General features: G+C 36.6%; 1 long non-coding RNA gene across 6 annotated transcripts; it reads left to right on the top strand.

Annotated features, from left to right (window-relative positions):
• The first annotated feature begins 37801 nt into the window (after positions 1 to 37801).
• Positions 37802 to 131947, top strand: LOC131381637 (uncharacterized). 6 transcript variants are annotated; one of them, XR_009210516.1, is made up of 5 exons: positions 37802 to 37837; positions 38040 to 38249; positions 130773 to 130934; positions 131102 to 131210; positions 131815 to 131947. It is a non-coding gene; the product is annotated as an uncharacterized LOC131381637 (long non-coding RNA). The 6 variants fall into 6 exon arrangements; XR_009210517.1 differs by lacking the exons at positions 37802 to 37837; positions 38040 to 38249 and adding exons at positions 64711 to 64759; positions 70969 to 71043; XR_009210519.1 differs by lacking the exons at positions 37802 to 37837; positions 38040 to 38249 and adding exons at positions 64724 to 64759; positions 65623 to 65906.
• Positions 131948 to 144179: the final 12232 nt, after the last annotated feature.

Raw genomic sequence — 144179 nt, 5'->3', positions numbered from 1 at the left:
GCAACCTCTGCCTCCCAGGTTCAAGCAATTCTCATGCTTCAGCCTCCTGAGTAGCTGGGATTACAGGCACCCGCCACTACACACCACTAATTTTTGTACTTTTAGTAGAGACGGGGGTTTCACCATGTTGGCCAGGCTGGTCTCGAACTCCTGACCTCAGGTGATCCACCTGCCACGGCCTCCCAAAGTCCTGGGATTACAGATGTGAGCCACTGTGCCCAGCTCTTTTTTTTTTTAATAACTTAAATAACATACCCTATTTTTCATTAAAGTTTCAGAAGCTAGAGTTGGGAAAAAGTTAGAAACGTGACCAAGAATTGAGGAAACATGACAAGGAAAGGAGAGAAAAAGAAAGAGGACAAAGAGATTGAGGAGGGGTTCAGGATCCAAGCTAATAGTGCCCCTTCACTTTCCTGTCTCCAATCCAAGCCAAAGGGCTAAGCCTCAAAAAGGGGAAAAGGGTTACTTTACAAATGTACAGAGAAGCTGAAAAAAGCACTGAAGGCAGACTAGAATTGAACTAAAATGAGGTGGCCATTTAAGGGGACAGAGCTGATGAGTAGGCAGAGAGAAGAAGAGGGAGTCAAATGTGCATATAAGACTCATGTGGTTACATGGTGCTGTGCTGGCTTCAGTGCCTGGTTGCCAACTGGGGTAGGCCATTGAAAGGATGTGCAGTACTCATAGCAGAGGCTACAGGTGGGGCAGGTTGGTTGGAAAATACGGCAAAGCTTCGAAAATGATTTTAGACAGTGAGAGTTATGTGGAAGTCATGTCAACCAGAAGGGCCACTGAGAATAGACTGAAGGTGTGTAAGGTCATGAATTGTGTCATCTGTTGACACCCACTTTAAACACTGACAGGGAGAGCCAGGCAGACAAGGAATGTCGCTGTGAAGCACAGAGTAGTCAAAGGTTACTTGGCTGGTTCAATGACTGACTTCTGTTCAGCAAAGTTACATGACTTCTTTTGCCTACATTCGTCTGGACATCATCTTCGAAAGAAGCAGGGGTTTAGTGAGAAATAAAAATAAGAGAAGCTGAACAATTATTTCCAAAGACAAATGTTTAGCTTGACTAAAGATCAAGTAAGAGCTAAAGTAAATACAGTTTTCTCTGCTACCGAGGGGGTAGAAATTTGAAAGTGTTAAAGAAAAATTATGGGAGGCCATTGCTTTGGACTGAACTCCTGCACTAGGCTCCAGTAGACAAGACTAAACCAAAAAAGCATCACTCATGCCAAATGCCACATAATCAAACTTTAAGGAAACAGAGGGGTCCCCAAACAGACCAGTTTTTCCTAGAAACAGGAGATTCCAATCTACCTGCATCAGAGTAATAAGGAGGTCTCTCTGCTTCAACCCTTACAAAAAAGTAACCTGAAGTAACCTGATGTTCACCAGTTCTTTCTTCTATTGTTTTGTTTCCATTTTCCCATCTTATATAACTGTATATGTAAATACACACATAGACATATATGTACACACACGCATGCAAAAAGGAAATAAAATTGGTATGCTATCGTATTTAATATTATAGCATAGCTATTTTCTCCCTTCAATAATTAAGTTTGAAATTATGCATTTAAAAGTATGTGTTGTGAAATATAACACACATTTATGAACTAAATTCACACGAAGAAGCCTACTCTGGATTACTTCTTAGTTCCTCAATTTAATAAGTGTTTACTAACATTAATATTTGCTAATTTTTAAATTTATAAAAATTATTATCTCATTGTTACATAATCTTTATCAACTCCATATGTTCCATAAACAATATGGTATCATTTTTCTTTTAAAAATATTTACATAATGAACTTATGCTGTATATTTTATTTTGTATCCTACTTTTAAAACAACTCAACATTGTGTTAGGTATTTAATAAATTTTAGGCCGGGCGCGGTGGCTCACGCTGGTAATCCCAGCACTTTGGGAGGCCGAGGTGGGCAGATCACGAGGTCAGGAGATAGAGACCATGGTGAAACCCCGTCTCTACTAAAAAAAAAAATACAAAAAATTAGCCGGGCGTGGTGGCAGGCGCCTGTATTCCCAGCTACTTGGAGAGGCTGAGGCAGGAGAATGGCGTGAACCCGGGAGGCGGAGCTTGCAGTGAGCCGAGATTGCGCCACTGCACTCCAGCCTGGGCGACAGAGCAAGACTCTGTCTCAAAAATAAATAAATAAATAAATAAATAAATAAATAAATAAATAAATAAATTTTAAACATTGTATCACATGACATTATATGGATAGGCCTTTTTATGTATATAGTACAATATTATATGACTATATCACAAAAATTTAATTTATTCTATTAGCAACAACATCTGAGGTGCCTTCATTACTTTGCTATCAGAAGCCACACGGCTCTGATCGTTTTTGTACGTAGATATTTTATGATGAAGAGTATGAATTTCTCTAAGGCATATACAGATGGAATGAATGTGTTACAGATTACCTATGTTTTCCACTCTATTGGCAATGCCAAACTATTTTCGGAATAGATTAAAACAACAAAATTATACTTAGTAGCTTTGGAAAATATTTTTTAAAGTAGATACTTTATGATTTGGGTATCTATTTCTTTAGCTGGGAATTGAGTTTTTTTTAATTTACGATTTATTTAACACTAGTAAAATTAATATCTTTGTGTGCTCTATACACTGTGTCAAAGTTTCTATGTATTTCCTTTTAATCAATTTTTAGATTTGAAATTATGCTGATCAAGAGTTTGATCGTTTTTGTGTTCTTGATAAAATTTTCATGCTTAAATACACTCTTATATGAGATCATCCACATATATCTATTTTCCTTGCCACCTGTGAAACATAGTGCTGTTATTAAGAGTCATTGTACAATAACATCAAAGAACAAACAGACTTGAAAGAATCAAGTATAGTATTTATAATTTTTCTTACCCATATCAGCTATTGACTATAAACAGGGGTGTTTGCCAGTTTTCCAGAATAGTAGGAATGCTTTTTTTACTCAAATTCTTTTCATTAGAATATTGAAATTACCATATATTAGTCTGAGAACTTTTTTTTAAAGTGTCTGTCATTTCTGGTTATGCCTTTTTTGCTTTACAAGAAGAAAGGCCTATGATAAAACTTCTGCAAATCCTGCTCTGATACACAAAAGAGCAAATGCTTCTCTTTTTATGACTAGTGCTAAGCAAAGCAATATATGTAAAATATTTTTAGCTAAATCATCATAGCATTTCTGAGAAAAATTTTAGTACATCTGGAAAAAAAGGAAAGCTCAAATAATTCTAAAAAGATTATCTGATATGTATCAAATCTGTAATTCTTTTGCATTGATTTTAAACATCATTGGCTATTCTTAAATATATTTCAAATTTTTTTAAATGGCCACAATTATTCTATGGAATTCCTTGAGATTTTATTTCAAATTGTGTTTCTTTTTGGATGCACAGTTATTTTTAAAGGGTTAATCATGCAGAAATGTAAGCTGTGAATCAATAATAACCATGCTGGAAATTAACCTCCAAGGGAAAGGTAAATCTACTGAGATTGTACAAGACAGAACTGCACTAATGCCAGTCAATTTTATTTAGATTGAATCGCCTACAACTAGAGCTGAGTTAACCAGAGCCCTCAATTTCTTTTTCTCTTTCTTTCTTTTAGTAGTGGCCTAGGTGATTTGATTTCAATTCACCTGAGGTTTTGAGAAACAAAATCCTCCCCCATAAATACTGCATGGTGTTTATGACCATCCCAGGGATGGTTTAAAAAACAATGAAAAAAGTGGGCTTATGAAAAATAAATCTGGCTAATTACAGCAAATGGGCTTAATTTAAAAACCACAGGTGCCTCTTTTATAAGGTTTGGTTGTGCTCTTGCCCATAGCATGTTTATATATTATGGGATAAAACTGAAATCTTTGCTGTGGCCAGCTTTAAATGGGGAACATTTGGTTCAACTCTATTTACAGTTTGGATCGTATATGATGTCATAGAAAATATAAAACCTGCAAAGACATGTTTCTGCCTTGAGGAATATAGTATCTAGTTCATTATTTATGAAATTCAAGTAAAATAATATCAATTAATGCCCTGTCAAAGAGCTCATTTGCTATATATTTTGTCTTAAGAAGAAGTACAAAAGGGTTTATTCAATAGTTTATATTATTTTACTTTTAGAAATCTGTGATATGAGAAGCATTAAAATACAGTCAGTGAAAATAATTTTTGCTAAAATAATTTTGGTTATGGTGGATTTCTGTAAGCTTATAATGCCTGACTTTTGACACATGTATTTTTCTGACATATGTCTCCTGGATGTGATAGGCTTTCAAATCTCCTTACTCTAGGCACTGAAAGTTTAGATTAGTTCCTTGGGGTTCTTGTGTTTCTAAATCAAGCAAGTATCTAATCTTTTTCTTGTGCTTGAGTAGTTAGAAGTTGCACCATAATCAGAGATTTAGAACAGAAATACTTAATGAGAATCAAGGAGGAAGCCAAGGAACCCCAAAGATTACCATCTTGAAATTAACCCAAGACAGTAAAGAGAACAACAAATCATACAAACTCAGTTTCTAATTGCTTTGCAAAACAAACATATTATAAATACTTCACCTAAAATTCACTAAATAGTATCATGTTAGATACTTTATTGAATTTATGCATAGATTCATAGATTTCAAATAAGCTAAGAAATCTCACATGGTTACAGGTATGTATATTCACTTTTTATTTTTATAAGAGAAAAATCTATTCAAGCTATTTTGGTTTAATTATCTTTTATATTAATTCTATGGTTATATTTGGAAAGCATATGTTATGTCACAGAATGAAACCCTCATTTTCTTAATCTGTAAAATTAGGATACTACATTCTCCTTGGAGGTTTGAATACTGATGTTCCCTCCAAAATTCATGTTGAAACTTCATCTTCATTGTACTAGTTTTAAGAGGTGAGGCCTTTTGGGGAATTGATTAAGTCATGAGGGCTCCAAAATCATGAATAGATTAGTGCCTTATAAAAAGGTTAGAGAAAACTAGCCTGGGTTCTTTTTGCCCTTCTGCCACGTGAGGACGCAATGTTCACCCTCTCTGCCATGTTGAGGACATAGCAGAAAGCCCCTTACCAGACACCAAATGCTGACAGCTTGAACTTGGACTTTCTAGACTTCAGATCTGTGAGAGCTAAGTTCCTGTTCTTTAAAAATTACCTAGTTTCGAGTATTTTTAAATAGCAGCTATACATAGAACTAGACATAGAGCTCCTAGTGAAATTGCAGGAACTCAATAAATGGTACAATTATGTTGTTGTGTTTACACTAATATATTCATTTCTGACATTTCTTATCTGAAAAATCTCCGTTTTAAAATAATATTTTCATTATCAACTTTTACTAATTACATTTGATCTGGGACTCATTCTCATACACAGGTCAAATATGCATACATATCACTGGCAACTAGTATTGATCATGTTTTACTGATATTTTAAGAAAATTTCTGCATAACTTTCTTTACATCTAAATACATTTCCATTTTCACCATTATATTATGTTTTGAAAAGAACAATCCTATTAAAGATTAATAAAAAAATTCCTACCATCATATGACTCAATATTTTAATAACAGCCTATAGAGTTTATTTTGCACCTAATACATTACAAATGATATGTTATGTTATGCATATTAAACATATTTCTAGCCCTCACAACACACATATTATGATCACTTGGATACAATGTGAGGAGAGTTGAAAAGATTATGTGATTTGCCTAAAGTGGACAAAACATGAACTGATACAGGTTTGTCTGACTCTTACTTTCCTAATTTTTCTAGAAACAGTCATCTTTTATTGAGGTTGACTCAACCAACCAACTGATGCTAAGCCTAGAGCTAGGTTGCCTGGATTTGGAAAGTTTATTTAAGTAGGAATAATATAATATTCCTTAATCTGTTCTGTACTACTATAAGAACGTTCAGTTGTCTCAAAGTTTTCCTTTTCTTTGGATATTGCTGACAACAGTAATTAAATATTTAATTAATAATCAAATAAATAAATTAATTAAAGTAATAATTAAATGCTTTGCTCTGTAACAACACATTTTTAGCCATATCTATATAAGATACACTGATATTACTTTATTCTCCTTTAAAGAGTAAGTCCGTGGAATATTGAACTTCCTAAACACTAACTATAGCAAATACTTCAATATACATAATCGAAATGACATTTGATATTTAATTGACTGTTGCATTACAAAACTTTAGAAATTAAAGGGTCACCATAAATTGGTCCACTTAATATTGAGGTCCATAGGATTTGCAAAGACATACAACTGGAACACAGGTCATTGTCAACTAAATGATATTCATGTAGAAAATTATTTGAGGTAAAATGTCTTAATGCACTAAAATTTAGGCTGAATGTAAGGTTCATTTGTTCATTCAGTAATTATTAAGTGTCTTCCATACATCAGATGTTGTTTTAGGTACTGGGAACTTGATGGTGAATGAAATAGATAAGGTGAATCATATAGACAAGGTTCCTGCATACATGGGGCTTATTGCCCAGTGGAAGGTAAAACAACTCACAGGCCAGGGAACAAATAAATTAAAACATTTCAGATTTTGATAAATGCAATGAGGAGCCTAGCACGGAGACTGAGAAATGTGTGTGTGTGCACGTGTGTGCCCATCTGCTTGTATATATGAAGGTGTATGTGGAATACTTTAGGGAAGAAACTGAGGCCAAGATATGTATGCTGAGATATTTGCCATTCATACTACAATAACAAGCCCACTATAGAAAATCTAGCAGTGTATTTCAGAAAATAAAAAGGCCCCAAGATCAAAATAAAAACAAACAAACAAAAAAACCTTGGAATGGTGAGGAAATAGAATTAAGGCCAATATGATTAAAAGTAGTTAATAGGGCATTTAAACATTTGTACATGTAAGTGGTCTAAGTGTAGTGGTGAGTAATGTGATATGCTTTATGTGTTTCAAGGATCAGTTGGACGGCTACATAAAGAAAGAGGAAAAAGGTCTTTTTATTAAGGAATTAATGTTTATAACCCATTCAATCATTTGTTCAACACTGAGTTCCTACTTTGTGCCAATCACTCTTCTAGGCACTGAGGTAATAGCAGTGAATACAACAAAGTCCTGAATCTCACAGCCCTTACAGCAAAGTGAGGGTAGGCACACAAAAATAAACAAACACAAAAATTAGATGGTGGTAAGTACTTCAGTCCAAGCATACACCATGGTAATTAAATAGGAAGTGAAGTTGTATTGGTGTGTCTTGTTAATTTATACAAGTGATTGAGGAAGATTTCTCTGATTAATTTACATCTGAACTCAGACTACAAGACAGTAAGGGGATTTGTAACGTGGATATTTATGAGAAGAACATTTCAGGCAGAGAGCCACATCAAGTGCAAATTCAGTGAGGTAGGGGGAGTTTTTATGTATTTTGTCCTTCATTTTGTCAAGAAATGCAAAAGAAAGGTCAGAATTTTGGCCTTTTATTACTGGCATGTCTCTTGATTTTTGAAAAATATATTGCAAAATCTTTAGTCACTATATATTACAAAGTTAGCAGACTTTGAGAAAAACACTACCATTTAGAAAGCAAAAGAATGAGAAGCCTGTAGTAGTGGTTCTCAGGTCCTGCTGAATGAATATTATGCTACACCTCAGTCTTGGAGATAGAAAATGCTTCTTTCTTAGGGCCACAATTTTGGATCAGGTGCAGCTCTCTATAGTTTTCCATGGCCCTTGATTCCACCTTCCAAGAATTCATACCTCTGCTGTTATTCTCTTTGGCTTCATCAGAAGAGGATACTAAAGAGCATACTCTCTTTAAAGTCCAAATGACACCCTGCTCGTAAATATTTGGGGCCTCAAAATTCTCCTTCAAAGATGGATTATTTGTCCATAATTCAGTTTTACCATATTGGGTGATAAGTAACACTGTGGTTTTATTATTAATTTGTCAATTTGTGATGAATTTGATATGTCTATTTGTTTTTATTATAAACAAAAATACTGTTTCTTCCATGAACATTTGAGATTAGCCAAGGTTACTAGGCATAGTAGATGCAAAGAATAGGACACATTTCATGTCCCAAAGAAATTTCTCAGAGGAGATTCATAAGAATATCAATATTTATAGCAGTGAATAATAAATACTGTAAAAGTGGTCATGTTCAGTGTGCTCTGGGAGCAGGGAGGAGGACCAATCTAGCACTATAGATCAGAGATAGATTCCCACATTTGGTAGCTGTTTTTCTAAGCCCAAAGCATAAAAAGTAATTAGCCAGAGAAAGAGAGATGTTTTAGCAGAGAATGTGTAAAAACAGAGAGTCCTGAGGAAGTGACATTCAATCATAAAATACAGAGGATGTTTTTTGGCTGGAAAATAAACTTTCTATTGGGAAGTGTATAGGCAGGGTTCTCTAGTGGGACAGAACTAATAGGATATATATATATATATATATATATATATATATATATATATATATATGTGAAGGGAAGTTTATTAAGGAGTATTGACTCACACAATCACAAGGTGAAGTCCCACAATAGACCATCTACAAGCTGAGGAGCAAGGAAGCCAATCCGAGTCCCAAAACCTCAAAAGTAGGGAAGCTGAAAGTGCAGCCTTCAGTCTATGGCTGAAGGCCTGAGAGCCCCTGGCTAAATCACTGGTGTAAGTCCAAGAGTCCAAAAGCTGAAGAAGTTGGAATGCAGGAAGCATCCAGCATGGGAGAAAGATGAAGGCCGGAAGACTCAGCCAGTCTGTTCTTCCCAACTTCTTCTACCTGCTTTATTCTAGCCTCACTGGCAGTTGATTAGATGGTGCCCACTCAGATTGAGGGTGGGTCTGCCTCTCTCAGTCCACTAACTCAAATGTTAATCTCCCTTGGCAACACCCTCATAGATACACCCGGGATCAGTACTTTGCATCCTTCAATCTGATCAAGGTGACACTCAATATGAACCATCACAAGTCCACACCTTTTCAGACTGAACCCATACACATCTCCTGAATCATACATAATCTTCAAATAAAGACAATAATAAGGTGATAATTACTCCAAACATAGTACAGGTATCCTTTATGTAACAGGACGTGCACTAATACTTAACCTAAATGCTATTACATAAAGTTAACAACACTTAAATGCAGTTATAAAGTCAATAAAACTTATGTCACATGATAAAGGAAAAGGAAAGGAAGTAAAATGAAAATATTTTCTTAATACAAGTGTATACATGCACAAACACGTTCTTAACAAAATAAGGAGAAAATACTCATAACGATTACAGTCCTCATTTCTGCAACTAGTCACGTGGTCACGGCTGGTATTGATGACTACCTTCCTCTGCTACCCATTCTGTATTCTCTTTGCCTTCAACAAGCACCTCTGGTAGTGGTTTCTTACCTGGTAGAGTGACTCTGAAGGGTCTCCGTCATTTATAGTCCTGACTGGATTGGGTCGTTGTAGCTTCCCATTGACCTTAATCAAAGAGCATGGTAATACTAAGAGATGCCCTAAGGGATCTCCTGTATTCCATGCATACTCTTCCTTACCACCACTGTGGAGTAGTAGACTGATTTACTTGTGATAGTCCTGGTCAATACCCCAGCCAACACTGTAACTCCCTTCTTAACCTGTTGAGTTAGAGGTAGGAGCCCAAAGTAGCCAGGTGTCAATGTTAACTTCCAGTTTAATGGAAACATGGTTGTGTCTCCTCGTGGCAGCATTCCCCCTTTGGCTAAGACCTCTAGGCCAGCAGAGTGTAGTGTCATGGAAACAAAAAGCAAAAATGTTGCTAGTGAGTCAATAGGGATGATGGTGAGTCCAGGCTCACCATCAAGCTCACCAAACAGGTCCGGCTGCAGCTTGCACAGTAGCCTGGACGTGTTTGCATCCTTGCCATTTCCACTTCCACTCCTTGATTCCTGGACCCACGAATCCTGGCTATGGGAGAAAGAGTACTATGTATTGGATGCTAATGCAGAGCATACACAGTCTTCTGGGGAACTTTGCCCCAGTCCTGCAAAATATTGTCACCTAGTTGGTGTTGTAATTGTGACTGCAGAAGGCCTTCCAATCAGTTCTATCAATCCAGCTGCTTCAGGATGATGGGGAACATGGTAAGACCAGTTAATTCCATAAGCATGAGCCCATTGTTGCACTTCTTAAGTAGTAAAGTAAGTGCCTTGGTCAGAGGCAATGCTGTGTGGAATACCATGATGGTGGATAAGGCATTCCATGAGTCCATGGATGGTAGTATTTGCAGAAGTATTGCATGCAGGATAGGCAAACCCATAACTGCAGTAAATGTTTATTCCAGTGAGGGCAAACCTCTGCCATTTCCATGATGGAAGAGGTCCAATGTAATCAACCTGCCACCAAGTAGCTGGCCGATCACCCTGGGGAATCGTGTCATATTGACAGCTCAGTGTTGGTATCTACTACTGGCAAATTGAGCACTCAGCATGGCTGTAGCAAGGTCTGCCTTGCTGAGTGGAAATCCATGTTGCTGAGCCCATAAATAACCTCCATCCAAGCTATTTACTATAGCTTTAATTATTTGAATCCAAAAACAAAGAAAAAGGGAGCTAATCAACAAAAAGTATTCACTTCAAGTTCATTCAGTGAAAGAAAAAATCCTCTGCTTTAAAATCAGGTTTGTTGGTTATTTTCTTAAGTTTCTGAAGGAAATTGGTCCAGGATAGAATAGTCCTTTCAGATAAGTTTCACAGTTTTAGTGTTGAAAAGTTATTATTCCAAAACTCAATGTTGTATGTTTATAAACTAACATAACTAGATTAATTGTAATTAGCTAGATTAATACAATTAATCTAGTTAGCTAAATTAATTTACTAATCTAGTTAGCTAAACTAACTAGATTAATTGTAAAAGGAGGCCAGCTGAACTTATTAACAAGTTTTTGATTAGGTAGTTGTTTTTAATTCTCACAAACAGATCCACATGAGGGCAGTAGACCATGATAAAGCCTGGAATATAAACGGTAATACAAAGATAAACCAAGAGAAAAACATATTTAGTTCCGGAATTATTTCCCTTGGCAAAAGGCATAAATCTCATATGTTAAAAAACACAACCAACCTTAGTTACCAGCACCTATCTCATAACCAATAAGTAGAAAGCAGCCTTAAATGTTTTCTTTTTATATTCCAATATACCAGGAGGGAAAACTTGTTCTTCTTCCCTCATATAAAAATCTATAAAGGATCTAATCTCAAAAAACTCTCAGAGTAACACAACTCTTTGTTCCGTTGTGTTCCTGTAAGTATTGACCAAGAATAAAAATATCCCAGTTAAGTGAAAACTCCTACTGCAGAGAGAAGAAAAATTGACTATCTAATGCACCATTTTTTAAATACTTTAAGAAATGATGACATTTCTAGTTAAAAATCTTGACAGATAAAAATAGAAATGTACAATTTTTAATACCAGACTCCTGAGTAACGTAAGAAAAAGGTTTTGGAGTATTTATTTATATTTCCATTATTATCAGAACATGGAGTGGGGAGTAAGGAAAAATGATAGAAATTTCACCACAGTCTGCACCTGCCTCCTCATAATCCAGATATAATCTTCTACACACCATTTTTTAAATTATTATTACTGCTGTAACAAATTACCACAAATTTGGTGGCTTAAAACAACATATATTTATTATCTCACAGTTTCTGTAGTTTGGAAACCTGAAATGGATCTCACTGGACTAAAACCGAGGAAGTGTCAGCAGGACTAGCTCTTTCCTGGAGGCTATAGAGATGAATCCACTTCAAGTTCACTCAGGATGTTAACAGATTTCAGTTTCTTAATGTTGTAGAACTAGTTCCTTTATTTGCTTCCTGTCAGCCAACAGCCACACTTAGCTCCCAGAAGCCTCTCTCTTGTTGTTCCATGTGACTCTTACATCTCAGCACCAGCAACAGCACATTGAGTTTCAGGCTTGGACTCTCCCTGAATGTCCCTTCTCCCACATCTCTTCTCCCTTCTCCTGCTATTGTATCTTCCTGAGTCCAGCCAAAGTTTCCTGCTCCTAAGGACCCACATGATTAGATTGTGCTTGCATTAGTCCATTTTCACACTGCTGAAAAAGACATACCCGGGCTGGGCGTGGTGGCTCACGCTTGTAATCCCAGCACTTTGGGAGGCCGAGGCGGGCCGATCACGAGGTCAGGAGATCGAGACCATAGTGAAACCCCGTCTCTACTAAAAATACAAAAAAATTAGCCGGGTGTGGTGGCGGGCGCCTGTAGTCCCAGCTACTCGGAGAGGCTGAGGCAGGAGAATGGCGTGAACCCGGGAGGCGGAGCTTGCAGTGAGCCGAGATCGGGCCACTGCACTCCAGCCTGGGTGACAGAGCAACACTCCGTCAAAAAAAAAAAAAAAAAAAAAGACATACCCAAGACTGGGTGATTTATACAGGAAAAAGCATTTAGTGAACTTACAGTTCCATGTGGCTGTGGAGGCCTCACAATCATGGCAGAAGGCAAGAAGGAGCAGCAAGTCACATCTTACGTGGATAGCAATAGGAAAAGAGACAGCTTGTGCAGAGAAACTCCCATTTTTAAAACCATCAGATCTCATGAGATCCACTCACTATCAAGAACAGGATGGGAAAGACCCACCCCCATGACTCAACTACCTTCCACCAGGATCCTCCCACAACACATGAGAACCATGGAAATTACAAACCAAGATGAGATTTGGATGGGGACACAGAACTAAACCATCTCATTCTACCCTTGGACCCTCCCAAATCTCATATCCTCACATTTCAAAGCCAATCATGCCTTCTCAACAGTCCCCCAAAGTCTCAACTCATTTCAGCATTAATTCAAAAGTCCAAAGTCTCATCCGAGACAAGGCAAGCCCTTTCTGCCTATGAGCCTGTAAAATCAGAGCAAGTTAGTTACATCCTAGATGCAATGAGGGTACAGGCATTGGGTAAATACAACCATTCCAAATGGGAGAAATTGACCAAAACAAAGAAACTACAGGCCCTGTGCGAGTCTGAAATACAGTGGGACAGCCAGACGAGGTGGCTCATGCCTGTAATCCCGGCACTTTGGGAGGCCAAGGTGGGCAGATCATGAGGTCAGGAGATTGAGACCATCCTGGCTAACATGGTGAAACCCCATCTCACTAAAAATACAAAAAATTAGCTGGGTGTGGTAGTGGGCACCTGTAGTCCCAGCTACTCAGGAGGCTGAGGCAGGAGAATGGTGTGAACCTGGGAGGTGGAGCTTGCAGTAAGCCAAGCTCACACCACTGCACTCCAGCCTGGGAGACAGAGCAAGACTCTGTCAAAAAAAAAAAAGGAAAAAAGAAATAAAAAAGAAAGAAATCCAGTGGGACAGTCAAATCTTAAAGCTCCAAAATGATCTCCCTTGACTCTATGTCTCACATTCAGCTCATGCCAGTACAAGAGGTGGGTTCCCGTGGTCTTGTGCAGCTCCACCCCTGTGGCTTTGCAGGGTACAACCTCTCCTGGCTGCCTTCACTAGCTGGCATTCTCTGTGGCTTTTCCAGGTGCACAGTGCAAGCTGTCAGTGGATCTACCATTCTGGGGTCTGGAGGATGGTAGCCTTCTTCTCAAAGCACCACTAGGCAGTGCCGCAGCAGGGACTGTAGTGCAGACTCCCACTCCACATTTCCCTTCTGCACTGCCTCAGCAGAGGTTCTCCATGACAGCCGCTCCTCTACAGCAAACTTCTGCCTGGGCATCCAGGCATTTCCATACATCTTCTGAAATCTCAATTCTTGACTTCTGTGAACTCGCAGGCTCAACACCACGTGGAAGCTGGCAAGACTTGGGGCTTGTACATTCTGAAGCCACAGCTTGAGCTGTACCTTGGGCCCTTTTAGCTGTGGCTGGAGTGACTGGGATGCAGGGTACCAAGTGCATGGGGGCCCTGGGCCCAGCCCACAAAACCGTCTTTTCCGTCTATGCCTCTGGGCCTGTGATGGGAGGGGCTGCCGTGAAGACCTCTGACATGCCCTGCAGACATTTTCCCCATTGTCTTGGGGATGAACATCCAGCTCCTTGTTACTTATGTGAATTTCTGCAGCCAGCTTGAATCTCTCCTCTGATAATGGGATTTTCTTTTTTTTTTAATGATTTTTTTTTATTATTATGCTTTAGGTTTTAGGGTACATGTGCACAATGTGCAGGTTAGTTACATATGTATCCATGTGCCGTGTTGGTTTGCTGCACCCATTAACTGGTCATTTAGCATTAGGTATATCTCCTAATGCTCTCCTTCCCCCATCCCCCCAACCCACAACAGTCCCCAGAGTGTGATGTTCCCCTTCCTGTGTCCATGTGTTCTCATTGTTCAATTCCCACCTATGAGTGAGAACATACGGTGTTTGGTTTTTTGTCCTTGCGATAGTTTACAGAGAATGATGATTTCCAGTTTCATCCATGTCCCTACAAAGGACATGAACTCATCATTTTTTATGGCTGCATAGTATTCCACGGTGTATACGTGCCACATTTTCTTAATCCAGTCTATCGTTGTTGGACATTTGGATTTTCTTTTCTGTTGCATTGTCAGGCCGCAAATTTTCCAAACTTTTATACTCTGCTTTCCTTATAAAACTGAATGCCCTTAACAGCACCCAAGTCACGTCTTGAATGCTTTGCTGCTTAGAAATTTATTCTGCCAGGTACCCTAAATCGTCTCTCTCAAGTTCAAAGTTCCACAGATCTCTAGGGTGGGGGCAAAATGCCACCAGTCTCTTTGTTAATACATAACAAGAGTCACCTTTGCTCCAGTTCCCAGTAAGTTTCTCATTTCTATCTGAGACCACCTCATCCTGGATTTTATTGTCCATCTCATTATCAGCGTTTTGGTCAAAGCCATTCAACTAGTCTCTAGGGAGTTTCAAACTTTCCCACATTTTTTCAGTCTTCTTCTGAGCCCTCCATATTGTTCCAACTCTGCCTCTTACCCAGTTCCAAAGTTGCTTTCACATTTTTGTGTGTCTTTTCAGCAGTGCTGCACTCTCCTGGTACCAATTTACTGTAACAGTCTGCATTCACCCTGCTGATAAAGACATACCCAAGACTGGGTACTTTATATGGAACAAAGGGTTTGGATAGGGAGGACTCACAATTATGGCAGAAGGCAAGGAAGAGCAAGTCACATCTTATGTGAATGGCAGCAGGCAAAGAGACAGCTTGTGCAAAGAAACTCCTGTTTTTAAAATCATTAGATCTCAGTAGACCCATTTGCAATCATGAGAACTGCATGGGAAAGACCCACCCCCATGATTCAGTCATCTCCTACTGGGTCCCTCCCACAACACATGGGAATTATGGGATCTAAAAGAAGAATTTTGGGTGGGGACACAGAGCCAAGCCATATCAGCACGCACCCAGATAATCCAGAATAATCTGCCTATTTTGAAATTCATAATCTGAAATACATCTGCAAAGTGTATTTTGCCATGTAATAAAACACACTTAAAGTTTCCAGGTATTAGGGTGTGGCTATCTTTGGGGAGTCATTATGAAGCCTACCACATCACTGAATGAAGAATGAGCTCTGAAGGGAATAGAGGAGCATGGAAACTACAAAGAAAAGGAATCGACAACAAACAAATAAAAATTTGTTTCCTTAAAATGTTTTCATCCATATCATTAAAATCTCATATATGTTATAAATGTACTACTGCACTAGTATTTTTACTCTTGCTCTTTTCCCTGCCTGCATGCACACATTCCGTGATGCACTGCCTATTCAAGTCACAACTCGTCAGGTTTCTAGGAAAAGTCCTCTTTCTCAAGCAAGCATCCGTACTTACTCAAAACCCTATCGAATTTTTATTTATCAGAAACCCCAAGCACTTAAGATCTAAACCATGAGCACTTACTAATGCTGTCCTAATGTAAATCTCACCTCTTCCAAATAAGGTAGGTTATAGTTAAAAGCACGGGATTGACAGCACAGTGCCTCAGTCATATCCCAGATCATATTCCAGATCTGCCACTTACCAACTGTGTACCTTTAAACAAGTTAATAAACCACTCCGTACCTAAGTTTTTTTCTTTGTAAAATAAGAATAATATTAGTAACATCATGAGTTTAAATGAATTAATACACAGAGTGCTTAGAACAGTGTCTAGCACATATATGTCGAGCATAAAATGTCTAGCTCAATAACAGTTAGCTATGATTGCTACTGTTAATAAGTGTGTAGGTGATTTGACAATTGCTACTTTATTTTTAGGTTGTATTCAATAAGGGTAAGGCTCCAATTCTTTTGCCAAATATAAATTTTACCTTGTATGATTTTTGGCTATATGCCAGGAAAATAAGGTGAAAGTTAACAGTGGTCACACAAATACATCCAGTCCTCTCTCAGTCTCCATGGAGGATTGGTTCCAGGACCCCCACAGATATAAAACTTCATGGATGCTCAAATCCGTTATATAAAATAACAGTATTTGAACATAATATACTGTATATCCGCCTATATAAAGTTGACCATTTAACACTCCAGCCTAGGTGACAGAGTGATAGATCCTGTCTCAAAAAAATTAAAAAATAAAAACAGAAAAATAAATATAAATATAATTTGCACATATGGAGGGCTAACTTTATTGATGTTTTAATAGTCATTATTATATATTTAATTATTTGTCACTAAAATTACATGTCTGTATTAATTATACTTTGTATGAGTATGTACACTTACCTGGCTCTTTTAACATGAGGAGGTTTTGATTATTCTAGACTGGTATTTTCAAATAAAAAAAGTGAATATATATAAATTTTATTTTGGCCTAAATTTTTTAAGCAAAAATATATAACTAGTGCTGCAAAATAATGCAGAGAAGAAAATCCCCAAGAAAATAAGTGGTTCATAGATGGTATCCTCTCAATAGCCTTAGGTTCATAAACATTTCTACATCTTTATTTAAATTTCTAGTGACTGATTTTTCAGCGACATTTTCTAAAATAAATTTGTTTCATTTTTTTTCTAGAGAACTAAAGTTTAGGCAAAATAAGTCATTGTTAGTACCAATGAGAAAATATATAATTTGCTCATTCATCCAACTACTATTTATTTAGGTTAGGGATAGTGACTAAATAATAAATGACAACACTAATCACCAATTTTTGAAGGAGTACTAGAGGTAGAGATCACTATATACTCACTTTACAGAGACTCTGAGAAACTAAGTAAATTGAAGGCCATAATGTTTGCTATTGCAATGCCCAGATTAAAATTTTGTTCTGTCATGCTTCCTCCCCTATGGGATTTTATTATAAGGTGCTGTTGCTCATTCATCATCCTGTCCAATTTGTTTAGTGTTCCCCACAATACCTAACACATACTTACTTCACTTTTACAGTTGAATAAACATGTATCCAATCAATGAATAAATGAAATACATCAATTACTAAATTTAAGTGTTTTTAGATATTACCCCTTTCCTTCTCATTTGGGACTACCCAAAGAAAAAATTTAATAGGATTATGCATTTTAACAATAGCAGCAGACTACAATGTTTTTGGCTTCAAACAATAGCATCCCTAGGATCAGTGGCTTAAACATAGGGTTATAGTAATAAATCTTGAATGACAAGTTCAGAGGTTAATTCAGCAGTTCAACTACATCAGGCCCTTCAGTCATTTATGAGTCTCTTGCCTCTTCCCTCATGATTGCCTGTGGCTGCTGCTGCCACAAACCTCATAATCCAGTGTAACTGTGCACACAGGGAAAGGTGGGGAGAGACTGAAGGGCCCAATTATGCACTTTCCTCTTTTAATTAGAGAGGAAACTATTTCTCCAAGGGTCCTCAGCAGGATTACTCTTATGTCTTTTTCACCAAAACAGGGTCACATCCTCAACCCTAAACCAGGTAAAGATACAGGATTACTGTAACTGACAAGATTAATCACTAGTCACACTTTGTGTAGACACATTGCTTCCTACAAATCTGAATAAAATTAGAATTCTTATTGCAAAACAGAAAGTAGAAATGACTAATAAACTGGTAAGCAACTAACAGTGGCAGGTGCTATTTCCTTCCTACTCTCTATAAGTCATACACTAGGCAAGTGCTGTAGGTTCTTCAAGCATCTTAGAGACAGATACATTTTCAATAATTTAGTTGCTTGTTTGAACATGAAACAAATGCATAACAATAATTTACACAAGCCAATGTAATGAGTGTTCTTGTTTTACCCATTTATCAATGAGGAAAATAAGATTTAGAAAACATAATTATGTTGCCCATTATCAGCAAATATCCACAAAGAAGCTGAGAGCAGCTGAGACTCAAGCTCATGTTTCTCTGACTCCAAAGCTGGAGTTCTTAAAGACTAAGATACACTACCTAAATGTCACATGAGGACTGCCATTTAGAATAATTGAGATGATTTCTTATTCCATGTATTTCTCTTCTTTACTTTGTAACAGTTTTAATATCAACTGTTGCTCCTTTGGAATCAAAACTAATATCTATAAAAACATAACACTCTGCAAAGTATCACATATAACATAAACAGCAAAATCTTGTTTCTGCCTTCTTGGAGATAACAGGCTAAGGCTAACATGAAAAATCATCAGAGTGGTCTGGAGTGGAGGTTTTTATTTCCAAAGTGTCTTAGCAATAAAATCTTAGCAACAAAATTCGCTCTTCTCTCTCTCTCTCTGTCTCTGTCTCTCTCTCTCTCTCTCTCTCTCTCACACACACACACACACACACACACACACACACACACACACACACAGAGTTGACCTTTACCAACCTTTATAAAAACTATAGTGTCTGAACTATTGTCTTGGAAACAAACACTTGTCTCTCCAGGCCACAAATATGAATTTAAAAGTGTTATTAATGACTGAAATGCCTAGAAAATGTCTAATAAAACCAAGGTATCTTTCAACAATGATAGATTAATTGAATTTAATATGGTGGAATTGGAAAAGTCACTGTAACTAATTGTCCTTACAGGCTGTGAATGCCTCTAAGTGTGATGTATAGTACTGCACTTCAGTATTTTAGTTAAGGGTCTTGTTATTAAATTACCTTGAAACATCAATGTTAGAGGTTATACAGCTCATTTACTATTTACCTGCGTTCTGAAATAGAAGGTCACCTTTTCTTTAAACATTTAGTTTTTATATTTTGCATGTTCCTGGGACTAATGATATCAACCTTAAAATAATGCAATGGTGTTACCTAATGGAACAATAGCAATCAATCCCTACGAATATCTGGAGAAATTAAAAATATGCTGCAAAATTGATTGATTGCCTACACTACATCTTATCCTCCGGTAGCTAGTAAGCATAATTTAACTACATGATGAGTGCTACCTATCATTTTCTTCTGATTTCAAATTTAATAGCCTCAGAAGCATCATTGTTCATTTGTTTGCAAAATGTCATTGACACATACATGAGCCCTTATAGTGGAATAAAAAGTCCACTTGTCTTCTAAAAGCAGTATAACTTTAGAGATATTATCTGTCATCTTTCTCCCAAGAGCACTTCTAATACTGAAGAACCATGTGTCTATTGCACATACATATATATATATGGACATGTGTAATTATTTCTATAACAGTGCATTTTGGATCAATATCAAGCATTTATAATAGGGTTTCAGAAAGATCTTATTGTTCCCAGGAGTGAACACAAAAAGGACAAAAAGCAGAGAGGAAGGAAGCATATTTAAGGTTTCCAACATATTCTATCTTACAGGTGAGACCTCTCATAGAAAAAGTAGTATTAATGCACTCATAGGTGGGAACTGAACAATGAGAACACTTGGACACAGGAAGGGGAACATCCCACACCGGGGCCTGTCGTGGGGTGGAGGGAGGGGAGAGGGATAGCATTAGGAGATATACCTAATGTAAATGAAGAGTTAATGGGTGCAGCACACCAACATGGCACATGTATACATATGTAACAAACCTGCACGTTGTGCACATGTATCCTAGAACTTAAAGTATATATATAAAAAGGTAGTATTAATGATAGTAATGGTTTTCTTGCTTTTGGAGGTAAATAAAAATAACTACAATTAAAAATAATATTATTGTTATTATCATTATTGAATGCCTACTATATGCCAGGCATAGGTACTCCACAGGTTTCCTATCATCTCAATGCCTTACAAAAACTATACAAGGAGAGTTGAAATCGAAATTTGTCTAGATTGAACGCTCTTCTATGTACTGAATGTTAGTTGCATTGCCTATATTTAAAAGCAAATTCTGCTTTGGCTTTGTGATATTCTCAATTGTCTTAACAATTAGCAGGAAATTAAATTCAAACAAAAAAGAGATTAACCTGCTCTTCAATTTCTAGTGCATTATTACAACAAGTAGACATTTTTAATTGTAACCAGAAACACTGAGAGATCATGATTGAAGTTTTATCCTGATATTATTGGTCCAAATAATCTGAATTTTATTTGGTGAATATTAATAAGTGATTATAGAAAAAGTAAACTTTTTGAAATTAAAGAATAACATTTAACAAAAAATTCCTTTTAAAATTGATTTTTAAAGTTTTACATTTTTTGTAATGCAAATGCCCCGATACAGATAAATTTGTAATTTGTTAGCAAATCTAGTTTCTTCTTTCCAAAAATCTATCTTGAATTTTTTTTTTTATTTCTCAAAAACTCTTATTCTTTGAGGAATTCTGGCAAAATTAAAGATAACCTGTATGGGAAGTGGAATCTGTCATGCTTATCTGGCACAAGTGGTCAGATAAATAATAGAATTACACATCCTCAAAAAATCTACCTGTTCCTTTGAGAGATGGCTGTTAAAAAGAGCCCAACACTCCTCCTGCTCTCTTTCACTTTCTCTCTCTCTTGCTTCCTCTCTCACCATGTGACCTCTGTACTTGCTGGCTTCCCCTCACCTTCTACCATGATTGGAAGTAGCCAGGGGTCCTCACCAGAAGCAGAGGATGGCAGCATCATGCCTTTTGTGCAGCCTGCAGAACCTTGAGCCAAATAAACCTTTCCTTTATAAATTATCCAGCCTTGTGTGTTTCTTCACAGCAACACAAACTAACACAGAAAATTGGCACTAAGGAGTGAGGCATTGCTTTAAAAATTCCTGAAAATGTGGAATTGGCTTTGGAACTGGGTTATGGGCAGAGGTTGGAAGAGTCTGGAAGTCAAGAAGACAGAAAGGATAAGGGAAAGTTTGAAACTTTGTAGAGGCTCGTTAAGTAGTTGTGTCAAAAAACCTGATAGACATATGGGGAGTAAAGGCCGTGCTCATGGGGCCTCTGATGGAGATGAGAAACATATGCAGAATGGGAGAAAAGGTGGCCATGTTTACATGGTAGAATAGAACCTAGCTGCACTGTGTCCATGCCCTAGGGTGTTTTGGAAGATTGAACTTAAGAATGAGGATCTAGAGTATCCAGCAAAAGACATTTCTAAGCAGCAGAGTGTTCAAGAAGTGGTGTTGCTATTTTCAACAGCTTACAATCATACTTAGTAACAAAAGAATGACCTAAAGGTGGTGTTTATAATTAAAAAGGAAACAGCATAAAAATGGGAAAAATGTGACAAGAACATAAGTTTTGGTCCAGAGACAAAATGCAATAGTAAGGATATTGCACTCCTCCAAATCTCGTGTTAAGCTTTGATCCCCAGTGTTAGAGGTGGAACTTAATGGGAGGTGTTTGTGTCACGTGGGTGGATCCCGCATGAATGGCTTGGTGCAGTCCTTGCTGTAATGAGTGAGAGCTGGTTGTTAAAAAGAGCCTGGCACCTCCTCTTGCTCTTTCTCACTTTATCTGTCTCTTGCTTTCTCTCTTGCCTGTGATTCGTGTACATGCTGGCTCTCGTCTTCCCCTTCTACCATAAGTGAAAGCAGCCAGGTATCCTCATCATGAGTGGATGCTGGTGCCTTGCTTCTTGTGCAGCCTGTAGAACTGTGAACCCGATAAACGTCCTTTATAAATTACCGAGCCTCAAGAATTCCTTTATGCAACACAAATAGAGTAAAACAGCTTGGAAACTAGATAATCAATATTGCTAAAAATCTCCATCCCTCTAAAAAGAGGTAAAACGTTTCGAATGATAGCTTAACGCTAGAGTCAGCAAATTACATTGGTGAAAGGCCAGATTGTAAATACTTTATAGACTTTGTGGCCATTCCATATGGTCTTTGTCTCGATTACTCAACTCTAGCATTGCAGCAAGAAAGCAGTCAGTCAATACATGAGCCCAAGGATGTGGCTTTTTTCCAAAAAATAGGCAGTAGGCCTGATATTCATATATTACATTTTCACTTTCATTAGGGTTGAAGTATTTTATAAATCTTTTCTAATTCGTTCCTTGACCTATAAATTAATTAGAATTGTGTTATTTAATTTCTAAATGTTTTGAGGTTTTCCTAGGCGTATTATTGTTATTGATTCTAATTTAATTCCTCTGTGATCTGAAGACATACTCTATATGATTTTAAATCTTTCAAATTTATTGAGACTAGTTTTACGGCCTAACATATGTGTATTATATCGTACTGAAAATGCTATGCACTTTAAAAATGTATATTTTTCTGTTATTGTGTGTAATGTCCTATAAATATTCACCAGGTCAAGGTGATTGAAAGTGTTATTCAGATCATACTACTTATTACTTGCATTTTTTTTTTTTTTTAGCAATTTCTGATTGTTAGGTATAATGGGTACATTCTCTTTCTCCATTTTATTCTGTTATTTTTTGCTTCATGTATTTTGAAGCTCTGTTATTAGACGCACCCACAATTTTTATAGCAATAGGTTCCTAATTAATTGACCCTTTTATCATTATGAAATGTTCTTTCATAACTCTGATAATGCTCTTTATCTTGAAACATATTTTATCTCATATTAACATAACCATTTCAGCATTTTTATGTTTGCTGTTGCAAGTCTGTAGCTTGACTTCACTTATAAAAAATATTTTTATTGGATCTAAAAGTTTCAGTTGACAGGTTTGCTTATTTTCTTTTTAAAGATGTTATTTCATGCCATATGCTAACATTGTTTCTGAAGAAAAGTTTGTAGTCATTTGAAATTTGAATTGCTGTTCCTCTCTTTTTAATGTCTTTTTTTGCTGGCTGCTCTCAAGATTATCTTTTATCTTTTGTTTTTAGCTGTTTGACTATGATGTACTCATTGTTATTTTCTTCATATTTTCATTCTCATTTTCTTCATATCCTGTTTGGGCTTTACTGAGCTGCTTCTTCTTGAATCTGTAATATTATATCTTTCAATAAAATGGGAACATGTACATCCATTATATCTCCAAATTACACGTTACACCTTTTGACATCCTGCAGCTCGCTGAGGCTCTAATCATGTTTTAAAATATCTTTTCTCTCTTTAAGATAGGTAGTTGGTGTTTATCTATATTTAAGTTCGTGGACTCTGTTCTTTGTCATTTCCATTCTGCTTTTATGCCCATGTGGTGAATTTTTAAATCTACGTATCGTATTTTTGTTTTTTTTTAAATTTTTCTATTTATTTATTTTTGTTGAGATGGAGTTTCACTCTTGTTGCCCAGTCTGGAGCACAGTGGTGTGATCTCGGCTCACTACAACCTCTGCCTTCCGGGTTCAAGCGATTCTTCTGCATCAGCCTCCTGAGTAGTGGGGACCATAGGCATGCACCACCAGTGTTTTCACTTCTAGAAATTTCCTTTTATTGATTCCTATATTTCTGTTAAAATTTATGTTTTTTATTCAGTATCACTGTTTTTTAAATCTTATTCATTAATTTAATTGCTTTCTTAAAATCCTTGTCTGCTCATTCTAATATTCGACTCACCTCGGGGTTGGTCCTGCTGTCTTTTTTTTTAAGACTAGATCATATTTTTATGTTGCTTGAAATAATAATTTTTTCTTACAAACTGGTCACTGAAATTGTGTTGTGGAGAGACTTTGAATTTTGTTTTATTTCTCTGAAAGATACTGATTTTTTAAATCTGACAATTAGTTGGATTCCAGTTAAAAACTGTTGATTGAGAAAGTTCGGACTTGTTTTATTTCTTTTACCTTCATCTGGGCTGCTTTGAATCTGCCCAGCTCATGCACATTCGTGGCTCATGCAGAAATTTAGATAGAGTCTGAACACAGAATTGGTGCTTCTCGGCTAGCTTTTGCTTTTGTGGGGTTCCTTGTTTTCTGGTCCCAAGGCTGTATTTGCCACAAATTTCTGTTATTTGTTATTTTCGGCTCAGACAGACTGCATGTTCTCTATCAGGGATTTAGCTACCCCACATGATATTGACTGATGCTTTCTATTACGCTAAGTAACTGAAAAGGAGAAATTCACCCAGTGCTAACTTTTCTTCAGTGTTGATCCCCAAACAGAATTTCCGTGTAATTTACTCTCTAGTGTCTTCAGGTTATTGTTGTTTATTTATTTGTTTGTGTTGTTTTATGTTGTATTTTGTCCTGAACTTATCATTGTTATCTCCAGGAATTCCTGTTCAATAGGTTTTGGTCATTTAAAAAAAGTATATAGCTGCCTAATTTATTTTTTTAAGTGTGAATACCAAACTGTACATTTACCTCACTAAATTTTATTTTATTGGGTCTGCTACATCCTCAATTATTCTAACTGTTTTTCAACACATAATGTTGAGGATTTATCAACAAAATGCATGAATTATATCGAATGAATCAGATAATTTCAGAAATTCCTTTTAACATCCATTGTACTGTCTTTCTCTCCCAGTTGTATTTTCAAACAGGCAGTAGCCTTTAATTTTAATAATTGCTGGACTTATTTACAAAAAAATTAAGTTATTTAGACCTATGGCATATGATTTCAGATCCCCTTTTAGGTTGTCGCTAATTCTTGCCACCTTATTTAAGTGTTGCTACGAAATACACAGGCATCCATCTGTCTCTCTCCCTTTAGGTTTAAAGCAGACATACACATTCTTATTAAATTCATATTTACTCATATTTCGGGCTCATACTCGCATCCTTTTCTATAGTATCATCTTTGATAGGAACTCCCCTTTCTGGGTCTTAATCTAGCTGATGACTCACTAAAATGGGACCACAGGAGCTCTGTTCTCATAATGGAGTGTTGATGAAATCACAAACAAGAACACCTCACCAGATCAGGCTAAAGCTGATCTGAAACACCTCTGCTCTTTCCTGCTTTCATTACAATCTTCAGATTTTACCTATGAGAATTTTCAGAATTCATCCCTTCTACAGTAACCTTCTTTTCAGGGGTTGCTTCTGAAGAGCCCACACTAAGTTAGTCCTCTTTAGCTCCTCTCAGTTTTTTGTTTTTTTTTTTTTTTTTTTTTTAATTTAAGGAGGGATTTGCTTTTACTTCCTCTTTTCAATGAGGAATGTTAAGAACAGCTGTGGAAAATACTGCAGATTGACCCAACAAAAACTCTCAGCCTCCTACTCTGTCTTGCTGTACACTAAAGATTTGAAAGTTAAAGATTATATTTCCTAGTATGCCAGTCACAAAAAGACAAACATAATATGATTCCACTTATATAAAGTATCTAAGGTAGTCAAATTTATAGAAACAGAAAGTAGACTGAGGGTTACCAGGTACTAGGGAAAGAAGGAAGAGGAGAGTATTTAATGGGTATAGAGTCTCAGTTTTATAAGATGCAAAAGTACTGGAGATCTGTTTCACAACAATGTTAATATATTTAAAATCACAGAAGTATACACTTAAAATGGTTAAGATTATTTTTAAAAATAATAATAATTATATATTCACAAACTTGAATAAATTTCCGTGTAAATAAACTCCATGGACAATGGGTTTTAAAAAATGTTTTGCTCAGTGATGTAGCATCAAAATCCTAAAAATGGCCAAGACATAATAGGTGCTCAGTAAACAAATTTTGAATAATACATATATTTCTTAGCAAAAAAACAAAATAGACTACAAAGAAATGCTTACACTCTAACCAATTTGTATGTTTGTCTATGCATATAATGTGTGCATATGTGTGTTGATAAGTGCATATGCACATATTCTATTCTATTATTCAGAATACAATTAATTGGTTATGTTGCTGTAACAAACAACCCCTAAATAAAACGATAAGTGTTATTTCTTTTTAAAAAAAGATAAAGTAAAAGAAAAAAAACTGATTATATTTTCTAGAAATTTTTGCAGTGCAGGGTCCACAAATGACTTAGGTTATGCTAAGCAAATACATGTGAATTAGAAGAAAAAAAGTGTAACCTAAGCTAATGGTAAGTGGCACTTTTGACAAGCATTGTGGAGAGGTATTGAATTATTTTGCAAAAATTATAACAGGGGTTTTGTTGTACTTCCTGACTTTTCCATTTTCTCTCTTTTTTATGAGTCCCACAAGGCAGATACTAATAGCAAAAGGATTTTGTCTAAAATAATCACATGATGGTTGGATGTTTTCTTATGTCCATACTGTTCTTGGTTGTGTATCACGAAAACTTAATTCCCTGATCTTCCCCGAATTTCTGTCATGCTTTCTGGTAGATCCCTACCTACAAAAGTGGTGTCAGTGGTTAGAATTGTATGCAAATAAAAACACTGACCAAAAGGCAACTTGGAATAAAAGAAATTAGCAATTGATTATCAAGCAACAAGGAAACTTGGATTATTGTTCTTGCCCAACTGAGTTTGAATACAATTAGGATCCATTTAACATTCGAAGATGGCACTATTAACCAATGGCATGCTAGACATACTGAATTTTATTAAACCTGTGAGCACTTAGAATTAAGTGACTTAAATAAAAGCTTTGGGAAAATGAGTGGCTGTTGTAACAGATGACTAAGAGAAACACAAGGAATTCAAAAGCCTGAGAGAGGCTGGCTACTTCTAGACTACATTCAGTATACAACCTCAAGAAGTAGGATTCTATCTTTTGTTTGGATGGTTGGCTGATACTTTTGGGGAGGTTTATTGTAAATGAAACTGAAGTACCTCAATTTTTTTTAAAGTCCAAAGTTTTAGTGACAAAGTTTTCAGAGTAAATTTATAATGAACAACACACACAAACAACCCTTAATTTTGTCTCCACAGAAGCTACGTAAGACTTCACATAGTCATTAATAATTACATTGGTGAGAGTATTGCATTCCTGAAAAGCGCCATGGTGGATGTCCAGTGTGTAGGCCATAGTTAAAGGTGGAAGACATTGTTGTTGAAATGACTGCCATGAGATTTCTGGGGTCCAGGGATGATGCCAAATAGTAGCACTTAACTGTCAATGCAAGGTAAGTGCTGGTACTAAAATAGATGGCAAGGCTGGAGTGGTAATCAGAATTGTTTGCCATGTGGACACATTTGCTGGTTCCTGAGATCAACCTAAATAAGCTCACAAAAGTCTCATTTTTCAGTATATATGAAAAAAATATATAGTTCTAATGAACAAAGCCTAACTTAAACCATCAAAATATAGAACTGGAGACTGTAAGTCAGTTTATAGACCCAGGGCCACTTGAATGAAGAGGACAGTGGATGCTTTTGAGAAACAAGCCATAACGTCAAAAGGCCTTCTAAGCTTTCTTTCACAGAAGAACTTTCTGCAATTAACCAGTGTAGCTGTGTACTAAAGAAAGAGGAATATCTAGACTTTTCAGGATTAATTGCCATAGGCTAAATGTATTAGTAATTCTACACATAGAACTACATATATTAGTTCTCTATTGCTACTATAACAAATTACAAAATTTACAGTTCTATAAGCCAGGAGGTAAAATGAACCTTACCAGGCTAAAATCAAGATATTGGTTAGACTACATTCTTTTCTGTGACTTTAGGGGATAATCTATTTCCTTGCTTTGTTCAGCTTCTAGAAGATGCTTGCATTTCTTGGTTCCTGGCCTGTTTCCATCTTCAAAGCCAGCAACGACTGGTTGAGTGTCCCTTATATCACATCACTCTGACACAATCATCTACCTTCCCTTTCCACTTATAAACACTTTGTGATTACATTAAGCCCACCCGGATAATGCAGAATAAATTTCCCATTTCAAGTCAGTTATTAGCAACTTTCATTCCATCTGAAACATTAATTCCTTAACGTATTCACAAGTTTTGGAGAGTAGAACATGGGCACTTTGAAAAGCAGGCATTATTCTGTCTACCACAGTCTCTAACCATGTGTGACCACATAGGATTTCATGGTGATTTAGCAGTGAAAGTGGAAATGTATGAGAGTCATAAATGGAGTCTGGTCTGAGATGTTCTCAGAGAGATCTTAGCAGCTGGCAATATTATCACATTGGTTCTCTAACCCAACAAGTAAAGTTTACTTAGAAAGAAAAAACACTTGAAAGCTTCTGAAACTATACTTCTATACCAGTGTAATGAAGCAAAAGCAATGCCTCATTTCTAGAAAAACTGCAAAGATTTAGGTCACTATCGAAAACTTGAAAAATGCATAGGTGAAAATGCCTATTATGTCCCTCATTAAACTTGCTTCCCTGACCTATTAAAGGAAAGAAGGGCCTTGTAGGCACTGTTCCAAATTCAGTCTCTTTACTGAAGCAAATTAATACGTTTTTAGCTCAATTAAACACACACATCTACACATATACACATATATCTTAATTACATTTATATACATTACAATCAGCACAAATTACAGTAGTATATAAAAGGTACACGTATTTTTTCTCTCCCTTTCTTCTTTTTTGTCAGTGGCAGCAAATGTTATCATTTTGTCCAGATAGATATTAAAGCAGGATAATGAGGATGGAACTTCATATATTTTTGTTTTCCTATAGTTGCCATTCATTTAAATTATAATTCTTAAATCTAAAGCAGAAAACTTCCTGACAATTCTCAGTTTGCCAAATATACTAGGTAGATTTAGCTCTCTATGCCAACTAAAAGATCTTCACCTTACTCATTTGCTTTTCTTTCACCACTGGTTCTAGGAGACTCTTAGGGGTGGAGAGAATTTTCACTTTTAGTTACACGTTTTAACTCTCCTCCATATAAATTTTGAATCTTAATGATTTCATAGGTAGCAGAAACTAATCAACTGACTTTGCAGTTTGGGCTGCTTAAGCGTTTTTAACTTTGTATTCATAAAAATTGAAATAATCATAAAATTATAGGGAAATCTATAGCTTGATACACACTGTTTAATCACAGTGTTAGCCATTATCAATACAACTTTTATGGTTTCATTTAAGCAAAGACTAGATGGCAAAGAGAAGGCAGATTGTTATGATAATATGTAATATATTTCTGGTGCTAAAATAAAGTAATGGGAATGATTTTCTTGTTTCATGAACATCAGCTGCTAGAGAACGTTTACCAAAAATGTTTTCCTTTGAATCCTGAAGTTTTAGAACAAATAGACCCCCAGGATGGCAGAATAAGATTGTTACAGGGAAGTAGTCTTCAGAGATTAATTCGTAAAACTTTTGAATGTCTAAGATTAATATTCTAGTATTTCTCACTTTACATGTTTTTCTTTTCCCATAAGCTTCCTTACAGATGCTACTATAATTGAAATGTAACCTTTAAAAAAAGTTTAATTTCATAGAGCCCTAATCATGAGAATCATGATGTAACTCACAGTAATTACAAACAGCTGGAAGTGGACTGCAGTCTATTATTACAGCACCCTCCCACCTTGAAGCAACAACTTCTATTGCATCAAGAAGTCTAAGTTTGCAAAGGCAAGCTTAAACTTTGCGAACTGATTCTGATGGCATTAAGAATTACAATCACATTTCTTTAAATAAAGTATATGAAACTAGTAACATAGTAACTTTGGTATTGTTCACTATACTTTCTTCAAGCATGAAATCAACTTTTGGTAATATAAGTTGTATATAGCCTAGAAGCACATCTTATGCTGTCAAAGAGGATTAAGATAGATGAGAATTCATCCCGCGTCCTAAGATCCACCTTCATCACTTGTAGTTGCCAGAGGGATAAAATATAAAGTTATTACCCAAGACTATTCCAATTTTTATATTGTTTGTTGAAACTTTCCCCTCACCCCCATTGCCACTATTGTGCCCGAAGCACTAGACTGGGTAACTGCAGTTTTCAACCTGCCATGAACAAACTGTAAAAGACTTGTAGTCTTCAACTGAATGTGGGACGCAGAAAACTTCAAGGAGCAATTTGTGTTTTAACACAAGTTAAAACAAGAATTGAAGGCAAGGCAAGTTTGAAAGAGTGATAATATTCAAATATATACATATAGCCACAGATGTGGTTGGAAACTTTGCTTGGCAATATATGGAGAATATACTTGCGCACTAGTCCTAAGTATATATGCACTTTGCATCTTTTCTTTTATTGACACCAATAGTCTGAGACTCTCCTTTCCCCTCCATTTCCTGTCACTACCAGATAGCAGTCTAATAGAACCTTCCTCACTGTACAAAAACAAAACTTTAACCTGAGATAATAGCCCAGTTTCCCCCAAGGAATTCTTTGGCCAGGTTAAGAACTGAGAAATACACTTCTCAGTTGGGATTTGGATAAGTCATTTAACCTCCTAAGCCTCACGTTCCTCATTTGAGTAGATAATAGTTACCTAAGAATTAAAACAATGTGTACCATCTGCCTAGCACAGTGGCTGATATATAATGAGCATTCCATCCATGGTAACTATTCTTATCACCTACACACATAGTTTTATGGAAACGATGGTATTGAGGCATGTCTTTAGTGATGCCGTCCCTAATTATCACTCCCCGCCCGCATGTGCTGCTCTTCAGTCTTCCATCCTAAATGAATAAACTAAACTTTGAAATTATATCACGAAAGAAAAAACTTACACAAAGATTAATCCTGTAACTAAATAGTATCACACATACTCCATCTATTCCAGAAATTTTTATTCAGGGGTTAAGATAATCCACAGATTTGCTGTTTTTCTTCTGACGGCATTATACTCCACAGGGGTGTGGTTATTTTGGCCTGTGAGAACATATTTCTGGAGAGTATGAATTGTTTGTTCTGGTAATATGCATTAGGAAAGGGCCAAAGTCTAGACCCAGTATTAGCACTGAGTTTAGAAAGAGAGAAGGAATGAGTTCAGAGCAGGGACAGGAAAATATTATTGACCATTCTCTTTGGTTGGCACTCATGTGGGAACTACTATATTCAAAAATTCCCCATTCAGTGCTTCAGAAAAAGCAGCTTTGAGAAGAGGGAGTGCCTGTAAGTTAAAATGCACCAATAATAGGAAATTTGGAGGAAGAAGTATGGAAGAGTAAATGCCCTAGGAAAACAATTCTTTTTGGTTCAGTTTTCATCAACAACATAGAACTCCAGGACTTTTGAGGATTCCTGATGTTACACGTGGTCACTTGAACAAGGTAGAACCTGTTGCAGTGAAAGCACAGGCAATACCATCTCAAAGAAGTGATAGGAAAACAGTAGAGAAGGCGACAGAATTCTCACTGCTGCAGCAGGTGCCCCTCCACTCATTTCCCCTAAATGGGGCAATAACAGCTACTTTCTCTAAACGTCATGTCAGCGTGGTGCTGTGGCTCACGCCTGTAATCCCAGCACTTTGGGAGGCCCAGGCGGGCAGATCACCAGGTCAGGAGATCGAGACCATCCTGGCTAACACGGTGAAACTCCGTCTCTACTAAAAATACAAAAAAATAGCCGGGCATGGTGGGGGGGCGCCTGTAGTCCCAGCTACTCGGGAGGCTGAGGCAGGAGAATGGCGTGAACCTGGGAGGCAGAGCCTGCAGTGAGCCGAGATCGAGCCACTGCACTATAGCCTGGGCAAGAGAGCTAGACTCTGTATCAAAAAAAAAAAAAAAAAAAAATCATGTCAACCTTTGGGGTCTCTGGAGGTTTATTGTAGTTTCTGTTGCAGGTTTTAACTCCCAGAATCCACATATTTCTTTCACTTTTATAGTTTCCCTAGTGATGATTTTGACGGAAGGAGCCAACAACTCATGCTAGTTTTCTCTCTTGATAGCACACTGCTAAATATACATCTGACAAATGTGTACAATTCATAGAGATATTTGTAGTTGATTATCTGCAGCTTGAAAAGCCTAACTACAAATAATTTTGTATATGTATATTTATATATAAATGTAAAACATTGACTTTTTTCTTAAAGCACTGGATTTTATTTTTGACTTTTTAATTGACACTTCTGAATTTGTCAACATGGCACATTAAGCTATCATAGTTTCTGTCTCCTCCGAACCAAACTCGGACATTCTGGAAAACAACATCAGAAACAGAAGTTGAGGTGAATAACAAGGAAAATGAAAGGACAAAGGAAGGAAGGCAGGAAGGTTGGTTCTCCCATGAGTAAACAGAGAAAGAATCTAGAGCAAGAGAGATAGATTTACTAAGTAACATCATTACAGTTTTAGAAACATCAGACTGTGATCTTGACTCAATGGTCTGCCTGAGAAGGCATTCAAATATTCCTTGGAGTTTAAAGTTAAGGACTTGGGTCTTATAAAGTTAAGAACTATAGCTGAGATCCCTACATCTTACAGGGTCCCTGAAATATGTGATTGTTCTGCAAAAAGGGAAAAATTAAAATATTCCAGAATAAGTAGATAATTTTAATCAACTCTCTCACTGAAGGCAGCTTCACAAGCTGGACACATTAAGAACAAAAATTTTTAAGTTTATTAGAGAAGAATAAGATAATAAATTAGAAGCCTGAATGAGACTGGATTGTCTGGAATCCAGAGAAGTAAAGTGAGCCCTACTCTCAGAGCTGCTTTTGCAATAAGGTTATTTTCCTTTCCAGAAGATGAGGTGAGGCTAAGCTGCAGATTTTGAAGTCTTAGAGGATTAAAGGAACAAAAATCTTGGTCTTGCTCCCTAGGGTCCAACAAGGAGGGATCTGCTAAGTCACCCCACCATTTTGGATGGATACTGAAAAGGTTATACCCCTAGGAGTAAGGTTAATTGAAACTAAACTCTTCCTATGTAACCAGTCTTGAAGTCATCTGGAGGGACCAGAAAATTTTGAAATTGAAAATTAGGGCTGGTTGCGGTGGCTCACCCCTGTAATCCCAGCATTTTGGGAGGCCAAGGCAGGTGTATCACCTGAGGTCAGCAGTTCAGGACCAGCCTGGCCAACATGGTAAAACCCCGTCTCTACTAAAAATACAAAAGTTAGGTGGGCATGTTGGCAGGTGCATGTAATCCCAGCTACTCGGGAGGCTGATGCAGGAGAATTACTTAAACCTGGGAGGCGGAGGTGGCAGTGAGCCGAGATCATGCCATTGCACTCCAGCTGGGCGACAAAAGCAAAACTTCGTCTCAAAAAATACATAAATAAATAAATAAATAAAATTGAATTAGATTAATGAGTAACTGAATTGCTGGTGCCCCCATGTGTCAAGCATAACCTCTGAAGGAAGAGAATAATATCCTATCATTAAATAATTACAGTGAGTAATTTTTCAAATAAGCAGAAGGACAGAGGTGAAAAGACATAGAGACACAGGAATATAGACACTGGAGTTACTCACAATTAGAACATGAAACATCTATGCTTTTTAAATTTTGAAATAAAAATGAATGCCAGGCTTGAAAATTTAAGCAGGGGATTTACAATTATACAAAGTGATTGGATAGCTTAGAAAAAAAGAATCAAATACAATTTCTAGAATTAATAAATATTGCTATCAATAGATTGAAACAATCAAGAAAACACAGCAAATTTAGGGGGAAAATGAAGAAATTAACTACAAAGACGAACAGAGACAAAAAAATCAGAAAATACAAGAGAGAAACATACAGGATAAAGACAGAAGTTATGGTAAGGATAATCTTGGAATCCTGGAAGAATAATAAAATGTGGTAATGAAATATTTTATGAGATTATGGGTGGAAAGTATTGTTTCTCAAGTAAGTAAATGAAATCCACATCTATCATATCACAGTAAAAGTACAGAAAAAGAAAAGGCAAAGACAAAAATGTTAAAAGCAATTAAAATATTTTAGTCTTTTCAGGCTGCTGTAACAAATTCAATAAACTAGACAGATTATGAACAACAAAAAAGTATTTCTCATGGTCTTGAGTTTGAGAAGTCCCAGATTAAAGCACGGGCAATTTCGGCATCTGATGAGGGCCATTTCCGGAGTGGTAGACAGTGACTGCTCACTATAACCTAACATTATGGAAGAGGCAAACAAGCTCTCTTGGGCCTCTTTTATACGTACACTAATTCCATTTATGAGGGTTATTCATGACCCAATAACCTCCCAAAGGCCGTACCTCTTAATACTATCACCTTAGAGATTAGACTTCAGCATAATAATTTTAAATGGGTGGAAACATTCAGGCTATAGCATTAAGAAAAAAGATTAGTTTCAAAAAAGAGCAGTTATGTTTCTAGCTGAAGTATCAAGATCAAGGATGGAAGCTAAAGGTACTAAAATGATATCTTCAAAGAGCTGAAAGAAAATAATTGCAACCTGAACTATATCTGGAGAAGATATTTTTCAAGGATGAGGGTAAAATGAAGACATTTTGAAATTTTTTTTAAATTGGCAAATTTACCATTACAGCCCCAAACGTCACAAAGTATCAAAGGCAGTTATTCAGGCAGAAAAACACAGAGAGAGAGAATAGAATACAATCATGTTTGGAATGGTTTAATGGAAGTTAATGTGTTCTAAAGTCCTTATGTTATCTGGGAGGAGGGTAAAATAATTGACTAGCTTAAGTCAGAAAAGTGTGTGGTAATATCTTAACAACTAAAGAGAATTAGATTGTTTAACTTTAAAATAACATAGCCAGAGAAAAAATACAATAATTTCAAAACAGAGAAAGACTAGAAATAAGAAACAGAACAGGCAGCACAAAGAGAAACATATCGTAAAGCCAAACTATAAAGTCTAGTATAACAAGTTATATTTAATATAAGAAATTGATGTTCTAGTATTTTTATTGTCAGATTGCAATAAATTTTATAACACGTTTACAGAGGAAATATTTAAATATTAATAATGTAAACATAAATGATATAGCTATCTAAATTAAATGCTTGGAAAACTTTTTTTGTACAAAAAGTAACAAACAGAAAGTTGAAATAGATATATTAATATTGGTAAAAGTCAACATTAAGGCAAAAACATTAGAAATGAAGAGGGTCACTTCATAATAATAGTTTAATTCACCAAGACTACATATTTCAATTTTTTAATATCTAATAATTGGTCTTGAATATTAAAAAAGAAAATATTAACAGAGATAAAATGATAACTGGAAAAATTGATAATTAGAGTGGAAGCTCTTAATATTCCTCTCTAGTAAAGAACTGGGGAAAAACAATATTTGAACACGATAATGGAAAAATTGCAGAATATAGCTGCCTTGCAAGCACACATAAAACCATTTTATAAAATTGACTATATACTGGGCTATGAAGTCAATTCTAAAAGAATTTCAAAGTGTTAAAATACACTGTTTATTTTCTGACCATAATGAATTTATGCTAGCAATTAGTAACAAAAAAATAATTAGACAATTCCTAAATGCTTGAAGATTATGGAAAATGAAAACACTACATATCAAAAGTAGCACATAAAACTCATAACTTTACCTGTATATTTAGAAAGACTGAGAAATAGTGAAAGCATCCATCTCATAAAATTAGAAAAAAGATAGAAAACCAACAGAAAATTAATAATATTAATAGCTATTAATATTATTGAGAAAATAGTAAAATTAAAAACAAATATATCTTAAGTCCTCAAAGCCAAAGTAACTCATTGGAAAAACAAAGAAAAAAGCCAAATGTAAAATTGACAAACTCCTGCTGAGGCTGACAGACAAGAAAATGAGTGAACATTCAAGCATCCAGTACCGGGCTTGGAAAAGCCATCAGTATAGATCCTTTAGTCATTAAAAAGCTAATAAGGAAATTATAATCAACATTATAACTAAATTTATTTTGAAGTGCATATATATTAAGCACATTCTTAGAAAATTATAACTTACCAGAACTAACAAAACAGATATAGAAAACCTGAAATGTTATTTACTGAAGACAATGGATCTGTAATTTAAAACCTTCTATGGAGAATATGTATCTGATATATTTAACTAAACTTTTGAGAAAAATAAATAGAAAGCAAATCATTTCATGCATTTTATGAATCTTGAATAAAAATAAAATAGGGATGAGAAAAGTTAAAGAAAAAAAAGTAAAGGCCAAACTTAATCCCAATGCAAAAATTCTAAACAAAATGTTTGCAAATTTAAAATTTATAATATATATAATAATAATATAAAAAATTATAATACGTGACAGCCAAGTTCAGGTCTATTTCAGGAATATGAGGTTGCTTCAATACTGCATTTTCCTTCATTAACAAATTTTAAAAAATGGATGGGCTTACCTCAATACATGCAGAAATATTCTATGAAATCCAAATCTTAGCAAACTAGAATAGAAGAAAGTTTTCTTAATCTGGTATATGTCCATAAAAATAAAACTCTATAGAAAATATACTATGATTTTAAAAATTACTGTTTCTTTTGAGAGAAATATTCTATGAAATCCAAATCTTAGCATACTAGAAGAAAGTTTTCTTAATCTGGTATATGTCCATAAAAATAAAACTCTATAGAAAATATACTATGATTTTAGAAATTACTGTTTCTTTTGAGATCAGGAAAACTGTAATCTTTATTGCCACTTCTATTTAACTTAGTTTTTAAGTTCCTAAGCAGTAAAAAATAAATAGAGAGAAAAACATAAATAAAGTTACTGAGCTAGAAAAAAGAGAAAAAGTGAATTTCACTATTCACAAATAAAATGATTGTGTTTATTGAAAATATAAAAACAAATTCAGATAAACTATTAGTTTTATTAAGAAGATTTAGGGAATTTACAGGTTATATTGAAATAGAATATAAAAATCAATTTTATTTCTATATAGCAGCAAGAAGTAGTCATGAAAATATTTTTAAAGATTCAAATTATCGAACATGTCAAGTATCTTTAAACATATGTAGCATAAGATGTATAAGACCTCTACTGAAAAACTGTTAAACTTTATTGATAGAAATTTTTTAAAAACACCCTAAATGAGTGGCATATACTATGTCCATGTATTGGCAGATTTAATTTTTTAAAGATGTCCATTTCAATCTACGTTCTGAAGATTCATTTATTCCCAATAATCCCAACAGAATTTCTGTGTGTGTGTGTGTGTGTGTATATGTGTGTGTGTGAGAGAGAGAGAGAGAGAGAGAGAAAGAAACTTCTAAACAAGTTACAGAAAACACTTATCTACAAGCATGGGGGAAGGGTAAATTTCTCTACATTATAATTTAGAATGTCGGTTCTTCAAATAAATAATTGAGGTAATGTAATATCAAACCATAGGGTACACAAGTATATGTGCACATTTTTAATTTTAAAAGCTACTTTTCACTGACAAAAATATATCATTTCTACGGTATGATGTGATGTTTTGATATATGTACACAATGTGGAACAATTAAATAAAAGTAATTAACATATTCAACACCTTACGTACTTATCTTTTTGTGGTGACTGAAAGAGTAAAGGCAGACCCAGAGCACGCCAAACGCAGTCAAGAGATCTTTATTAGCAGAGTCGGGTCAGGTGGCGCAGAGAGAGAGTGCTGTTGGGATGAGATATTTATATCCCTTAGGGCTACGTGGTTATCGATGATTGGGTCTGCGGGGCGGGCCTGGGGATGAGCGGGGGGGGGGGGGGGGGGGGGGGCGGGAGGTGTTATTTTCTTATTGGGTCTTTCTTGGCGGGTTTAACATTGCGTCAGGTGTGGAGAGGGAGGAAGAACCGGAAACTGTCGCCATCTTGTGGTACGTTACGTGTCTGCGCCACCCAACAGTCCTCCCTTTTGTTTTCTTTAAGAGGGGGTTGAGGGGCGTCGTGATTCGTCTGGCTACTTCCTGCTGAGTGGGGGCGTTGTAAGAGGGAAAGAGAGTTTTAGGGAGGGCTGTTAGGGAGGTTTGACACGGGGTATGATGGGTATAATAGGAGAACACCTCTTGGGCGGTGTAGTCTGTGAAGGTCCCTTGAAGATATGGATCTTCTAATGCCGTAAGCCATCCGAGCGGTAACGATGGATCAGCGAAGAGCCAGCTGTCAGTGCAGAGATCGTTGAGGAACTGCTGGAATCGGTGCGTTGTTGTCATTTCGAAGACTGAAGTTTGACTGAAGGGCCGTTAGTAGGCTGTGAGACCGTCTATGGAGCCTGCTTCATCTTCACAGGTAGGTAAAAGTTGATAATTTCTAAGGAGAAGCTGGTTAAATGTCTAGGGATTGGGCTGTAAGTCTGAAAGTTGGGACACACTGTATCCTAGTGAAGTGGCTGCTAACCCTGTGCCTAGGAGAGAAGTTTTTAGAGAGATTCTGAGCATGATGGGTAAAAAGATTGCTCGTTTTTGTCGAGGGCCTGTGAGAGAATTGGACTCAGGGTGATCAAACTGGTAGGCCTGGAGGCCTTCGGAGAAGGAGAGTAATGTGAGTTGAGAGACTAGAGTGGTAGGTCCAATGTCGAGACATTGTAAAGGGGAGTCGGCCGGCAGGGATACAGAGCCTCCCATTATGAGAGGCGGGGAATATGCGGCGTCGGGCTAGGTAGGGCGTCCCCTACTAGCCGATCGACCGTGTGGTGAGTTAGAGCTTCCGAGTCGATCATCACCGAAACGGAAGGACTGATGGGCCTTTGGAAGGCCGAGGGCCGTGGGCCACCTGCTACCAGGATTTTAGTGAGCAAGGAGGAGGGGCCCAGGCCGGGCGAGTGAGAGGAAGGGAGAAAACTCAGTTCCCTGGAGGCCGAGACTGGGTTTGGTAACTTGGGGTATACAGGGGCCGGGGAGGGAGGAATTGATGGATTCGAAGCAGTCGGAAGTGGGAACTTGAGAGATATTAAATACAAGTAGTCCTTGATTGAGGAATAGTTGCCAAGAGGAGTGTATGGGGATGGTGTTGACTGGTGAGTGTAATTGTGTGACTGTAATTCGGTCTCACCTAGCGAGATGTGCTCGTTGACTTGGGACAAGACTTGCTGAGAATTAGTTTTGAGTGTGCGGGTGATGCTTAGGGTTTGTGCTGGGTAGGACCAGGCATTGCACCGAGTGTAGCTGATGACATTTGTGTGTGACCTTCTGTGAGCGTTGTAGGTTTCTTTTACAGTGAATAGGTAATAAGGTTGTGATGAGAGACTGCTAGGGGAGGAAAGTCCATGGAGGAAGATATAAGAGGCGGAGAGCCAGAAGAGAGGGCCTGGAGTATGAAGTTTATATTTCTGGAATAAGGCTGTAACTTTATCCAGTCTAGATGGAGTTCTAATGACAGTTTAGTGAGGGTTTCCTTGAGTGGACGGTTGGTACATTCAACCTTTCCAGAGGTGATAGGGGATGTGGAAATGCCACGGGGTGTTAAGAGCGGCAGTTATATTTAGTGAGACATGGGATGTAAATTCGGGACCATTGTCAGTTTGGAGGGATGTGGGGATTCCGAACCTCGGGATGATTTAAATCAAGTTGCCAATCACTGCCTGGAATGTGTCCTCTGGCCTGATGGGTCTGGAAGGGTCCTGGCCTTAAGGGAGTTTGTGGGTTTGTTCGTTGACAGATGGGGCAGGCAGATGTGAGCTGTTTAAGGAATTGTAGGTCAGAGGAATCTAGGGTGAAGAAGGAGTTGAGCAAGGTTTTCAGTGTTTGAGGATTTGTGTGGAAAATAGAGTGAAGGTACGAGAAGAGGGCGTGTTTTGAGAGGTTAGGCGACTGTGTTGGCGGTGGCTGTGTGAGTTGTAAAGGGTTTGATGGCTCGTCTATTGTTAACATGAGAGTGGGGGGTAGAGTTGATAAAGCTGCCTGTCTGGCCTCCTGATCTGCTTTGTTGTTACCTTGTGTCACTGGGGACAAGTCAATTTGGTGGGACTTGCAGTGAGTGATGCCTATTTTAGTAGGGAGTAAGGAAGCTTGGAGGAGGCGAGTGATGAGGGTGGCATTAGTAATAGATGTTCCTTTGGTTGTCAGGAGTCCTCTTTCCTTCCAAATGGCTGAATGAGAGAGAAGGATGTGAAAAATGTATTTGGAGTCAGTATATAGTGTAAGTGAGGTGTCTGCTGCTAATTCAAATGCTCGAGTGGCTGCGATGAGTTCAGCTTGCTGATTTGTGGTATTAGGGGGCAGGGATTTTGCCTCAATGGTTTTTGTTAGGGACACTACGGCATACCCTGCGAGGCGCTGTCCATTATGTATCCTATTGGAGTAACTGAAAGGGCTGTTTGACTGTGGCCTCTACAGGCTGGGACGGGGGTCCCCGGGAGAGGTCGTAAAGTGGTTTTGCTAGTAAAGAGTAGTTAGGAATCCAGGTTCTAAAGTAACCAGCTAATCCTAGGAAAGAGAGTATTTCTTGTTTTGTCTTAGGGATGGGGAGGCCTCTGATGAAGCACTTGCGGTCTAGGGTGATGGCCTTTGAGTCGTGAAGAAGAAGGACTCCCAAATAAGTTACTTATGTTAGTGAGAGTTGGACCTTTTGGGGGGACACCCGGTAGCCTTTGTCTGCGAGGAAGTTGAGTAGGGAAGTGGTGTCGGTTTGGGAGGTGACTAGAGATGGACTGCGTAAGAGGCATCTACATATTGGAGGAGGTTTGACTGGGGAAGATTTAGTTGTTTTAAGTCTGAGGCAAGAGTTTGACCAAAGATATGGGGGCTATCTCTGAACCCTTGAGGGAGGACTGTCCATGTGAGTTGTTGTGATTGTTGGGTGTCTGGGTCGGTCCAGGTGAAGGCGAAAAGGTCTTGCGATTGAGGAGAGAGGGGGATTGTGAAGAAGTCGTCTTTAAGATCTACTACTGAAAAATGTGTGGCATTGGGGAGAGTGGAGGATAAGAGGGTATAGGGGTTGGGAACTAGTGGGTGAATGGGTTTAACGGCCTCGTTGATAAGTCTGAGGTCTTGGATGAGGTGGAACATATCATTGGATTTTTTGACTGCTAGGATAGGAGTGTTATATAGTGAATGAGTTGGTCTAAGGAACCCTTTTCTCAAGAGGTCTGAGATAACTGGTTGTAATCCCCTCAGGCTGGAGGTGGGGAGAGGGTATTGGGGTTGACTGGGAAAGTGATGTGGATCTTTGAGGAATATTTGTACGGGGGTGCATGAGGCCAGTGAGGGAGTGGTGGTGTCCCAAACCATGGGATTGACGCCTGTTGGGAGCGAAGGCAGAGTGGGGGTGGGAGCCTGGTGTATGGAGTCAGCTACTAAAGTAACGAGTGGGGTGGATCTGGGGAGGGTGGTTGGGTTAAACATGATGGAGGTTTTGAATTTAGAGAGGATATCCCTTCCTAGTAGGGAAAGGGAGCATTGGGGCATGACTAGGAGGAACCGGTGAGAAAATATGTGGCCGGAGAAGGTACAGAAGAGAGGAGGGGTGGCTCTCGGACATATGGTTTGGCCTCCAACCCCGACTATAGGAGATCCAAAAAGGGAAGTGACACCCCAGAATTCCCTCAAAACCAAGAAGGTAGCTCCGGCGTCAAGGAGGAATGTGATGAGGCGTTCATCCACCATTAGAGAGACCCTGGGCTCCTGTGTGGTGATAAGTTGTGTCGGGAAAGGAGTCCCAAGGCCCCGTCAGTCTTTGATGACCAGTCCTAAGAGGTCGGGAGTGGGGCTGGGGGCTGGCCCAGCTTCCCTTTGGGAGCCGGGGCAGTCTATGGCCCAGTGGCCAGGCTGGTGGCATTTAGGACACGGCCGACGGGGGGCCTGGGATTTGGGCACTCTCGGACCCAATGACCTTCCTTTCCACATTTAAAACGGGGCCCAGGGGGCTGACGGTGAGGCGGATGACTGGAACATTTATGGCCGTGCAACCATGACATGGGCTGAGGAAAGGCCTGGCTAATAATTGGTATTTTTGCCTCTTTGCTTTCTCGTCCAGGTTATGATAAACCTTGAACGCCATTGCCAATATCTCGGATTGAGGGGTGAAGGGGCCTCTGTCTAACTTCTTTAGTTTTTGTCTGATGTCGGGAAAACTTTGTGCAAAGAAATGGGACATGAGGAGTTGCCTACCATCGGGGGTTTCTGGGTCTATGTTGGTGTATTGTTGGAGTGCCTTTGTAAGGCGGTCTGGAAAGGCAGATGGGTTTTCATGTTTGTCTTGTATTATTTCATGGAGTTTTTCAAAATTAACTGCCTTTTGGGCTGCTTTTTGTAGTCCAGCCATTAGGCAGGTAGCAAAATGGTCTCTGGCTGCTACTCCATTTTGGGTGTTATAGTCCCAGTTAGGCTCTCGCTCGGGCACAGACTGCGCCCCCAGTGGCAAGGCTGGGGTCGTTTGGTGAACCTCGTCTGCGTAAGTGCGAGCCTGTTCCCAGACTTGTCTATGCTCCTCAGGGAGAAGGGTGTTGGAGAGGACTGTGTGGATGTCATGGAAGGTGAGGCTGTAAGCTTGGAGAAGGTACTGAAATTCCTTAATGTAGGAAGCGGAATTGGAGGTGTAGGAACCTAAGCGTTTTTCGATTTGGGATAAGTCAGCTATGGAGAAGGGAATGTGGACTCGGACGATACCTTCTACTCCAGCTACTTCTCTAAGGGGGGCAAGAATGGGATGGTGAGATCTCAAGCGGGTGTTGGGAGGGCTAAATGACGGTGGGGAAGAGGCCGGCAAAAGTGACGCGGAGGAAGTGGAAGAAGGAGGGGCGAGTTGAGGAGGGTGGCGGCCGGAAGGGTGGTGGCCAGAAGGCAAGGTGGACGGTGGTGGTATGGGGGGGGCTCGTTGGCTGGGTCGAAGTCAGGGGCAGAGGGAGGGGTTGGCAGTTTAAGAGCAGCAAGTAGCTGCTGGGGTTCACAAGCGAGGCAGAGGTTAGGTCTGTCCTGTAGGAGGAAGAAGCTGTGAATATATGGGATCTCTACCCATTTTAGAGCGGCTAGGGTGGGTATGGAAGGGCTATGTTAACGGTCTGCCTGAAAGGTAGGCCCCAGAGGGGAAGACTTACCGAAATGAAGCCAGTGTTGTGCGGAGAGGTTGGCGAACAGGAAAATGGGTGAAGACTGGTTTGGGGTCTGGGTTGGGCCTGGAAAAGGATCGGGATCCCACTGAGGGGTGGGGAGTCCCGATACGAGTCACGGCACCAATGAAAGAGTAAAGGCAGACCCAGAGCATGCCAAATTTAGTCAAGAGATCTTTATTAGCAGAGTCGGGTCAGGTCGCGCAGAGAGAGTGCTGTTGGGATGGGATATTTATATCCCTTAGGGCTACGTGGTTATCGATGATTGGGTCTGGGGGCAGGCCTGGGGATGAGCGGGGGGAGTGGGAGGTGTTATTTTCTTACTGGGTCTTTCTTGGCGGGTTTAACATCACGTCAGGTGTGGAGAGGGAGGAAGAACCCGGAACTGTCACCATCTTGTGGTACCTTACGTGTCTGCGCCACCCAACAGTGACAACATTTAAAATCTATTTTGTTGGATGTTTTCAAGTACACAATATATTAGTCTTAACTGCGTGGCTTGTGATATGATTTGGCTCTGTGTCCGCATCCAAATATTATCTTGTAGCTCTCATAATTCCCACGTGTTGTGGCAGGGACCCGGTGGGAGATGACTGAATCATGTGGGCGGGGGCGGGGGGGGGGGTGTCTTTCCCATGCTGTTCTCGTGATAGTGAATGGTTCTCATGAGCTCTGATGGTTTTAAAAATGGGAATTTTTTTTTTGCACAAACCCTCTCTTTGCCTGCTGCCATCCACATAAGATGTGACTTGCTCCTCCTTGCCTTCTGCCATGATTGTGAGGTTTCCCCAGCCACGTGGAACTGTTAAATCCAATTAAGCCTCTTTCCTTTGTAAATTGTCCAGTCTTGTCCTTATCAGCAGCAGGAAAACAGACTAATACAGTTTCCAATATACAATATATTATTATGAACTGCATGTTATTAACTGTATTATTATAAACATTCCTTCTAACTGAAAATTTGTTCCCTTGAACCAACAGCTCTCCATTCCACATCCTCAGTCCCTGGTAACTACCATTCTACTCTCTACTTTGATGAGTACAACATTTTTAGATTCTACATATAAGTGAGACCATACAGTATTTGTCTTTCTATGTCTGGCTTATTTCACTTACATCGTGTCCTCAGGTTCATTCATGTTGTCACAAATGACAGGGCTTTTTCTTTTTTTATGCCAAATAAGATTCCATGGAATATACACATCAAATTTTCTTTATTCATCTATCCTTAGGTTGCATCTACATCTTGGTTATTACATAATGCTGTAATGGATATGGGAGTGCAGATATCTCTTTGATACACTGACTTCATTTCCTTTGGATATATACCCAGAAGTGAGATTGCTGGATCATACAGTAGTTCTATTTTTAATTCTTTGAGGAACCTCTGTACCATTTTTCATGATGATCGTAGTAATTTATATTCCCGCCAAAGTGCACAAGAGTTCCCTTTTTTCTACATCCTCACCAACACTGATTATCTCTTGTCCTTTTGCCCATCCTAACAAGTGTAAGGTGATATCTCATGATTTTTATTTGTATTTCCCTGATGACTAGTGATGTTGAGCATTTTTTTCATATATCTATTGGCCATTTGTATGCCTTCTTTTGAAAAATGTCTATTCAGACTCTTTGCTCATTTATTTATTAGGTTATTTGTTTTCTTGCTATTAAGTTGTTTGAGTTTCTTAAATATTTTGAATAATAGCCCCTTGCACACAATAGAGAAAGGACAGGGTCTTCAATACATGGTGTTGGGAATACTGGATATCCATATGAAAAATATAAAATTGGATCTTTATCTCACCCCAAATACAAAAATCAACTCGAAATGTGTAATAAACTTAAATCTAAGACCTGAAACTGTAGAACTTCTAGAAGAAAACATAGGAAGAAAGCTTGTTAACATAAGCCTTCCAAAGTATTTATGAATATTTTCCCCAAAACAAGAAAATAAAAGCATATATACACAAATGGGATTGCATTAGGCTGAAAAGTTGCACAGCAAAGGAAACAATCAACAGAGTGAAGAGACAACTGTTGGATGGAAGAAAATATTTGCAAAGCAAAACATAATTTTTGAAGGGCTTACATCCAGAATATATAAAGAGCTTCTACAAATTAATTAGAAAAACACAACCTGAAAACTGCAACAAACCACATAAGCAAATTATCCAAACAAGGAAGAGTAGAAGATGAAAACAGAAAGTCTCCAAGACTTAGTTCTTTCCTTAAGATCCTTCTTTCTCCAGATCTTCCTGGTTGTAGGCTTTCTCAAATCTGGGTTTTTTCACTAACCTTCCTCAGCCTTTTCCATAGTTAGGTTCCAGCTATTCAACCTGTTCTGGCCAACACAGTTCATCATCAGTGTTCGTCTTCTTATTGCAGCATTCCTAAGTACCATGTTCTACATGTTGTAGCCTAAGATCAAAAAAGGCTGCCTGATTTGTATCAAGCTTTACATAAGAAGAAAATAAGCCACTGAAAATTTGCAGTTTTATTTTTCCTTTGCTTAGCTAGGGTGGGTGTCTACTCTAATTTATATATTAGGAAAAAAAGTACAATAATTTTGTTGGCTCTAAATATGAATATATAATCTTTTATGTAATCCATTCATGCTTCCTGCAAGGAGCAGTAGAGAGTTTTAAAATTTTAACATATTGAAAGAACTAAAAATACAGTCTATTTTAAAGAGCAAAACAAAATGTTAATTTTAAGTGAAAATATTTGTCAGAATGTCATTACTTTCACAGGCCACTTCTACTACTTGCTGCTGTGCCAACTAATCTGAAAATGCAAGTGTTATCTCCCTATTATGCACTTACAAGAAACGAAAACTCCATACCTAATTCCTAGATTATAGAAATAATAAGTCCTTTGATTTTAGGCTGTGATGCAGCAGTCTTTGTCAGTTGCATTGAACATTTCAAAAGATAAAGTGGAACTGTATGATCAAAGTGTGAACTCTGATTTTAAAAGTATTTGAGAACGTTGCTTTTTTATATGTTGAAGCAGATCTCATCTTCAAGCATAATATATTTTAAGAACTAGGGCTTTCATTGGGAAACTTAAGACCCAGTATATTTTCTAGCAGTGTTATTCCTCCTCAGATTCTCAAAAACAGCAAAACAACAACAACAACAAAAGATTTTTGGGTGACAATTATTATTAGATTGTAAAAAATACATGACACTCAAGAATGATGATTTTAAAATTCACATATTTTACAAAATTTTAGCAAAAATGCTTAAAGAGCAAAAATCCCAATTCTTGCTTTGCATCACTACAGACAAGAAGAAAAATATAAAAATCTTAGTGGTAATACTTCTCATAAAAACATCCAACCCATTATATTTATACATTGATAGGACTGACCAAATCTCTGAAATCTGATACTTGATGGCTTTGCTATCGTGTTCTGTCATTTTAAAAAGGCAAAAACTCTTTAGACTGACTATTAAAACATTGAAACCACATCAACAGAGACATGAAATTGATGGTGTTATATCAGAATTCCAGATCTAGTGTTTATCAAAATTTTATATAGTTTCTCAAAATATAGTATCTGTGGGAGATCAGAACAGCAAACTTACCTGCCAGATAACAACTGGAATTACTCCTTTTGTAATCTGAAGTCAGGTAATCTCAACCTGCTTCCTGTTCTGTCTTAGTGTCTTAGATATAAAATGATTTAGTGAAGCAACTCTGTTTTTCCCCCATGTATAACTAACCCCACCCTCTTATCTGTTGCATTCTATGAAAGACCCATCTCATATCAAGCAAACTTCCATACTTGTCCTAATTCTCCCTGAATTTTTCATTTTCTTTTCATTCCACATCCCTGGCTTTTTCTTTTTTGAAGTATGCTTTTCTGTTCAATGTTTTTCCTCCAGAAAATCCTATGCTGTGCCCTCATCTCTTTTCTTTCTATACAATAAGACAACTCATTCACCCCTATGATTCCAATTAATATCTAAACATTCATGACTCTCAAAAACATAACCTCAGCCCAAGGAACTCCCAAGAACATGAGATGGTTACATACAGCTACCTACCTAAATCCTATTGTTAACATGTTCCTTATACTCAACCTTTATCTTCTTCCATATCTGTGTCCCAGTAATTCCCACCTCATTCAAGGGCACTACAATACGCTAGTCCCACTTACCAACAGCAAGATTCACCTTGGATGTTACTCTTATTTCTTCGTATTCCCTTATCATCAACTCCAATTAATCACGAAGTTCTGTCAGTACCACCCCCAAAATCTGTCAAATCCGCCTATTTCTCTTATTGGCCTCTACCCTTTTCTAGAGTCACGTGGACTACAGAAAGCCCTTCCTGCCTCTGTTTGAGCCTTCCTCTAATCTATTCTCCACAATGAACTAAAGCAACCTCTCTAAAACCCAAGGATGATCACATCTAGCCTTCAATAACTATCCACAGTTCCTATAATCAAATTCAAGTATCATTGGATCATTTTTCAGCTATGTGTCTCATCACTCTCATTCCCTGTTCCTCTTAGGATTCTATCAAAGCTAACTTCTTTTAGTGATTTAAGCATATTATCCTTATTACAGGTTTTTGCACACACCATTAATTTTATCATAAACTTTAACCCCCAACTCCTATCCTTTTAGCTTAACCCCTACCTTTCTTTCTGTTCTTGATTTAGTTCTCCCTCACTGGAAGGCATTTCCTAACCATTAAGCCTGGGTTAAGTAACTTTCATACATGTTCTCATAGCACCTTGTAATCTCCCTACATTGCATTTACCATGGAGTACCATAATTTGCAGTAACTGCATCTGCCTTTTCATTTCTAGATGTCCAATATTTCCAACAGATTCAGACACTTGTGATATTTAATTAGCAGATTAATGGGGTCAAAACTTGTGTAAGAATTATCTGTGTAATAAAGAGCAATGTGAAGCCACCTTACTTTTTTCTAAACCACTTTTAAAAAATGTGATTCTCAATTAAAATTTCCCTTACCTTAGATAAAGAAGCATTGATTCAATTTTTTCCCACTTTTTTATTCGAGGTGTTGAATAAAGGATAGGCATACAGATGTTAACAAAATTCTAAGAATGGCTAGCAGCAGTACTGTGAAATTCTATATGCTTCTATTAACATTAATTGGAAACATCGCTGTGCTGGATAAGCTATTATCTACCCTAGGCTTCATTGTCTCATTTTGAATGCTTATCTTTACCCAATGGCCAGAGCCAAAATCTTCTCTATTGTTGTCTCCTTTAGAGGGTGATTTATTTGATAGCTCAGTTGCAAACCACAATTTCTTCCAAAATTATCCTATCCTTTTCATTATTCCCTTTCGTTTATCTTGAGACTCCAAAAGACAAGTAAAATGATGAGGTGCCAAAGTCACTCTAACTTTTAGAAACATAGAGTGACATCATTAAATCTTTTGAAGATATTTTGAGAATGTGTCCCTGTCTTTCCAATTCACTCCAAATGATGCTTGATTGATGAAGTTTGGTGGTGAGAATCTGTCAATGAAGTCTCATGTAAATATACAGGTAAATATTTAGGATATGTCACTTGAAACTTTCCAGAAGTCTCAAAGTTTATTTTCTAAGTTGTTTTCTATCATTAGTACCATTGTATGAAATGAATCACAGTTTGCTTTAGGACTCAAGGACAATTGCGTAAACACTCATATAATCAGAGCATACCAGGTCAGTTGGTTTTGGTTAAAAAGAGACAAAACATGCAATGATTAAGGAAGTCAAATATATAATACTCTAAGAATTTCAATAAGTTTAGTAAAGTGCTTGAAATTAGATACTTTTCAGTGCATACAAGGAATTGGCAATTTACTTAGGCCTATACCTTTATTCTTCTTTAATAGTTTCTATTCTGAAAGTTCATTTTTGCCTTCTATATTATTCTTTCTTAATTCAATACATTAAGAGCATATTCTCAGCATCCATTCTCTGAACCCATTAATGTTTTCTAAAATGTTTTTGGCCTTTCCTGAAACTCAATAATGCATTAGCATTATCTTTTATTCACATAAGTATTTCCTAAATGTAATTTTTAGTATATTGCCGTATGCCCATGACCACACAGTTTAATTGTCTTGCTTCACAGCTTAATTGGCCTACTTCAATTTGGGAATTGAAATAATAGGTGGAAATTCCATAGTTCTCACCCTTGAAAACCCATGTGAAACTAATATACTAATATTATAAGAGGAAAACATAACAGGCTGTATTTTAAAGATCACTGAAAAGTTGATCTGTTTAGCTTATCAGATTTCATCCTGGGATGTTTATTGCCTATATTCAATATTGAATCTCTAGCCCATCAAACTAGATATTATAAATCTAATTAAACATTGTAAATTAGTTTGGGATCTGACAATAATCAAATTTCCCAAAGCTATCTACATATCAAAATCATCTGGGACACAATATATATTCCTAGTTCCAAATCCAAAACATTCCAAGTTAATGCATAGGAGAGATGTTCAGTAATTCATATTTTTTAAATGTTTTCATAAAAATATATATCGCTGTTTTTGTTTTAGTAACTTTTATATAAACAGTATTAAACTGTGCAAATTACTACATCTAAATCTTTAATACACACACAATCAAAATATAAATGAATGCATAGGCAGGATAATTTACTGACATCGTAATAATTAACTCTGGGGAGAAAGGGAAGATGACAAGATTGGAATAGTAGATTTATGAATACTAATTGTAATATTGTCTTGCTTTTACAAGAAAAGAGTTAAAGAAAAATGGCAGAATGTTAACATTTATCCAATTTTGTTTGTGGGCATATAGGTTTCTATTATTTTCTTTCTTTTTACACATTGGAAATACTTTATATTTAAAAAAATCTGTCTCCTGGTAATTCAGATGATATCCAGGTTTGAGAAATATTTAAATAACTACTGGGCAATGTAGTTTATCATACAAACTGGGACATTGTTGAGAATTAAAGACAGTGCTATTAATAATTTGCCAGCATAAGTGGCAAATAGAATGTACGGTCACCCTAGGATCAAACTATTTTAAGTTCTACTTAATGCATGAACTCCCTAACAAGAAAATTCATCTTCTATCGCTTCCCCTAATCTTCTTATTTGTAAGTTATCACAGATAGAGGTTATTGATCTAATTTGCTCAATTTAGTATCCATTTTTTTTCACAAAAGCACTTAGGATATATATAATTTTCAAGAGTCATACAATAAATAATGGAGATACAAAAGAATTTTGATACTAAGATCTCTCCCTAAGATGCAATAAAATGTAGTTAATCAATTAACAACATTTATCAAACACACAATATTTCAAAGGATGGGATGATGTGAGGTTAAAAACAAAACAAAAATGCAGTCTTTGAACTCATGAAATATTTATTTTAACTAATCCTTCAGGTAAAATACATAAAACCAAGAAATGCAGATTGTAAAACTGCATAACAATAGAATAAAAAGTAATTACTATTTAAAGACCAAATACTAATAGATAGTAAAGTTAAACATAGTGAATAATGTAACCATCACTAGTTGCCAAGTCTGAGAGCTCAGTTTCTCTTTTCTTGGTGAATCTCTGCTATCTCCACAGGTTCTGCCTGCACTCTGGCTTCTCCAGTTCATGGATTATCTCACTAGCCCATAGGAATGATCTCTGTTTTGCACTATTTTATACAAGATATAAAGTTCAATCTGCTGCAATTGGAAGGTTTTATATAACTAATGTGGGAAAGACCCCCAAACATATTTAATGAAGAAAAGTAATGTGTTCACTCAAGGAAGTGAATAATCCACATATAGCTTAATCGATATGACCAGGGCCCACTATCTTGTGTGCTTAGTTCTTTTTTTGTCCTGGCTTCACCGTCAAGCCATATTCCCTCCTAGCCACTATGTTAGTACCAGGAATCCACAGGCTATTATTCTGGTGATTCATGTCCAAAGGAAAAGTAATAGACTGTTTCTCAGGCCTTTCAAACAAAAATCTTGGGACTGCAATTAAAATTGTATCTATAGTTCCTCAGCCTTTCGGTTAAGATCAAGTGTAAAATTTTATCTGTGACTAGCCTGACTTGAGTCAATTGCATTTCTCAGAATCAGCTATGGCTGAGAATAGAATGTGTAGATGTTTAGATTGGTTTACTCTAAATTCTTTATATTCCACTGAATCATGTCATAAAAAGTAGACAGGCTGTTAGTACAAGTAGGTGTTTCTCAAAAGCCACAGCCTTATGAAAGGAAAATGAATATCAGATGGGTAAAGTGGAAAAAAGAAACAATGGAGGGACAGAGGAAGAAAGTGAGGGAAGAAGAAAGACAAAAGGAAAAGGAAGGGTGGGGAGGGAGGAAAGACAAAAAAGTAGTCCACTGAGACAGTGAGTAAGAACCAGCTTTCAAAATAAAACAAGAAAAATACCAAGTCTTTCTTTCTCTACAATGCTTGATAATTTTCATGTTGCAAATTCTCCCATCGTGACAATTTCAAGATACCAATGAGAGGTCTCTGTATGAAGACTTGAGAAGAGATGTGCAGTAGTATACCACTGCATACATATCTTTGCTTTTCAGGTTATTAATATCTATTGTGTCTTAGTATACTTATACTCAGATTACTCAGATATAAATGTATATACATATGTATATACGTTCTCAGATACAATAGTCATCAATTGCCTCAAAAGCAAAGATAATGGTACATTGTAGTAAAATAATTAGGTAGTGATATGTTTTCAATATATATTAACTATTATTAATACAATATATTTGCTTGTAAGTTTACACGTTAATTTTCATATGTAAGTTTATATGTTAATTTTTTATGATGGTTATATTTAGCAACAATCTCACAAAATCCCTGTAATTTTAGAAACTGTATCTTCCATGCTGTACAGCTTGGCTCCAGCATATGACTGATAAAACGTCTTTCTTAATGTCTTCAAAAAAAATAAGTTAACATACAGCTAACCATGTTTATGCAGTCAACTTTACTAAAGCTTTTGTGAAGCAAAAGAGATTTTTTATTAAAACAAAAACAAGTCAACCATTATAAATTGCTATACTTAGACATTCTGCATCCCTTACACTACTGACTGCAGCTTTCACAATTTTTTACTACCCATTTCACCTCAGGAAGCACCTCACTTCTAATATTCTCAGAGATTCTCTTTTCTGGTTATATCTTCATAAATGTGCTTCAGCCACCTCTACCCAGTGTACTCTCAACAATTCTTCTTTTTTATTTAAAAAAAAAAATCAACCCCTATACCCAAACACAACTGCAAGCCTATCATTATATTTGCAAGCCAAATGTGGTGGAGTTTATAAATCTATAGACTCTGGATCACCTGCTTAAACAATCAGGATTTAACACTGATTACTCAGTCCTGCTACAGATCTAATTAGTTTCATTAGTTTCTTTGGGGAAAGGGTCTAGATACCAACTTGTTTATTTAACAATTCAGGTGTTTCTAATGGACATGAAAGTGTAATACCATTAATAATAGGCTCAACAGAAATAATCAGGTATCTGTTTCAGAGATAATCCCTCCCCATGTGTGCAGAGAGTTTTTAAATATGTATTATGTGCTGTAATACATTCTACCCTGGGTCTAAATGACCACCAGCGTAGCCTATGTGTCCTTAAAGATTCAGTCTAGAAGATTGCTCTTAGAAGCCTCTTGACCTTCACCTAACCTCAAAACTTCCCTTGCCGAATTTTTTGGCCCCTCCATTTCAATTCAACTGTATCTTCCTTTCCTAGGTGTTAACCACTCAGCCCATCACCTAAATACTTTATTGTGTTTCTACTTCCTACTACACTGAAATCTCCTTGAAATTCAAGACTGCCTCTTATGCATCTGTGTATCCTCTGTTTAGCATAATACCTGACAAATAGTATCTATTTCATAATCCTCATTTAATGATAAACCAAATGAAGAGAGAGTGAGGAGAGGAGTGAAACAGAAAAGGAAGGGGGAGAAGTATTTTAAAAAAGGAGAAAAGTAGGAAAAACTGGGGAAAGAAAAGAGTAAAGTAAAAATGTTTGTTTTTAATTTTTATCTGGGTTTGAATTATGGTTTCATTCAGTAATATATTACTTTGCTGTCAAAAAATGTGAATCTCTACAAATACAAGACCCATTACTTTAGGTTAGGTGTGGTAGCTTATGCCTGAAATCCCAACACTTTGGGAGGCCAAGCCGGGCAGATCACCTGAGGTCGGGAGTTCGAGACCATCCTGACCAACATGGAGAAACCTCATCTCTACTAAAAATACAGAATTAGCCGAACGCAGTGGCGTATGCCTGTAATCCCAGCTACTTGGGAGGCTGAGGCAAGAGAATCGCTTGAACCTAGGAGGCGGAGTTGCTGTGAGCCGAGATGGCACCATTGTACTCCAGCCTGGGCAACGAGAGCAAAATTCCATCTCAAAAAAAAAAAAAGACTCATGACTTCTACTAAACTTAAGATTTCCATGATTCCAGGTGTCCATCTAAATTTCAGGCTTTAGTATTCCTTGTAATTTACAAATTTAACAACGCCTACTCAACAAAGCCATTTTTCACTTTTACATAATATTACAAAAAATATTTTACGTGGAAAATGCACAAAGATTACAAATCAGTTGCAATAAAGTGCCAGGGCATGGAAATGAAGAATTGAATCCAGGCTGGCTGAGATTACACATAGCCTACATGGGTCAAATAATAGAACCCTGCTCCTACTCTTCTATAGAGATACCCATTATTTCTTTAAAACAAAAAATGAAGCTATTTCCCTGGTTTTAAAAAGCCTACCCCTTGTTAGTTTGTGTTTCAGGTCTTAAGCATTGTCTCCTAGTAGTTTTAGAAACCCATGGGTTCCATACCAAAAAGATATCCATTACATGTGTGAGTTCTTTTAGACAACTTTAATCCCCATTTATACTCTAATCCCCATTTACACAGTTTGCATTTATACTTACAATTGAATTGCCTCCAGGTATTTCCACTTTAGAAGGCACAGGCAAATTAATGTAAGACAGAGTCCAACTTAACATGTAAATACTATATCTTGCACCAATACAGGTGAAGGCCAAATAATATGAGAAAGTGCTACATAAACAAATGTTTCCTGCTTATTCAAATAGAAAACTATGGTAGGAAAGTTGAAGACATCAAGGGCAACCAGCAGATAAGTCATGCCAAAATCAAAGGAATTGCAATATAGCAATCAAAATCAGAGTCACAATGGGAATTGCAATTTAGTTTCAACAAAATAATTTTATCTGTCATATTAAATTCATGCTGATTAGAATTTTACTGGTTTTGCATACATGCTTATATTGTATGTGTAAATTCTATTTTAGTTTTAACATAAGAGTGAAAAGCACACAGAGTTTATCCCTTTTTTAGGTTAAATACATAACAGTATAATAAAACTACACAATAAGACTGAACCATAGAATACATTTTTCTTGACAAAGAAATACTGTATAAGAACAGAGTACAGTGTTGACATATCACCTTGTTTATTCAGAAGGACAAATACCAAACTTTATTATGTTACATGTGATTTTGATGAGGACTTACTGACTACAAAGTGCTCTCCTTTAGCTCTCCAATGTTCGTTTTTCTGCTTGGCTTCATTTGCCACATTGCATTATAAATATTTCTTTATAAGAAGCACTTAACGGTTAAGAGAGTGACCGACCACTGTATGACTGTCTAGGTTCAAATCTTATCTGTGCCACTCATTAACTGTGACGCAAATTTGTCAGTTCACCAGTTCATGTTGTCTTAAAAGCACATAGAAGAACCACATTTCCTAGATTGCTTTATATTAGGTTGGAACCACATGACTGATTTAGCAAATGGATATGAAGGAAGTAGCATTCGTCATTTCCAGGACTGTTCATAATCCCCATGATCAATCCCCTTACCCTCCCTAACCCTCCATGATGACCTTGAAAACTAGGTATTTCCAATGTTTTAGTTATAGTTTTGTAGCTACAACGTGGAAGAAACCTTGATCTCTGAGTGACCTCTTGAAGGAGGAATTCCCAAGCCATACAAGACTACGACTTGAGCAAGAAAAGACACAGCAGACCTTTATTCTATGTTCTTATGATTTCTTTGGTATAGATACATGACTTCACCTCTCCTGGTTAGTAGAATAACTACATGAACTTAGATAAGTTAACATCAGTGTTCAGTGCCAAAGTTTCCTCATCTGTGAAACTGTAGTGAAGTATCTTTCCCACAGAGATATATATGTTTTGTAAGAGTGAGAATCAAATGAGTTAATTCAGACAGACCTCTAAGAACAATACCTGATACTCAGCAAGCATTATTATGGGTCTCCTCCCTGCCCTCTCTTCTCCTGTGGTTCACTGAAGCTGGTGTCTTTGTCTCATTCACTTTTTTTTTTTCTTTTTTTGAGATAGAGTCTGGCTTTGCTGCCCAGGCTGGAGTGCAGTGGCGCAGTCTTGGCTCACTGCAACCTCTGCCTCCTGAGTTCAAGCGATTCTCCTGCCTCAGTCTCCTGAGTAGCTGGGATTACAGGCATCCGCCACCATGCCCGGTAATTTCTGTATTTTCAGTAGAGACAGGGCTTCACCATGTTGGCCAGGCTTGTCCTAAACTCCTGACTTCAAGTAATCTGCCCAGCTCGGCCTCTGAAAGTGCTGGGATTACAGGCAGGAGCCACCGCACCTGGCTACATTCACTTTTATTTCCAACATTTTTTATAGGTTTGGAACACAGTGGGTGCTGAATATATGTTTACTTTATAAGTGAATCTAATACCTTCACACAATTGAAAGTTATACCAAGTTCATCTCTGGGCTGTGTTCAATTTACATTGATAATACGGCTTCATAACAATTATTAAGAATTCATTGTAGCAGATATACAGGTAGCATCTTTTGTAGTCTCTCTTCCTTTCTCCTCCTTTTTCTCCATTGTCCTTTTTCTCCATTGCTCTCTTCTCTTGAGCATTTGAAAAACTGATCTGCGTTTAGTAAAAGTCAATAAGTAGAGATGACTAAATTTAAATTTAATGCACATCTGTGTAGAATAGGTCTCCCTGTGTCACCTATAGTTTCATTCTCAAATTATAACATAAAAGAAATATAAAATTTAAATTTCATATATTCATAAGCTAAATAATTCTAATGAATTCCATTATTAATTAGTGTAGAGAAAGATGAGCCTCTGAGAATTAACCTTTTCTTTGCCTCATCCTCACAGGCTATTGCATGCTTAGCTGTACTAAAGCAAGAATGAGATTCATCCAGCACATCATTATGCATAGATGAATCCTCCTGTCAGCTATTGTGGGAACTACTGTTTGGCTTATTTACATATTAGCACTTATACCAGGTGCTTAGGGACAAAATTCACAGTTACTCTAGTAGCATCTCTACCAAATAACTTGATAAAGGAAAACACTAAATTGTTGGATAAATACATTAATTCATGTATCTGTGGATTTCAAATATGCATACCACCATTCCAGTTTCCAAGGCACTTTGAATTGAGAATATCAGATGAATGATTTGAGCTGTAAGGTGAGGGAGTATTCAAATTAACAGGATTGCAACATTTTTCTCCGGTGCTAAGCAAAGAATCACAAATACTGCAGCATGTTGTATAGGAAGGAATTGCCCAAGCAAGGAAGGGATAGAAAATCAAAACTGCAAGCTCTTAAACTGCTGAATATACCAATAAATGGACAAGCTTACTCAATTACATTCAAACATCCAGGAAGAGTACTTCTTGGAAGCATCTTTTAATAATCAATAACTCTATGTGCCTTGATAATACAGGCAAGTGGACTGATGAATAAAAAGACTGAATAATTTCAACTTGTGATTGTAACAGATCATCTTAAAAGTATACAGCAAATATAACTCCCTGTTCTACCATAAATCTTATAAAGGTAAACTAATATCAAAAAATTAAACAAATTAGAAATGAAGAGTTGCTAAATTGTCAGATTATATTCAATTTTAATTGATCTCTTTAAGTTATCTCTTCTTAAAATACACTTTCAAACCAATTCTATTTTATTATATTTATTTTTAGAGCAATTTTAGGTTCACAGAAAAACTGATTGAAGGTACAGATATTTCCTATATACCACCTGCTCCCCACAGATGTATAGCCTTCCCCATTAGTAGCATCTCCCACAAAAGTTATATATGTTACAATTCATGAATCTATATTGATAATTATTATCATCCAAAGCCCCTAGTTTACATTCTCTGTTGGTTTGTACATTCTGTGTGTTTGAATAAATATATAATGGCATGTATTCATCAGAGTAGTATCACACAGTATTTACACTGCCCTAAAAATCCTCTGGACTCTGCCTATTTATCTCCTATCACTAGCCCCAACCCCTGGCAACAACGGATCTTGTTACTGGCTCCACGGTTTGGCGTTTTCTAGAATGTCACATGTAATTCGAATCATATAGTATAAAGCCTTTTCAGATTTGCTTCTTTTGCTTAATAATATACATTGAAGTTTCCTCCATGCTTCTCATTGCTTCATAGCTCATTTCCTTTTAGTTCTGAACAATATTCTGCTGACTACATGTACCACCATTTATTTTTCTATTCACTTACTAAAGGACATATTGGTTGCTTACAAGTTTTGACAATTATGAGTACAGCTGCTGTAAACGTTCCTATGCAGGTTTTTGTGTGGCTATAAAATATCAGCTTCTTTGGATAGATACCAAGGGTCACAATTACTGGAAAGTATGGTAAGAGTGTGTTGAGTTTTGTAAGAAACTACTAAACTGTTCCAAAGTGGCTGTACCATTTTTTCATTCCCACAAGCAATGAATGAGAGTTCCTGTGGGTCTACATGTTCTCCAACATTTAGTGTGGCAGTGTTCTGGATTATGACCATTCTAACAGATGTACAGTGGTACCTTATTTTTGTTTTAATTTGCATTTACCTGACGACAAATGTTATGAACACCTTTTCATATGCTTATTTGTCATCTGTATATCTTCTGTGGTGAGGTGTCTGCCAAGATCTTTGACCTAGGTTTTGAACTGGTTGTTTGTTCTCTTGTTGTTAAGTTTTAAGAATTATTTGCATATTTTGGATAACATTATTTTGTCAGATATGCCTGCAAATATTTTCTCCCAATCTGCGGCATATCTTTACATTCTCTTGGCAATATCTTTTGCAAAACAGAAATTTGCAATTTGGATGAACTCCAGCTTATCAATTCTTTATTTCATAAATTGTGCCTTTGCTGTTGTATCTAAAAAGCCATTACCATACACAAGATTATACAGATTTTCTACTGTGTTATCTTCAAAGAGTTTTATAGTTTTACATATTACATTTAGATCTGTGCTGCATTCTGAGTTAACTTTATGAAGGATGTAAGGTCTCCATCTTGCTTATTGTATGCATGTGGATGTCTACTTGTTTCAGCACCATTTATTGAAAACGCTGTTTTGTTCCATTGTATTGCCTTTGCTCCTTCATCAAAGATCAGTTGACTATGTTTATGTGGGTCTATTTCTGAGTTCTCTATTCTGTTCACTAATGTACTTATCTATTCTTTTGTCAATATCAAATGATCTTGAAGACTGTAGCTTTGTACTAAGTCTTGAAACTGAGTAGTGTTAGTCCTCCAATTTTGTTATTTCATTTGATTTTGTGTTGGCTATTCTGGGCCTTTTGCTTCTCCATATAATGACCCATTAGAATCAGTTTGTTGATATCCACAATATATGTTTCTGGGATTTTGATTGGGATTGCATTGAATCTACAGATCATATTGGGAGAATTGACTTCTTAATACTATCTTTCTACCTATAAAAATGGAATTTATCTCTATTTCTTTAGTTCTCCTTTGATTTTTTAAAATCACAGTGTTATAGTTTTTATTTCTGTATTTTTCTGGCTGTCTCTTCAACTTTGGGGAAGTGGTTTGCCCTGTGATCTCATTTCTCTTCTGGATCTAAGAAGAGTTGTTGATTTTTCAGTTTATTCAGCTTTTTACTTGTTAAAACAGAGTAGAGACTTCTAAGCTCCTTACATTCCAGACCAGAAACTGGATTTTAATTCTAAGTATCCTTATACAGTAACTTTAAAGTTAATTTGAAGAAATCTTCAAAAATACAAATAAAGTTATTTCTTTTGTTGTTGTTGTTTGGGAACACTCCACTAATATGAATCTATTTACTATAATACCTTTGTCAAAGAAGCATTTGGATTATCAAAGACAATCTTTGTTCATTTTCTTTTCTTGCTGATAACAAGTGTATTAGTCAGGATTCTCTAGAGACACAGAACTAATAGGTTGGATGTATATGTGAAGGGGAATTTATTAAGGAGTATTGACTCACACAATCACAAGGTGAAGTTCCACAATAGGTGCTGCAAACTGGAGAGCAAGGAAGCCAGTCCGAGTCCCAAAACCTCAAAAGTAGGGAAGCTGACAGTGCAGCCTTCAGTCTGTGACCAAAGGCCCGAAAGCCCCTGGCAAACCACTGGTATAAGTCCAAGAACCCAAAAGCTGAAGAACTTGGAGTCCGATGTTCGAACGCAGGAAGCGTCCAGTACAAAAGAAAGATGAAGGCCAGAAGACTCAGCCAGTCTCCTCATTCCACGTTCTTCTGCCTGCTTTATTCTAGCCATCCTGGCAGCTGATTAGATGGTACCTGCCCAGATTGAGGGTGGGTTTGCCTCTCCCAGTCCACTGACTCAAATGTTAATCTCCTTTGGCAACACCCTCACAGACACACCCAGGAACAATACTTCACATCCTTCAATCCAATCAAGTTGATAATATTAACCATCACATCAAGGCACTGGGTAGGAGTAGTATAAAAAATAATTAGATGAATAGATAGATTTCAATCTTATAAACTTAGTCTGATCTAATAATAGTATCAAGTTACTTTGGATAACTCAGTTACATTTTCTTCTTTACCAAAGGTGTGATCTTAGAGATTTTGTTTCCTTCTTTTACCATATGGTATATGCAGTAGATATTAAAAGTAGATGCTTAAGTAGCTTCGTATGTTGGAAGCATATATGCCAAGTCTACATGAATGAGATTTTTTACCACCCTCTGGCTCTTCTGATTTCTATGATAATACCTCTTGTCACCTGGGTGTGACACTGGCATCAAATATTGAAGTCTGAGGTTGGCTAACAAGTGGGATGAATCTTAGCTGGATCAGGACAAGTGGTTCCCTAACCTCCCAACACTCCCATGTGTATCCTCAACTCTAGCCAAACACTCAGTTCTTACTCATATAGACAACTGAAGTTCTGGCTCTGATTTTCTTTCTTTTTTTCCCCCCAAACAAAATTGGTTTTCCATATAGACCTCGACAGCAGATTAATCTCCACCTCTCTATGGCTCCCTTTGGCTACCTACCATCTCAGACTCTGCAAGTGCCTCATCCTTTCTTGGAGGAGAGAGGAATTTCTGAGTCGGTTCACACTACATGGAATCCAAAAGATGTTTAGGGGCATTATATCTGTGCTCCATCTGACTGATGCATAAGTGCCCCAGAATCTGCCAAGGGCCTATAAGAGCAAGTCTCTTGACAGATCTTCAAATGCAAAGTGAAATTTTGCCCAGAGCAAGAAGTGTTATGACAAAAATGTCTCAATGGATGTTTCCTTCTTTCTGCCCAATTCTTCTTCCCACAATTTTAGGAGGGGGCAAAAAGCACAGGTTCTCTCCACCATCTTCCTTCTGGCCAAGGTTTCTTCTAAGTCTTGCCCTTTCTTCTGATGGTGACATATATCTACATTACTGTACAGTATTATAGCTCATTGTAGGTGAAATTGCTTTCAACTCACTTTCTAAGAAAAGAAAACAAAATACATTTTAAAAAAATGATTTTCAAAACATCAAAATTCTCATATCTTACCACTCATGGATCAAGTTTTTTAAGACTTTACTTTTGGTCCTGTTGTCATCTCTCTGTCTTTCTGTCTGTCTCTCTCTCTCTGTTTTCTTCTGTCTCACTTCTCCCAAATCTCAGGCTACATGGCCGAGACCATTCTTAAATATTCAGGTAGAGGTAGATATTTTAAGAGTAACAACAATGAAACATTTTGCTTCAACAAACAACCTAACTCTTAGCACAATGGGAAACTGAAATTTTAAAAAAGTAACTGTAATGCAATGCAGTAGAGATATATTACATGTAAACGTGATATCCTATACGAATAAAACACTTTTATGCAAAATCACCTTGGAGGTTGGTACTTTTCTTCCTTCCATTTTTACATATGACAAAATGATAACAAGTCTTGCTTAAATTATAAAAATGATAAAATGATAGAGAACACCATACGAAATCAATAAATTCACAATACGAAAATAAATAAATGTAATCCAGCATATAAACAGAACCAAAGACAAAAACCACATGATTATCTCAATAGATGCAGAAAAGGCCTTTGACAAAATTCAACAACCCTTCATGCTAAAAACTATCAATAAATTACGTATTGGTGAGACATATCTCAAAATAATCAGAGCTATCTATGACAGACCCACAGCCAATATCATACTGAATGGGCAAAAACTGGAAGCATTCCCTTTGAAAACTGGCACAAGACAGGGATGCCCTCTCTTACCACTCCTATTCAACATAATGTTGGAAGTTCTGGCCAGGGCAATCAGGCAGGAGAAGGAAATAAAGGGCATTCAATCCGGAAAAGAGGAAGTCAAATTGTCCCTGTTTGCAGATGACATAATTGTATATCTAGAAAACCCCATTGTCTCAGCCCAAAATCTCCTTAAGCTGATAAGCAACTTCATCAAAGTCTCAGGATACAAAATCAATGTGCAAAAATCACAAGCATTCTTATACACCAATAACAGACAAACAGAGAGCCAAATCATGAGTGAATTCCCATTCACAATTGCTTCAAAGAGAGTAAAATACCTAGGAAACCAACTTACCAGGGACGTGAAGGACCTCTTCAAGGAGAACTACAAACCACTGCTCAATGAAATAAAAGAAGATACAAACAAATGGAAGAACATTCCATGCTCATGGGTAGGAAGAATCAATATCTACTGCCCAAGGTAATTTACAGATTCAATGCCATCCCCATCAAGCTACCAATGACTTTCTTCACAGAATTGGAAAAAAATACTTTAAAGCTCTATGGAACCAAAAAAGAGCCCGCATTGCCAAGTCAATCCTAAGCCAAAAGAACAAAGCTGGAGGCGTCACACTACCTGACTTCAAACTATACTACAAGGCTACAGTAACCAAAACAGCATGGTACTGGTACCAAAACAGAGATATAGACCAATGGAACAGAACAGAGCCCTCAGAAATAATGCCACATATCTACAACTATCTGATCTTTGACAAACCTGACAAAAACAAGCAATGGGGAAAGGATTCCCTATTTAATAAATGGTGCTGGGAAAACTGGCTAGCCATATGTAGAAAGCTGAAACTGGATCCCTTCCTTACACCTTATACAAAAATTAATTCAAGATGGATTAAAGACTTACATGTTAGACCTAAAACCATAAAAACCCTAGAAGAAAACCTAGGCAACATCATTCAGGACATAGGCATGGGCAAGGACTTCATGTTTAAAACACCAAAAGCAATGGCAACAAAAGCCAAAATTGACAAATGGGATCTAATTAAATGAAAGAGCTTCTGCACCGCAAAAGAAACTACCATCAGAGTGAACAGGCAACCTACAGAATGGGAGAAAATTTTTGCAACCTACTCATCTGACAAAGGGCTAATATCCAGAATCTACAATGAACTCAAACAAATTTACAAGAAAAAAACAAACAACCCCATCAAAAAGTGGGCAAAAGATATGAACAGACTCTTCTCAAAAGAAGACATTTATGCAGCCAAAAAACACATGAAAAAATGCTCATCATCACTGGCCATCAGAGAAATGCAAATCAAAACCACAATGAGATACCATCTCACACCAGTTAGAATGGCAATCATTAAAAAGTCAGGAAACAACAGGTGCTGGAGAGGATGTGGAGAAACAGGAACACTTTTACACTGTTGGTGGGACTGTAAACTAGTTAAACAATTGTGGAAGTCAGTGTGGTGATTCCTCAGGGATCTAGAACTAGAAATACCATTTGACCCAGCCATCCCATTACTGGGTATATACCCAAAGGATTATAAATCATGCTGCTATAAAGACACATGCACATGTGTGTTTATTGTGGCACTATTCACAATAGCAAAGACTTGGAACCAAACCAAATGTTCAACAATGATAGACTGGATTAAGAAAATGTGGCACATATACACCATGGAATACTATGCAGCCATAAAAAATGATGAGTTCATGTCCTTTGTAGGGACATGGATGAAGCTGGAAACCATCATTCTCACCATACTATCGAAAGGACAAAAAACCAAACACCGCATGTTCTCACTCATAGGTGGGAATTGAACAATGAGAACACATGGACACAGGAAGGGGAGCATCACACACTGGGGACTGTTGTGGGGTGGGGGGAGGAGGGAGGGATAGCATTAGGAGATATACTTAATGCTAAATGACGAGTTAATGGGTGCAGCACACCAACATGGCACATGTATACATATGTAACAAACCTGCACGTTGTGCACATGTACCCTAAAACTTAAAGTATAATAACAGTAAAAAAAAAGATAATGCAGCATTTTCACTACAAAGATAGAAAACATGAGATTCATTGTTCCCTTCTTCCCTTCTCCAACATCACCACCACTTCTCCAACACCTGTGGTAATATTTTACTTACTGGAAAGTAAGAAGTAGGAATAAGATATCCCTTAAGAATGTGAAGGATGCCAAGCCCCTGTGTAGCACCAATATCTGTGATTCTACATTGTTCCATTAGGATGTTCAGCAAGATTCTAAAGTGCATTTAGAGCCATCAAAACAACAGGTTAACCTACATGCAGTTTGAAATTGATTTCTTTCACCTGATTCCAGAAATTACTTATTAATAGCCATTATATATGATAAGCCCTAATTAATCAAAATTTTCCATGGACTGGAGTATCTTACTGGCCAACCATTTTGGATAAGCGTAAGTCTACCTTGTTTTAAAAGACTTAAATATTTGAAATTATGTAAAAAATTCATGATGTTTAATTTTTAAATATTTTATCAAGATATCTAGCATATCCTATGAATGACCAAAAGAACAGTCTAAGCAGTAAAAATTGAACAATCCCCCAAATAAAAACACTACGTTTTAAACTACCATGGCATCAAAACCAAACAAACTAGTAAATCTCACGTACATAGTCCATTTCTCGAAATCACAATCATGTTGTTTTTTTAAAAAAAATTCAACTATATGATAATTTAATGTTTAAAGACGTGCTTTTGTTTTCCTTCTTCATTCAATAAAATTTATTGAGCACATGCTATGTCCTAAGATATTTATTGTTAAGTAAAACAAATTTCTTCACTGTCATGGAGTTTATAGCCTAATGGAAGACACAGACCAAAGCAGGAAAAAAATAAGTAAATAATCTCACTTAATAATAAATCGTATGAAGAAAATAAAGCCAGTTGATAAAATAAAGAATGGTAGAGCAGTCTCCAGGGAGGTCAGGGATAAAGTGTCTAGGTTAAATTATGAGGTCATCAAAGGCCTCATTATGAAGGGATGATTTGTGCTAAGACCTGAGTGTCTGAGGATACAGTCATGAGAAATTCTGGAACCAGAACATTTCAGGATGGAGAAACAGCATTCTCAGGTAGAAATAAGCCTGACATGTTTTAAGAATTTTAAAAAAGGCAATGTGATTGAAGAACAGAAGTTAGGGGTGGGAGTTGGGGGGGTGGGGGGAGGTGAATTAGAATAAATATGGTCAATGAATTGGGCAACCAGCCAAAATATGTAGACCCTATATGCTATGGTCAAGGAGATTAAATTTTATTATAAAAGCACTAAAAGGCAATTAGAAATTTTTAAGCAGGGAATTCTCATAATCTAATTTGAGTTTTTAAAATATAGCTGTGGCACTGAGCGCAGTAGCTCACGCCTGTAATCCCAGCACTTTGGGAGGCCGAAGTGGGCAGATCACCTGAGGTTGGGAGTTCAAGACCAGCCTGACCAACATAGAGAAACCTGGACTCTACTAAAAATACAAAAGTAGCCGGGCCTGGTGGTGTATGCCTGTAATCCCAGCTACTTGGGAGGCTGAGGCAGGAGAATAGCTTGAACCCAGGAGGTGGAGGTTGCGGTGAGCCAAGATCGTGCCATTGAACTCCAGCCTGGGCAACAAAAGCAAAACTCCATCTCAAAAAAAAAAAAAAAAAAAAAAAACACACACACACACACACACACACACACACACACACACACATATATAGCTGCTGCATGGAGAATTAATTGAAAGGGAGATAAATTCTGCCATAGATTCTAAAGGAATAATTGGGATAACAGAATTGCCTATAACTGGTATGTTGAAATACTTGATTCTTGAGATGAGATAAATACACAAATGTATTTCTGCATCTAAATGATGTCTTAAAACTTATACATTGGGGGTAATCTTCTGCCTGTGGATACAAATTCAGTCAGATCCCATAATCTCTGCTTCTTCGTAATCAACAGACATTTCCCTAGTGGCAAATACAATTCACCTATTGCCAAAGTGCTTTAATCTTCATTCAAAATTAAAACTTTTTGAGATAAGAAAAAGTTGTGTGGATCATGGCCAAAAGGCAGGACTAAATTGCAGCTCCAACTCAGTCAGACAGAGCAGCGCGTGGAGGCTTGCACCACAAATTTTAGCTCCACATCTACTGCAAGAACAAGCCAGGAATCCCAAGAGGACCCACAGACCCTCAGAAGGAAGCAGACTGCTCCTGCAGGACCCGGGAGACACCCCAAATACTGTGAGTGCCCCAACTGTGAAATGGAGATCCTACCCTCCCAAACACACACCCCCACTGGGGAAACTGAAGGTCTGTTTGCGGGAGAAGTTTCTGACCTTACCTGGAGCTGAGTCAATCTACAGAGAGAAGTGAAATACGGGGGTAGAAGCAGCAGCAGGAAAGGCCCTGGGAGCTCTCTGGTTCCCCACGCAGGCCATTCCTGCCTGGCAGCACAGGGATCCTTCAGGACAGTGGCCAGAGGAGCCCGGGGAAAAACCCCACAGGGAGAACGAAATCTCCAGCTGAACTTTGTAATAATTTGAACCAGACGAGAAGCCTCCTGGCCGGAACTTAAGGGAGAGTGTGAATCTGGTGTGCAGACTCCATAGGCAAAGGAAGAACCAAAGCCCTGGTCTTTTGCAGCTGGGAGGCGGGTAGCTTGGGGCAAGTTCTCAAGCGTAGCTCACCCACCACTTGGAAACAGACTCAGGGCTGTTAGGGGCGGGTACGGTGGGAGTGAGACCAGCACATCGGATTGTGTGGGAGTTGGGTGAGGCCTGTGACTGCTGGTTCTCCCCCACTTCCCTGCATGACTCAGCAGAGGCTGCCATAATCCTCCTGGGTACACAACTCCATTGACCTGGGAACCTCATCACCATCCCCCACAGCAGCTTCAGCAAGACCCACCCAAGGAGTCTGAGCTCAGACTCATCTAGCCCTGCTCCCACCTGGTGGGCCTTCCCTATCCACTGGGGTAGCTGAAGACAAAGGGTATATAATCGTGGGAGTTCTAGGGCCCTACTCACCACCTGTTCCTCCCCATACTACCACATCGGATGCTCCCTGGAAAGCACCAGTTCCCGGCAGGATGCCAACCAGCACAAAAATAGAGCATTAAACCACCTAAGCGAAGAACCGTTATAGAGTCCATTTCACCGCCATGCCATCTCCACTGGAACAGGTGCTGGCATCTACAGCTGAGAGACCCATAGACATTTCACATCTTCACATCACAGGACTTCGTGCAGACAACCCCCAGTACCACCTCAGAGCCAAGTAGACTTGCTTGGTAGCTAGACCCAGAAGAGAGATAACAATCACTGCAGCTTGGCTAACAGGAAGCCACATCCACAGGAAAAGGGGGAAGAGATGTACACGTGTATCTCTTCACAGTCTTCTTGCCTTCCCTACAATTCTGGGGGGCACCCCACACATTTTTGTATCAATATGGCCAAAGGATCCAAGGATAGGGACTATTTCTCTTTTAAATTTGGGTGTGGCATTTATCTCACATTCACTTTGGAGACTGGTATCTATAATTGATAGCTCACTTAAAATAAAACAGAAGCTATAATTGTACCCCTGACCTCACTTTTTAAGAACCTCACTTTAAATAACATTTTGTTTGACTATCAGGGCCACATTGGTTTGTTTCCACTATTTCATCAACAAACATAAATTTGTACATATTTTGTGTTAAGCATACAGCTGTTAAAAAAAAAAAGGAAAAAAGGCCAGGCAAGTTCCTTATTCTAGTGAATAAGCAAATTTCCTAGTGGAAAAAAAATGTTATATGAATAGATAAATAAATAAGCAATATAACTTAAGATTATTATGTGAACCCCAATGGCTACAAAGAGCATGAGAGCAGTGGCCCATAGATGAGAAATGAGTGGTGAGAGGCTTGCAGTGGATGGGCTGGTCAAAGACAGTTTCTCTCAGCAGGTAAAACAAAAGTTAATATATGAAGAATGTGGAGATGCATGTTATGGAAGAAACAAACAAATAACATTCCAGGTCCAATGGGGCAGAGAGTACAAAGACTTTCATATGACCTTTGTAGTCTTGAAAAGATTTGGAGATTAGGAAGCCAACGTGCCAAACCACAGCCAGCCAGACGGAGAATAGTTTAGGATGAGATAGAGATCCTAGAAATTTTTTCCAATACTCAACAGTTGGAAGGTATGTAACATTCCTTTGTGAAATCTAGATTGACAGTGTGTCTCTTGTGATAGAAACATTAATACATATAAAATGCATTAATGTCATTAGGAGAGTTAATTAGTGTCTAGCTTGATTTGTCAATGATCATTTAAACTTGGTCTTGAAAGAAAGAGATCCACTTTCAGGAATATGATTCAATTCTTTGCTGAACAAAGAAACTCTGAAAACCCTTAGGGTGTATAACTGTTTCTCTAATGTAGTGTGCTGAAGAGCCCCTTGTGCTCAGAGTGAATTTGGCTGCCAAAATCCTGCAACCAAAAACTTTGTGATTTGCTGAAGATTCTACTATGAACACTTCAGATGGAAAAACTGGATAGCTCACAGAGTAAAGCAATTTATAAAAGGCTTTCAAAAACTCTGCATATTTAATCAAACAAATAGTTGTATATGATGCTTATAAAATAAGATCTATCTGGGGGATGGAGATTTTTAAAGACTACGCCTCAAACCAAGAAAGATCCCAATGCATATTCAATTTCACTGTAAAATTGAATCCCAGCTTAAGTTTGCAAAAATTTTGGAACCAAGCCTAGAACAAGTTCCACATAAGCCCCAAGGTGGAGCTTCACACATCTCTTTAAATTTCTCTCTGACTGGAGCTATTTCTCCTCTGGGCGAAATTTCTGGATGAGAGGAAAGCATCTTGAGCATCAGTGCACCTCGTATCCTATTCAGGCAAAATTATTCACTTCCTACTCTCAGCTCCCTTGACGTTTGGCAAAGATCTGTTATTTTGCTTTTCCTATCGTAATCTAGTCAGTTGACCTTGTGTCTGTCCCTCTTTTCCCCTTTCCTTCCCTTTCAGTTTCCAGCACTAGGTTATGTGCTCAACAGATTTTTAGTTCTCAGCCATGCTTCTTATATTTAAAACTCAGTGTGATGGTTAATGTTATGTGTCAACATTGCTAGGCTATGGTGCCCAGATGTCTGGTCAAATAGCAGATGTTGCCATGAAGATATTTTTAAAATGTGATTAACATTTAAATCAGTAGACTTTGAGTAAAGAAGATTACCCTCCATAATAAGAGTGAGTGAGCCTCATTCAATCAGTTGAAGGCTTTGAGAGAAAAAGACTGAGGTCCCCTGAGGATGAAGGAATTCTGCCTCCAAACTGCCTTTAGACTTGAAGTGCAACAAGAATTCTTTCCAGGGTCTCCAGCCTGCCAACCTGTCGTAAAGATTTCAGACTTGCTAGCTCTCACAGCCTTATGAACTAAAGCTTTACAGTGTCTCTCTCTCTCTCTCTCTCTCCTTACCCTGCCGCCAACACACACACATACACATATTCTATTTGTTCTGTATCTTTGGATAACACTGATTAATACACTCAGTAAATACTGTACAAGTGATGAATAAATAAATGAATAAGCCAGTGAATCAGTCATCAGTTATCAATCTAATAAGAAGACCATGAATTAAGGAACATTAAGTACAGAAGGATATTTCAGGTAAACATTTACTATTATAGATTACTCTAAACTCCAAAAATTAAAGAAAACTAATATTTGCTAGACCTAAAAATTAAACCACAATGACTACACTCCTTTTATTACTTAATGCTTCTTTGAAACAGAATTAAAATTACAACATATTTATTAAGGAGAATTACACTGTATTGAAAATCTGCTATGCCCTGCGCCATGCTAGGTACTTCATGTGGATTCTTTCATGCAATATTCAAAATAATTCCAGTTTTCCTTTCAGAGTTGCAGATCTTTAGATATAGAACAATTCAGTAATATTTCACAGGGTAGATGAATTAAAGTTTTGTGGTTTTCCCATGAGTCCATACTATAGCAATTTCTGTATTAACAAAGTCACTATTGTTTAACTTTTTAATTAAGGTACAAAATAGATACAAAGAACTGCAAAAATCCTAAGTCTACAGCTCAGAGAATGTCACAAGCTATACACATGCAGTTCAAGAAACAAAATATTATCAACATTCTAGAAGCACATTTCAGACAGTATAACTACAGTTCACCCATGAAGAACATGGGAGTTGGGACACCAACTCTTCCCTTGGAAATAGTCAAACATTTGCACATAACTTTTGACTCATCCCAAACTTAATAGCCTGCTGTTGACTGGAAGTTTTACTGATAACATGAACAGTCAATTCACACATATCTTGTATTTCACAAAAAGTGCAAGTTTTCATGCCTACTGGCATAGCTGCAGGATGGCTTCATGAATTTCCTTTTGTTTTTTTTACAATAGTCCTTATGCTGGATTCATTAATCTTAAAGTGGCGGACAACAGCCCTGTAGACCTCAATCTAGGATATATATCTAGCAATTTAACTTTTTCTTGTAATGTCATGACTTTTCTCTGCTTCTTGGGAGCCCTTCCAGCATTACTAGTGGCACTTCATATGGGTTCCATGGTGTTATTTAAAGTTTACGGTATTTCACTAAACATGATGAAAAATACACGAGAACTGTGAGGGATCAGTTTTTACAGTGATAAGTAATTTACTGGAGAGACAAACCTCTCATGCAGGGAAGGTTAGCATCACACAGTGCTTTAAGGGAATACTTGCAACACTTGGGCTCACCGTAAGAGCCACAGGAGGTGACGACAAAATTATTACAGTAGTATAGTATGTACTGCGGTTAATTTTATGCAGTTATGATTTAATATATTGCATCTTTACAATTGTTTCCATTTCTCTCAACTTCCAATGGCACCATGTAGAGTCTGTGTCCATACATTTTGATAATTTTTAATTTCTTATAATAGATTTGTGCATAGTTTATGGTAGTAAATGATAAAATAGACTAGTATTTACATATATTTTATGCATTCATGACATACCTTTTTCTTATTTTTTAAATATTTCTAGGCTATTAGGCTCATCTGCTATTTTTTTAAATTGCTGCAAATCTTCAAAACATGTTCTAATATATTTACTTTTAAAAATTCATGTATAAATGAACCTGTACAGTTCAAATCTGTGTTGTTTGAGTCAACAGTATAATTCATAAAACACAAAATCCTTAACGTGGAAAGTTTTGTGGGTTACTTAAAACTTTATCTCTGGTAATTTTAAATATTTTCTTTTCTTTATTTAAATAAGGATGAACTAAGATTTAGGAGAGGTTCCTACGATGTACCTTGATGTTGGAAAAGAAAACCAAACCCAGATGCAGAGGTCGTGAGTTCAAAGCTAAGTTCTGCCCATTACCAAACATAATGTTATAGACTAAATGCTTATGTGCTTGCAAATATTGTATGCTGAAACCTAATCCCCAATGTGATGTCATTTGAAAATAAGGACTTTGAGAATTGATCAGGTGATTAGGGATTCATGCCCTTATAAAAGTGCCCAGACAAATCCTCACCCCTTTTACCCTGTGAGGACACAGTGAGAGACAGTGCTGTATGAACCAAGAATCAGGGACTCAAGGCAGCTTCCTCATGTGGTGCCTTGCTCTTGGACTTTCCAGCTCCAGAACCACAAGAAATTATCTGGTTTCGAAGTCACCCAGTCTATGGCAGTTTGTTATGAATAGACTAAGACACCTAACTTCCAGTAAAATACTTCACCTATTTAAGTTCAAATGTCTTCATCTATTGAATGAGTGCATTGAACTAAGACAGCAATTTTTGTATTTTGTTTTAAACTGAGTTCCTTGGAGCCTCAGGGATTCTTTTATAGGGTTTGGGTAGAAAAGAGGTGTGTGGATATAGGAAAGCTGGGTCTCATCAACAAGGAACTGAGCCAAAGGCCAGGTCTCAACAGGACTGTAAAATTGGTTGATTGGGAAGAATAGCACAATCTTTTGACAGCCTCCAGGTCTTACTTTTATGTACTTCCTCTTCTTTTATAGTTTTAATAACTATCCTGTCAACATACTACCTTTAAAAACATTGATATTTGGCACTTTGGGGAAAGGTGCTCAGGGGAACAGAGAATCAGTTCTGCTTTCATCTGTCATTCAGACTGGATGACTGGGATAAATTTTTATCATGTGAATCTATGTTATTTTTTATTTCCCCTTTCCTTTTCCCTGTCTGTTTAGTATCTTAGCACCTAGTGGTGGGTAGCAGGAGGAGATAGTGGTGGTGGAAGCCCCAATATCTCTAGGTGGGGTTCTGAACTGAACCAGCTTCAGGTGGGGTTCTGAACTGAACCAGCTTCAGGCTTATCTAAGTTGGAATTGTGACTGGAAATGAAGGATTGCATGTGCTTTACAAATCTCTTATGCTGAACAACTAGAATCTCAGTAAGATTTAGACATAAATTTTTGAAAACTTTAACAAATTGCAGGATTTCATTTTAATTCATCCTAATTGAGAAAAAAATAGTTCAAAATGATAATGGATTCAAATACTTCATTATTATCTAATTTGTTTGAATCGAACTAAGCAAAGAGTACATTATTAATCCTTCATCCAGATATTTTAAGTTCAACTTGGGAGCTAATATAAGGATGAATGTATTCTAGCATAGAGAGAAAAATACAATGTAAGTTAAACACATTTTTGTCGTATTTTGCAGTAGCAGCCATCTTCTTAAATTTTTACACAAATAGTTTAGTGGAAATGATCTATGATGGAATTATCTTTTTCTTATTTATAAACTTCTTATTACTTCTAAAGTAAATTTTAAAAATAAAAATAAGAGGTTCAAAGTTAGAGACCCAAAACAATTTGTTTGTAATCATAATAATAATTTATTCAAAAAGCTTCTTAAGGCTGGGCACAGTGGCTTATGCCTATAATCCTGCCATATTGTGAGGCTGAGACAGGGGAATTGCTTGAGTCTAGGAGTTCAAGGCCAGCTTCAGCAACAAAGCTAGACACCGACTCTATAAAAAATTTAAAAATTAGCAAATGCAGTGGCATGTACCACAGTCTCAACTATTTGGGAGGCTGAGGGGGGAAGATTGCTTGACCCCAGGAGTTTGAGGCTGCAGTGAGCTATGATGCCACTGTAGTGTACTCCAGCCTCAGAGAAAAAAAAGAAAGAAAAGAGGAGAGGAGAGAATGGAGGGAGGGACGGAGGGAGGGTGAGAGGGAAAACTTTATTTATTTCTGATTTATTTTTTTTCCAATTATATTGACTTATCTTTCTTTCCACATTTCATACATTATGTTTCTTACCAAAATCTACAATTGTGGAATCTATTCTCTGTAAACATTTAAGCAAAGCAAAGTACGCAGTTGGTCTAGAATTCCCACTCCTGAACCCCCTGCCTGTCAGGCTTCTGAGCCCAAGCTAAGCCATCATATCCCCTGTGACCTGCCTGTGTACATCCAGGTGGCCTGAAGCAACTGAAGATCCACAAAAGAATTGAAAATAGCCTTAACTGATGACATTCCAACATTGTGATTTGTTCCTGCCCCACCCTAACTGATACAATACATTCTCCCCCACCCTTAAGAAGGTACTTTGTACGCCTATCCCAAACCTATAAGAACTAATGATAATCCCACCACCCTTTGCTGACTCCTTTTTCGGACTCAGCCCACCTGCATCCAGGTAAAATAAACAGCCTTGTTGCTCACACAAAGCCTGTTAGTGGACTCTCTTCACAGGGACACGTGTGACACTGCCCACTTATCGTTTAACAAATGTTATTAATCTGATATGTTTTTTCGTTACCACTAATACACACACACACACACACACACACAAACATTTAAGAAATGTTGCTATTTTTATCAAAGTGTAATCATATACTTTAAATTATTCTTAACTTTTCAGTTGCTTGCTTTATTAAAAAATTTACAGTATATAATATTGAAGTACCTATTTTTTGTAATAGTTTCATAATATTATGTAAGATTTTTATACCACTCTAATGATGAATACTGACAGACATTAAAATTTTTACCAATATTGTTTCACTAAACTAATGCTGCAATATACATCTGTATGCCCATTTATCTCTTGATACGTAGCTATAGTTCTGTGTGTGTGTGTGTATATATATATTCACATATGTATCTCCATTTCTTTCTCTTTTCTCTATAAATCGATCTAACCTGTATTCATGTATGTTCTCTTTACTTCTATAGGAAAGATTCACAAAAGTAAGATTTAGGGAAAAAATTACAAGGTGGTAGGTCTTTTTTTAATGTTAAAGATAAAGGCAATTTACATTCCATAAAAGCTATAGCAATAATTATTTCTACTAGCAATGTACAAGAGTGTTCATTTCCTCAAATTGCCACCAAAAATGAAGATTGTATTTCTATTGGTATTCAAAATGATGGGTAGATAAAATTATATATGTCTCATTGATACAGAAATTGTTTAAAAATTGCTCAGATTCCTGTCACGTATTTTTTGGCTGTAGATTTTCCTCAAATTTAAATTGACTACTGAAATCTTTTTCCAACTAGGAAGTGGATTTATCTTTTTCTCAGCACTTTGAGGCATTCTCTAAACAGCTAGGTATATTAAATCTTTAACTATTACATAGAGTTTAAATATTTATTCTTCAGTTACGTTCTCCATAATATTCTATGGGAATTGTTTCCCACACCAAAATAGAATAGCATGAGATCGTATAACTAGGCTTAGGTAATTAAATATGTCTACTTTTCCTAAGTTGCTTTTGTTTTTTCCATTATTTCTTCTAGTCACTCAACAAAGTCATACAAATTTTCCGATAATATTTTCAGTGTTGAATATTTTATATTTATGTATTTAATCTAATGAATGCAAAGTCCTGATTATAAAATTGTACATTTTAGTGTAAGCCATTATAGTAATTATTAACATTCAACATATACAAGGTATTAAATTCATTAAAATTTTTAAATTAGAATTCATTTTTACTCTAATTCCTACTTAGAGTTACAATGGTAGATTACAAATTAGACTTTAATATTGCATATTGAAAATAACATTTATTATATTTGCATATTATCAGGTAATACCTGATAATGCCTATTCCTGTATAAGTCTGAATTATTGGTAAGTGAGCTGAAATAAAGTAGATATTATATTTAAAACCACGGTAGAAATTGAAGCAAATCGAAATGAAAATAGATACAATCTTTCAATCATTCAGTAGTAAGGAAAACACCACTTTTATGAGCCTTTTCCTTCTGTAGCTGCATTATATAGCAAGAAACATGTAATCTTTTGAATCATACTTTTTTTTTTTGATACGGAGTTTTGCTCTTGTCCCGCAGGCTGGAAAGCAGTGGTGCGATCTCGGCTCACTGCAACCTCTGCCTCCTGGGTTCAAGTGATTCTCCTGACTCAGCCTCCTGAGTAGCTGGGATTACAGGCGCCCACTACCACGTTTGGCTAATTTTGTAGTTTTAGTAGAGATGAGATTTCCCCACATTGGTCAGGCTGGTCTCGAACTCCTTAGCTCAGGTGATTTGCCTGTCTCAGCCTCCCAAAGTGCTGGGATTACAGGCATGAGACACCGCACCCGGCCAAAACATCCTTTTTTAGAGAGATTTATCAGCTATTCCATATTACAGGTATCACAGATGCTTCTGACCCCTACGTTTTTCCATGTTTTTCGTCTGTTTGTTTATGCATTTATTTTTCTGCATGTGTGTTTTTGCTTTTTTAGGAGTTCAAGGTGGCTCACCTTTCTTCATTTACTACTATTTCTGATCCAACCTCAAAGATTATTCAAGTTTTATAGAAAGGAAAATATGAAAACAGCTAGGCTAATCATACCACCCCACTTTACTGTTTAATGTGGAGAAAATTGTGGAAGTTAAAAAAATAGTATTGTATAACTTTGAAGTAAAAAAAGGAATTTCTAAACCTGACAAGCTGAAGCCATAAAGAAAAAAACAATAAGAAATTTAACTACATAAAATTTCAAAACATATGCATGTTAAAGACACAGAGTATAGCAAGTCACAAATAAACAACAAAATATCATATGTAACACATATGATAAAAAAAGAACACACTTTGTTAACATAAAAGAATCTCTTGCAAAGATATTCTTAAAAATAGAAAAACTTGCTGTGCGCAGTGGCTCATGCCTGTAATCCCAACACTTTGGGAGGCCAGGACGGGCGGATCATGAGGTCAGGAGTTCAAGACCAGCCTGACCAACATGGTGAAACCCCGTCTCTACTAAAAATACAAAAATTAGCTAGGTGTGGTGGTGGGCACCTGTAATCCCAGCTACTCAGGAGGCTGAGGCAGGAGAATCACTTGAACCCGGGAGGCAGAAGTTGCAGTGAGCCAAGATCACGTCATTGCACTCCAGCCTGTGTCTCCAAAAAAAAAAAAAAAAAAAAAAAAGAAAAAGAAAAGAAAAATGTGTTATCAGGCGTTTTTGCAGAAAAACAGACACACGATAAACATATAAGATTTTGCTCAACCTCATGAAAATAAAATGAATAAAAATATAAATAGCTTTTCAGATGTTACAGTAGAAAAATTTTTTTATATTATTGTTCTGAGTATAAATTAGTGAAAATTATTGACAGTGCCTTGAAAATACCTATAAAAATTTTAAATATGCAAAACTCTTTGTGTAAGCAAATTCAGTTTTAGAAATTTGGTCTAGAGACATAAATCACAGAAATATATGAAAATATAGCTACAAATATGTTTGTTACAAACTTACTGTAAACATAGAAATTTAAAAATGACCTAGTTATGCGTTGATAAGTTAAAGAAATAATGATTCATTGAGATCTTTCCAGGAACCTAATGATTATTGAAAGTGAAATATTCAATCCCACAGTGAACCTCAGCATTAAACAGAGATAAAGTGACTCCACCTTTGGCTAACTGATCTCAGACAAACTTCCCCATGAGGGCACTGTAGATGACATGGGAAGATTTAGAGCATGAACTAGCAGCTAACTGATGTTCCATAGGAGGCTTGTGAGTTTTCCCCAATTTGACCTATCAGATAAGTCATTCTTATATAGGGGAGAACTGAGCAGGGGTAAAAGAAAAAGAGAAAGAGAGAGATTGAAAAGTAGTAAGGTTATAATATTTAAGAATCTCTCTTCATCAAAATCTGAATTCTGAAAGAAGTGTCTCTCTGAATAGTAAGCCCTTTTTTTAAGAGCTCATTTTTAATGACAGTAAGTATAATTTGTTAAAAAGAAAAGGGCAATTTGCTTAATAGAATGGCACTTTCTGGACTTAGAAAAAAGAAATCTAGAAAGAAATGTAAAAGTTTTCATGCGATGCATTTATATTTGTATAAGCATAAATATAACCAGAAAGATCCATGCAAAACAGACGATTCTAACTGAGAGAACACAGAGTCACATGGCTTAAGGTGAGAGGAAACACTTGGAGGATGTAAATAATAAAAGAGAATTTAAGGAGAAGATCAAAACCTAAAGTAAATGGAGGATATGTTATTATAGCTTTGAAATAGATGAGTAAAAATTAACCTCCTGATTTGATTTTTCATTCCCACTCTCTTACCCTCTGTACGAAATAAGTTAAGGTTTTTGTGTCATAATTTATCTTCCTAAAATCCTAATAAAAATTGGATTGGTTTATACTTGGTCTTAGTAGACAAAAGACCTTTAGATTGCACTAACTGTTGGATTCTTAAAGAGTTAAGTTTTAAGAATATTTGTTGCAAGGATGAAGATCTTACATTCTTTGCATATTCCTGAATGCTAGCTGCTTTAAGTGGCTGTGACATATTTTTTACCCAATCACGTGACTGTTTAAAAATACTTAGTCTGCCATGTAGTTAACCTAACATATTAAACATATATTATGATAACACAAAGGATCAGATTGTCAAATCTCAATCATATGAATCAGAGATCTAACCAAGTCTGATAGCTTTAGTAATCATTTAGATGCCATAAATAATCACAAGCATAGACAAACAAGGAAAGATCTGGCATAATATATGTAACTACATCACTTACACAGAAGAGAGTTGCCTGGGCCAAGAAACATCTCCACTTTCTATTCAGATAGTTACATAGCTTCTGAGACATTTCCAGAGAGCTGCCCCATAAATACAAAGATTTCTATTTGTTTACCATGAACCTACTGCAGACAACTTGCTAAAAGCATTTCATAGATATGGACTCTTTCATAAGCAAGTATTCACTAGTTTGTTTTCCAAGAGTTTGATCATTAACATATTTACAATGTTAATTGTAACTTGTTTATTGTGATATTTAATTTGATGTTTGGAGAACAGAGAGTAATACATTTGTTATCCTAACTGGTTGACGGGTCTGTTTTTAGTTATCAGTATCTTAAAATACCTGTATTTACTAATTTGTAAATGTACATCAGTTTTATCATACTGGGGTCATAACTAAGAGCAAAGAACCAGAGTGAGTTTTGTAATAATAGTATAGTGGGGCACAGTGCAATTTCAGGATTTATACAAGTTTAAATTACAAAGTCTATATTTTTTTCTACTGGTATTCCTATTTAGCCTAGGACTAGGGAACTGTCCTAAACAATACAGCATCTTGTGCCTGACTAAAATAATCATTAAATATAGTAAATAAACAAAAGAATATTAATGTTAGTGTAGTAAATGTAGGAAGGCATTAATGCAGTCAAGCGTTTATAGTCATTTTATAGGCTATTGTCTATCCAATAAATATGTTATGGCCTGACAGATTCTTCCTACTTGCTGCACAAACAAAATCAGTTCGCTGAGACGATGGTATTGCAGTAGAGAGAGTTTAATTGACTTGAGATTGGCCATGCAGAAGAACTGGAGTTATCACTGAAATCAGTTTCCTGGAATGCCTGGAGGTTAGGGTTTTTACAGACAATTTGGTGGACAGAGTCTAGGGTATGGGTGCCACTGATTGGTTGGGGCTGAAATCATAGAAGTTGTGAAAAATGGTCTCTGTGCTGCTGAGTCTGCCTCTGGGTGGGGTAACAGATTGGTTGAGTCATGAGTTTAGGTGGGGTCAGTCTGAAAAACATCTTAAAAAAAAAAATCCTAGATGTTATCTATGGGAGCAATTGAGAAAGTCAGAAATCTTGTGACCTCTGGCCACATTACCCCTGCCTAGTAAGGGAATGTAGAAACTAAATCTAGCCTGTGACCTCTCATTAGTCTTACAAAGGCAATTTCAATATCCAGTGAGGCAATTAGTTGTACAGAGGGACAACTATTATTTTTGTTTTAAAATTAAACTATAAACTAAATTCCTCCCAAAGTAGCATGGCCTGTGCTGAGGATGACCAAGGAAAGCTTGGAGGTTAGAAGCAAGATGGGGAGTCAATGGTCAGATTTCTCTTACTGTCATAATTTAGCAAAGGCAGTTTCAGATGTACAAGTATGGCATCATACTGCTAACATTTTTTATGTCTTTGATGTATCTGTAATATGATAGTAAGAAAACATCTGTCAATAGAATCGTTCACAAAATGTTTGTTAAAAGTCAGCAAAAAGAAATAAATCTTTGAACAATTTTGAAAGTTCAGATGTCAAAACTAATCAGAAATTTTAAAATTGAAATTTAATTTATTTGTCTCTGATATAGTCCATGCATCTTGGCTGCTACTGCACCAGAATGTATACTAATCAGCTACTGCCAGATGAAAGGCTCATTCATAAAAAGTGTACTTTGGATATTTTAATATATTGTATTTTATGTTCTGTTTTGTTGTTGTTGTTGTTCTTATCAGAGCACTTAGTTTATCTGTCTTCAAAAGAATGCTTAGGTAACATGTCACTATCTCTTAACTCAAACCTGGATAAAATTGGACAATACTGAAATGATTAACTCTAGTTTTTTTTCTGATAATTTTCCCCATATTTTACACAGACTTGAACTGTCATATGACTCTACTAACTTGACATATTAAATTCAAATATAAGCTAATGATTACTATTTCAATTACTGAAATATATGTAGACTTTTTAAAAATGGGACTGAATTGTTACAATTTACACTTAATCCATTAGAAAAATTGCTATTCTAATTAGTGACAAAGTAACAAATTAAGATATAAAATGTGATTGGTACTTTGAAATCTAACTTAATGGGTAATTGCTAATCTAATTAGCACATGCAATAAACTTTGTGAGATGTTTCATTTGGGAAAGGAGAAAAATGCAACAATACTAACAAAAGCAAGAATAATAAATATATTTAATTGGCCTACTTGCCACCTAAGACCCAATCTTATAAATAGGAAGCTTTTTTTAAGAGATAATGTAATCTATGGTGATTCAAAATCTGTCTTGTATCTTATGCTCTATCACAAGGGTCAACATTTTGTTATATAAAGAATAAGATGTAGATATCTGTATTTGACGGTGATAATAATTTTGAAAGTTTATCAATAAAGAAAAAATTAAAAAGATGTATTAGAGAGCAGCTATTCCCTGATAGGTAAGGGTTGCTGAAAAACCCTTTAGAATATTTCTAACACAGGTCTTAAAAAATCCTGAAGCCACCATTTTCACAAAACATATAGAATTAATCATCTATATCTATTATGCTAAACAAAATATAACAACTCTGTATGCTCTATGAGATTTGACACGTATCTGCAATGTCTACAAATTCTTTGTTAAATGCCTCTTTACCTGAAAATCAGGTTCGATCACTTGCTCTTCAATGCTGTCTTGTTGACAGTAGACAGTCAGTAAAAAGGGCATGAATGACTAAATGTTTTTCTGTTTCAAAACTGTATCTTCTCAGTTTTGTGACCATTAAAACTCAGGCAATTTACTCTCTGATAAATTGGGATTACTTTCTACATCAAAGTTGTTGGGGATGCAACATCAAGCAAGGCAGACAAGACTCCTGGCTCCATCTAACTTACACGTCAGTGGAGGAGGAGTATAATAAACTGATGTCTAGTACAATGTCAAAAGTGATGAATGCTAGGAGAAAATAAAGCACAGTGAAGGGATTGCTACTTTGATAGGATGGTCATGATAGATTTCTTTGTGGAGGTGGCATCTGAGCACTAACCATAGTGATATGGGTGAAAGAACCACGTGGATTTTGAGGTAAGAATTTTCCAGAAAATAAATATCAATTGTAAAGATCATATGATGGGATGTTTTATTTGTTCATGTAACAGTAAGTAGATCAGTGTGCTATCATAAATAGTGGTTGAGGATACAGTTAGAAAAGTAGCAAGGAGCTAATCACATAAGTTGGTATGAACCTTACTAAGGATTTCCTTTTTTTTTCCTAGGCATGGCTGGGGAACATAAGAGGGTTTTGGTTGGGGAGATTACAACTCATATTTTAAAGGAATCATCTGATTGTTGTAAGAAAGATCTATTGGGGCTGGGGACAAGAATATAAACAGTTTGGAATCAACTGCAATCATCAAGGTGATAGATTTTGGTGACCTTGCTTCGGAGTTGCAGTTCTGTAGGTAATGAGTGGTAAAATTTGGAGCATATTTTGAAGTAGAGCAAACAAATTTCGCTGTTTGGTAGGATTCAAGATTAAAAGTAAAAAGTAATAAGATTTGAATATCATTGTGATATAGTTGTGAAAGAGAGAAGGCAAGGATTTCCCCTTGCTTTTAGCCTCAGCAATAGAAAGAATAAAAATTGTCATTCACTATGATAAGGAAGACTTAGGGAAGATAAATTATTTCATTGAGTGAGTGGGGGCAAATTTGATTTTAGACACATTAGTTTTAATTTGCCTAATATGTTAATAATATGTTGAATAGAGAATCAGATATATTGGCCTAAAAGTGGGAAATCAAGGCTGAAGAAACATATTTCAGAGTGTCCTACATTTGAGCATGGGACAACGTGGAAGCCATAGGATTGGATGGATTACCTTGGCACTATATGCAAATAACAAAGAAAGGATATTTGTGTTCTATCTGATTTTGTATATAGGCTCTCTATTTACAAAAATATGTCTTGTTTTCTGTGCCCACTAAGACTATATAATAAATAAACAAATAAATAAGCTTCCTTACATAAATTGCATTCCCCCAAAATATCATATCTTCTGTAACTGTGGGCTTTTATATATAGTGTGGATAATGTATTTGATAATAGTGTAAGAAGGATGCACTTGTTATCTATTCCTAGTATGCTTTTTCTCAGATATTTGCATGACTCATCTCTTTAGGAAAGTATTTCCCATTGTTTTTCAAGTTATGATGGAATAACTGGAATTAGACTTGCCCTTCTGAAGTAAACAACTAGAAAGCTGAACAACAGTCATAAGTCAACTGTTTTCAAGCATTGGATAAAAAAACACTGTGGTCTTTGAGGCAAGAAAAATACATGAGGTAGGCCTTATATTCACATCAACTGTCTGCCTAGGGACACTCCCCACAACACTATGCAGGGAGATAGAATTTAAGCAGAGAACTTTATTCTCACTGAGCTAAGAAGGCAGATATCAATTGCAGTAATAGAAGAGGCTATATTTTTAGGGTAAGGTACCAGAGAGAAGTGAGTTACATAGAGGATGTGGTAAGAAAAATTCTATAATGGCCCCTGAGACCCTGTCCCCTGGTGTACACAGCAGTATACATCCCAAGACTTTGAATATGATGAATTTTACTCCCATGATTAGGTTATGTTGTATGGCACAGTTGACTTCGAATAAGATAGATTATTCAGGATGAGCCTAACCTGATTAAGTGAGTTCTTTTGTCTTCTCCAAATAGTTGCAGAGGATATTCTTTCCAGTCATGTTGTTAACTGCCTATTGAGGTCACATGGCAAGGAATGAAGGTAACTTCTAGGAGCTGAATGTAGACACTGGCTGATAGCCAGCAAGGAAATAGGGACCTCAGTGCTCTAGTCTCAAGAAGCTGAAGTCTATCAATATCCTGATTAAGCCTGGAAGTATTCTTTCCCCAGAGTTTCCAGAAGGGAACATAGCCCTGTCAAAACTTTGATTTTAGCCTTTTAAGAAGCCGAGGTGAGGACCAGCTACTCTATGCCTTGTCCTCTGAGCTTCAGAGCTGTCACTTAATAAATGGATGTTATTTTAAGCTGCTAAATTTGTGGTAATTGGTTTCACAGCAATAGAAATGTAACAGAGAAGTGGACATCAAAATCTTTGAGGGTTTCCTACAGGTCATTTGTCAAGAGCTTAGCTGTTCATCAGCAGGAAACATTCTTTGAGGACTAAGTAAGAGCAGCTATTGCTTGAGTGAGAGTTGAACTGAGCTAGCATAGGTCATGCAGTGCTGAGAAGTAGTGAAGTTCTGGCCCAGCCAGAGTAGAGAGAATTCCCTGAGCACCTAGCACTTTCAGTGACACCCCAGAGAATTTACAGATCAGTAATGAGAAATGCTTACTACATGAAAGGGCACATTTTAGGACTAAGAACAAAAATGAAACTATCATTTACAAAGAATAGGGCCAAGTCTGGTGATATCAAGGGATCTCCCAGTAATTTAACTGCTTTCTAGAACCATATTCAATACCCGTGAAAGAAGACTAGTTAAGCAAAACTAAATAGCATAACATTGACAATATTCATTTAATTAAAACATTCACTAAAGGCAAAGAAGCATGAAAATGTAAAAACAATCAAGAGAGAAAAAAGTGGCCAAAAGAAATCTATCAGAAAAAGACTCAAATATTAGAACTGGTAGACAAAGAGTTTGAACAGTAAGTATAATTATGAGTAAGAATGTAAAGGAAAAGAAAAACATCTAAATAGAGAATCTCAGCAATGATATGAAAAATGTTAAAAGAACCACATGAAAATATTAATATCTTAGAAAGGACTTTATCTGATATGAAAAACTGCATTAGATAGGTTTAACAGCATACTGAAAACTATAAAATGAGTGGTCAGTTAATGTGAAAACAGAACAATAGAAACTATTCCATTATTAAAAGAGAGAGAGAAAAAAAGATAGGAACAAATAAATAGGTATTTAGTATCTTGTAGGAAAATCTCAATTGATCCAACATACATACAATTTGCATCCCTAAAAGAGAGACTAAAATACATTGGAAATAAAAACATTATCTGGAGGGGAAAACATAATTGCCTAAATTTTCTGAAATCTTTTAAAAAAATTTCAAGCTACAGATCTAAAAACCTAATAAGAAGAAAACAACACCTAGGTGTATCATATGCAAACCTATGTTAAAACAGCTAGAAAATAAAAGAAGAAAGGGGAAAAAGACACATTGTATATAATATTTGACTGACTCTTCATCAAAACAATAGAAAGCCCTGTTATAAAGTGTGTAAATACAGAATTCTACATTGTATAAAAATGATGCTGAAATGAAAACATCTTGAGATAAACAAAAAATGAAAAAAATGTGTTACTACTATACCTGAACTAAATGAACTACAATAAATGCTAATGGAATGTTTTTCAAATGAAACTCAAATCTTATAAAATAATAAATATGTGAGTATAAAAATAGTTTTCTTCTGTTAATTTCCTTAAAAGACACTGTTTAAAGCAAAACTGATAACATTACCTTATGACGGTTATAATGCATACAAAGGTAAAATGTATGGCAAAAATAACAAAAATTTAGAGATGCATAAATGGAGCTATATAAGGTTCTTACATTTTATGTGAAGTGGTACAATATTAACTCTAAGGAAACCATAGTATGTTAATGATGCATATTGAAATAACTAAAGCAACCACTAGAAAAAAATTAGAGTTACAGTTATAAAGCTTTCAGAAGAGTTAAAATGGAATACTCAGAAAGAAAGAAACAACAGCAGAATTAAAATTGTAAAATATGGGACAAATAGAAATCAAATACAAAGATTGTAGATCTAAATCAAACCCTATCAATAATTGCTTGAAGCATAAATGTACGAAATACTGTAATTATAAGATAGAGATTATCAGACTGGATACAATACTGAGCCCCAACTGCATTCTACTCACAATAAATACATTCAAAATTTGAGATGAAGATGTGGGAAAATAAAAAATATAGAAAAAGATATACTATCCTGACTGTTTAGATAAATTTATATCAGACATAATGCACTTTAAGACAAGGGAGTATTTACAGAGATAAATAAGCATATTTCAAACTATAAAATGACACTATTATAAGGAAAATATAACCTTTTAACTTAATGGACCTAAATAACCAAACTTTGTGAAACAAAAACTAACAGAACTAAAGAAAGAAATACAAAAATATAAAATCCTAACTGGAGGTATTAATGTCATATTTTAATAATATGTAGGGCAACTAGACTAAAAAATCAGTAAAAATATTAAAAGCTTGAATCATCAACCAGATTTAGTTGATATTATAGAATACTTCACCCCACAACTACAGTATGAACATTTACTCATTTTTTTACCTACAAATGTATTACTCATCAAGTTAAACAATATAATGAGTCATGAAATCAGTCTCAAATTTCAGAATACTGAGAATATACATAGTATGAACAATGATCATAACCAAAACAAATTCAAAAATCAATATCAATCAAATACCAAAACATTCCCATGTTTTAAAATTAAATATTATACTGCTAAATTATTCAAAGTCAAGATATCCCAAGGAAAATTTTTTTTCAAATTGAATGGTACTGAAAACACCACACATCAAAAACGCACCTATTGAAGTACCAAATGTAAATACACAGCTTTATATACTCCTGTTAGAAAAATAAGGTGTAAAATCAATATTCTAATCTTCCAATTTAAAAATTGAAAATAAGAGAAGAAAATAAACCCAAAATGAGTGGAATAATAAAGGTAACAGGAGAAATCAGTTACAGATAAATGAGGAGAAAATTTAAAAATAGTGAAAATGAAAGGCTCGGAAACAGGGAAAATTATTGCTAATAATACATCTGATATATACACACATGTATTATATCACATATTGCATACCCAATAACATCTCACTGTATTTTCACTTTCTCAAAATCTTAATATCCAGAATCTTAATTACAATATGCCAACATGTCTTCTTTCCAAATTCCTGCTAAATATTTCCTGTGATGCCAACATAAAAAAATAGATTCAGAGGGTACAAGCACAGTTTTTGTTGCATTAATATATATCATAGTGATGAAGTCTACATTTTTAGTGTGCCCATAAGCCAAATCATGAGCATTGTAGCCAAGAGATAGTTTTTCAACCCTCACTCCTTCGCACCTTCCCCACTTTTGTTGTCCCCAGTGTCTATTATTCTCCTCTGTATGTCCATGTATACTGGCTTAGGATACTGGCTTCTAGCTCCATCCATGTTGCTACAAAAGATGTAATTTCATTGTTTTTCATGGCTGCATAGTATTCCATGGTGCATATATACCATATTTTCTTTATCCATCATCCATTGATGGGTGCTTAGGTTGATTCCAAAACTTCACTATTGTGACTAGTACTGTGATAAACATACAAGTGCAGGTGTCTTTTTTATACAATAATTTTTTCCTTTTTTTTTTTCCTTGAGACAAGGTCTTGCTCTGTCATCCAGGCCTGAGTGCAGTGGCACAATCGTAGGTCACTGCAGACTTGAATTCCTGGGCACAAGCAAGCCTCACACCTGAGCCTTCCGAGTAGCTGGCATCACAGGTGTGCACCACCACACTTGACTAATTTTTTAACTTTTTGTAGAGATGGGGTCCTGCTGTGTTGCTCAGACTAGTCTCAAAGTCATGGGTTCTGGCAATCATCCCACCTGGGCCTCCAAAAGTGCTGAGAGGACAAGCATGAACCACTGCAGCCAACCTAGATAATGATTTCTTTTTGTTTGGGTGGATATCTAGCAGAGGAATTGCTGGTTGAATGAAATTGCTATTTTAGTTCTTTGAGAAATCACCATACAATTTCCATAGAGGTTTTACTAGTTTATATTCTATATTTTACTAGTTTATATGTGTCTCCTTTCCTTTTCTCTGTGTCCTCACCAACATCTGTGGTTTTTTGGCTTTTAATAGTAGCCATTCTGACTGGTGTAAGATGATATCTCATTGTGGTTTTAATTTGCATTTCTCTGATTATTGGCGATGTTGAGTATTTTTTTGTATATTTGTTGGCTGCTTGTATGTCTTCTTTTGAAAAATGTCTTTACATATCCTTTGCCCATTTTTTTTCCTTTTTTTTTTTTTTTTTTGAAATGGAGCCTTGCTCTGTCTGTCGCCCAGGCTGGAGTGCAGTGGAGCGATCTTGACTCACTGCAACCTCCTCCTCCTGGGTTCAAGAGATTCTCCTGCTTCGGCCTCCCGAGTAGCTGGGACTACAGGCACGTGCCACCACACCCGACTAATTTTTGTATTTTTATTAGAGACAGAGTTTCACCATGTTGGCCAGGCTAGTCTTGAACTCCCGACCTCAGATGATCCACCCGCCTCGGCCTCCCAAAGTGCTGGGATTATAGGCATGAGCCACCACGCCCTGCCTTTTGCCCACTTTAATTAGGTTAATTGGTTTTCTTCTTGTTGAGTTGTTTGAGTTCCTTGTAGATTCTGAATATTTGTCCTCTGTCAGATGCGTAGTTTGCAAATATTTTCTCCCATTCTGCAAGTAATCTGTTTATTCTGTTGTTTATTTATTTTGCTGTGTAGAAGCTTTTTAATTTAATTAGGTGCCAAATTTTTTATATTCGGTCCCTATGTTTTTGTAGCCCATTTCTTTCCTGGATCGTGTCACATACCAAGGTTAGAGGGACTGTAGTGAACGTTCATTGTTTTTGCTATGCAGCACCTTCTGATAACAACTTTTCAATTTTTTCAGTCCATTTTGTTTATCTTAGAGTTCTGTCCATCTCTCATTCTGCATGACTCAGACCTGGAAATTTGGAGCACTGTATTTGCCTGGCCACTGTGATGGTGAAGAAACAGACATACAAGGAAAACTGAGTTTGGGAGGTGAAAGTGGATTTTGCTGTAATTTCTAGAAAAGATATTCCTGCTCCTTCCTGTAAGGCCTGAGATTATGTACGAATTGGAGCTCATACAGTCATTTTGTTACCACGCGGTAACAAAATGATAAAAGCAAACCAAGAAATGACAGAAGATAAAATGAATTCTAATAACATTGAATTCTGAAGCCAGATCTACCATTGCAATTTTTAGTTATGAGACCCAATAAATTTATTTTTTGCTTAAGCAAAATTTGATGGGGATTTTGTCATTTACAGTGTTAAGAGTCTTGACTAAAACAGAGAAAGGTACTCTTTTAACATTAAAGTGTACAGGGCATGTGCCAACAAATACATCTGCTTTTGGTTATGTAACAGAAAAAAAAATCCATGCATGTGGATATAGAACCACAAACAGTAATAAGAACACTGGATCTCACAACAGATTTTTAGCTAGCAAGTGCAAGAAGATTTATATTTGATATTAGACCAGTTGGAATTTTTGCCAATAGATAACATAAAGTCTGAAGCCAGAACCAGGAATGCTAAGGCAGTATACAGAGATATCTTTATACTTACTCACAAATTGACCCAGAAAAGAATTTATGCCACTTTAGAATTTGGCCATAACTATGGCATGTTCAGCAGACAATGAGGGGTAGATATTAACATAGAAAACGGTGAGGAAACTAGAAACTCCTGTGAGAGGATTTAGGTACTCTCAAGCATGAATCGAGATGGAATACTTTCTATCCCAACTTGTGACAGGAAAAAGTGCTCTTTGGTGGGAAGTATTCAAGGAAGCAGGTAGGAGGCTTTGAATGAAATCAATGTAGCTCAGAGAAGAAATAATTTGAAAAGAGACCATTGTGGAAAGAGGAGTATATTGAAAGGAAGAAATGACCAACTTGTAAAGTAAAGCAGTAAACGACAGCTTCCCACAGACAGCCAGCCTAAAAGCAGCTCTCTGGGTGCACAGGGAAACTAGAAACTCCCTGCTGTGGGGCATGCAGTTATTCATGTGAATTCTTTTTTATCTACTATTGAGAGAGGGGGTGGTAAAGATGAAGAGCAAGAGGTGGTGGCAGTTTTTGGTCTACTTTTCTACCCTTTTCCTGGGGCATTAACTATATGACAACAGAAGGATAAAAAAAAAACAACATTTTATCATACCTTAGAAACAACGTGGAAGTAGGTATTTTCTGAGCAACAAGAAAACTCAGCGTGTCTACTGTTTACTCTGGGTCCAGACCATGGTGAAAGCCATTTCCAACTGTTACATCTCCAATCAGCAATGGAAATAGAGGGACCCAAGTGACTGAATACAGAGCAGAGTGCTGACTGTCAGAAGAGGTGAGACCCTCAATGGGACAGAAAATAATACAAGTGGGCTGAGAGTTAATAGGGGAAAGACAAGAAGGTCTAACAAAGAAAGGGATTTTGCTTACCGGGGAGTGATAGCCAAGTAGATTTTGAAGGTTAAATGAGATAATTGATGTCATAAGTTCTCTGGAGCAAATGGGTCTGGTGGGGATGGAGGTGTGGGTCTGTCTTATGGTATGGAAAATTACCCCCAAGTCTCAAACACCCTGTGAATTCTGCAGAGAGAGTACTTTGTCATTTGAACCTGAAATAAAGGATTTCTTTTTTCTTTCCCACTCCAAGATTCCTTAAGATTCATTTTCAATTGTTGACTGTCTTTATCTAATGAATAATGTATTATTCTTTCTTCTGGGTGTTTTTAATAAATGATTGCCTTCATTTTCTGTTGCTTATAACAAAATACCTGAAACTGGCTAACTACTGAAGAAATTTCTTAAAGTTGTGAAAAGGACAAAAGTCAAGAGGCCATCCGTAGTGAGGGCCTTCTTGCTGGTGAGGACACTGTGCTGAGTCTCAACTCGGTGCAGGACATTACATGAAGAGGGGGGTGAGAATGCTAGCTCAGGTATTTTCTCCTTATTTTACAAAGCCACCAGTCCCACCCCAATGATAATCCATTAAACCCTAGACCATTAAACCATGAATGAATTAATCCATTCATGAAAGCAGAACCTCCATGACCCAATCATCTCTTAAAGGCCCCCGTATCAAAACTGCCACATTGGGGATGCCACATGTGTTTCGAAGGGGAAAAATATTCAAACTATGGAAATGATTCTATCGGCCTGTATACATACTATTTAGCTTAAATTATCAGATTCTAGAAGCTAGAAATGTTTTCTATATGCCTTATATTGTACAGATTATAGGACCAGGACATATGTAGGTAGATCTTTAATAAATGCTCTTGTTAATTTTAATTTTTTGCTGTCAAATGTGCATTCTCTTTATTATTATTATTTCAATAGTTTTAGGGGAACAGTTGGTGTTTGGCTACATGGCTAAGTTCTTTAGTGGTGATTTCTGAGATTTTGGTGCACCCGTCACCGGAGCCATGTACACTGTACCCAACGTGTAGTTCTTTATCCCTCAGCCCCTTCCCACCCTTCCCTCCAAGTCCCCAAAATCCATTGTATTATTCTTATACCTTTGCATCCTCATACCTTAGCTCCCACTTATGAGTGAAAATATATGATGTTTGGTTTTCCATTCCTGAGTTACTTGACTTAGAATAATGGCCTCTAACTTCATCCAGGTTGCCGTGGATACCATTATTTCTTTCCTTTTTATGGCTGAGTAGTATTCCATGGTATAAATATATCACATTTTCTTTATCCATTTGTTGATTGATGGGCATTTGGGCTAGTTCCATATTTTCACAATTGTGAATTGTGCTGCTATTAACATGCACTTGCAAGTGTCTTTTTCATATAATGACTTCTTTTCCTCTGGGTAGACAGATATTAGTAGTGGTAGTAGTGGAATCGCTGGATCAAATTGTAGTTCTACTTTTAGTCCTTCATGAAATCTCCATGCTGTTTTCCATAGTGAATATACTAGTTTACATTCCCAGCAGCAGTCTCAAAGTGTTCCCTTTTCACCACACCCACAGCAACATCTATTATTTTTTGATTTTTTGATTAAGGCCATTCTTGCACAACTAAGGTGGTATCACATTGTGGTTTTGACTTGCATGTCCCCGTTAGTGATGTTGAGCATTTTTTCATATGTTTGATGGCTATTTGTATATCTTCTTGTGAGAGTTGTCTATCCATGTTCGTAGCCCACTTTTTGATGGGATTGTTTTTTTGTGCTGATTTGTTTGAGTCCCTTATAGATTGTGAATATTAGTCCTTTGTTGTATGCACAGTTTGTGAATATTTTGTCACAATCTGTGAGTTGTCTGTTGATGACTCTTTTGCTGATTATTTCTTTTGCTGTGCAGAAGCTTTTTAGTTTTTTGAGTCTCTTATAGATTCTGAATATTAGTCCTTTGTCACATGCATAGTTTGTGAATGTTTTGTCACGCTCTGTGGATTGTCTATTTACTCTGCTGATTATTTCTTTTGCTGTGCAGAAGCTTTTTAGCTTAAGTCCCATCTATTTATCTTTGTTTTTGTTGCATTTGTCTTTGGTTTTAGGTCACAAACTGTTTGCCTAAGCCAATGTCTAGAAGAGTTTTTCCAATGTTATCTTCTAGAATTTTTATAGTTTCAGGTCTTAGATTTAAGTCTTTGATCTATCTTGAGTTGATTTTTGTAATCCATCTTGAGTTGATTTTTGTAATCACTTATTGAGATTATAATTCTTGTGTTCAGTTATGTTATGTGGTGTATCACATTTATTGACTTGCATATGTTAAAACATCCATGCACACCTGTTATAGAACCCATCTGATCCATGGTAGGTTATCCTTTATATTTGTCTTTGGATTTGGTTTGCTAGTATTTTCTTGAGAATTTTTGGCATCTGTGTTCATCATGAATATTGGTCTGTAGTTTTCTTTTTTTGTTATGTCCTTTGGTATTAGGGTGACACTGGCTTCATAGAATGATTTGGGGAGGATTCCCTCTTTACTTTTTGGAAGAGTTTCAGTAGGATTGGTACCAATTCTTCTTTGAATTTCTGATAGAATTCAGCTGTGAATCAGTCTCGTCCTAGACTTCATTTTGTTGGCAACTTTTTAATTATCATTTTAATCTTGTTATGGGTCTGTTAGAGTTATGGGTCTGTTAGAGTTATGGGTCTGTTAGGGTTTGGATTTCTTCCTGGTTTAATATGGGAGGGTATCTTTCCAGGAATTTATCTATCTCGTCTAGGTTTTCTAGTGTGTGTGTATAAGGGTGTTCATAATAGCCTTGAATGATCATTTGTATTTCTGTGATATCAGTTGTAACAGCTCCCATTTTGTTTCTTATCGAGCTTATTTGGATCTTCTTTTCTTGGTTAATCTCACTAATGGTCTATCAATTTTGTTTATCTTTTCAAAGAACTAGCTTTTGGTTGCATTTATCTTTTTTTTTTTGGTTGTTGTTTCAATTTCATTTACTTCTGCTCTGATCTTGGTTATATCTTTTCTTCTGCTGGGTTTGGGTTTGGTTTGTTCTTGTTTCTCTAGTTCCTTGAAGTGTAACCATAGATTGTGCTCTTTCAGACTTTTTGATGTAGGCATTTAAAGCTATGAACTTTCCTCTTAGCACTGTTTTTGCTATATCCCAGAGGTTTTGATAGGTTGTGTCATTATTATCATTCAGCTCATATATTTTTTTAAATTTTCATCTTGATTTCATTGTTGACCCAATGATCATTCTGGTGCAGATTTAATTTCCATGTATTTGCATGGTTTTGAGGGTTCCTTTTGGAGTCGATTTCTAACTTTATTCCACTGTGGTCTGAGAGAGTACTTGATATCATCTCAGTTTTCTTAAATTTATTGAGACTTGTTTGTATCTTACTATATGGTCTATGTTAAAGAATGTTCCACGTGCTGATAAGTAGAATATATATTCTGCAGCTGTTGGGTAGAATGTTCTGTAAATACCTGTTAAGTGCATTTGTTCTAGGATATAGATAAAGTTTTTTTTTTTTTAGCTTTCTGTCCTGATGACCTGTCTAGTGCTGTTGGTGGACTATTGAAGTTTCTCACTATTATTGTGTTGCTGTCTACCTCATTTCTTATGTCTAGTAGTAATTGCTTTACAAATTTGGGAGCTCTAGTATTAAGTGCACATATATTTAGAATTGCGATATTTTCCTGTTGGACTAGCCCTTTTATCATTATATCATGTCTCTCTTTGTATTTTTTAACTGTAGTTGCTTTAAAGTCTGCTTTGTCTGATAGAAGAATAGCGAAGCTTGCTCGCTTTTGGTGTCCATTTGCATGGAATGTCTTTTTTCACCTTTAAGTTTTTTATGTGTTGTGAGTCCTTATGTGATGTGAGTCCTTTTTATTGTGAGTCCTTTTGTGTTAGGTGAGTCTGTTTGTGTTGTGAGTCCTTTGTATGTGATGTGAGTCCTTATGTGTTAGGTAATGTGAGTTTATGTGGTGTGAGTCCTTATGTGTTAGGTGAGTCTCTTGAAGGCAGCGGATACTTGGTTGCTGAATTCTTATCCATCCTGTCATTCTGCATCTTTTAAGTGAAGCGTTAAGGCCATTTATATTTCATGTTAGTATTGAGATGTGAGGTACTATTCTATTCATCATGCTAGTTGTTTCCTGAATAACTTGTTTTTTTTTTTTTCATCATGTTACTGTTCAGTAGTCCCTGTGAGATTTATGCTTTAAGGAGGTTCTATTTTGGTGTATTTCAAGGTTTTGTTTCAAGATTTAGAACTCCTTTTAGCAGTTCTTGTAGTGTTCGCTTGGTAGTGGCAAATTCTCTCAGCCTGTGTTTTTCTAAAAAATATTTTTCCTTCATTTATGAAGCTTAGTTTCACTGGATACAAAATTCTTGGCTGATAATTATTTTATTTAAGGAGGCTAAAGATAGAATCCCAATCTCTTCTAGCTTGTAGGGCTTCTGCTGCAAAATCTTCTGTTAATCTGTTAAATTTTCCTTTATAGGTTAACTGATGCTTTTGCCTCACGGCTTTTAAGATTCTTTCCTTCATCTTGACTTTAGACAACCTGATGGCTATGTGCCTAGATGATGATCTTGTTGTGATTAATTTCCTGGGTGTTCTTTGAGCTTCTTGTATTTCAATGTCTAGATCTCTAGCAAGGCCAGGGAAGTATTCCTCTGTTATTTCCTCAAATAAGATTTTCAAACTTGCAGATTTCTCTTCTTACTCAGGAACACCAATTATTCTTATGTTTGGTCATTTAACATAATCCCAAATTTGTTGAAGTCTTTGTTCATGTTTTACATTCTTTCTCTTACTCTTTTTTCAGATTGGGCTAATTTGAAAGCCTAGTCTTCAAGCTCTGAAGTTCATTCTTCTACTCATTCGATTCTATTGTTGAAACTTTTAGGTGTATTTTTCATATCTCTAACTTTGTCTTTCATTTCCAGAAGTCATGATTGTTTTTTATTTATAATATCTATTTATCTAGAGAAATTATTTTTTAATTTTTTTAAGTTTGTTTTCACCTTTCTCTGGTACCTCCTTGAGTAGCTTAATAATTGATCTTCTGAATTCTTTTTCTGGCAATACAGAGATTATTTCTTGGTGTGGATCCATTGCTGATGAGCTAGTGTGATCTTTTGGGGGTATTATAGAACCCTGTTTTGTCATATTACCAGAAATGGTTTCCTGGTTTCTTCTCATTTGGATAGACTACATCAGAGGAAAGATCTGTGGCTCAACGGCTGCTGTTCAGATTTTTTTGTCCCATAGGGTGCTCCCTTGATGTGGTGCTCTCCCCCTTCTTGTAGGGACAGAGCTTCCTAAGAGCTGGATTGCAGTGATTATTATTGCTCTTCTGGGTCTAGCCACCTAGTGGAGCTACAGGGCTCCAGGCTGGTAGTGAGGAGTGTCTGCAAAGTGTCCTGTGATGTGATCTGTCTTAAGGTCTGTTAGCCATGAATGCCAGCACCTGCTCCACTGGAGGTACCAGGGAGTGAAGTGGACCCTGTGAGAGTCGTTGGTTGTAGTTTTGTTTAGTGCACAGGTTTTCTCGAATGCTGGTTATGCTGGCAGTGAAGTTATCATGTGGACACACTCAGGACATCTGGTTAGCCTGATGTTACAGGCGGTGGAATTAGCTGTTGCTTTCTCTTTTCTTGGAGCATGTTTGTTCTGTTATGAGTTGCTGTAATGGCTTCAGTTGGTTGGCCTCCAGCCAGTAGATGGTACTTTCAAGAAAACATCATCTGTGGTAGTGTAGGGTGGAATACAAGCTTGCCCTAAGTTTGCCTGGATAAGTATTCAGGTATCTCAGTGATGGGCAGGGCCATAGAGCTCCTACAAGCCTCCCTGCTAAGAAAGCAAGCAGAACTTTCAGGCCTTGACCTTCCCTGCCTGCTGCAGCTTCTGTGCTCATACCTGCATTTCCCATTCACTCACCCAGATTCTGCCCAAGAAAATTCATGCTTGATTGGAATTATTACAAAGTTTAGCTGGAAGTCTCCTCCCTGTGGCTCTTCCCTAATTCCACTGGCTGCCCTCCCCAAGGACCACTGTGAGATAAAGTCAGAAATGGCTTCCCTGGGCTTCCTTGGGGACCAGGACTGCCTACAGCACTCTTCCCACTGCTTCTTCTACTTTTCTATTTCGCTCAACTCTCTAAATTTGTTTCAGCTCTAAGAATGATTAAATCCTTCTCACATGATCTGGATTTTTAGGTTCCCCAGTGAAGACGTGTGTTTAGAAGTGGATTTTGGTGCTCACAGTTTTTTGGCTGTCCCACAAAGTTTGCAGTGGCAAGCCTTAGTGTTAATTTTTATAAAAGTTTATGCACAAGGTAAATTTTTGTTTTAACTTCAGGAAAATAATGTTGCTCAGTCTCTAAAAGAAGAACCAATGAATACAAATGAGTCAGATAAGGGCTGGGCATAGTGGCTCATGCCTGTAATCCCAGCAGTTTGGGAGGCCAAGTTGAGCGGATCATGTAAGGTCAGGAGTTTAAGACCAACCTGACCAACATGGTGAAACCCCGTCTCTATTAAAAACACAAAAATTAGCCAGACATGGTGGCACATGCCTGTTATCTCAGCTAATTGGGAGGCTGAGGCATGAGAATCACTTGAACCTGAGAGGCAGAGGTTGCAGTGAGCTGAGATCGTACCACTGCACTCCAGTCTGGGCGACAGAGCAAAACTCCATCTCAAAAAAGAAAAGAAAAAATTAGTCAGATAAAGGTATAAGAAAATATGATTTCCTTTTTATTTCACCTTTTTAAAAGTTTATTGTCAGATATATTCTAGTATAAATCATGTCTGCTTAGGATTTGGGTGATTTTTAGGCTGGAGTGCAGTGGCGTAATCTCAGCTCACTGTAATGTCTGCCTCCCAGGTTCAAGTGATTCTTCTGCCTCAGCCTCCTGAGCAGCTGGGATTACAGGTGTTCACCACCATGCCAGGCTAATTTTTGTATTTTTAGTAGAGACGGACTTTCGCCGTATTGGTCAGGCTGGTCTTAAAATCCTGACCTCAAGTGATCTGCCCACCTCAGCCTCCCAAAGTGCTGGGATTACAGACATGAGCCACCACACCTGGCAGAATTTGGGTGATTTAATGAGTCAAGCTGTCATAAATAAATTATGTTTTATTTTTATTTCTGATGTATTATTGAATAAAACAACAAGATATAGGATTTTATATCATCATACTCTAGGGAGCAACTTGTTTTTTAGGATTCACTGAACTGTACTAAATAATTTAGACTGATTCTTTCACAAAAAATTATAGCATTATATTTGTATTGTGTTTTATAGTCTACAAAGGCACTTACATATACTAAGTAATAAGCTTACCACAAATGAGTTTTTACTCCAAGATTATTAAATCTTTGGTGAAATGAGACAAAAAAGAAAATAGACTATATTTTATCAGCCCACGGGATAAGTCTGTTCCCATTCTTTATATGGTACTGTTTAAAACCAAATAATATTGAGTCTGAGAAATAAACTGATGTTTTACCATTATGTTGTTTTGATGGGGCCATGAAAATAGATTATAAAACAGTGAATAGGGATGAGCTTTCTCCTAAAAGAACATGCTCACTATGACTCAGGCTCCATAAAGAAGTCAAGACTTAGGGTTCAAGCCTTAGTTTGGGTGAGAAGTAAACTTCCTTTTTTATCTAGAGTTGAAAAGAGATTTAGTCTGATTCCGGTGTGTGCATATCCTGGAGAATTTCAGTGTGGGGATTCAGATACTTCCAACCACATGAAGGATAGTGGGCAATGAAGCCAGGTAAAGAGTCCTAGTATGAGGCTGGGCACAGTAGCTCACATATGTAATTCCAGCACTTTGAGAGGCCATGGCTGGAGGATTGCTTGAGCCCAGGAGTTCGAGACCAGCCTGGGCGATATAGTGAGACCACATCTCTACAGAAATTTTACAAATTAGCTGTATGTGGTGGCACATACCTGTAGTCTCAGCCAGCTGCTGTTGCTCAGGAGGCTGAGGTGCTCACTTGGGGCTAGGAGTTCAAGGTTAAAGTGAACCATAGTCATGCCACTGAACTCCAGCCTGGGCAACAGAGCAAGACCCTATCTCAAAAACGTAAATGTAAAAAAATGGGTTATAGTATGAGATGAGGTCCACACATTGATGAAAATCAATTTCTATGTTATCTTTCCCTGGATCCTTTGGTTCCCTGGTCCTTCTGGAATGTACTCTTAAAAGCTATGGTCTGGCTGGAGTTGCGCTTTATAGAATTAGTGTCCCCAAATCAGACATTCCATGCATCTGATACAGCAACAGAGGTCTCAATAATAGAGCAGAAGGCTTTCTGTGTGGTCATAATGGGGATTGCAACCACAAATCCAGCAGAGGAACCCTGTACCCTAAAATGAAGATTTTAAGATTGTCCATAAAACAGTCCACCATAGGGTGGCATGACAGAGGGACAGAGCAGAAGAACTTTAGGAACTTGACCTTGAGTACATAAGAGAATGCTCCCTGAAAAACTCCTCTGAGATGATGGAAACTTGGAGGAAGATGGATTGCCAACAATTAGAACAGTCAGAGCTCAATCGATCATAATCTGAGTATTTAAAAATTTTTGTAACCATAGGCTAACAAGGTCTGGGAAATTAATGTTAATTTTTTTTCAGTCAAATCCTATTGGCTTCCAAATGACATTGAGGTTATATCCTTTACACCTCAAATCTCTATACTTCTTGCCATGTTCATCGGCATTGTCTTAGTTTAGTGCATTATTATCTGTTGGCTACATTATCACAACAGTCACCTAAATGGAATCCTTACCCGTCTTATGTAATGCAGCCAAATGATCTCTACCAAATGTGGATCTAATTGTGCTAAAGTCTTTTTAAAATTCCTCACTACTGGCTCCACATTACACAAGTTATGATGCGTAAATCCCTACTTGCATTTACATATTCACATCTCTGAGGACTCCACTTTTACATCCATTAGCACATCAAACTATATCAGTTGCAGCCATTAATGCTCCATGCTCTTTCTTGGTTCCAAAGCTTTTGCCAATGTTATCTCTTCTACCCAGAATGCTCCACCCCCCATCCATTTCCATCATTTGTTTTTTTCTACTTTAGTTGTACCTTTCTCCCAACAGAACATCTCTCTGAGAAGTTATGTCTGATTCTTTCCAAATACTATGTACACTAAAATGGGTATGTCCACAGCTTCCCAACCAGGAGTACTTATACATATTGGAATACTTTTCTTAAGAAAAAAAGACTATGTCTTGTTTACTGCTGTATGGCTGGCTTCTAACAGCATACCAGACACATACCATACCAGCTCAAAAAAAAATAGTTGAATACATTATAACATTCTCATAAGTTTCATAATCACTTTGTGAGTCAGATGCAATTATTATCTCACTTTATATCTCAAAAACCTGAGTACAGGAACACCTTGGAGATATTTTGAGTTCTGCGCCAGATCACTTCAGTAAAGCAAATACAATAAAGTGAGTCACACAAAATTTTGTTTCTCAGTGCACAAAAAACTATGTTTACCATATACTGTAGTCCATTATGTATGCAATAGCATTATATCATTAATAACACTGTATATACCCTAATTAAAAAATATATTTTGCTAAAAATTCTAATGATTATATGAGCCTTCAGTAAATTTTAATATTTATGCTTATAGAGGATCTTGCCTTGATATTGATGGATGCTGACTAATCAGGGTTGCGGCTTCTTAAAGTTGCACTGGGTGTGGCAAATTTTAAACATAAGACCACAGTGAAATTTGCTGCATTGATTGACTATTCCTTTCGAGAAAGATTTCTCTTTAATATGGGATGCTGTTTGATAGCATTTTACCCACAGTAGAACTTTTTTCAAATTGAAATAAATCCTCTCAAACCCTGCTGCTCCTTTATCAATTAAGTTTATGTAATATTCTAAATCCTTTGTTGTCATTTCAATCATATTTACCCCATCTTCACCAAGAGTAGATCCCATCTGAAGAATCCACATTCTTTGTTTATTCATAAGAAACAACCCATCATCTATTTGAGTCTGATCATGAGATTGCAACAACTTAGTCATAACCTCAGACTCCACTTTTAATTCTAATAAATGATCTTAATGGCATCTAGATTGGTGAATTTTTTCTAGAAGATTTGCAATTTACTTTGCCCAGATCAACCAGAAGGATCACTATTTATAGCAGCTAAAGCCTTAAAAATTACATTTTATATAAGTAAATATATTATTTTATATAAAATAAAACTCAAAAGTCAAAATTACTTTTTGATCTATGGACTTCAGAATAAATGCTATGTTAGCAGACAATAAAACATTTATCTTCTTGTACATCTCTATCAGAGCTCTGGGGTGACTAGATGCATCATAAATGAGTAGTACTATTTTGAAAGGCATCTTTTTTTCTCAGCAGTAGGTCTCAACAGTGGGCTTACAATATTCAGTAAACCATGTTGTAAATAGATGTGCTTTCATCCAGGCTTTGTTATTCCATTTATAGAGCACAGGCAGAGTAGATTTAGCATAATTCTTTAGGGACCTAGAATTTTTGAAATGGTAAATGAGCATTGGCTTTCAACTTAAAGTCAACAGCTGCATTAGCCCCTACCAAAAGAGTAACTTGTCCTTTAAAGCACTGGAGCCAGGCATCGACTTTTCCTCTCTAGTTATGAAAGTCCTAGATAACATCTTCTTCCAATATAAGGCTGTTTCATCTACATTGGAAATCTTTTCTTTAGTGTAGCCACCTTCATCAGTTATCTTAGCTAGATCTTCTGGGTAACTTGCTGCAGCTTCTACATCACTTGCTGCTTCACCTTGCACTTTTATGCTATGGAGACAGCTTTCTTTCCTTAAATCTTATGAGCCAACTTCAAAGTAGCTTCAAATCTTCCTTCTGAAGCTTCCTCACCTCTTTCGGCCTTCGTAGAATTGAAAGAGTTAGGGCCTTCCTCTGTATTAGGCTTTGGCTTAAGGTAATGTTGTATCTGGTTTGATATTCTATACAGACCACGAAAACTCTCCATATCAGGAATAAGCCTGTTTTGCCTCCTTATTATTTGTGTGTTCACTGGAGCAGTGGTCTTAATTTCCTTCAAGAATGTTTCCATTCACAACTTAGCTACCTGTTTGGCACAAGAGCCCTAGCTTTCAGTCTTTTTCACCATTTGACGTGTCTTTCTCACTAAGCGTAATCATTTCTACTTTTTGATTTAAAGTGAAAGACATGTAACTTTTACCTAAATATTTACAGGTCATTGCAGGGTAATTAATTGACCTATTTTAATATTGTCATGTCTTTTGGAATACGGAGGCCTAAAGAGAAGGAAAGAGATGGAAAAACAGCTGGCCAGTTGTTCAGTCAGAACACAAACACTTATCCATTAAGTTTGTCATCTTTTTTGTTTGTTTGTTTTGTTTTTGTTTTGTTTTTGAGATGGAGTCTCACTCTGTCACCCAGGCTGTAGCGCAGTGGCATGATCTCGGCTTACTGCAACCTCCACCTCCCAGGTTCAAGCGATTCTCCTGCCTCAGCCTCCAGAGTAGCTGGGACTATAGGTGTGCACCACCGCACCCAGCTAATTTTTGTATTTTTAGTAGAGATAGGTTTCACCATGTTAGCCAGGCTGGTCTTGAACTCCTGACCTCAGGTGATCCACCCACGTTGACCTCCCAAATTGCTGAGATTATAGACATGAGCCACCACGCCCGGCCAAGTTTGTCATCTTATATGGCCATGGTTCATAATATCCCCAAACAATTACAATAGTAATATTAAAGATCATGGACGCAAATCACCATAACAGAGGTAATAATAATGAAAATGCCTGAAATATTGCAAGAATTACCAAAATGCGATACAGAGAAACAAAGTGAGCACATTCTAATGGAAAAATTGAGCCAATAGATTTGCTCAATGCATTGTTGCCACAAACTTTTATTTTGTAATAAACCCAGCTGTCTTCAAAGTGCAACAAAGATAAGCGCAATAAAATTGGGTGTGCCTGGATAAGACATATTAAGTGTCTGCTCCAATGCAGAAAAGACAGTCAATGACCAAGCCCGGATTCAAAATTCAAATATGATATTGCACTGCCATATAGTATTCATGTATGGTACAGTATAGCATTTCTCTATAAAAATATTATTTTGTGGCCAGGCATGGTGGTTCACACCTGTAATCCCAGCACTTTGGGAGGCCAAGGCGGGCAGATCACAAGGTCAAGAGATCAAGACCATCCTCACCAACATGGTGAAACCCCATCTCTAACAACAACACCACCACCACCACCAACAACAACAACAAAAATATATAAATTAGCTGGGCATGGTGGCACGTGCCTGTAGTCCCAGCTACTTGGGAGGCTGAGGCAGGAGAATCACTTGAACCCTGGAGACTGAGGTTGCAGTGAGCTGAGATTGTGCCACTGCACTGCACTGCACTGCACTCCAGTCTGGTGACAGAACGAGACTGCATCTCAAAAAAAAAAAAAAAAAGTTATTTTGCTAGAGGGCTGTAATCTAGCTGGGAAAAGTCAGTATTGCAGAGATGCTATTACAAAAGAAGGAGTATGCATTTAAATAGGGGATATCTGTCTGAGTGTTTCTCATACTTCAGTGTACTTCAAAATTACCTAGAAGACTTGTTAATACACAGATTGCCGGAAGACAGTAAAGGATATTAAAATGAGCCTGTTCAAATCTGTAATTCTTTAGCTGTACTATGAAAAGCCTTCCAAATATATCCTTTTTAAAAACCTTTTTTAAAAACTTTAAATTATTCCCGTATCTTCCTTTATACAGTACACTAGAAATAAGGAAATTCTGAAGCAACCAGATACTCAGAAAATTGGTCCAAACAATGCTCAAACCTATTACTGGCAGGAACTCATCTAGCTACTGCCAAATTTATTCTGGCAGTCCAAAGAGTCTGGGAGTGTAGGAACCACAAACATGACCACAGTGGCCACATGCCAGGCTTTGCTTTATTCACTGGACATCTTGAATACTAAATATCCAGAAACCTTGGATAGGTGGCAATGCTCCTCCCACATCTAGGCATGGACGAGACCCCTAAACTGGGGAGAAACACAGAGCTGGAAAGCACTGTGCTAATCACAGATGCCTAAAAAATGAGATTTGCCAAAGGAATGAATGGACAACACTTTACCACACCAGATATCTCAATGTAGGACCACAGTTCCCTTTTGCTTCATTTCTTAATTTAAAAATTCTTATTCCAAATGTTTGTTTGTTTTGCTGGTTTTGTTGTCTTCCATGCATCTGTTCATTTGTTTAAGTAAGATCATCTAATTTTTGCTTCTGTTTCCTCTAGTTATAATGTCACATCTGCTTACCATATTTATTTTTAATAGGTTTGTGATAAATGGCAACTTTATGCCTAACCCTTTAGCTTACAGCTTAGAGTTTGTTTGCATAATCAAAATTTTAGTTTGCATAAGACAAAACTTTGCCCTTCTGCTTTGTCAAAGATTCTAGGACAATGAGAAACTTAGATTTTTAAAAATGTGTCATTTTTATTTTGGCTTGGATCTCCAACAAGTAAATTAATATTGTTTATCTACTGCCCAACCTTGTCTAGACCTTCGATATGTATATTTCAATTGGTGGTGTTAGTGTATGAGGCTATTATCTATAATCCAACATGCAAGATAGTGATCTTAGTGGTTTAGAAGAAAATTCTATTAAAAGATAATAGAAGAAAGAAACAAATACTATGTATTTTGAATCAGGCAAATCACAGCTATCACAGTGTCCTCGTACCAAATATTTTTCAAAGTAGTCTCTGAAGAATCCCTTCCTAATGGGCATTAGAATCAACAATTCCCAGAAAATCAGCTGAAGTCCCCTTCTGAGTGATCTTCTCACTGAACCATTTCAGTGAACCCCACTGGCATGATCCAACTTTGGCTTCACAAATGTCCTCCTCTGTTGGGAGCCCTAATTGGATGGATTCTCTTAGTCTCAGTCCTCCAGTGGTTTCATAGATTTTATCAAAGGAAGTCCCCTAGTTTTATTCTTGATTTAGCCTCTGATTATGATACTTTCAGAGAGATGTCATCAGAACTGTAATTGCTGAGTTGGAACTGTCTACTCTTAACAGTTACTTTCTTCTCTAAATTCTCTACATTTCAGATGCTCCAGGGAAAAGACAATATATTGCAAGGGGCCTCTCTCTTTAGCCTGCATCAAAGTCTCCCAGAGGGTTTGTTAATACACAGATTGCTAACCCCAATTCCGGAGATTCTGACTTTGTAGATCTGGGTAGAGGCCTGAAAATTTGCATTTCTTACAAATGATATTGATACTGCTGAGTCAAGGGCTATAGTTTTGAAAGCCATTGGTACAGTGGAAAGAGTACCAATTTCTGAAGCAGACAAACTTAAGTCTAAATTGTAACTGTATTACTTACTAGTTGTGTGACATTGAACAAAAGACCTAATGTCTCAAACACTCAGTTTCCTCAGTTTCCTCACTAATATATGTTAAAGATGGCAATCAACACCACTTAGGGTCATTGTGGAGATTCAATAACAGTAGAAACACACACACACACACACACACACACACACACACGATGTTAGCTCAGTATCTGACAAAATGAAGTATTCTGTAAATGTTTTCCTTTCTCTTTTTCTCTGGATAAAGAAGAATTCATCCTGAAGCCAGTCCAGTAGATCTTTTCTCAAAGTAACAGCTCCCTTTCCAGCCTGGGCAACATTAAAGCCAATATCACTGACTCAACCCCAATATGGGTGCTCTTTCTCTTAAATAGAGTGCTAGTAATCCTTTCCCAAAGAAATACTGCTTGTTTCTCTAAGATCTGTCAAAGGGCTCCAGATGCCTCCCAATTACTGTTATTAAGTTCTCTGTGAAAATACCCAAACAACAAAGGTTTCTAAATGACAAATGCTGATCACTGGCTATAAACTCACTTGAAGGTAGGTTGTTTAAAAGACCCTAAACCCTACCCATCGTTGAAAGCCTTCCTAAGTAAGAATGCAAATTAGCTTGGATAGAAGGAAACTCAGATCTGTTTATTCTCAGCAAAGGATGCCTGTAGGCAAGGCTTTCTGCTATTTTTTTTTTCGTTTTGTAAATTGAATCAAGTAAATATGTGTTAACCAACAGAACTGTGCCTTCTCCAAACTTTTCTTCAGATTTTCAAATTTCCATTCTCAATCTTAATTTGATTTTATACTGGGTGTCAGCATGTAATAATTGAACAACAGGAACAAGAAGCAGTGAGACAAACGTGGGGACAAACATCAAGTACCTAAGAAAACTCCACTCTTTACTGAGCATTCACCTTCTACAAGGAATTAGGCTAAAGCATTTTGCATACACTCTCTTCTTTCATCTTACAGTAATCTTGTTATATGGAAAAATATCTCATCCCCATTGTATATATGATGAAACTGAGGTTTTTAAGAAGTAAAGAGGTAAAGCTCACTTAGCTAGTAAGTGGCAGGTTTGGGATTCAAACTCAGCTCTCTCATGCTTTTGCTCTTAATCATTACACCACACTCTCCTTCTTGTCATTAACAATGATAAAGAACTCCTAAAGAATTCCTTATTTCTAAAGATGCATGCTGGAATATTCAAGGATGAATTAAAGTACACACACACACACACAAGCAAATATGACAAACTAACAATTGCTAAAACTAGACAAAGAAGATCAAGTGTTTGCTCTACATTTTTTTCTGTAGGCTTTAAAATTTTAATAATCAAAAGTTTGAAGGAAATGAGGCACTCACCAAATGTCCTAAGGTGATAATGTGGAGTTAAGTTCAGAATATAAATGTAAAAATAACAGAAGAAAGAATACAAACAAACATTTCAGAGAATAGTTCACTGAAAGAATTGAAATTCTTTAAGTGTGCAAGTCTTCCTTTAATTGCCTTATACCTTTCACTATTAGCTTCTATACCACTATAGCTTTGATTGCCTTAATATCTTCCTATATTCAGGCACCTCATAGAAGTTTACTTATTTCAAAAATAAAAATCTTCTAGTGGCCCTAAGAAAAACCCCAGATATTTCTGTCTCTCTCTCTCTCTCTCTCTCTCTCCCTCTCTTAGATATATAGTGTTGTAATTTTCATGTTCTGCCAAATTGATAATTATTTCAGAAAATATAATGAACTTTTATGTCAATCCAAGCTAGCTGCAATTTGCAGAAAATTATTTCTAAAAAGTAAAGCAAAGTTAAAACAAATAAAGGTAAAAGATATTATATGACACTATTTGGGTTACAATTTTTCAGTATTGTATTCAAGTTAAAACATTTGAAAAATTACAGACTATCCTTATGCTATGCAACCTCTTATTCCTGAAGATCCTGGATTTAAACAGTCAATATTATAATCTACTTAAATGAATGCAAGAAACATCACCCAGGCTTGTACTGCAATGATTAATTTTAACACTAAAAACCAGACCTGTCTGTTTCCATATCTATCAACATATATTACATGTAATTGATTTACCCAATATAATAATTCACCAGAAAATTTTAAATGCCTGTAATTATCCTCTAGGCTATAGGCCCAGTCATATAATTAGAACCAGAATTGTCTGGTTACAGAAATGTTTAGGGCAACCAAAAGAAATTCAGAAGTTCTGAAGACAATGCCCGGCTTGTGTTTGCGCACGTGCGCGCATGTGTGTGCATGTGTGTGTACACACATGCCCGTGTGTGTGTATAAGCTGGTCCTAAGAGAATAGTATGGAATCAAGGTAAGAAGTTTGAGCTTCTGAAACAGACTGCTTATATTTACAATATTATCTCAAAAGTGATCTGTGATGTTTGGGCAAGTTATTTGACCTCTGTAATCCTCAAACTACTCATTGTAAAGTACAAACAATGATTGCAACTATTAGATAATGTTGTCCTGAGGATAACATTTAAAAACCCATGTAGAATGCATCAAACAGAACCTATTGATAATTAAGCATTTAATGCATGCTATGTATTATTATTTTCATTATTCTTATTTCTACGCAGATATATCAGGGTATCTCAAACTCAGAATGTTCAAAACTAAACTCATCTTCATCCTCTCCATATTTGCTTCTTTTTCTCTAGTACTTATTCTTATTAAAAAGACCATGATCCACTTATTCCCAAAGATCAGAATCCACTCAACTACATGGAAACTGAACAACCTGCTCCTGAATAACTACTGGGTACATAACGAAATAAAGGCAGAAATAAAGATGTTCTTTGAAACCAACGAGAACAAAGACACAACATACCAGAATCTCTGGGACACATTCAAAGCAGTGTGTAGAGGGAAATTTATAGCACTAAATGCCCACAAGAGCAAGCAGGAAAGATCCAAAATTGACACCCTAACATCACAATTAAAAGAACTAGAAAAGCAAGAGCAAACACATTCAAAAGCTAGCGGAAGGCAAGAAATAACTAAAATCAGAGCAGAACTGATGGAAATAGAGACACAAAAAAACCTTCAAAAAATTAGTGAATCCAGGAGCTGGTTTTTTGAAAAGATCAACAAAATTGATAGACCGCTAGCAAGACTAATAAAGAAGAAAAGAGAGAAGAATCAAATAGACGCAATAAAAAATGACAAAGGGGATATCACCACCGATCCCACAGAATACAATCTACCATCAGAGAATACTACAAACACCTCTATGCAAATAAACTAGAAAATCTAGAAGAAATGGATAAATTCCTCGACAAATACATCCTCCCAAGACTAAACCAGGAAGAAGTTGAATCTCTGAATAGACCAATAACAGGTTCTGAAATTGTGGCAATAATCAATAGCTTACCAACCAAAAAGAGTCCAGGACCTGATGGATTCACAGCCGAATTCTACCAGAGGTACAAGCAGGAACTGGTACCATTCCTTCTGAAACTATTCCAATCAATAGAAAAAGAGAAAATCCTCCATAACACATCTTATGAGGCCAGCATCATCCTGATACCAAAGCCTGGCAGAGACACAACAAAAAAAGAGAATTTCAGACCAATATCCTTGATGAACATTGATGCAAAAATCCTCAATAAAATACTGGCAAACCGAATCCAGCAGCACATCAAAAAGCTTATCCACCATGATCAAGTGGGCTTCATTCCTGGGATGCAAGGCTGGTTCAACATATGCAAATCAATAAATGTAATCCAGTATATAAACAGAACCAAAGAGAAAAACCACATGATTATCTCAATAGATGCAGAAAAGGCCTTTGACAAAATTCAACAACCTTTCATGATAAAAACTCTCAATAAATTAGGTATTGATGGGACGTATCTCAAAATAATAAGAGCTATCTATGACAAACCCACAGCCAATATCATAATGGGCAAAAACTGAAAGCATTCCCTTTGAAAACTGGCACAGGACAGGGATGCCCTCTCTCACCTCTCCTATTCAACATAGTGTTGGAAGTTCTGGCCAGAGCAATTAGGCAGGAGAAGGAAATAAAGGATATTCAATTAGGAAAATAGGAAGTCAAATTGTCCCTGTTTGCAGATGACATGATTGTATATCTAGAAAACCCCATTGTCTCAGCCCAAAATCTCCTTAAGCTGATAAGCAACTTCAGCAAAGTCTCAGGATACAAAATCAATGTACAAAAATCACAAGCATTCTTGTACACCAATGAGAGACAAACAGAGAGCCAAATCATGAGTGAACTCCCATTCACAATTGCTTCAAAGAGAATAAAATACCTATGAATCCAACTTACAAGGGATGTGAAGGACCTCTTCAAGGAGAACTACAAACCACTGCTCAATGAAATAAAAGAGGATACAAACAAATGGAAGAACATTCCATGCTCATGGGTTGGAAGAATCAATATTGTGAAAATGGCCATACTGCCCAAGGTAATTTATAGATTCAATGCCATCCCTATCAAGCTACCAATGACTTTCTTCACAGAATTGGAAAAAAATACTTTAAAGTTCATATGGAACCAAAAAAGAGCCTGCATCACCTAGTCAATCCTGAGCCAAAAGAACAAAGCTGGAGGCATCACACTACCTGACTTCAAACTATACTATAAGGCTACAGTAACCAAAACAGCGTGGTACTGGTACCAAAACAGAGACACAGATCAATGGAACAGAACAGAGCCCTCAGAAATAATGCCACATATCTACAACTATCTGATCTTTGACAAACCTGACAAAAACAAGCAATGGGAAAAGAATTCCCTATTTAATAAATGGTGCTGGGAAAACTGGCTAGCCATATGTAGAAAGCTGAAACTGGATCCCTTCCTTACACCTTATACAAAAATTAATTCAAGATGGATTAAAGACTTACATGTTAGACCTAAAACCATAAAAACCCTAGAAGAAAACCTAGGCAATACCATTCAGGACATAGGCATGGGCAAGGACTTCATGTCTAAAACACCAAAAGCAATGGCAACAAAAGCCAAAATTGACAAATGGGATCTAATTAAATGAAAGAGCTTCTTCACAGCAAAAGAAACTACCATCAGAGTGAACAGGCAACCTACAAAATGGGAGAAAATTTTCGCAACCTACTCATCTGACAAAGGGCTAATTTCCAGAATCTACAATGAACTCCAACAAATTTACAAGAAAAAAACAAACAACCCCATCAAAAAGTGGGCAAAGGATATGAACAGACACTTCTCAAAAGAAGACATTTATGCAGCCAAAAAACACATGAAAAAATGCTCATCATCACTGGCCATCAGAGAAATGCAAATCAAAACCACAATGAGATACCATCTCACACCAGTTAGAATGGCCATCATTAAAAAGTCAGGAAACAACAGGTGCTGGAGAGGATGTGGAGAAATAGGAACACTTTTACACTGTTGGTGGGAATGTAAACTAGTTCAACCATTGTGGAAGTCAGTGTGGCGATTCCTCAAGGGTCTAGAACTAGAAATACCATTTGACCCAGCCATCCCATTACTGGGTATATACCCAAAGGACTGTAAATCATGCTGCTATAAAGACACATGCACACGTATGCTTACTGCGGCACTATTCACAATAGCAAAGACTTGAAACCCACCCAAATGTCCAACAATGATAGACTGGATTAAGAAAATGTGGCACATATACACCATGGAATACTATGCAGCCATAAAAAATGATGAGTTCATGTCCTTTGTAGGGACATGGATGAAACTGGAAACTATATGGATGAAACTGCCAAACTATTTTCCAGATTTCATAGTCCTACAAGCATTTGGTATTGTCACTATTTTGGTTCTTCCAAAAGGTATGTAGTGACATCCCATTTTGGATTACATGGATGCAGAGGAACTGGATCTGTCATACATTGCTGGTAGGACTGTGAAATCTGGAAATACAAATGTAATCCAAATGAGATATCACTACATTCCTTTTGGAAGAACTAAAATAGTGACAATACCAAATGGAATTTTGGATTACATTCGTATTTTAACAGCTAGTGATGTTGAACATTTTTTCATGTGCTTATTTGTCATCTTTATATCCTCTTCAGTGACATGTTTCTTCATGTCTTTGACCATTTTCTAATTTTTTTGGTTGTTTTGGGGGTTTTTGTTTGTTAATTTTTGTTTGTTAGTTTTACTGCTGAGTTTTGAGAGGTTCTTATATATTCTAATAGAAGTCTTTGTCAGATATGTAATTTACAATTCTTTTCTCTCATTCCATAGCTTGTCTTTTAATTTTCTTATAAGGGTCTTTCTCAGAGCAAATGTTTTTAATTTTGATGAAGTCCAAATTATTGATTCTTCTTTTTATGGGTGGTGCTTTTGGTATCATGTCTAAGAACATGTGACCGAGCCCTAGGTTCCAGAGTTTTCTCCTGTTACCTTTTAAAAATATTACGGTTTTGGTGCTGGGAAAACTGGCTAGCCATATATAGAAAGCTGAAACTGGATCCCTTCCTTACACCTTATACAAAAATTAATTCAAGATGGATTAAAGACTTATATGTTAGACCTAAAACCATTAAAATCCTACAAGAAAACCTAGGCAATACCATTCAGGACATAGGCGTGGGCAAGGACTTCATGTCTAAAACACCAAAAGCAATGGCAACAAAAGCAAAAATCGACAAATGGGATCTCATTAAACTAAAGAGCTTCTGCACAGCAAAAGAAACTATCATCAGAGTGAACCGGCAACCTACAGAATGGGAGAAAATTTTTGCAACCTACTCATCTGATAAAGGGCTAATATCCAGAATCTACAATGAACTCAAACAAATTTACAAGAAAAAAACAAACAACCCCATCAAAAAGTGGGCAGAGGACATGAACAGACACTTCTCAAAAGAGGACATTTATGCAGCCAAAAAACACATGAAGAAATGCTCATCATCACTGGCCATCAGAGAAATGCAAATCAAAACCACAGTGAGATACCATCTCACACCAGTTAGAATGGCCATCATTAAAAAATCAGGAAACAACAGGTGCTGGAGAGGATGTGGAGAAATAGGAACACTTTTACACTGTTGGTGGGACTGTAAACTAGTTCAACCATTGTGGAAGTCAGTGTGGCGATTCCTCAGGGATCTCGAACTAGAAATACCATTTGACCCAGCCATCCCATTACTGGGTATATACCCAAAGGACTATAAATCATGCTGCTATAAAGATACATGCACACGTATGTTTATTGCAGCACTATTCACAATAGCAAAGAGTTGGAACCAACCCAAATGTCCAACAACGATAGACTGGATTAAGAAAATGTGGCACATATACACCATGGAATACTATGCAGCCATAAAAAATGATGAGTTCGTGTCCTTTGTAGGGACATGGATGAAACTGGAAAACATCATTCTCAGTAAACTATCGCAAGGACAAAAAACCAAACACCGCATGTTCTCACTCATAGGTGGGAATTGAACAATGAGAACTCATGGACACAGGAAGGGGAACATCACACTCCGGGGACTGTTGTGGGGTGGGGGGAGGGGGGAGGGACAGCATTAGGAGATACACCTAATGCTAAATGACGAGTTAATGGGTGCAGGAAATCAACATGGCACATGGATACACATGTAACAAACCTGCACATTGTGCACATGTACCCTAAAACCCTAAAGTATAATAAAAAAAAAAAAAATATTACGGTTTTGAGTTATCTGTTTTGAGTTGGTTTTAGGCAAAGTGTGCGATGTGGATCAAGGTTTATTATTTTTGTCTATGGATATTTAATTGCTTTACTACCATTTGTTGAAAAGAATACCCTTTCTTCTTTGAATTTCTTTTACACCTTTGTCAAAAATCGGATGTTTGCATTTGTGTGGGTCTATTTCTGGGTCTTAAGTGCTCTTAAGTAAATTACTAGAGTTGGTCATATTAATTTTTCACTAGTTTTGCTATCATGGTATCAGTTTTTAATGTCTGTGTTTCATGCAGTCAACCCTTAGAGATCAGTAAAATTACAAAATATAAAATTGTTTTTTGATGTAACCTGTTTTACATCAATAAAAAGCACATATGAGCATTTGAACTTATGTTAAATGTTTATTCAAACATTTCTTCTCTGATCACTCTCCCATCTTCTTCATCCAAAAGCATAAAATACAGATTATATCCTACAACATTAGATTATGCTTACAACATAAAAGTTCTGTTCTCTAATTAGATGAAATATTCAAAACAGTGATTGGGAAAGCTCCCCTATTCTACTGGAATGATATGATATCACTTGGAACATCATGTAATTAAATACTAGAAATGAGCTATTGTTGAAATGAGAACACTGTCTAAATGAATAATCTTTACTTACACAATTCTTTGCAATGTTCAAATATTGGCCAGAAAATTTTGGTCTTGCAAAAAAGATCTGAAATGTAACTTTTTTTCCTATTTAATTCTCTATACAGAATGAACCTATGAAGAAAGAGAAATTGTTTCACTGATGTTCAACATAGGGCAACTTTAACTGAATTACTCCAGGGAAACAACAGCAATTTCCATTAAAATCATCAAGTTTTATCTCCATTCTCCAGCAATTTATAAAGTATACTATCTAAGTCTCTACAGAGAACAAGGCAGATAGAAGCCAGATGACTGAGCACTGGCCTTCTGTTTTTCAAACACGTTCCCTGAACCTATTGTGTAACTAACTGATGCTTGGGCTTAGGACTGGCCTTTTTCAGCTTTCTTCATTTCACTCTCATTAAAAAGAGTTCAGATTAAACACCCGTGAAACTCAGCAAATGGAAAGAAAGCATTTGACTCTCTTTCAGTTTTAGTCAATACAAAACTACATTAGTAACATATAAAACATAAGTGATTTTACATGAATCTTTCATCTTATATGTCAAGATTGGAAAAATAAATTAGAGCAGTTTTTCCAATTATTGCCATATTCACTCTTCCCAAATCACCTTGAATTCTTGCAAGCTCCAAGCTAACTCCTGTAAGCTACTTTTTATATTATAAATGCATACGATAAAAATTAAAGTGTTTATTTCATTGAGAGCTCATTTTCTTCAGTATTGTATGGCTAAAGAAGCCCTTAATATCTTCTCTTAAACAGATATTACTACTATTTCATAAAATTCTAAAGCTCAAAGGGATCTCAGGTTTCTTATCATAATTATGACCTTATTTGCTGTGTGAGGCATTGTCCTACACCTCTTAGATATACTTGACAGATGAGGAAACAGACTGCCCAGGGTCACACAGTTAAATAGCAAAGCCAGTTTAGTTCAGGCAGCCCATATCAAAAGATCATATCCTCAAACCATGCGCCATAGCGATTCTCGTGGAAACTTCTTATTTTAAAGATATGAACCAATCCCTAATAGGCATTTTGAACTTTTAAGTTTTTTGCAGCAGAGTTTGCTAGTATCATTGTCAAATGTTCTATGTGTTTTTACTTAAGTTTACCATGCTAGAAACTATTTAACATAATTTTGATGGTTTTTAAATAAATATAAAGTATTAGCATTCAAAATCTTTATATTATAAGCCTTAAATATCACTTAAGGTTAGAATAACAATCTACAAGTAACTGTAAATCAGAAATCGGCAATGACTTGAAATGAATTGTATACACACCCATACATCTTTGCCATCATATGTCTAACCCTGGATGTATACTATGTATGTATGTGTATATATATGTGGGTATGTATACATATGTACATATACATATATACATATACATACACACATATACACTTACATACCTGGAGTGGTAGTATCAATGATAGTATATTTTCTAATATATTGATAGATGTACAAAATACAATGCCCCTTTTATTACTTTTGATATTTATGTACAAATTATTTTGCCTCACTATATACTCAGATGTATTAAAGAAATACAACAGATTTGAACAGTTTCCTTTGCCGTTCTAGACAAAGTTACCTGATTGACTGGAAGTGATTGGTAGGTGTGGCAAATCCGATCAGTTATTTTTTCTAAGAATTGCTAGTTCTGTAAATATAGCAGTTAATCTTAAACAGTGTGATTAACTTTAAGCTCCGTGAACTATAAACTCTAGATTTAAAATTTCCTCCAAGCCCAAGGATTAGCTGTAACACACTGCAAGATTTTCACCAGGTAGAGTGTACTTGACTATACCTGAAAGTATTTATAATTTCTCATATGGCTGCTTAACAATGAAGTATACTTTTTGTGTCAAGGCTACTCATTAATAATGATGTTTTACAGGTATGATGAATTTTAAAGATAGCATTTCACATTATATAAATGAATAAGCTAAGATTTCCAGATAATAAATCATTCATTCTATATGCACAGTCAATTAATCGCAAAGGAAAGATTGCATGGCTGGGAAAGTGCTTATTCCACTAAGTACTTCCTCATCCACAAAGAAAAATAAGAGTATATATTTCCTTGGAACCTTAGCAGAATAGTCAGGGGGAATTTTCTGTCCTTGGCCATTGGCATGAACTGAGTATGTTGGAAAAATGAATAGCAGATATTTATTACAGGGGCAAATCAAAGATAGCGTCTGTTTTAAATAACTGTAATCATAACAAAAATTAACAGTTTACTATGTACCAGTTGATGTTTTAAGCACCTTACAGTTAATATTGATAATTTTAAGTGAAGTAACTAAGTTGCAATGAGCTTAAATAACTTGCTCAAAATTACCCAGCTTTACAGGCCTGGCTCCAGAATTCATACATCTAAGCCCCGCATTCTAGTACCTTTTTAAGAAGGTTACAACCTTCTTCAGCACAGTGGCTGTGCATTTTTAACTCCTCAGAAGCTAGCTTATAGCCTAGCAGGTGATAGGCACATGGAAGAACTTAATTTTGTTTCCATTGAAAAACAATGATGGGGAAACATAAAGGCTAAGACAGTGGCCTGATACATTTTCAAGTCCTCAAGGGAGGTACATCTTTGGCCTCAGAGTGGCATATATTCTTCCAGCCTTGTGATCCTCAAGGATTAATTTTGACCCACTGCCTTGTCTAAATTAAAGTAGGTCAAGCCATAGCTTTGACTCTTTTCTCCTAGGCCCAGACCCAGGCTTGGGTTCTGCTACTCTTAAAGTCATAAAAAACTGAATATTTCTTGTCAGATGAAACCAAATTTTCCTAAATTGCCCATTCTGTACTTGCTTTCCATTTGACCTTATCCTGGTTCCTTCAGGCCCTCTCAGACCTCCTGAATGGAAGGAAAGTCCAGCTTAATTTAGCAAACATGAAAAGGTGAAGAAAAGGAAGAAAAGTTCAATCCGAAGTGGGTAACACTACAAAACAAAAAGTCTTCCAGACACAAAAAAACACCAAAAAGGCGTTGCTTTTCGAAGAGACAACTTTTTTTTTTTTTTTTGAGACAGAGTCTCGCTCTGTCGCCCAGGCTGGAGTGCAGTGGCGCAATCTCGGCTCACTGCAAGCTCCGCCTCCCGGGTTCACGCCATTCTCCTGCCTCAGCCTCTCCGAGTAGCTGGGACTACAGGCGCCCGCCACCGTGCCCGGCTAATTTTTTGTATTTGTAGTGGAGACGGGGTTTCACTGTGTTAGCCAGGATGGTCTCGATCTCCTGACCTCGTGATCCGCCCGCCTCAGGCTCCCAGAGTGCTGGGATTACAGGAGTGAGCCACCGCGCCTAGCCGGAAGAGGCTTTTAACCTCTCATCTTCCCCCTTATACGTCTGCCCACTTAACTCTCAGGGCCATTGCGTATAGTATTACATTTTGCCTTTAGCCTTTCATCCTTGAGCCTGGAGAAAAGGGAGAAATGCCTTCTTTGCTTTGTCCCATTCTAAATTTTAAAGCAATCCACTATTATAAGATAATTAACGGGTTTTCTAATCTGAATTAAAGAGGCCTCTGGCCATATTCAAATATCAGGAACAAAAAGAAAAATTCTAAACTCTGTATTTCCAAAACATGAAAATATTTAACACACTCCGTAAGAGCACCTTTTACCAATTTTACCACTTATGGTTGTCAGCTACAAGTCATTCTACACAATATTTTCAGATACACTACAATTGATTAAATTAAAATGCTTACATTAAAATAATGATATTTTAATAATATTTTATTTATCAAAGTCTTTTTAACATTTAACATCCCTACAAACTATAAGCTATAAAGATAGCTCTCCAGGCTAGCTGCTGCTTATTTATATATGTAAAAAATTGTTATTAAAAAAATCATTGCTTAATGTACAGACAGCTTAAGTTATCTGTATGCTCAACTCAGCTCACAAAAAAAAAATGCAAATAAAAGCTATACTGAGATGGCTTTTTTTAACTATTAGGCAAAATTCCAAAAGTTTGCCAAGCTATTCTGTTAGCAAAACTGTGGGGAAATGAATGCTAAAACTTTGCTGGTAGAAATGCAAATAGAACAACCCTAATGGAAGAGAATTTGGCAGTATCTAGCAAAATTTAATATGCATTACCCTTTGATACAATTCCATGTCTAGGGATCTGTCCAAAACACAAACAGACAGAAATGCAAACACAAGTATCCACAAAGCTATTCATTGCAGTACTATTATAATAGCAAAGACTGCAAACCACTCAAAATTCTATCTATAGATAATTTGTTGAGTAAAATATAGCTGTGTTACTCAATCCGTAGTCCATGCACTGAAAGCAGAATTCAGTCTGGGGGAACGCAACAAGATAAATGGCCTGGTTTCTTCAACAAAAAAGTTCTAAGAAAAAAATAAAATACGTAAATTCTTTTTGATATGTTGACCAAAAAGAATATCAACCATTCATCCATGTGCATGAAGCTTATCTCACTCTGTTGACATGGCCCTGCTTTTGCCCAGGCTGTAGTGCAGTGGTGTGATCATAGTTCATTGCATCCTCAAAGTCCTGGGCTCAAGCAATCCTTTCCCCTCAGTTCCCCTAATAGCTAGGACTACAGACCTGACTAATTTTTACATTTTTTGTAGAAATGGGATCTCACTATGTTGCCCAGGCTGGTCTTGAACTACCGGCCTCAAGCAATCCTCCTCTCTTGGCCTCCCAAAGGGCTAGGATTACAGGTGTGAGCCTCCATGCCTGACCTTATGATTTTCAAAGACATAATCTTTTAAAGATCATACTGAATTATTTACAGTTGTGCTGATATACTGTCTGGGATTTGCTTCAAATTATGTGGGAGACAATGGGCAGGGCTATAAATGAAACAAGATTTGATTCATCTTGATAATTATTGAAACTGGATTATGGATATTTTATGTCTTTTACACTACTATTTTTAATAATACAAAACACTATAGGACTTGCAAGTTTGTTTCATTCTTGAAACTCTCCTAAAAGGTATTACGATGTGCTCAATTTGACTAATAATATCCTGCTTTGGCAGACCTCACTCAGAGAGTAACGGCCAATCGAGCAAATAGTGTATCTGTTCCTTTTTCTTTTTAACATTCTTAGCATTTTATTTGTAACTGTTTAGAATACTTTATACATTTAACTTTCATATACGTGTGTGAGTTCCCATTTAACAGATATATTTGTTAAAAACAAAAGATGGTGAAGTCCTTGAATCCCTTCTACTGCTCTCTTTTTCATTTCAGCTCATGAATTTTCTCATTCCAAAAATTAATGAAGTCGTAGCCAATGGCTTCTTCTTCTCTTGCAGACTTTTCCTTTAGTAAAATACTGTCAACAATATACATCCTGAATTATACCATCTCACACCAAAATCACACTGATTCAAGCCAAAATAATCTCCTTTTGAAATTTGCTTTTTAAATGAGTTGTCCCCATAAAGTACACAGCACAGCATGGTGACTTTCTACATATATATAGAACTGTGCAACTTCCAACCAATCAAGATATAGAACATTTCTGGCTCCTTGAAAGACTTCCTCATGCTTCACCCAGTCTATATGCCTTTAAAAGTAATGTCTATTTTATACTCATAATATGTTCCTTGATCTTCAGCTTCATAGAACTAGAATCATACAACATGGATGCTTGTAACTAGCTCATTTCATGTCACATTATGTCTTTCAGACAATCAGTGGTTTTTTTTTAACCTTTTAATTTTTATTTTTTAATTTTTTTAATTTGACACAGTCTCACTCAGGCATAAGGGTACTCCCATCTCAGCCTTCCAAGGAGCTGGGACTGCAGGCATGTGCCTCCATGCTCAGATAATTTTTATATTTTTTGTAGAGGTAGGGTCTCACCATGTTGTCTAGGCTTTTCATGAACTCCTGGGCTCAGGCAAATTGCACACCTCAGCCTCCCAAAGTGCTGAGATTACACTTTGGGGAGGGACAGCCACTGTGCCCAGCCCTCAATGTTTTTTATATCATTGTGTTTCCCATTTCTGTGGAGGAGTCCATTACATAAGTATATCAATTTAGTTATTCTTTCTGTTGATAGGCTGTGTCTATGTGCAGTTCCCTGTTCAGCAGCTGTTACGAATAAATCTCCTAATAACATTTTTGTACATATATTTCAGTGGTCAAATATATTCATTTTTCTTGAACAGGTACCTAGAAGTGGGTCATATGATATGCAGATATTTAACTTTAGTTGTTCAACATGGTCATGCCAATTTACGCTCACTATCAGTATATGTACATGTTTATATTAAACAGCCACAATAACCTGCCTAAACTATGTATAATGATCTTTTGCCTGCTTTCCCTTCCTCAACACTTGTCCTTCTGATATTAATTATCTATGCAGCACCCAGAAACATGACAGCCTCTCTGAGGAATATTTAAGTAGACATATGAAGAGAGAATGAATCATGCAGATAACAGGTAGAAGGAAAGGCAATTGTGAGAGACCTGATGCCACCTCATGATTGATGGATTTGAGGAAAACAAGGAGGCTTTAGGTAAGGCAGGGGAGTTGTGGGACTTACTTTCAGAGTAGTAGCCAGGGTCCGATGCAGGCCATATTCAGAAGTTTTGATTTTGTTCTAAACATGATGAGAAGCCATTGAACAGTTTTGATTTTGGGAGTTACTTTACACAATTTCCATTCCTTTTAACCACAAAGATCATGGTTTTTAAAAATGACTTCACATTTTCTGTGGTTTCTTCAACCTTGCAAGTAAAATAGTGTTTTCCAGTTAACATGATAAATCAATAGTACTTCAAAAACTGAAGAAATAAAAGTAAAAAAAATAGATTGTGGTTATGAAAAAGATAACCTGAATAGATTACTTAAAAGGAAACTTTGTATTTTCCCCTTATATCAAGCTGGGCAATTATTACAGTGATGGCTGCTCCATTTCAATATATATTATTCAAATTTTAAAATTTTAAAGCAATAGTTCTTGAGTAGATTTTAGAAACAATTATAATCATGTGGATTGCAAATCATTATTTACAGATCATTTCAATTTGTAACTGCAGATTGAAATCCAGATATAGGCTACATTTCTCTAAACAGTCAGAATGTACCCACCGTTTAAATTTCTATCTGTGCCTTTAACCATTTAACCAACACTTCTCAAACCTTTTTGATTTCCCAAGTCAGTTGGGGAATCCTTAAAAACAATTTCCAGTTCCCCTCATAGATCTACCAAATATTACTCTCCGAAGGTGGGAACTCAGAATCTACAATCTTTAAAACTCCTAAACCACCAGCCTAAAATGTCAATCCTTACATAGATCTGTGTTAATTCCCTGTTGCTATTGTGACAAATTACCACAAACTTAGTGTCTGAAAACAACACAAATGTATTATCATACAGTTTTAGTGGTCAGAAGTCTAGTTTTATAGTGGTCAGAAGTCTAGTGGTCTAATAAAGCAAATTAAAGATGGCATTCTTTCTGAAGACTTTAGAGCAGAACACATTCCTTGCCTTTTCCAGCTTAGAGAGGGTGCCACAGTCCTTGGTTCTCAGCCAAATCACTGATTCCATCCTTACATCTTCTCTGAACTCTGGCCTTCCTGCCTCCCTCTTATAAGGACACCTGTGATTACAATGGGGCCTCTAGAATAATCTCCCATCTCAAGATTTTTAAATCAATCACATTTGCAAGGCTGTTATCCACATAAGGTAATGTCTTCACATGTTTGGGGGATTAAGTGATGAACAGCTAGTGAACATTAAGTTTGTTGTAACTTTTTGTTTGTTTGTTGAATTACATGCAGAAAAGCTTGCCTCACACAAATATGTAGTTAAAGAAGGACTACCCCCAGAAATTCTCAGACTACACTTTCGAATCCAATGATGTGAAAAAAATTAAGCAGGATTGAAGTGAGGAATTAAAGGATCATATTCATTTAGAAGAGAAAAGAACAAAAGCAGAAGGAAAAGAAGAAGAAAAAAAGAAGAGGAGCAAAGGAAAAAAACTGAAAAAGAAGAGAAAATAAAAATGGTAAAATAGAAGATAAAAAAGAATGAAGCAAACAGCAGGTAAAAAAGGTAAAAGATGAAATAAGGAGAAAGAAATATGAAAGTGGTGAATACAGCAGAAGAAGTGATTGAGTAGGATATGGAAAAGATATTGAAGAATAAACATGATATTTTAGGACTATTTTAAAGTAATGGAGTGAGTTACAAGATATCAATAGTGTTAAAATCTGGAAAAAAAAACAGTGTTTTCAGAAAACAACTGATGACAAATATTATAATGATTGCTATTGCAAACAATTTTTTAATTGGTGACTGTGTTAGTTTGTTTCCTGTTGCTTATAACAGAACACCTGAAACTAGGTAATTTATAGAGAAAATAAATTTATTTCTTACGGTTGTGGAGGCTAACAAGTCCAAGGTCAAGGGGCTGTATCTGGTGAGTGCCTTCTTGCTGGTGGAGACTCTCTGCAAAGTCCCAAGGTGGCACAGGGCATCACATGGCAAGAGGCTGAATATGCCAGCTTAGATCTCTCTACCTCTTACAGAGTCACAAGTCTCATTCCTATGACAACCCATTAATCCATTCATGAAAGCAGAGCTTTCGTGACCCAATCGCCTCTTAAAGGCCTTACCTCTCAATATTGCCACAATGGTGATTAAATTTCAACGTGAATTTTGGAGAAAACAAATACTGAAACCACAGCAGTGGCCCAGAGACATAAGGTTCTAAAATTCAATTGAAATAACAAAAAGGTAAAATTGTATTCTTCAGAGTTAAGATATAAGCACAAACATATTTTAAGCTATATTGAATTATATTTTAATTTTAAGATTTTAGTTTTAATTAGAGAGTTAACACACATTGCAATTGCCCAGCATGTTAACTGAAAATAATTTGGCACAACTTCAATATTCAACAATATGTGTTTAATTGGTGAGCAAAATTAAATATCCGACAAGAGGGAATTAATTGGTACCAACTAAATGTTTTTCACATCTGAGCATAAAATTAAAATACAGTCAAACCAGCAGAGCAAGAATAATTAGTTTATAAAATAAATTATCACTTTTAAGTATAAATCACTAAGATCCTCCAAACCTACTTATTTTCCTTTTGTAGTAAATTTTATTTTAAAATTAATTCTGTGTTTTCCTTATCACAAAAGCAATTATTAATACAGAATAATTAGGATATAAATAAATAAAAATACATGCATCCAGAAACTATCAGTGATAAAACCTTAATTTGTACTTCCAAATCTCATTCTATGCTCAAGTAACTTTTATTCATTTTTGCAAGCTGTCATATTTTACTGAAGCATTTCATCAGTGGTAGAAACTTTATTCAGTGTTCCAACTAATACACTGTTGTTGAAGGTATAAGTTGCTCCAACCAATATACTAATGGTAGATATTTTGGGTTTTCCAACTAGTGTCCTACTGTTTGATATTAAAATTAACCCAAGTTTTTAATATTAAAAATAGTGATGTGCATGTGTAGTTGACTTTAAAATAGTTAGAAAAAACATACAAAATTGAGAGAAGTCTAAAAATAAACCAAAAAAAGTAGAAATTAATAAAAATTTACAAAAACAACATGATGTACTAAAATTACCCATGCTCAAAATATCAGTAACTGAGACTCAATTCTCAAGAATTATTATGTGGATCAATTTGTTTTCTCCTGAACTGCTTTAGGCAATTATCAAGGGAAAGAGTTGGGAAATAGGAAGAGATGCAAAAGTTAACTTCACAATACTATTCTCTCTCGGGGAATGGAATAAATGCTTTCTCAAGGAAATAGATTTATAGGGAAATAAATAGCACTGTATCACTCCCCAGATCTTATTCTCTTAACCTATGGGTCTTAACAATTAACCCTTAATAATTAAAAGCTCTGCCCTGGGTGGAGAAGACCATTATTCTCTCAGGCTAGTCCTACTCCCACTTCCTAAGACAATTGCCCTATTCCAAATACAGCTTTTTAAAGTATTATCCTGGGACCACTGGATGTGGATTTAGCTTTTGCCTCAAGAAAATATAAGATTAAATCAAAATATTACATAAAATTAATTCAAGTTCACACTACCCCACAGGCTAAAGTGAAATAAAATAAATGGCTTCATAGAGTAATTTCCATCCTAAACATCATATCTGGTTTCAAGGATTGATGTAGCTTACTAGAAATTTGATAATTAGTTCGATGATAGAAGAAATACACCTTAAAGAATACAAATATTTAAATGTCCAATATTTAAATGTTTTTAATTCCTCTCCCCTTTAGGAAAGTCCAGGAAAATGGTAAAGTTCAAAATTTAATTTCACTCCAAAATTAATCAAATCTCAAGCAAGTCCATAATCATCATTCTCAATTTCTTACTCTGCTTACTCTCAGCCGGAGGGTTCTCTTGGAATCCCAGAATATTATTCTCTTGACTGGTTTTCCCTCGAGAGAGCAAATTTCTTTTAGGTTTTAAAGTTGAATTAATCGAATCCTAAATCTATTTATATTTTAAATTACAAATGAAGACTTTACAATAACAGTGCCTGGTACATACTGAGAATGAAAAATAAAATTATTGTTATTATTGTATGTATTATTGTATTAAAAGAGCCTTTAACAATTGCTAGGACATGTATTGTCAATGCAATACCAGCCCTATACTCTATTAAAAGAAAAAGTTAAGCTGAATTAAAGTTAAAGGAGTTTAATTGAGCAACGAATGATTGACACATCAGGCAGCCCCCAGAACCACAGCCGATTTAGAAAGACTTAAGCCTAGGCACGTGGTAGGAGAAGATTTATAGACAAAATAAGGAAAGTGAGGTACAGAAATCGGAAATGAGGTACAGAAACAAGTGGATTGGTTACAGCTCAGCCTTGGCCTTACTTGAACAGTTTGAACACTCAACAGTATATGAGTGGTTGAAGTATGGCTGCTGGGATTGGCTAAGACCCAGGTACTGTTACAGGCACACATTGCCATGTTAGGTTCTCGATCTTGTCTATCCATTAAGTTAGGTTGCAGTTTGTCCACAAGGACTCAAATATAGAAGTACAGAGTCCTTCTCAGGCTATATTTAGTTCACTTTAACAACTCATAAAATTTAGAAAACACAAGAAATTCCCAAGTGTCCATAGTTAATATGTGTTTGTATTGTTATCCATTCCCCATACTAATGTTCCCCCAAATTCCTGTTATCTGACAAAAGGCTTAGACCACCAAGATACCATGATAAGCAAGGAAAAATCCTTTTGGTTTCACCTCCAGTGGGTGCCAATTAGCCTGTGAAGACTGATGGAGTTCACAACCTGTGAGTTTCCTGTCAATGGACAGAACAGGTGGTTACGTCAAGTTTATCATATCTCAGGATTGGGGAAGTAAGATGAGGCGGGATCAACCTCTTCTTTCTGCCTTCTTTCCCAGCAAGTGACATTTGTGAAGACCTGTTTTCATGTAAAATGTACAAGTCTGCAGCAATGACACCCACAGTCCCTGGGTCTAACATGACGTTCCTTGTTTCCTCATCGGGCATTTTAAGCCACTTACTATTGCCGCTTGCTCTGTCCATTGCTTAACCCTGTTTAATCTTCCTGCTAAGGGGAAGTTTCTCCTCACAATTTTTTTTTCCTTAGCTGAAAAATTATCCAAGGCAGAATCTTGAATCAAAATTACATCTGTTCCTTCTGACACATACTTAAAAGGAGGCATTTTTTTGAAATTTCTTTGAAATTCAAAGAAGATCATAAATGCACCTTAAAAGTTGTCCTTTTAACAGCTTTTTCACTTTTTGTATCTTGAGTAACTTCTACCACTTCAATAGCAACGGAAACTTTTTTCAACAATTTTTTTTTCTGCTTTAATGAGATATCCCCTAGTGTTCTATTTTCCACTGTGGTTTCTCTATTTCTTTGAGGCAGGCTCATCAGAGTTTTTAAGATTTTAATTTTTTAAGTTATCCCTTTGCTTCTCTTTCAATTGTACTTTCTTTTCTTTTTTTCTTTGCTTTCGGATGAAGATATTAGATTTTGGTTTTTTGTTTGTTTGTTTTGTTTTTCATATTGTTAGTATTAAATGTTCAACTAGCCCAGGATTAGACTCCATCTGTTAATGTCCTTCCTGGTTCCCCTTTAGTATATTTCACATTCTGTGTGCCTTCCCTTAGAGTCCTAACTATATATTTTCCTGGTATGCTATCCAAGGATATATGTCACACTGAAAGTAGTCTAAAAATGGTTAAGACATGTCAAGATTATCTTCTGAGGCTTCTCTCAAATTTATTCAAATTCTTATTTTTTTACCCACTTTAATGTGTTCCATTCCTCAATGAATGATTAGCATAAGTGCTTTTATTACTGACTTGTATCTGAAGTTTAATGAGGTACCTCTCAATATGTCCTGGGATCCAGGCTTTCTCTGGGTTATCACTCCAGCTCACTTCATGAACCCTTCTTTTCTGTTAGCCTTCTCTGATCCAAGTCAACCAAGTAATAACTCACATATCACTGCCCATATTATTAACACCATTCAAAAAACAATAAGTTCTGAGTATATCTGTGGAAGATGAGCCATACAAAAGGCAGACATTTTTGTCTTACTGTTTTTTTTTTTTTTTTTTTTACTCTGAGGTATTGCAAGTACCTAAGAAAGTATTTTTTAAATGAATAAATAAATCTATATTTTTAGCCTGTCATCTAAATGTAGTTTGGCTTCAATGACCTTGCCTCCTTTTAAGTATGCCCCTCTTGTACGCCTTGATACTTCCACAGTGCGCTTGCTATTTCCAGAGCTAAAATCACTTCCTGAGCTTCATTCATCTAACATCTTGAAATTTCTCTGATGTCCCAATTTCTTATAGTCTTTCAGTTCTAACAAATTCTCTACAGTAAAATACCCTAAGTACAAGCTTTCGTTACCAACGTTGACCTTGGGATGTACGGCAGTCTCATCCAAAGTTTTTTGACCCCTTCAATCCGAAAGTAATATTTTCATGGAAATAGAGTCCCCTCACCCTTTTCTGATTTATCTACTCATTTATAAATATTCACCACTTTTCCGTGGTTGAGAACCCTGTCTAGCTCTTGAAGCAACATCCACAGTCACAGCTTATATAATTAATAAATCAGACATGCTTAGAAGCTGCGTGTTAGAGAAGTGGCAGTTGTCCTCAAAACTATTGGACAGGCCACATAAATACAGGAAGTTATCTACAATGTTGCTTCTTTGATCCTGAATACAGCTAATAAAAAGATAAAGTAGAACAATTATTTGTCTATTGATTTAATACATCAACTAAGGCTGAACACTAAAATTACAAGGCTAAAACTTCATGTTCTAATGCTTGTACCCCATGTGACACATAGCTTCTCTTTGAGGTTTAAAGTCACAGCCTGTAGGCTTTATTGAGAAAATACAAGGAGGAAAAGGTCTCTCAGTGACCAGTGTATACAAAGCCTGTACACTGCTCTCTTTGAGGTAAAATACCCTCTTTTGAGACTAAAAGACTCTCTTTTCTTGGTTCTCTAATCCCTGGCTCAGCAGTACCTACTTGGGTTTCCTCTGTAATTCAAGGTCAACCACACAGGCATGGATAACCGTATTGGCTAAAAACAGCCACCATTTTTCCTTCCTTTGAAAAAAGTATCTTGAATCTTATTACTAAGTACTAAGAAACATTTAACTTATTTATTTCTCCAATTGATATTTATTGAACACATCCTAAATGCCTGACAGTCCAGTAAGTGGCAGGACTCAGATGGTCCACACAAGCCACATGGCTTTCAGACTAGAGGCAGACATTAAATAAATAATAACACAAACACAATTATATATAAGGTTTCATCAGTTTTTTTTCACATTTTATTGTACTGTACCATTGCATGGTATCTTACAACCAATGGGGTTTCATAGTCTCTAAAGCCCAGACAAGAGTCACCGTGCAGTGGTCACTGTCAGCATATGAACGAGCTGTCCATTGTTGTCACTTAGCTTGAATTACGTGTATTGTTGAATACACACTGGTAAATTTCAGTGACAATTTAATGTCTCAGAAAGATAACACTATGATTTGACCTGAAATTTTAAAGGTTGTTTTGTGTGCAAAAACAGACAAACAGGTAAGGGCAGTGTCAATGTAATATGAAGGAAGGAGTAGTCAGTAGCCAGATCTCAATGGTAGCCTGAAGGCTACCATAATAAATTTTAATTTTTATCTTAAGTGCAGTGGTGAGTCACTGAAATATTTTAATCGCATAAGTAACATGTTCCAATTTGTACCTATAGGTTAAGCTAACTGAGATCAGTGTACCTATAGGTTAAGCTAACTGAGAAACAATAACAGAAGGGGAACCACTTAAGATATTGATTATTGTGTGTTATTATAAAGTAGGATAGTGGACTCGCAGAAATCAGGAGAAGTATGCAGATTTGGGATATACTGGGAAGTAGAACTTAACAGAACTTGATGTTAAACTGAAACTAAATTTGGGGGAAGAGGCTGGGCACGTTGGCTCATGCCTGTCATCCCAGCAGTTTGGGAGGTCAAGGTGAGTGAATCACCTGAGGTCAGGAGTTTGAGAGCAGCCTGGCCAACATGGTGCAATCCCATCTCTACCAAAAAAATACAAAAATTAGCCAGGTGTGGTGGTGCACATCTGTAATTCCAGCTACTTGAGAGGCTGAAGCAGGAGAATTCCTTGAATCCAGGAGATGGAGGTTGCAGTGAGCCAAGATTGCACTACTGTACTCCAGCCTGGACGACAGAGCAAGACTCCCTTTCAAAAAAAAATAAATAAATGTATAAAATAAATTTAGGAGAGAAAAGAGAAAGTGTCAAGAGTGACTCCCAGGTTTCTAGACTGAAAAGTTGGGGGTATAACTTTTGAGTATGTTTTACTGAAGAAAGATTAAGGCTAGGCTGGGCATGGTGGCTCACTCCTGTAATCCCAGCATTTTGGGAGGCTGAGGCGGGTGGATTACTTGAGGTCAGGAGTTTGAGACCAGCCTGGCCAACATGGTGAAACCCTGAATCTACTAAAAATACAAAAGTTAACTGGGTGTTGTGGCACATGCCTGTGGTCCCAGCTACCCAGGAGGCTGAGGTGGAGGATAGTTTGAGTTCAGGAGGTGGAGGTTGTAGTGAGCCGAGATTGTGCCACTGCACCACAGCCTGGGTGACAAAGTGAGACACTGTCACAAAAAAAAAAAAGGTTATGCCTAGAATCCATTAATATTGAAAACTGAGGACAAGAACGCTTGTAGAAAATTTTATTCCTCACTCATTACATCAGAGAAAGAAGTTAGGAGACAGAAATGACTCTGTTTATTTGAAAAGAAAAATTTCAAAATAAAAAATTGTTCAACACTAAAAAGTGGTTAAATACTAAAAGAAGTAAAAGTCGATTTAAGAGATCTAGAAGTAGGGTCAAACGGATAACTGTTACCTCTAGACTGAGGAAAAGAAACAATAAAGGAACTAAGAAGTAGGTGAGACCACCACTCAGAAACGCTGTGATTCAGACTTCTACAAAGACAGTATGGCTACCAAAGGAACACGTAGGCTGTCAGTGACAAAACTTGTCAAAGGTGTTGACTAACAGTAGTTTTAGAAGTAACCAGCTGTTGGAATATGGACAGGCTGGAACCTTCAGGAGGGCAGAAGAGCTGCGGGTGGGGAGAACTTGGCCTGAGGGCACAACTGGGGCATGTCTGCACAGACACCTGGAGTCATAGGCTGGAAAGTCAATATGGAGAACTTGAATCTGGAAGGGTAGTATTTTTCTCTATCTCTTTGCAGGATGACTAGCAAAGGAGTTTACAGAGCCCAGCTCCAATATCACAAAGCAAGGTAAACAAGGTTAGATTTGGAGCTGAAAGGCAATACATTGATCACTGGCACAGTAATTTATGTATTAATTGTTTTAATAATAATTTACTGTCTATATATTAGCTTAATTTAATCTACCATACTTAAGGCATTTGCTGCATATAAGGCTATCGTTAGCTAACAAATTTCTATAGATGTCAAATAAAAACAACTCCAGACATTGATATGCAAAGAGTTTATCAGAAAAGACAATTGCACGAGTGGGAAAGGGACTACTGTAATGAAGTGGGGAGACTATTGCAGTAGGGAGAAGGCTGGGACCATGAGATCTGCAAGTATCTCAGAGGTCAGGCAGAAAAGGCTTTTCTTTTATAAGGAGGAGTAAATAAGACAAAAATGGAGGGGAGAAGTGGGATGAAAGGAAGGTAGTAGATCAGAAAATGTTTGACCCTCAGGTCAGCCTATTCTTAGGAGAGGCTATTAAGTAGGGGTTGTTTGCTGGTTCAGGATGTGGTTATGTCAGTGTTCTGGGCCTGGGGAAGGAGAAGAGCTTAATCAAAGTTTGGTTAACAAGCATTTTGTTCCTGTTGATCAGCAGGGACAAGCAGTTCAGCTAATCATTTATGAGGCAAAAAAATGAGAATTTGAAGGGTCTGTGTCTGGCCTTGGCTTAGGTTAAAACGAAAAGAGGCATCCATGAGTTTTATCTCAGCCATGCGAGGAGGGATGATTTTTTGCACTAACCTCTTTTCTGGAACTTTAAAAAGCTGGGAGAATTTATCTAATCATCACTGTTCCAGAATCACGTGGCTCTGGTAAAGATCAGCATTGTCACTACTGATCTATTTGGAAAATAAACATGGTCCTTTTCAGGATTGTTTCTGTAATAAACAAACCAAGTATACAATTTGTCCTCCAATTCTTTCTAGTACACATATACACAATTCTTAAAGTTAGAACATGCAAAAGAGTCTGTAAGGACCATTGGACAAGTTCTCCTTGGCCTTCTGATGGTTCTGAAAAAATCAACTGACAAAAGACAAATTAATTCTAGAAAACACATACAAATTTATTTAACATGTATGTAGGGCAGTGTTCAAAATGGAGACCCAAAGACACAGGGGAAATTGTCCATTTTTATGCTTAAGTTCAACAGAGGATGGACAGTCATCTACAATATGATTGATCAAAAGGTTATGTTCTAATCCCCACTGAATGGGGAAACCCAGCAAGGCCTCTCTGTCTAGGTTCTTCTTGGCCTCTCTGTCTGTGTGACATTTCTTTCTTCTGGGTGTGAGGTAAGGCCCTCTCTGGAGTGGGGACCTTATGACTTACACTCAAACAAGATAGTCGTCAGATCATTTCTTTATGGCCAGTTTTTACACAGAAGGGTGGAGGGAAAATTAGAGTAATGTTTTTTATGTTTTATGGCTGACTTTGGGGAAAAGAGGTTCTGGTTTCTATGACCTGCCTTGCCAAAGAGGGATTCCATTTCTATGGCTAAACTCAGGGGAGAATGGGACTGAGAGACAGGAGGACAGGAGGAGGGCAGAGAAAAACTTTTGCTTCAAGGCTGCTTCTGAGGCCTTCATTTTGGGGTATTGTTTTCTCAGCCTCAACAGGCCCCTTTCAAATTATTCAAAACTTATAGTTCAGAAAATATAAGAGAAAGGAAAAAGAACAACAAAATTATAACATAAACTGTATTAGTCAGTATTCTCTAGAGGGACAGAACTAATAGAATAGATAGATAGATAGATAAGATAGACAGACAGACAGACAGACAGACAGACAGATAGATAGATATGAAAGGGAGTTTATTAAAGAGAATTGACTCACACACAACTATCACAAGGTAAAGTCCCAAGATATACTGTCTGCAAGTTGAGGAGCGAGGAAGCCAATGGTGGATCAGTCCAAGTCCTCAAAAGTAGGGAAGCCGACAATGCAGCCTTCGGCCTGTGGCCAAAGGCCCAAGAAGCCCTGAGGAACTTAGAACTGGTAAAAGTCCAAGAGTCCAACAGCTGAAGAATTTGGAGTCTGATGTTCAAGGGCAGGAAGCATCCAGCATGGGAGAAAGATGAAGGCCGGAAGACTCAGCAAGTGTCTCTCAATTTCAAAGTTCCACAGATCTCTAGGGTGGGGCAAAATGCTACCAGTCTTTTTGCATAGCAAGAGTGACCTTTACTTCAGTTCCTATTAAGTTCCTCATCTCCATCTGAGACCTCCTCAGCCTGGACTTCATTGTCCATATCACCATCAGCATTTTTGTGAAAGCCACTTAACAAGTCTCTAGGAAGTTCCAAACTTTCCCACATTTTCCTGTCTTCTTCTGAGGCCTCCAAATTGTTCCAACCTCTGCCTCTTACCCAGTTCCAAAACCACTTCCACATTTTCGAGTGTCTTTACAGCAGCACCCCACTACCAAGTACCAATTTACTGTATTAGTCTGTTCTCATTCTGCTAAGAAAGATATACCTGAGACTGGGTAATTTATAAAGGAAAGAGGTTTAATTGACTCACAGTTTAGCATGGCTGCAAAGGCCTCAGGAAACTTACAATCATGGCGGAAAGGGAAGCAAACACGTCCTTCTTCACATGGTGACAGCAAAAAGAAGTGCAGAGCAAAGTGGCGGGGAGAGCTCCTTACAAAACCATCAGATCTTGTGAGAACTCACGGTCACAAGAACAGCATGGAGGTAACCGCCCCCATGATTCAACTTCCTCTCATTGAGTCCCTCCCACAACACGTGGGGATTATGGGAACTATGGTTCTAGATGAGACTTGGGTGGGTACACAGCCACACCGTATCATAAGACTTTTATATAAAAACACTTTAAACTAAAAGGACTATAAGTTAAAGCATTTTTTAATGTTTGAAACTCAGAACAAATCCTAACATGGCTTATGCAAAACAATATAGGAAAATAAATCCATCATTAGAGCCAAGAAAAAATAAAAAGGGAAGAAAATGAAGTGCAGAGTTCAACAAGGAGCTATGTTATTTAGTACTTTGCCAGATAAAGTTCTTAAATAGATCTCACAGGTATGGTTGTCCTTTTGCTTTCTACAGGTCTCTTTTAGCTGTTTTCACACATAGACCAGAAGAGAGAAAGCCTTAACTGCAACTACTTAGAAGCAGCCCATCTATCATATCCTGTCACTATCTGGAGAGTGTTAAGAAGAATATTTCAGCATGAAATGCTAATATAACTAGTGTTGTAATCTACAAAAGGTACATGCCCTAAGAAAGCCATAACTCTGAAGGGTTTTACCATTAACAGGGAAGAAGAGATATTTAACATGAGGCCACAAGCCTAATATAAAGTTAATAATCTTGACTTTTTTCCTACGTTAACCAATTTATTTTAACTACATCTCAATTTTAACTGCCATTTTTAGGAGGACAATATTTTTCTACCTTGGAAGGCTATTGCAAGAGAGAATTAACAATTTCTGAAGGCCTTTGTAATTTGAAGTTATCCTTAAATCATTCCTTTCAACCACTCTGGTAAGGAGATACATCCAATGCCATGCTTTAAGAGCCAATTAATTTTTAAAGTCAGAAAGATATAAAATAGGCATGTACCTGCCCTGAGAGAATTTTGTTTATTTTTCTGCCTCATAGAAGGTCCCAAGTTTAGAATTAAAGTTATATGTGCCTTACTATCACAATATATTTAAAGTCACAAGCTATAAATTAGTCTGAAATATGATGACACTATTTACTTCTCCTTGTCTAGTCCTCAGTAATAGGGTTTTATTCTGTTTGACCACAAACCATAAATAACTTTTTTTCCTTTTTCTTTATTATTGCACTTATCCATATAAACTCTGACAAAGACTCTTTCTTTGGGCCAAAATTTTAGTGAGGCACCTCTGAGTTTTCTATTTGACTAGTCTTGACCTTGGGCTTTCCCTCTCTCTCTATAAACTTCATTTGGAGCAAGAATCCTGCTAAGTCTCTTGTTACCTGAGCAACCTGGGTATCATATTACCCTGACCTGCCTTTAGCAATATTACTCTCAAATCAGTTTAGCCAGAAACCCCTTATCCTCGATGTTTCCTCTTAGTAATTTTCCATCCACTCACCTCATTCTTCTTTTTGGTTATAGGTCTCCGCGTGTCCTTGTCGGAGTTAGATTTGAGTCCAATCTCTCTCCTCTAGTGCAAGATCCCATTGCAGTCATCCCTAAAGCTATCTCCATGGCCTCACCTCAGTAAAGCTTGCCTTACCATCTTTAACAAGCGTCATGAATTTTTTTTCTTTATCTCAAATGCACCAATTATTGAAAAGCAAATATTGCTGTGCCCTGTTTCCTTTTCTATTCACAGGGCCTGGATCATGGTCAGTCCTGAAGGACTGGGCCTCAACACTCTTATCTTAATGCTACTCAACTGGGAATTCTCCTAAGGTTCAAATTTTGAGAATCAATAGCTAGCCTCCACATTTCATTTACTGGATATTCCAGAGTACATCTCAATAACTTAATCTTTTTTTTCAAATAGGGAAATCTTATTTCTTAATGCTTTCTTCTATTGTCTAAAACAAATTGTCCTTCACTAACTCACATACATCTTTCACATATTTTCAGCTTATTTTCCTAATTGCATTTGCAACCAATCCCTGTGCACACAGCAACAACATACTTGCTGTTATTTTTAAATGCAAACTCATCTTGGTTTGACTACACAGCCACTATGTGAATTTCTATATTTGACACATAAAGAAATTCATGATTTTACTGAAAGAAATGAGTAAAAGAAAGAAGATGCTACTCATAGGGATGGAGAACCAAAGATGGATCCTTAAAGAGTTGAATTTTATAAAATATAGGAAGAAGAATCCAAAAATATAAGTAGACACAACTGCAGTTTGGTGAGAAGAAAGTTACAACAACCATACGGAATGGAAGTTCTCATACTTCTGATTGAGAATGGCTGAACAAGAGAATTTTGCATGAGGTGAAGAAAAGATGAGGTAGTTGTGGTGGGTAAATTTGACAATTAATGATTACAAGAGAGGCGATGCAAGCCAAGGGAAAGGAGGTATTTTTTTCCACTAGTCCTAGTTATAACCTCTACAGATCTCAATGTTTTGGAGACATGCTCTTTAATGAACTCCTCTGATGTAATTTAATTGTTTCAAATTGATTATTCACTCTTTTATATTTCCTGCTTAAGTAATCCATACCAAAGTTTTTATTAAGCAGAGCTAACATTTCATCATGAAAACAACTGCAGAAAAAGAAAAGAATACACTGCATTCATGAGTATAATAGTCACATTTGTTAAGTGTCTATTTGGATGAAAGCTGCTATACAATTTATGCCCATCATTTGCATACATAGATTACATCTACAATTGGTTTGCAGAAGTTTCTTAAGAGATTTCCACCTCTTAATTATTTTCTCTGAGCCCCTTCTTGCAATAACCATTCATTATTGACAGCATTGTAATGCAATTCTTCTTTCAATAAAGGGCTTTATTGATTTAACTAACAAAACACAGTAACCAGAGATCCATGAAGGAACTTCCCTAATGATAAAGAAAGATAAATAAGGCAAGAATAAAAATTCCTAAAGATGATTTCAATGCAGGTATCAGCCAAAATATGTTTCTCATGTATTCAAAATATAAAGAGGGGTTTCCATATGCAGATGACTTGAAAGGGAAATGATGCTCACTTCAGCTCCTACTTATTTATTTTTATTTCATACTATGTTGTGCCTTCAGAGTCTACAGACACTACTAGTAGGAGAGGTGATTAGAAATGAAATCTCTCGGTACATATTTGAGGTTGTTGAGTCAAAGAGCTCTCCAAGAGTGTTATTGGGGAAATTACACTCTTCTTGAACAGATCCCATTAATGAAAAAGCATCGAGCCCAGCAGGTGCTTCTAGTAAGAGTGACAGGCTCAGGAAAAAAGATAGTAGGTCATATTAATAAAACTGGTTATTTTTTGTTTTAAGATTGGCTATAGAGAGCAAACAAAATTACATGTTGATATTTCAAACCTTTCTACCAGTTTCTGTCTCCTAGAGTAAAATTTTTTGTTTCTCTTGCTATGAATTTGTAATGTAAATCAAGTGAAGTTAGGGGAAAAGAGAATATTATCTGAGAGGTTAAGGCTAAAAGTGTATTTTTCACTAAAGAGATAGTTTCTGAAAGCTGTCTTTTTGATTTTTTTTTTTTTAAAGAATACACAGGTAGAAACTGACAGAAAAGAGTTAAAGGAGGGTAAACATTTAAATTCATCATTCTGTTTAGTATAATTCATCTCAGTCTCAATTATTCTGAGATACTGTATTGAATGTACCCGTGATTATACAATTTCACTTCAGAATTTTTACTTCTTATTGATAACTTATCATGATGATTTGATGTTAATTATCTTTTTCTGTATTTGTTGTTAATATGCTTAATTTGAAAACACTTTGAGCATATTGATGTTTAATATTGCTTATGTAGCCTTTGCTTAGAAAATACCCCAAACAGTGAAATCCTGTCTCTACTAAAAATACAAAAAAAAAAAATTAGCCAGGCGTGGTGGCAGGTGCCTATAGTTCCAGCTACTTGGGAGGCTGAGGTAAGAGAATGGTGTGAACCCTGGAGACAGAGGTTGCGGTGAGCCGAGATCACACCACTGCACTCCAGCCTGGACGACAGAGCAAGACTCCATCTCAAAAAAAAAAAAAAAGACCAAAAACATAGAGTATCTCCTACAAAGACTATTTTATTTTGAGGTTAACAAAGGATAAGGAAATGTCTGCAGTTCTTGCTTGAAAGCTTAATATCAAAAATCACTTTGATATAAGCACTTAAGTTTTCCTTGGGAATTTAAATTGATATGCTCTACAACATAAGAACGACCTATATGGCTTAATGTAGTTTTACAACATGCAAACAAATTTGAATGAAAGTCAATAATAAAAATCCTGTAGCAGTTAAGAAGCATAGGTTTAGATAATGATAAGAACACACTTACTTAATATTCTATGCAATTTAACTGAATTTAGAAATCTTAGCAGGGCACTGTGGCTCACACCTATTAATCTGAGCACTTAGGGAGGCAGAAGCTAGAGGACAGGTTGAGCCCAGAATTTCAAGGCCAGCCTGGGCAACACAGTGAGACCCCATTCTCCACACACACAAGTTTCAATTTAGAAATCTCTTTTCCCTCGAAGATGCCCATGACTAGACTTCAAAGGACATTCCATCTAATATAACTTCATGTAAATTAGTCTTCAATTTAAATAATTTCTTTTTATTCCCTAAATTTAGGAACTACAAGATGTTGTTCAAATTCAGGGGATAATAGGACATATTTTGTCATAGTAATAAATATTGATAAATTTTTTAAATTGAAGGGAAGTTAATTCTAGAAGCTAATCTTCAAATGCAACCAAACTTGAAGTTACCACAAAAAATATCTATATCCAATTTGTTTATCTTTGGAGATGATGTATTCATATGGTCTAGAAAAGAACTCATACACAAATTAATGTTCTGTATTTGAAAATATTTTTCTTACTTCAATGCTAGACATAATTCAAGAAATAAAGACTGTGACCTAACTGTCATATTTTGATTTACTAAGGATTTTGTTATAATAAAAGCTAATAGAAGTCCTAGAATAAGCCGAAGGGCACCAGAAAGCCAACATGATCCCACTATTGCAGTTGTAATTTTCTTGAGGGCAGGAATTCTAGAGGATTTCTATTTTTGTGCTTTATATGACCTTTAGCACAGTACCTTGCATATAAAAAACACTTCACAAATATTTACTAAATGAATAGTTTTTGAGTTTACACTGGTTTTCTGTTGTTGGGTTTTTTTGTTGTTGCATGACAAATTAGTACAAACTTAGCAATTTAAAACAACATACATTTATTACCTCACAATGTATGTGGATCAGGAATCTGACCATAGGTTAGCTGGGTCTTTTATTCAGCATCTCATGAAGCAGCAATCATGGTCTCAACCAGGCTGTGTTCTCCTCTGGAGGCTTGACTGGGGAAGAATCTACTTTCAAGCTGTTTTAAGTTATGGGCAGAGTTTATATCCTTGCAGCTGTATGAAGTCGTGTAGGCTTCTCTAACATGGCTGCATACTTCAGCAAGTCCACGATGGAGGGCCTAATTCCTATTTTACAGGCTTCTGCATGATTATTTCAGGTCCACTCAAGTTAATCTCTTTCTTGCTTAATTGAAAATCAGCTCATTTAGGACCTTCGTTGCATCTTCAGAATCCCTTAACCATTTCCATAGTCTGTTAGCTAGAAGCAATTCATAGTCCTACCTCCACTCAAAGAGTATGACCATCAAGGGTAGGAATCATGAGGGCCACTCCAGGGTCTGTCTGCTGCAGAGATGATCTGACTCACATAAATAATATGAGCCTATAGTTAGACAGACATACCCATACTCTCATTATCTATATGACCTAGGACAAATCATTTAACCTGTGCAACTCTCAATTTCCTTAACTGTAAAAAGGAAGTGATAACTTTTCACAAGTGTTATCAATATGAATAAAGTATTATGAATATGTAGGAATTTGTATATTGGTAATCATTTTTATAATTTAGCCACCATGTGAGAAATCAAAAAGACTAGACCTGACTTTGTCTTAAGTAAATTTATTGAATTTGTCAGACCTAAAATAAACCAAAAGTATCTGTCGCTGATGCATTCTCACCTCTTGCACTCTGATTTTAGTTGAATATTACAGTAGGCCAGTTGCACAAGTGAAGAGAAGACAAGCTCCTGTTTATCACTGGCTAACTTGTTAGATCAATAGATGGAGATAGAGATGATAGACATAGAGATAAATGTGTGTAAATATATATGTCCACATATGTATATATGTGTGTGTGTTTGAATATATTAATAACATTCAAACATGTGGGGAGAGGGAAATATTGTTATCCATTTTATCTCAGAAAACTGAAGCTATGACTCTAAGATAAACCAAATGGCCTGCCCCTTGTCACATGTAGTGAGAACAAGATAATTTAAATCAAAGAACTACTTTGAAATGATAACTCTACCATTAAACAAATTATTTAATTTCTCTGTGTGATTAATACTACCTCCATAGCGTTGTACAAGTATTAATAGAAATAACATATGTAAAGCATTTGCATTAGCCTAAAACCCAATTACTGTTAGCTATTATTATTATCATGATTATCATTCTTAGTAGTAATAGTAGTATCATACCTGTTTGGAATTGGGATTTCATTCCAAGGTCCAACCTATAATGATTATCTTTCCACTATGACATTACATAGTGCTAATTCTTCGTGAAACTAAAGGTGCACACTGTAGAGTGCCCAGCCCAGAGCTGCGCCTGCTTAAGAAACTCTCTAAGGTAGCTGTAAACTGTTGAGCACACATTTTCCCAAGTATAGCTCGAGGTTGCAGAGTCTAACATACAACAGGTGGAGTTTACCAAGACCTATAGCCTGGAAAAGTGCATTCCTGCTTAGACAATACAGGAGGGAATTGCAAATAGCCTAGTGTGCTCTTTGTTTTAGCAACTGTCACAGACAAAGGCTAGGACTCTTCAGTGGCCTGGCACCTATTCAGTAGTCCTTCCCCTCTATGTAATTATATTATATTTTCTAATACTTCAATAATTTCACTGTTTTTCCCTGCAATCCACCTCTCTCTCTTTCTCTTGCCTCTCAGTTCCCACTTTCTCTCTCTCTCTTTCTCTTCCTCTCTCCTTAAACCAGTTAATATGTCTCCTAATAAAATCTAAATAATAAAGTATTACCTCAACACCCACCCATCTCAGTAACGCAGTTCTTTAGAGGAAAAAAACAAACCAACCCATATTAACTAAATATTGATCAGCCGTCTTCATGTATGTTAAATGGTTCATCTCTCTACTACATTGATGGTAAATTTTACCATTATCTAGTACAAGAGTAATTTTCTCTCTAGAATTTGCCCTAGAGATCAATTGTATTATCTTAACTTTCAGCTTTAAGTGTAAATGGAGAATAGTGTAGAACGGGTACAATCCAGAGGTCATATCTGTTGACTAGATATATCCGTTGACTAGAAACACAATGGACTATATCCATTTTTTTCATTTATAATTTCTATAAATTAAAAAGAAAGATAACTTTATTCTCATCTGAAGTTTGTAAACCCAGAATTTGAATTTTCTTGTCTTCTTTCTAACAATTGTAAATCACCAATATACCATCAGATTTTAGCTGTGGAAGGAATCTTGGAAATCATCCAGGCTGCCTCTTCATTTTCCAAATGTGTTAAGCAAAGCCTGGGGAGACTTAACAATTTGCCCACATTTCCTAGTTATTAGCTCCTAGTGAGGGATGAAAAGTCAGGTTTTTCTGATTCCTAAATTCTATCTTGTTCCCACCAAGTTTCTTGGCTTTTTAACAGAATTATTTTTCTTACTTCAATCCAGCTCACCCCCCCACCTTTTTTTTTGCCTTTGACATTTTTATGCCTATTACTTTTCACAGCAGATCATCATTGATGCATTTATTGCCACACATCTTGACGTTTTATAGTTGGCCTCAAATATTTAAGGCAGATGCATTTTGTAATGCTTTGTCAGTTTTTCAATAAAGGAAAAGACGGCAACTGAGGTATGTACCTGTTCTATGAAAAGCAGGGCAGAAGGACTAACAAGTTTTAAACTACTTTTGATGGCTTATATTAAGAATCCTTGTCAGAATAAAGGGAAGTCAAATTCTGATTGATTAGAGTTGTCTGTTACGTCATTGTTCTCTGCCATAGACCAAGGGTCTTGCATTAATGCTATTTGTGTGCTACTGAAGCCTGTCAAAATGTGATCACACGACTACTGTTCTGCTGCCGCCTTCACAAAAATAACTTGATGCATTTTATAAGAGCCTCTCAGGGTGCAAAAATTTTTCAATAAAGAAAAAAATGTGTCAGTGCCATGCAGTATTTCAAGAATACTGTTTTGTTTGCCTGCGTATTTTTTAAGATACTGTCTTCAAATGTGTCTCTACTTTACCTGTGTATCATTTTCTCTAACTTAGTATCTTAAATGTGAGGAATGTTGAGATCTGGGAAATGTCTTCTATTGTTTGGTTATTATTTTGTTTCTGGAAAATATTTCTTAATGTGGAGAATAGAACATTATACAATGTTTTCCTATGTTTTTCTTTCTCTAAACTTTAATATTTTGTTTTCTTGTTAAAGGCTGTGAAAACTCTAATAAATAAGGAAAATCCTATTTTATGCATAGTATTTAAGATGCAGTTCAGGTACTCCAACTCAATAGTTACTGTTTAAATTGCTTACACTGTCTTTGCTTAATTAGTTCTTGTTTTCTTTACTTGTAGTTTTTGCGTTGAGTTTATAATATAGCAAATATCAAAGGGGCTGAAAGCTGCTAATAGTTGCTCAAAGATGTTACTTGCCAGAGTATTTTATGTATTGGTAATGATCTTAACTCCTAAAATCAACTTTATCAGTGGCAAATAATTTTTATGTGTTCAATTTAGGTTAATTAGATCTGAGTGTTGATTTATCTCACCCTTTCAAAAAGTGTTTAATATTCATCAAATGAGATGCAAATTTAGATAGCCATCTACCTACCCTAGCACTTTTAATATTTTTACAAACATACTTGCTTCTGGGGAAAAACTTATCTGCCAGTTGTAACTAAGCTATCTAGTTTAAAATATACAATTATAACCATGGAATGTATTCATCTATTATGTTTACTCAAGGTGGAATTAAACCTCTTAAAAATATTCTTTTGTAATACTTTTTTTGGGGGGTTGAGGGATGGAGTCTCACTCTGTTGCCCAGGGTGGAGTGCAGTGTCACGATCTCGGCTCACCGCAACCTCCGCCTCCCGAGTTCAGGTCATTCTCCTGCCTCAGCTTACCAAGTAGCTGGGATTACAGGCATGGGTCACCACACACAGCTAATTTTTGTACTTTTAGTAGAGATGGGGTTTCTCCATGTTTACCAGGCTGGTCTCGAACCCCTGACCTCAGGTGACCCATCTGCCTCAGCCTCCTAAAGTGCTGGGATTACAAGTGTGAGCCACCACCACGCCTAACCTATACTTTTTTTTTTTTTAACCTTTTATTTTTCCACTTTGGGAGCAAAATTTTGATTCTAATAGTCAAAGAAATTCTACCTACAGCAAGGGCTTTTTAACATCACTTTATGAGGACGATGAAATATTTTTCTCAAATTAAATGAATGACAACCATACCATCAGAAAAACAATTTAAAAATATATGCATATGCTTAAATTAATATATTTAAAATAATATGCAAATAGGTACAGGTGTTTCTGTGTGTGTGAGAGAGAGAGAGGGAGATTTAGAAAATTCTCAAATCTATTTTCAGTTTCTCGGTAAGGAAACATGATAATCCTTAACTAGTATTGTTAAAATCATTCTTTCTATTCTGATCTAAAAGGGATTTCACTACAGAAGTTTCAGTGCATCACTTCCTATTACAAACAGGTTTTAGTTTGTCCCAGACTATTTGCAATAGTATGAATATTTGTTATTTTAGGTATTTTATAAATATTTGCAAACCTATTTGTTGAAAGGACAGAAATCAAGTGCCAATTCCTAAAAGCTGATATGGAAGAATGACTCATTGAGAGAATGTCATTGTTCCTGCAACTTTCTCTCTGAATATCTACTAATAGTGGACAGAAACGGGAATGGTGAGGCAGGGCTGGCATGACTCCACCTCTGAAGAAAGGAGTGGGAGGGATCGACTGCCACTCTTGAATGGTGACAAGTAAAACCTGCCTGATCTTTTAGGATGAATGGCAGTAATAAAGGCATCTTGGCAGACTTTCTGGTATATAGCATGTAAGAGGTGGCAGGGTGAAGATGATGTCCACTTATGCTGTTGGAAATTGCAAAAGACCACGGTTTACGATCTAACTAAGGAATTCTTTTAGGGGAACTTAGCATAAATGGGGAGCCATTTTTTACCTTCAGTGGATCATGCTGGCTTCTCCTGGGAACTAGAGCCCAGCCAGACTTCATGCGCTGTGGATGCATAGTGCATGGCACTATGGCAATACATGGGCGTCCAGAAAAATATGTAATAGAACTCAGAAACACAACCAGATAAATCCACAAGACTATGCAAGGTGGGCTTTCTTCTCACTATTTGAGAATATGTTAGCCCTCCAGGTTTCTTGGACAACTGGGCAAGAAGGGGGCCTTATAAGAATATTACCATAATTCCAGAGATTGAGCAGAATTTAATTTGATTTAAAAAATCAATTAAACAAATGGGACTCATTGAATGTAATTCTGGAACCAATATTATTTTTCCATCCTAAATATTCATTCATATTGATCATGTATATCTGGTTCTTTCCTGACCCTGAGTAAAATCTTGGGCAGGCCTTAAAACTTATCTCCTAACTCTCAGAAAATAAAAATTCTCTCTTTGTGTTTAGTTATGAATCTAATTTCATCCACACAGTTAAAATGTCCATAATATGCAATAGTCAGAACTCTGAATTACATTTCAAATATGTTTCTCTCCTTCCTTAATTTGGACATCGTGTTGGTCACAGTCTTACTTGACTGTTACAGTCATGAGGGTCATGGTATATTCTGGACCAGGTAGATAATTAAAACATCTCTTTTTCTCATGCTGTCGTGTTATGGATCTCTAAATTCCCTCCCCCATGGCTGGAGATGTCTTATGTTCTTCATTAGTGTCTAAGACAGCCTAAGATTGACTCTGTGTTTTGTCTATGGCCCAGATTTGGTCAACAAGAAACATATAGCCTTGATCTGCTGTATCAGGAGTGGGAGTGTAGTTACTTTGCTAATGCAGCACTCTATTCTGTTGCTGCAGAACATTTCAGCCAGCCTCTTGCTTCTAAACTTTTTTGAGAGGAGAGAGTGACTGGTGAAGGTATTCAGATATGCATCCAATACCAGCCAGTCCACTATGCTCCCAAACTGCAGGCACTGTAAATCAAGACCCACATACTTGACTTGAAGTGATGTAAAACATTGCCTCCCCTACCCTGTGTAAAACAAGTGCAAGCTTCTTTAAGAAATCTAATTCCCAAACTTAGCCTTAGAGGTTGAGGTGGATATTAAGCTAAAGATTGCAAAATGAAGTTTTAGTCTCTTCATTTACATGGCTAGCGCCTCAACTGGAATGTTGGAGCACTTACAAACTGATATTTTATTCTTGGTCTTCCAGAATCATTTTGGCATTCTGGTATGAAGGCAAATAAATAAATATAATATCACTCTCACCTTAAGTTAGTAGAGCTATTCATGTCCATTTTTCTTCCTCCTAATATGTTATCCAAAATGGTGGGTTCCAGCTTCATTAATTGAAACGCATGGCTGTACTGTTGCAGCTCTTTAACCTCAACTTTTTTATTCTGTGTTTTTCTGAATTGTAAGCACTATCCTTTCTTCCCTAGGCAGCATGCTCATCATCATCATAGTTTTGCCTACTGTGATAATATTAAAGATGTCTTAAATTCCTTTGGCAGAGAGATGCATTGGCTGTTGAGGTCTTTTATGGGCAGAATTATGCCTCCCCAAAATTCATATATTAAAGTTCTAACACGCAGTACCTCTGAATGTGACTAACTTAGCAGATAAAACCTTTAAAGAGGTAAAGCTAAATGACAATGAGGTCATTAGGGTGGGCTCTAATCCAGTATGACTGGTGTCATATAAGAAGAGATTAGGGGCCAGGCACAGTGGCTCACGCCTGTAATCCCAGCACTTTGGGAGGCTGAGGCAGGTGAATCACCTGAGGTCAGGAGTTGGAGAGCAGCCTGGCCAACATGGTGAAACCCTGTCTCTACTAAAAGCGGAAAAATTAGTCCGAGCGTGGTGGTGGATGCCTGTAATCCCAGCTACTCGGGAGGCTGAGGCAGAATCACTTGAACCCGGGAAGCAGAGGGTTGCAGTGAGCTGCAATCACGCCATTGCACTCCAGCTTGGGCAACACAATGAGACTCTTGCCTAGAAAAAAAAGAAAGAAAGAAAGAGAGAGAGAGATTAGGGGCACAGCCAGGCACAAAAGAAAGAGGGCCTGAAGACACAGAGAGAAAATGGCTTGTAGAAGCCAGGGAGAGGCTTCAGAAGAAAACCCTGCCAGCAACTCCATCACAGACTTCTGGCCTCCAGCATTGTGAAAAAATAAATTTCTGTTGTTTAAGCCATGCGGACTGCGGTACTTTGTTATGGTAGCCCTAGCAAACAAATATAAGGTCCAAGCAGAAAACATAACCGCACTGGCCAAAAATAGGGATATTATGACATTTCCTATGCAAGTCCATTAAAATTACCTTCTCAGTCTTCGTGCTATAGAAACTCAGAAAGGGCTCCTATGTACCATTTCAAACTCATTATTATACAGTCTGACAGTCTATGAATCATAGCAGTAATCATATACACCCATCTTCCTTTAAAGAAAAAGAAAGACATTTTCTCATGAATAAGGTATTATCTTCAAAATGAGAAAAAAAGTTAATACATGTTAAAATGCCTATTAAATTTAAAATATTTGTGTAAAATTTGTTTAAGCTGGAAAGGTGGAAGAAGGAAGTGAAGGTTTAACAATTCAATTGCTATTTAAGTTTGGTGTAAATAATTCAATTGCAGTTTAAATTTTGTGTGATATGTAAACAGAGTTAAATGAGAATCTGCTTCCTTAATTCAGAGTACTTGACTAATTACAGATGGCTAGATAGATCTAAAGAGCTTTTAGTTTTCATTTAAACATTGTTTTGTGTGGACATGGCTCAACTTTACTTTCAATAAGTGAGATTATACGGAAATCAGAATTTTTGCCATTTTTTAATAATAGAAAAATAAACCATATAAAAAAATTCATATCAGCAAATAGTTATCTTATCTAAAAGGTGTGTTTTGTTTTTTAAGATGCTCAGAAATAACATATCCAACAAAGTGATCAATTTAGGTCAAATTATGTTTAACCACAATAAAGCAATTATTTGTTTTAATCAAGAAAAATCTTATTAAAATTTCTCCCTAAGAATAAAGGCAGTTGTTCCTTTAAAATTGTTCATATAATTTAGAAAAAGACCTAGCTACATGATATAAGATCTATTTATATTTATCCCATGAATAATATTAGTGAAGTTAAGGATCAAGAAAGCAATTAGCACCTAATCAATTTTCTCATATACATTTCTGTATCGCCTGTGTGGTAACGGCATTTCATTTTTCTAATGGCATAAATATGATTAGAAGTCAAATAAATTATTTCATGTTCATTTCCAAAGACAAGACTTCTCTTTTGGACTTACTGATTTTTGTCATAATTGATCCTCTGTGGGATCAATTGTTCTGTTAAGGTAACATTTGTTTAAGTGAGGTCAGACCTTTTAAAGATCCATGCATATTCAATTTGATTTAAAGGTGGTTTTCTTTTCCAAAATGTAATGATTCCTAAGTAGCTAGCAGACATTT

This window comes from Hylobates moloch, unplaced genomic scaffold (genome assembly GCF_009828535.3).
Source record: "Hylobates moloch isolate HMO894 unplaced genomic scaffold, HMol_V3 SCAFFOLD_2, whole genome shotgun sequence".
Taxonomy (NCBI): domain Eukaryota; kingdom Metazoa; phylum Chordata; class Mammalia; order Primates; family Hylobatidae; genus Hylobates; species Hylobates moloch.
The sequence above is the reverse complement of the archived record's forward strand: the minus strand, read 5'-3'. Positions and strand labels throughout refer to the sequence as shown.